The following is a 141,713-nucleotide window of genomic DNA, read 5'->3' as shown; positions in this document are numbered from 1 at the left end:
ACTCCATACAGAAGACCGGGCCCGATCGACCCGCAAGCTCAACAATCTTCTTCTGCTTCTCAATCCTGTCTCTGATCTCTCTGTTACTCTCACCGCCCCAGCGGGAGAGACTCTGCCTGCACTGACAGAGCGCATCAGCTAAGCTCGGACTCTGATCGCCACTCTGGCCCGTCCCCCAAGCTCTACAGATCCGCTCGTCACACTCAGGCTCACCTATCCAAGACTCCTCAAAGAAGAAACGCCTCGGCCTCCTGCTCTGTCGGCGATCTCTGAAACCCGCAGTGAGCAGAAGAAGAGGTCTATGGTCCGATCTCCAGAACCTCAAGTGTCGAACTGTGGCCGAGGGGAAGAGATCGCTCCACTCGTGACTCGCAAGGCATCTATCCAGGCGCTCCTCTATACTTCCTCTACGCCAGGTGAAGGGGTCACCCTCAAAACCTAAGTCATGGATGTCGCAATCCGAAATCATCTCTCGGAAAGCAGATAACTGGCCGGGACCCCTGTCTCTACCTCCTCTAATCTCTGAGTTTGAGGCGACTTCGTTCATGTCGCCCCCAACTAACCAAGGACCCGTGAAGGAGCTCCGGAGGCGACGAAGAAGCTCCCAAGTATGTCTCCTCTGGGCGCTCACCGGATCTCCGTAGATCCCCACAAATCTCCAACTCTCGCCTAACTCATTCACCAGATCTCCCTCGATGTGAAATCTCGAAAACGTCCCGAGTAGGAATCTCACAGGCTCTTTCCAAAGTAACATCAAGCCTCCACTCCTACCAAGACAATCCACCGTCATACAACCATCAAAACCCAGCAACACTCTCACCCTTTCAGCTCCCTCACGCCGTAGTCTAGTCTCCGATAGAAAAATAAAATCAGGACTATGGTCACGAACATGAGCAAGGAGGGCTGACCTCGTCCCGGGGTTACCTAACCCCTGGACGTTCCAAATAACGCCTATCATCGCGTTCGGCGGCCCTCGCTCTCGAGGGGCGCCGCTCTCTCATCAGAAACAACTAAGGTCGAATCTAGTGAACTAGAAACTTCCAAAGTGCGAGAACCAGAAAATAAAACTCTCGTCCCTAGGTCAAGTGTAGCAGAAAGTAAGTCTCTAACCCCTAGGTCTTGAGTGTTAGGGCAAGGGAGGCTTACCTGGCTCGTCTGGATAGTGGATGAAGGCCCCGACCTGGTCCCAGAGAAGAGAAGCCCCTTGCTAGCCTCTCCGCCACCTGCTTCAAACATGCGCGCCAATTTCTTCACGCCGCCAATCCTCATCACTTCGTTCGATTTCCTTTTCCCAGGTCCGCCATCGCTCTCTCCCGTCATCACATGATGCTTTCCCGCCACCTTTGAGCCGCTCAACTTATCAGGACTGGGCCCCAAAGGGCCCTGGGCTGTCTGAAGCGAGGGCCCGCCAGAGCTAAGGGCAGGAGTGGGTTGAGGCCCAGGCCCAGGATGGACGCATGGGGACACCAAGGAAGGCCCAGGGATAAAATTGTTCTCCAAGCGTGTCTTCCCATTCCTTTTGGGCTTAGCTTTTCTCGGCCCAGCAACATTGTCACGGCCTCCCACCAAGTCAACCTTCACATGGAGAGGCGTGGGCCCCAGCATGAGCGTACAACCCGCTGAATCAGCAGATATAACGTTCAAAACTCCAGATCCCTCAGAAAAAGTCGTCCTTCCCTCTGAGCCCATAGCCTTTCCTTTTTGTCTAGAGGTTCTCACCTGCTCCAAAGAGTCGTTGGGTTCAGATCTCCCCAAAATCGCCTCTAAACCCTCATCTTTTTGCACAGAGCAGGTATTGTTTGCCTCTTTCGGGCAAGGATTCTCGGAGCCCAAAGCTTTGCCCTCGTTCTGGGTGTGAGGTCGACGCGCCTCAGCAGTCTTCTTCGTCGGTCCAGGCGGCGGAGTTCCTCCAGGCGGCGAGAAGGTTCCAGGAGGTGGCCTGGCTCCGGCCGACGGAGTGGCAGATCCCGTCGACCCAGATCCAAGCCCAGTCGGCCCGGGCGTCGCGGCCATGCCAGGCATCGGAGTGGCTCCCGGCATCGGAGTCGCAGGTCTGGGTTTACCCTCCTCGGCGCCAACCTTCGGCGGACCAGACGTCGGGGTCGCGCTCGCGGACGTGGCGACACCAGATCCCATCACCTCGCTCGAGATCCCAGCCGAAAACCCAGCCGAGCCGGTCGCACCCACCCCCGCCGCCGAGACGCTCTCCTCCGGCACCACACCCTGAGGTCCACTCATCCCGACCCCAGAGTCCGTCTCCATCGGCATGGAGCCCTCTTTCCCCGGCCGGTGAGCAGCACTCTTGTCCCGAGGCTCCGGTCTTTTTCCTTTCCCACGCTAGGTATTCTCGGAGTTTCCCCTGATTTCATCCTCAGCCCCAGTTGGTTCCGGGCTTGGCCTCGTCCGGCTTGGGTCGGGCCCCGCCCAACCCTTATCACGAAGAGCTCTGGTCCCGTTGAACGTCCAGGTGCCGGAGCTCGATTTGTGAGGAGTCTCACCACGAAGCCAGACCCCGAAAGAGGCCTTCCCGACAAGATTTGGATCCCCGCCTTTTTCGTGGCACTCGGACTCGCCGTGCCCGAGCCGCCCACAAACGAAGCAGAAATCTCCGAGCTTCTCGTACCGAAAGGCGACCCAAGATTTCTCCTCATCAGCTCCGAGCTTGATGAAGATCCCCTTCCGTAATGGTTGTCCGATATCGATGGCTATGCGGACCCGGATGAACTCGCCATAGACCCGTCCATCCCTGTTCTTCTCCACCTTAGGGGTACGACCTATCTTCCCACCAATCAGTTCTCCCATTCGCGCTGATCGGAATTTGACAGGGATCCCGTGCAACTGAACCCAGAATTCGACAAAACGAAATTCATCGCCACTGTCCTTCTCAATCTCGGGGTCGTTCAGAACCAGCAGAGACTTGTCAAAAGTCCAAGGTCCCGACTCCCAGATACGTTTTTTATCCGCTGCCTTCTCGAAACGAAAGCAGAAGATTCCGTCCCCATGGTCGCTAACCTTCAGTTTTCCGTTCGTTCGCCACACGGTCGCCATGACCGACTTGAGCGCGCTTCTACTGAAGCCTTTCGTTCTCAGTAACTTCCCCAGAAGACAATTGGAAAAATCAGCAGCAGAGTTTACTAGTTCTTCCTCATCGAAAACCATAACCTCCCCATCTTCTTCTTCCTCGAGACCAAGCTCCGACCACTTATCGCACAGGTCTTCCATCCTCAGAGAAGGCGGGGAAGCCGCGGCAATAGACTCAGACCACCCTCCAGAAAGAGAGCTTCACTGAGAGAAAGAGAGCTTCACTGAGAGCTTCTCACTTTGTAACCATTAGTGGGGGTAGAACAGATCCAATTTAGTGGGTCCAATATTTGTATTCCACATGACTCCAATTATAATGTTATCATATGGGTGTGGCCTTTATAGTTTATACCCACTCACCACCCCCTTCCACTTTTTAAAAATCCTGTGGACCAACACTTTGAAAATGGGAAAAATAAATTAAAAAAAATATAACATAAAAAAATTGAACACTTTTTTTTTATTCTTAAATTTCATTAACTTTATGAGGGGGAAATAATGTTAATTTGTCAAAATCACCTTTACTAAAAGAGACTTTGGGACTGATCTAAAATGTTGTTCTATTCTTTATGTGCATGCATATCGTTGAAGTTATCTATTAGAAAAACTTGTGCTCTAGGTATATAAATAAATAGGTATGTATATTGACAAGTATTTGCTACATAAAATTTAGTTTTCATGTATATGATCTATTTGAATAAAATAGAAATGATAAATAATATAAATGTTGGTAGAAACTAGAGTAGTTTGTTGACCATATTTAAAATATACAATTTTGTTCATTTTAAAGTTGACAATGACCATAATAGAATATGATTTGAAAATATTTACTAAAGATGGGGATCGAAATGACAATGCCAACATGATTAACTAACAAGTACCTTTGATATCAATAATTATATTAATATTTTCATTTTATTAGAGATATTGAAAGTATAATGACATATTTTCAATCTAAGCTTTTTATTTTTTTAGAGAGAGTACATTTTTAGCCAATGATACAAGAGCAGATACATACAAATATAAGAGTTGGACAAATATGAGAATCTATTATGCTACTACAATATATATTGAGTTAGTCGCGGCAAATGTCCTGACTTAATTTTGCGAAAATTGTAGCTTTTCTTGTTTAGACGTTGTAACCACCAACACGGCTAAATCCGTATATTTCATGCCAAATTGTGGCTATTTTAATTTGTGTCTAAAAATTAAGTTTATTGTAGCTATTAAATTATGAAAATAAAGTAAACCGCTCTGTCACAAACTGTATGTAGGAAATGTTGTTTGGTAACTGGTTAATTTATAATCGTATAGCAAGGTTTTAAATCCCGGGGGAACCGGACGGGAACCGGTCCGGTTCCCCCTTTTTTGAGCTCCCCGGCACCGGAACCACCAAAACCGGAAGTTTCCGGTGGTTCCAGGGGAACCGGACCGGGATCCGGGTAGGAACCCGGTTCCCACTTCCCGGTCCGGGTCAGCGCGGCTCGTGTCGGGTCAGCGCGGCTTAGAGAAACCAGGTGAGAGGGAGAGAGGGAGCAGTGGCGGCGGATGGTCGCGCGAACCAGCGGAAGCGCGCGCGTGCGGGGTCTAGCGCTCGGCGCTCGACACAGGAGAGAGGAGCTCGCGCGATCGGGGTCTCGGCGCTCGCGGGGTCGAGGCGCTCGGTGCTCGCGCGGCAGGGGCGCTCGGTGCTCGCGCATGAGAGGAGAAGAGAGGGAGCGGCGAGAGGGAGTGAGTGGTGGTGACGGTCAGGCGCGATCGGCTTGGAGAGAGAGCGAGCAGAGGAGAGGGAGAGCGCAAGAAATCTTCAGTGAGGGAAAGAGAGAGAGGCGGTGATGGAGGTGAAAGAGAGAGAGAGAAGCAATGAGGAAGGGATAAGGAAGAAGATTTTTTCCTCAAAGTTTGTATAGGCCCAATGTTTTAAAATTACCCTCTTTGGCCCACAAATTAAAATCTACTTCATTCCGGTCCTCCAACTTTTATTACAATTAAATCTTTTTCACATAATTATATAATCTACGTACTTTGTATGTTTTTTTGTATATTTCTTTTCTGAATTCCCCTCGATAAATACGGTATTTGACGGTATTCCTCTACGGTAACGGTAAGTTCAACGGTATGCTTCCCCCGGTATTCCTTTACAGTACGGTAACGGTATTTCGATCCTTGTCGTATAGTATAATCCACTTATCTTTTATATAGAAATTAATTAATATATTTAGGCTTGAAGTTGATTCATTAAACATCCATATACTAACAAACATTATTTTCTTGCTAAGCAAATATTTTTTAAATACACTAAACATTATATATTTATATATATACATATATGTATAATATATCTTGAAAAAATATAAATTAGAATATTTAATCTATTCTTTTGCTTATCTCTCGATATTTAAATTTAGTTGATTCATTAAACATACATATACTAACAAACATTATTTTCTTGCTAAGCAAATATTTTTTAAGTGCACTAAACATTATATTTATATATATATATATATATATATATATACACATATATGCATAATATATCTTGAAAAAAATGTAAATTATAATATTTAATCTATTTTTTTTGCTTATCTCTCGATATTTAAAAAAGTATCTAACTCTAGTTTAATAACAAATTAAAAGAAAAAAAAATTAAACTACAAAAGATCCATTATATATTTGAATATTTGGGAGATAAGACGAGTTAAGTCCGTAGAAACATATCGTCTACGAATTTATATAATTGTTCATCTGCTTCAACATGTATATTTCACGTTCACTCGATTTACAACAAGTTGACGAGCTTTTTTAGAGATGAACTTCGTTGGTTCAAACAAGACCGGGATGTTTATATTTACGTTTGATGTTTCGCAAACCAACTTTATAAATCCCAACTAATTAATTGGATCTAGCTTCAATTTTTGTGGCACTGTGAGTTACAGACTAGGAGCGTATTGTATGTATAGATCACGAATATCAAAGATGCTTTCGTTTTATCAAGTTTTGCACGTGTGCGATATTAGAAGAAAATTTTCACACAGATGAACTAACCATAAACTAACCCAAATGAATTGGACTTTCACGTGTTTCGAGATTTCGCTGAAGGTTTGAAGTCCAAGTCTAGTGGCTTCATAAATCTACTGTAAATCTAGGAGCTTTTTATTCGACTTGCAAAAGTCATGTCATGTCATGTATAATCATATTCTACAATAATGAAATATCCTTTGATTAATCTCATGGTGAGCTAACGGTACAAAATTTATCGAAAAGAAGATTTTCATTTGCTTTTTTTGTGCCTGATGGAAGTACCATTTCCGTAGTTAACGGTATCGGAAGGAACTCTTCCAATAGTGATTTGGAAGTGGAAAAAGACTATTGGAGGGCAATCCTTCCACTACTTTCCATTAGTCATTTGTTTTTGTATTTTTTTAATTAAAAAAAATCATGAACCGTTGATAATTACACATGTAATGGCTGATATTATTTGTCTCTTATTAATTATTATTTTTAATTAAAAATCGGATACTACTTCCATTAAGCAAAAAAAAAAAAACTGTCTAACGGAAGTACCACTTCTGTTAATCTTCAGAAAGCAAAAAATTGTCTAACGGAACTGTCACTTCTGTTAAACAATGGAAGACACACTAACGGAAGTGGTATTTTCACTTCCTTCCAATACCCAGGATGAGAATAGTCATTGGTCCTTCATGCTCGTGATTTTTGTTTATTGAATTTTGAACACATCAAATAATCACATATCGTGTCGTTCTTGTTAATTTTCCAAACGAGAAAGACGATTTGAGAAAGAGAGTCAAGAGAGAGGCTTGGTCGTTTAGATTGTATTGAAGAATGTAAATAGACAAAATAATAAAGAGCTAAAAGACTAACAATCCTTGCATATCAATAATAATTATAAATTTTTGTCACTACCGAACTTCTCAATCTCACGATGGTACAACGGTAAACATTGAGAGTTTCTTAGACAAAGAATGAACGGAAGCGCAAAGCGGAGTTATATTGACCCTTATGAACAAAAATCTTTAGAATATATGATGGAGGTATTACATGTCATGAGGCTGCGAGGTGAAGAATTGTTGAAATTGCTCAAACATATACGAGTCCAAACATAAATAATTTGTAAAATGATAATCTTCTTAATAATGTTAACATATAACTTTACATTAGAAATTAAGTTGTATTGATTTGGAAAATAAGAATGAAATAGAGTATAGATGTCTACCGCTCAAAAAGATGGAGCAATCGTGTTCATTTTCTGAGCATACGATACAAAAATATGGTCAAGGCGAAAATGAAACGTGAAAATTGTACCCTTCTCTTCATTATTTATCTTCCTCTGGCCTGAGACAAAAATATGGTCAAGGGTGAAAATGAAACTAGAAAATTGTACTCTTTTTATCTTCATGATTTCTCTGCCTCTGCCCTTTGGATTATAGAAAGAGTACCAGAAAAGATAGAATGCGACACGGAATCTCCAAAGATGCTACACTCACTCATCTTATATATGAGACCATTGATTCAACAAATAATTGGCCGCTTAAGCCACGAAAAGTGTAGCAATTTAAAATTGGCCAACCTTTCGTTAATATGCTGTAAATAGTCATATTGCTTACGTGGCAGCTTATTAATTAAATTAGGTTTTACACTTTTGCCCTTCTTTAATTTGCAGAAACCGAATAGGGAAGTTTTCAAATTTGAAATTTGAAATTTCCTGCAGATTTTGAAAATTAATAGCCCATTTATTGTTATGTTTTTGGAAGTTTTTAGCGTTGACTTTAGGTAATTAGTATATATTTTCGTGGTTAAACTCTGTAAATATATTCTTCATTTATTGATATTATTTTGTCTTCCATATATTCCTAATTTCCAGAATTTTCGTGCTCAAAATATTTCCAGAATTTTTTTTCAGTTCAAATATACTGTAAATATGCTTCTTATTTACAATGAATATACTGTTAATATGTTGTGTATTTACAATGAATATACTGTAAATATGCTTCTTATTTACACGGATATACTGTAAATATGTTTTCTATGAACAACAACCAGGGCAAAAAAAAAAAAAAAAACTGTTCTTCGCGGTGTCGCAGATCGGGACCTTGGACGCAGATCGCGGAGAGGAGGACGATTTATGGCTGTGCCATCAACTCTCCGGTGCTCTACGCGTCATTTCCCGGTGTCTCCTCTCGGTCCGGCATCCTCGGCGGCTCGTGGCTGTCCTCTTTTTCTCGGCTGGAACATGCGTGAGTGGTGCTCGGTCTCGGCCATTGATGGCGAGCAAGGAATGAAAAAGAAGATAGGAGAAGGAGATGAAGGAGACGATGACGATGAGAGAGAGAGGAGGGGGGTGCTCGGGCTCGGCATTGATGGTGGCCAAATCTCTCTCTTTTTTTTCCTGAAGAGCAGTAAAACAAGACCGATACAAATCGTATTTTTGATTTATTTACTAACCTGTGTTCATTCTTTCTTCGTCGTCGCTGTATTTCTTCTCTGGGTTTCGATTTCGATTGTAAATAAAGGTGTTGAATCTTTTTTCCGGTTCAAATTTGAGCAGTTTCTTCTCTGCGATTTTTGGGCATCTTTTTTTTTTTTTTTTTTTAAAACAATATTTTTGAGCGGTTGCGTGTTAATGTGAACGCAACTGATGGTTTTAATTACTCCTCGATTTTCGCGTGTTAATATCCAAATATTACAGCTGATCACGTATTAATGACCCGGAAGATAGTGGGCGGGAAAATGGAAGGGTAGTCTCGGCCAATTTTTGTTGTAAATAAATCCTCCTGACTATTTACCACTTATTTACAGAACGTTGGCTAAAAATAAATTGGCTATTTTCAGGAGGCTACTTAGCTTAATTACCCTTGATTCAATGACTATCACACTCTACACGTAAAACCAAAATCGTTTTGTGCTCATGAATTTTTTGCAAGCTTTTGTGATAAGAATCTTAATCTGTCGTTTATCTGGTACATCTAAAAGGACAATCATCAATGTACATATGTAATGATTTTTTTTTTTTTTTTTGGCATGAACACAAACTTTGCCAAGTGTTGTGGTGGTTTAAACTGACACCGACAAATATATTACAAGTAGTTATGCCAAAACTCTTCACTTAGTTTTGGTCGAAAATTCCTTTTTTTTTTTGTTATATGAATATTGGTTGTATTAAAGAATTTTATAAACAAGTTGTAGCTTAGCTTGAAAGCTTGTAAAGCTCCAACTACCATAAAGGTCAAAATCAATGTTTCTCTTGTCATTCATTTTATCTTGTTTCTCATTTAATTTTTTTTATATAGCAGAAGAATTTTGGTGATGAGTAACTATATATATATATATATTTATTTAGAGAATTTTGGACGTATAAAACAACTTGTTGTATTTATCATGTTCATTTTATATTTTTTATTCAAAAAATTGATATAATTTAAAACTGTAGCAATAGTATCCATCGACATACATACGTGTATAACGTTGGAATATATTAAAAAGGACAACTATTTTTAGTTGTATTCTTCTTATCTATCTTTCAAATACCAGAGTGACAGTTTCCTTTATATTTATGGCTTCTGTTTTTTTCTTTCTTGCCTATGGCTTTTATAGTATGGGATGTGTTTATAATTCAATCAGTAGTTTGAAAATATCTTTAAATTATTTTTTATAATTTATAATATTTTTTTTTGACGCTTGAATATATTTTCGTGAAGTAACTTAAGGCCGATTATGTGAACTACACGGTTTTTTTTTTCAGTTTTCAATCAACTTATATAGAAAAATAGAAAGCTTTCACAAAAAAAACTTGTCTGGGAGGTTTATACCTTTTTTCCGGTTAATTTATTAGACTTCATAGAGATACGAAAAATGCATGATCACTCCAAAAATTTTAAAGTGCATAGATGGATCAAATTTTTTTAAGTGTTAGCTTGACAAATTGTAGGCTTAGTCGAGCATATCCGAGACTAAGATTCAATTAAGCCCTAGTCGAAGCTTACCAAGTTGGGATATAGTCTGTTTTATTAGGGAAATATTGTGTCAGGTGCGACTCGAATCTACAACCTTAAATTGGTGTGGATGGAGATGTTCATCACTTGAGCTACCACACTTGCTCATCGGGTCAATGTTCGAGTGCCGTTACTAATTGATAAGCCTCACCTCTTGATTTGCGGGTAAATTGCTTATTGCACCGACATAGAGATGAGTAAATTTCATCAAGAATGGATAAGCTATTCATCGATGGGTAAACCGGTGTATATTAATTCAAAGACAAATAAATTCACAAAATAATAAATTTTTCATGCATGTATGTATGTTAAACATAGATACCAAAATTCATAATTAATACCTAATATTCATTACATTAAAAAAAAAATAACAATGTGAACTATGTAATACAATAGTTTAATAGAAACTATTGGTGATGAATTCGAGGTCATCCCATTTAGAGTTACTAAAAAAAGAAACTAAGTAGCATAAATAGTGATAAAGACATTGAGAAAAAATAATTTTGATTGGCATAACGCACACCAATAGATAAATTGCACATTGGAAGGGTAAAACCTTAACATAATAGGATCATTTATCTAAACCTTGACAATGCAACGAGTAATGAGTAATGATGCTATGGTTAGGTTTAATACAACAAACATATTGTCATGAGAGCCTTTTGCACTAAAGATGTGACACCCACATCATTAAGCCGGATCGAAAATATTTGATATCTCCATTACAAAATTTAGAGATGCCATAAATTGGATAAATTGTTCAACCACTAAAATACACGACCTTAAGATATGTTTTCTACTTAACCGTCTTGATGAGTGAATCTTTCATCCAAATAATAAGATTCGTTATAACTCAACGTTTTTAATGTGGGTAGTGTAGCGAAATAGCCAAAATGAAACTATGAAATTTGTTTTTAGCTTATGTTTCACAATTTTTAGGGAAATAGCCAACAGACTTATGTGGCAATAATTAAGGTCTGATTTACCCTTATTTATTAACAAATTCGTCACTTTCTCTCTCCTATTTTTTCCTACACTTTTTTTTTACATAAAAACTTCAAAAAACCATATATATCTCATATGAACTCGAAATTGAGTGATTCCAAATCCTACGGATTCATGACGCCGAGATCTTCAAAAATAGATCCATTGTGTTTGATGAAAAATCATGTTTAATACCATAGATGTAGAAAAATCACGTTACTACTTTAAATATGAAAATAACTGGAAATTTTTGAAATTATAAAAAAAAAATGGAAACGTAACTATGATGCATTAAATATAATTTTTCATCAAACACAATGGGTCTATTTTTGAAGATCTCGACGCCACGAATTTGTAGGATCTGAAATCTCTCAATTTCAAGTTCGTATGAGATAGATACGATTTTTTGAAGTTTTGATGCAAAAAAAATTATTTGAAAAAAAAATAGGAGAGAGAAAGTGACGAATTTGTTAATAAATAAAGGCAAATCAGACCTTAATTATTGCCACATAAGCCATTTGGCTATATCCCTAAAAATTGTCAAACATAGGCTAGATCCAAAATCACATGTTTAAAGTAGCCTAATTACTTACAAATCTCTTTTAATGTTAACCAGCCTTTCGGCCCTGGTTTATTACAAGATAATTGTAATATATGTCAACTAGTGTGGTAACAACACAATAACCCCCAATGGCATTGAAATGATAACTTTTTTTCTTCTTCTAATTTTGTCAATTTTTTTTGTTATTAAACTTGTGCTTTCTCTACTATTTTTACATCAATTGCTTATTTAGCTATTCATGGTATATCGAACATTGCTCAACATTTCCAAATATCAAATTTTACAATTTGCATTGTAGTTGTGAGAGAAAAATGTAGGAAATATTGTGGTATAGGAAAGATTACATTTTTGTATGAATTTACATGAGATCCCCAAATTAAATTTGAGGGGTTTCTAAACTTATTATGATCCTAAAAATATTTTACTAGAGAGAATTACATCACACACAATCATAGTAGAGCCATTGAAGGGTTTTTTTTTTTTTTTTTTTTATCTTTTTAAGATTTTTCAAACAAGGATTACACCACATCTTGAACTGAGTCCACTACGTAATGAATCAATAGGTCGTGAAATGTTTTGAAGCCTTCATCATTGTGCGTACTGTGAATGTCTTTCCAAGTTCATCTCCAAGGCTCAAGAACCGTCATTACACATCGAGATTACACTATTCAACTCTCAACAATTTTTTTTCACGAGACAAAAAAATCTTGACATCTTGGCGTGGTGAATGCAACACCAAATTATATTTCCATCTTGTCAACTATCCTAGGTTCAATGGTTTCATTTGAAGTCACATTTAGTAGCTGGGAGCGCATTATCAATGATAAGCGACATAGTTTGAACTATGAAATGGTCAAAGCACTAACGGACAAAGATTGGCTTCTTCATTCAAACTGATCTCAAGAGACATTCGTCAACATCGACCTCGTGGATGATTTTGCTTATGATTTATGATTTATCAAATGTAACCCTTACCCATTATGTTTTTCTATTTTATCACTTCAAATATTTATCCATTTGGGTTTGCTCAGATAGGTTTTAATAAGGCCGTTTCAATAAATTATTGTTCATTATCAAAGATTTTCATGTTAGTCATTTTACAATAAAATTCTTTTAACAACATTTAAAAAACTATATAATTTTTAATTTTAAAATTGAAATGAGAATTTTTGGTTTATTTTAAATAAAAAATAATTTTGGAAATCCGGACCGAACCAAAATCCACGTTTGGTCGGAACAAAATTTATGTACCGACTGAACGTTTCACATACATACGTACAAATCATTTCATTATATATCAACGAATGTATGTATGTGGATTACGGAGCGCAACTCAAACTTTGGTAAAGTCCTTCGACATGAAAGAATCAATTACTCACCTTATATATTCCAAATTATTTATTGTAAGTTGCTAATAAATTATACTTTACATAATTTAAAAATAAAGAAGAGGAAAACCTTTTCAATCATTTATATATAGGAAGAGGTTGAGAAATTAATATGCCTACTTGGTGAAGTGATTATACCTGTTTATATTTTTTGTTTATGTTATCTTTGTTTTTTCTTTGTTTTGTGAGATTATTCTGCACGAATCCTTTAGACAGAAGCAGATACCCCACCAAGTACCTACTTCTGAATAAATTTGTGATAAGAGGAATTTATTAATCTTCTATTGTACATTTCATGGCAATACATACATATATCACTTTTCCTCTATTTAAGACCATATAATATATTTAGGGCCAACTTCTTTTGTGCCCCAAGTTATAAGGCCACGTAGTTCTCATACTTCTTGGCTCAATTTATAATTAGGCCTTATTTGCTACTAAATTTTATGAGTTGCGGCAGTTTTTTGTTTGAAAATTTTGCACCTCTAGTCATTTTGCCTAACTTTTTTTTTTCTTAACAGAATCTCAAATGTTCGACATTTAACCTTATCTCGTATGATTAAATGATAATTTCTTCCATTGTATTAATCTTCAACAAAAAGTTTGTGGATATTTTACCCATTCAAATACAGTTTCACATGCCTTACAATTGAGATTATATATAATAAATGATGGATGTTAAACAAAAAAAATAACAAGTTTCAAACTTTCAAAGCTGAAGGACTACTTCTCTTAGGAAGAAAAATAGAAGATCGATAATCTATCATAAGCTACAAGATTCGAGGATTGCAAGTGCAAATAAACCGATGAACTAATATGATAATAAACTTAGAAAGTCTATTATATCTACGTTATGCTTCACTAAAAGCTAATAGATAATGATCAAATAAATGACTGAATAGAGTGTTTTACCTGTTAAGATTTAGTTTCCTATGTTTTTGCTTTGAGCATATGTTCTACAAGTGAACAAAAACTCTATATATATATATATATATATATATATATATATATATATATATATATATATATATATATATCGATGTACTAATAATGACTACTACCTTATCGTAAATTGGTTTAAAACAATTTATAACAACGTAGCTATTGTAAAAAATATTACGTACATTTTAATTTACATAAATCAAATGCTGAAACCACTCTCCTTTTAGATAAAATCCTTATCAAACAACCTATCTGCATTGGCAATGGAGAAGCGTAACGATTTGAAGCTCTGGGGCCAAAACTAAATATGACCCCTATATACATTTGGAGGCACAAATGAAATTATTTATGGCAACAAATCTTAAAATAGTATATCGAGAAGATCATGTTTAGCAAAAAAAATAAAAATAAAAAAAATAAAAAACAAAAAAGCACGCAGAGAATGAGAATCCTGAGTACAATCATTGTCTAATGATGACTTTTGGCTCTTCGTTAAATAGCATATCATTGAAAGCAAGATTTGGAGCTACTTCAGTATTGACTATTGATAAACTTTAGATAAAAGTTGCTACCTAGCGTGGGCAGAAAAGAGTGTCACAGAAAAGTAAACTAAATATATATCTATATTAATCAAAAAATTTGAAAAATAGCCAAATTAAACGTTTGATATTGCTAAATAGTCAATGTTTGATAAATTTTAGGTAAATAGCCATAAATGATGACGTGCCTTATTATGACAGTGACTATTTACTTAATATTTACGTTTGTAAATATATAAAATTGGCTATTTACCTAATATTTACCAAACATTGGTTATTTAGCAATTCCCAACGTTTAAATTGGTTATTTATAAGGTTTTAATTTTTCAGAAAAAAAAAAAAAAAAAACTTTAATTTACTTTTAATGTATTAATACCGAAATAGACATAATAAAATCAGATATTATTATATCATAATGTATATTAAAAAATAGGAATTCAAACAATTAATGGATAATTTTTTTTAATAATTATGTTAATATATACTCTTAATTTACCAATAGTGACAAATTAATATGGATAAAATCATTCGAAATATTGATGAATAAACAAAAAGGATAACCTAAAGTATGATTTGCGAATTTGTGATAGATTCAAATATATGAAGTCTGAAAATGCGACATTGGACTGAAACCTGCGAATATGAATAATATTTTTTCTTCTAGTGATCATCTCAAAATCCTCATCCCATGTGGAAGGAGAAAAAATTGACATAAATTGATTGAAAAAATCCAGGCCAAGAAATTACATACACTCTGGTCAAATATTCAAAATGTGCTTGATTGAATCTCATACCAACCTCTATAGCGCCTGAAAATCCTATTGTATAAAATAAAAACAAATAAATTAATAACTAAAAAATAAACCAAAATGGGGCTGAGTTCTTTGAATTTCTTTCAATGCGAAATTTTATTGAAGTTTGTAATTTAATTTTGTATATTTGGTGGTTAATCATGTCTGTTGGCCATGGCCGGTGAAGATGATATTTGTTTCCATGCAATTCATCAAGGCTTTTTGTTTTCTTTCACAACGTGGAAGTTAGACTAAAAAGTCCCAACTCCGTTTTTGGGTCGGTCTGATTTTGGTTTTATTCGCATGCTCATCAATCCAACCGTGTGCACAACTCACATAAACGCGTTTGTCAAGCATTTTAAATATTTTGTCACTTATTGTCTTTGCATGGCATGTTCTAGATATACTTTATGAGTTGGTTTTGGGATTACTTTGAACCTAATTAAATATTATTTGTTGACCATATGATCTTAAAAGACAATAATTGATTCTTCTATCAAGAGAAAGTCATTGGTGGTATAACTTGAGGCTATATGTGTATACATGGGATGAAAAGGGAAGAGATATACACAATAACTTTTTTCTTTGGTGTCTAAAGGATAAAAGAAGATCAATTAGAAAAATGTGTCAAAATCTCTCAAGTTGACGAATTTGATTTGGTTTTTCAGGATTCAATTAGTTTTCACGCCTAGATTTTTTGTTATCCTATGTGATTAGATCATGTCCCAAAATTTATATGGGGATTGAGTTTTGACATTTATTCTACAAAATATTTGGATTTGTTTTAGATTTCAAACCCTATTTTAAAATCTTGATCAAGGTCCATGCACAGTCTAGCTAGCTAGCATGCTTCAAGAAATGAATAAAAAAAAATCCCACTTCTTCTTAAAATAGAAATTTTTTGCTAACCTATATAATGTTATCTAGATAAGAAAATTCCTTGACAATCTTTAAAAAAAGATGTACTCTCAAACAAAAAATATATTTAAGTAACTTTCTTTGAAGTTGACTGGTGTGATATTTTGTATCTTAATTAATATAGTTAATGGGTGAAATTCCGTAGAAAGGAAGAATACATTATGGGTATAAAATTAAGTTTAGTATCTTATTAGGGGTAATAATTAATTTGCTAGATAGCTTAACAGTTTGCTTAGTGGTTAATTTATTTACTATATTCCAGACATGTTCTATCTTAGAGATGCAAACTTTCTAAAGTTGAACTTAAAATATCCTCCGATATGTTAGATTGGACCACTTAGAATATGTATTATGGATTATTATATTTATATGTGTACTGTATACGCATTATAATATACACATATAAAAATATTTTACCTACTTAATGTGCATATAGCAGTAGTATCAATCTTAATTTATTGATATGTACATCGTAATTATTACACGCGTGTATGAGTATTTATAAATAATACTAATGGGCTGCGCCTGCGCCTATGTAACACACACACATATATATATACTAGTTTTATCTTCGCGCTACGCGCGAATGATTTTAGCATATTATAAATGATAATAGCAAGTAAAATTTGTAGAGGTTAATTTGTGCTATCAAGAATCGTAAACAATGGGCACCAAATAAATCGACGATTAAGAAAAAAACTCTTAAATATCATGAACGAATAATAAAATGTAAAAAATTTATTTTGTACATTGATTAGACTTTCACAGGTAAATAAGACTTGCGTTCACTTTCTAATGAAATATGGAGACACATATAAGGTGAAAGTAAATAAATATCAAAGATAAAAAGAAAGATAATTTGATAAAGGAAATATAAAACTAACATACCCTCAAAATAATGTATATTATTGATATAGTATAATATAGTATCAGTAATTATGATTATAAAATACATAAAAAAATTATAAAAAAAGATATTGATGAGAGAGAGAAAAAAAAATATACATTAAAAAAAGATTTTCAAAATAGTTTAAAAAAACTCAAAAAAAAAAAAAAAAGATATAGTATAATTAAGAAAAAACCCTTAAAAATCATGAACGAATAATAAAATGTAAAAAATTTATTTTGTACATCGATTAGATTTTCTTGGGTAAATAAGACCTGCGTTCGCTTTTCAATGAAATATGGAGACACATATAAGGTGAAGAGAAATAAATATCAAAGAGAAAAAAAATAGAATTTAATAAAGAAAATATAAAACTAACATACAGTCAAAATAATGTATGTTATTGATATAGTATAATATAGTATCAGTAATTATGATTATAAAATACATAAAAAAAATTATACAAAATATATTGACGAGAGATGGAGAAAAAAAATAATATACATAAAAAAAGATTTACAAAAGAGATTGAAAAAAAACTAAAAAAAAAAACGATATAGTATAATTATGAAAAACCCTTAAAAATAATGAACGAATAAGAAAATGTCAAAAAAATTATTTTGCACATCGATTAGGCTTCCATTGGTAAATAAGACGTGCGTTCGCTTTCCAATGAAATATGGAGACACATATAAGGTGAAGAGGGAAATAAATATCAAAGAGAAAAAGAAATAGAATTTAATAAAGAAAATATAAAACTAACATACAGTCAAAATAATGTATGTTATTGATAGTATCAGTAATTTTGATCATAAAATACATAAAAAAAATTATACAAAATATATTGATGAAAGAGGGAGAAAAAAAACCAATATAAATAAAAAAAAATTTACAAAATATAAAAAAAAAACAAAAACAAAAACAAAAAAAGAAAGGCAAAGAAAAAAGAAATACGGCAAAAAAAAAAACCCCCCGCCACGTGGCGGCTTGTGGATGAAAGTTGGAAGGAGAGTTTGTGTTTATTATCTATGTTATAGATATATATATATATATATATATATATGTATGTATTTACATCTCTCTCTCTCTCTCTCTCTATATATATATGTATTTACATCTCTCTCTCTCTCTCTCTCTCTCTCTCTATATATATATATATATATATATATATATATATATATATAACGTGTACGTAAAATCTAATCAATCAGTTGCGTTTTGTTCAGATTAAAAAGCCCTGTTTTTGTTTTTAGAAAAAACTAAACTGCTTATCTAGTGTTTGGCAAAACTGTTTTTACAAAAAACTTCAAAAACGATTTTAGATTTTGTACATGAGATGGAAAAGTTAGGATTCTTAGTTTTTAGAAAAAGTGTTTTTAAGTTTGGTATATATATTACTGTAATATCCTCGTACAAAATATTATTCATATATATGTATATAAATAAGCATATTAATAATTATTATTTAATTATTAAGAACATGTCTATTTTAGTCTTTTTACTATAATATATTTATTTTACCAAACGCTAAATCAGTTTTTGTTACCAGAAACAGTTTACCAAACACCTTGTCAGTTTTTTAAAAAAACAGTTTTTTTTCAAAAACTGAATCTAAAAGCACTTTTTTTAAAAACAAAGCTATGTCAAACGGGGCCATTGCTAAGGTTGATAATTGTGATGGTTTCATTTTACATAAATGGAAACTAAGATTTTAGAAAGATTCAAATTTCTAATTCACAAATTTTACCATAATTTGAAAACCTAATTCACAACTTTTACCATACAATTAAAGATTATTTCGATTTGTGACAAAATATTTGTTATTAAAAAATCACTAAAATTTTGTTCGAATTTAATTTTATGCTGAGATTTTTTAAAAAATTAGGCCTTTTACCAACTTTGCACGATGTTTTAATTTTGGGTCTTTTAGCTATATAGTCATTTGACTTGTAGCGTTTTATATGATAGCCAACATTTTGTAAATTTTCTGTAAATAGTCACCTCAACTTATTCACGACATTTAAAAAGAAAAAAAAAAACTCAAAATATGCGAGAATATTTTTGGATATTTTTGTTTTTTGAGTGCCGTAAATAAGTTTAGATGTTTATTTACAAAATATTGACTATCTACCAATTTTTAAACTTTCGGTGACTTTGACTAATTTTTTGTTTAATCTTTGGTTGCTAGCAAGATTCTAGAAGAAAAATTACAATGTTCAAGTGATTATTAATTTCTTATATATAAAACAAATTGGTTATTAGTAATGCCCTCTTTAATTATTTATACTTTTCTTATTCCTCCTAGTCTTAGCAAAGTATTGACGAGACTAAACATGGAAAAGGAAGTCAATTAATAGTGTTGATATGGAATATAGATAGGAAACATTTCTGGTGGAGAATATTTTTTGTTTTTATTGGTTGTGAATTGTAAATTTATATACGTCTATATAACTAATATTTTATCTCTTAATATCTATAGCTGTAGTCGTATACTTTGTATATACGGAAAGGAGTTTCTACATTGAAAACCAATATGAATTGTATCATAAAGGAAAATGATAATAATATCTCTCATGCTTTTATTTCCGTACATAATTATTTACTGCGGATATATTTTCTCCACTCATCAGAGGATCAAACGAGTTTCCACAACAAATTGGTTTTGATAATTGCTTTTTTTATTTTTTTATTTTTTTTAGAGCTCTAAAGATCTAGCCAAATTGAAACATAGGATTGCAATGCAGCCGTAATTTGATTAATTTATGGTAATTAGCCAAAAAAAATATTAGTATTTTACCCAAATACCCTTAATTATCTATTTTCAGATATTTTTGTAAAAAAACATAATAGTTAAGATCCCACAAATTTAGTAATTTAACAAAAAAATAAAACAAAAAATCGTCACTCATCATTAACAAAAAAAAATAAAAATAGAGAAGAACAAAAAATTCCCGCAGAAGAAGATGAAGACCAAACAATTAACATTTATTAACGAATATTAGTTGCACATTTTTTATAAAATTTTGAAAAACGTAAACCTAGAAACTCATTAATAGGTTTTCACGATTATTAAATGTGTAGTTTGAAAAATAAATACATAAAATCATAAATCTAATTACCTATTAATAGTTATTAGCGAATATTAACTTAACACGATTTAAAAGAAGAAATTTACGATCATTGTTGATGATATTCTGGCCGATATTCAAACTCTAACCTTAGCTCCGTTCTTTGGTTGTGAGTCCTACATCAAGCAATCTACTAGAAAACAACAAAGAAATCAAGCCCTAATTTTTCAAACCCTAAATCAGATAAAAACAAAGACACCATTTTGGAGACTGAAACTGTTGAATTCAGCTAAAATCATTGAACATTTGTGACAAAGTCACAAGGTCGTTTTATTGGCCTTTTTTTACTCAAAAATCTATACAGATTTGCGAACATTTGACTTCGTGTTCAAATACTGCATCAGAGAGAGCGATTTTGGAGAGAGAGAGAGGGAGAGGGAGAGAGATAGAGAGAGAGAAAGCGATTTTGGAGAGAAAGAGAGAGAAATTCGAAAAAAAGACGAGAGATATATGATAGAGAGCGTGAGATCCTACTAATGAGGGAGATATTACTAATAAATTGTTCTTTTTAATTTCAAAAATTTTATATTTAAATAACTAATAAAAATAAGGGTAATAAGGGAATAAAAAAAAACCCGCCACGTCAGCATGATGGCTATTTCTTAAAAAAAATGAAACGTCGGCTAAAATAAAATTCACGCGTTTCAAGTGACTTACTTGGCGACTATTCTCTTTTTTTAATAATCTATTATTTATTTATATAGCCCGAAAATCTAGTAAAGAAAAAATTCATTGAAGAAAATTTAGTTCAGGAATAAAACGACATTAAAACAACTCTACATACGACAAAAAGAAGAAAACGACAATATAAATTGTAGACGACCAACAATAGATAGAGATGTTAAAGATTGCCAAAATCAAATAAGTACAATACATGTATCTTAGATTATAATGAAAAGAATACCTGGAAAAAAAATAAAATAAAATAAAAATTCTCTTAACTCCTTTTTTTTTTTTTTTTTTTTTTTTAATGATAGATGTTCATTCTCTTCTAGCTATGTTTTGTTTTGGGTATTAATTTGATAAGGAACTAAAAATGAAGTCATAAAAACTTACTATGTAAGAAGTTCAGACAAATCTGGCCAAAAATCGTAGAAAGTGTAAATGGGGCAAGCCCACCAGTAATCATGGACGTATAGAAATAAGGTACAATATAAAAGAAGTAGAAATTGCTTCTGGCAACGGTTTTTTGTGCTTACTGTCAAAATAACGCCTAAAAATATTTTATATCCAAAATCACCCTATCGTGTTGTTAAATACGCTTGTACTCCTAGATAACTGTTTCGAAATTGTATATTGACTGTATGTTTAAAAAGTTGTATACTGAAAATTGAAACTAATTACAAGTTTGAATTTTTTTTTTAACTAATATTATGAAATTTATGTCATTTTATCAAAATTCAGCAAAAACTCAAAATTTGACCGTTTCATTACTAAAATCATGATTTTTTACAAAAAAAAAAAAAAACTCTTTCGTGACTCATCTTTCACGAAATTTAAAATTTGTCAGTGAAATACATAATTTTGTGATTGATTTATCATGAAATACATAATTTTGTGACCGATCTATCACAAAATTATTAAAGATATTATAGTTTTTTTACAACTCATTTAGTAATGGTCAAATATCAAATTTTAGTTGACTTTGGTAAAGTGACGCCAAATTAATAATATTTGTATCAAAACTGATTGTATGTATATTAAAAACTGTATAATGAAACTATATAATGTATAATGAAAAATGTATGATGTATACTGAAATGTGTTATTGTCCTAAATACTTGAAAAAATAACAATTTTTTTAATATGTTTTGAAATTACGGTTATTTTGAAAAGAATCCTAAAAAAAGAAAACGTTAGTCTTGTAATTCTCATATAAAAGTGTACCAACAAATTTTATACGATAAAGTTCATAAATATCTTGTTAGAAGATGAAAAGTCTCTGAATACATCTAATTTTCAAATATTTCATAAGTACCTCATTTTTTTAGATTTAAGATAATTTTCCTGTCACTTTGAATGAAACTATAATTACTAAGAAATTTCTTAACGAAATGATAATTTGTATAAAAAAAAAATAAGTCTAATAAAATTGTAAACAATAAATAAAAAATTCTTGAAATAAAATGATATATTATTTTAATAAGGATGAAGAGCAAGGTAATAAATAGTTGAAATTAATAATTTACTATTGCTATGAAATTAATAATTACTATTGTTATGACATTAATAATATAAGAGTAAATTAGCATATTAAGTTCATCTATCTATCCAACTGGAATTTAGATAGTAGTTTAAGGACGAAGAGTTGAAATGCCACAGGAAACGGAGATTTTTTCGCGCGGGATCCCGCGAACTACGGTATTTTATGTTGTATAACATACAAAATCATTATTACTTATACATCTTGTATATATTATAGATGAAAAATAAATTATTATAAGGGTATATTTGTTATTTCCTTATTAAGCATTACATTATATTGTTAAACCAAACACACTAATTTTAAATAGAAGAAATTATATCAAATAGTCGAATGATTACGCTCAATTAAAATTATAATTCAACTATTCAAATATTAATATATGTTCATTCACATATGTTAATTCATGTATATGTCTCACATAATATAGTTGCGTCTTGTCTTAGTTTAAACTATGTTAGAATTTTAACATAGTATATGTTGACAGACAAAATTAGTACAACAAATGTCTCACGAAGAGCACTTGGTTCCGAAAACGCAGTCCTGAGAAGTTCGAGTGTCTGGACAAGATTATCTCTAAATACAGACAAATCTAGTAAAAGAGAGAAAATAAATCAGGGTGTTGAACGATAGGTGAAGGTGTGGCGAGTGATCGTGTATGCGTTAAAAAATTGTGACTTGCTTCCTCAATGAACTCCTCCTCTATTCATAGGGGTCTTTGGGTCGAGAACGTGAGGTGATGAATCCACACGTTCTCGTCAGTTTAAAGAGTAACCGTTCTAAGGACGTGCGTAATGGATGAGTATTCCTCGTATGCTCAGTATATAACCGTTGAAGTGTTAATCTTGGTTTAGTTTTAATTTATTTACACGTGTTTGCTTTGTTATCACTAGTCTTTGACCTAACATCTTCTCTTCTCTCCGAAGTTCGGCCTGATAGTGTTCGTTTTTTTACTTATGAACAGATTGTTCTTTTACCTTCATGAGCCTTTAGGCTTATTTGATTCGAACTCGGTGCTGAATTCTTTTTGTTCTCGATGTTTTCGATCTCATACTCGGACTTGTGCAATTTATACGAGTAACAGTATTTCTAAAGTGACCACATGCCTAACTCTTTCTTTGAAATCTAGTATTCTTTTTAAGATATGATTACTTTAACAAAGATTGCAGATAACAAGATTATTTTAACCATGGTTGAGGACTAGTCGTGCAAAAACGAAAACGACATTTGTAACTTCAAAGGTGTGTCTCGCTCGCTTGGTCTCGCGTACACGAACGACATCGAAGGAGTGAGAGGTGAGACAGAAAAAAGAAAAAAAGAAAAAGAAAAAGAAAAAGAAAAAGAAAAGAAGATGAATAACACAACGAGCAAATGAATTTGTTCTTATCTTGGTTGGGTTTTGGGGTTTAAGGGGATAAGAGGTTGAGGATGACGTCAGTTTCTTGCCGGAGCCAGTTACCATGGTCGACACTGGAATTCCAATCCCGCGACGATAAACGCAAGCCCTTCTTCTCCGTCCGAAATGGATTTCGATTCCCGGCCAAAGCCTCTCTCCGATTCCGGTTGGCCGTTTCTCCCGGAGCCCGATTCCCCTCCGTTCTTCCGATCATTCGCTGCTCCTCCGATGACTCCGCCGCCACTGACTCCGATACTTCTCCTCCGAGCATTTTCATCAAAGGTATAACATTTATTATTTTACCCTTATTGGATCTTTTTTTATTTATTTACAGAAATGCTGTGCCTTGCATTATTTTCAATATCAGTAAATAATAAGAATGATGCAATGCAATCGTAGGTAGGCATGTGATGGCATTTGGATAAAAATTGCCTCGTTTAACTGGGTTGTGAGTACTAGTGGACGTTATTTAACTATAATTATACTTCACGTTATTTTGTTTATTTCGTGAACTATCAGTATCAGTTTAAGACAAATTAATACTGAAATTCTTCTGTTTGTTTATAAGTTGTGGAATGAAATACAGTTGTTCTTTTAGAAGGAAGGTATTTCTTCTTATGAAGAACCTGATGAGAGCAATTTTTAGAAGTTGCTCTGAGCACAATATTGATTTAGCTCGTCTCTTGTTACCACTGTGTCTCTTGAGAAAGAACATCTTATATATAGAGAGACCAATAAGGCAAATGGCCAATTCCAAGGGGTTGGTCTAGTGGTAAACGGCGATTCTCGGGACCTTATAAGTCTCCGGTTTTGATTCCCCTTTTACGCAACAATCGGGGTCATGTAGTCTCTTGGTCGATTATGCTGGGGCCTCGTTGATTTCAGACGGGTCTTATACAGATACAACTAGGGACGAAGGCAGGAATTTAAATTAGGGGGGTCTAATATGCAAAAAAAAAAAAAAAAAGTTCAGGAGGGGCTAATTTATAAATTTTTAGGGTAAAAAATGTAAAAATTTATAAAAAATGGGCAAAAGGTGCAAATGAGGCAAAGGGCCGAGGTGGACCGAAGGGACTGTGATTAGGTTCCGATCCCGTCTTCGGGTGATGCGGACCTGCCCTACGTGCGCCTTTGGGTGCGTGGGCCGAGTTTTGGGTCAGTAGCGCTCTCGTTTGGCCTTTGGGCTTGACTCTTCGAAAAAAATTCCATAAATAACTTATTCGGAGATGGTAATACCATGTATACCTCATTTTTAATTTTTATTTGAAGATGGTATTTCCATAAATACCAAGTTTTTTTTTTTTTTTTTTTTTTTTACAATTTGGACTTATTCTAAACCAAACTGTTGACACGGAAAAAAAAGGTAAATGAAATTGTAAGAGTAATTTTTTTATTTTTTATTTTTAAATAAAACTGTAAACAAAAAGAATAATATTGTAGGGTAAAGTGATTATGAATTAAAAGAAGTTGAGGAGGTAATTGGGAATTAAGTTAGAAAAGAAGGTGTTACAAATAGTTTTCTAGATCTCGCCGTTTAGGGGTTACGGTCCCGGTGTGACGCCTTTGTGTGTGTTGTTTTTCGGTTGGCATGTCCTTTGTCGAGTAATGAAAAACGATGCCATCGCTTTTTTTTTTTTTTTTTGCACTCGTGTACATTAATAATGTTCTAAAAGCCTGCAATGTTGAACAAAAAATTAGATAGTGAATTTGAAGGTTACCAATGCAATAGATTATTATGTGTGTAGGTTTTCCCCGATCAACATCCGAAGCACGATTAAAGAAGGCATTCTCAGAGTTTGGAAGGGTGAAACAAGGTTTGTCCTATCATTGTGCTAGTTAGTCATACTCATTTGTGTTTCTTGCTATACAAGTAATCCTTAAAACTCCTGCTAGTTAAATTTCCAGAACAATGCATGAGACAAGGATGTGATATATTTGATATCAGAGTCCAACAAGTTCAAACGGGAATTCGATCCAATTCTCTGGTATTTGCCATAAGATGGCGAGTCGTTATTAAAGAGCCATCATCTTGGAATAAAAAATACAAAAATAATCAGCTACTTCTCTTAATAGTCATTCAATCTTTTTACCTTTCAACTGCAATTACTGATGTTATCCTTTTGCAGTAAAAATTCTTACAGACAGAGAAACCGGTGAATCTCTCGGAGCTGCGTACATTTGGATGAATAAGAAAGAGTACGCTGAACTGGCTGTCAAGCAAATGAACGGAGCGGTATGGTCCAATTTGCACATTATTATTATTATTGGATTCAATTTCTTATTTCATTTGTCTAATAACCAGTACATGGTTTGGTTTGGTTTTGTTTTGTTTCAGTTCTTTGATGGCAAGTTCATTTCTTTGACTATTCCAAAGGGTTCTTTCAAAAGAGAGAAAAAGGAGAGGAAAATTGACTTTTAATCCCAGTGCTGGGTCACTATATGAGAAACAAATAACATATCGAAAATATCCAAATGATTAAATGTCACTCATCTTACTTTTTGTTTCCTTCATGTTCTGTCTGCGTAGATTATTGCTTATAAAAACTAATTTTTTTGTTTTTATGTCTATATTTTAGTCCTAACACTATCTAGGTTACTATATTATTAAATCAAAATCTCATAAACTGTAACGATTTTTTAATCGAATGTAAGGTGGAACTACTCACACCTTACACTACTACAAAATTGACATTAATAAAAATTATGGTTGACACAAAACAACGGTCACTAATGTCTCAAAAATATCTTGAAGACGTAAAACACTATAAATAATTTAAAAAAAAAGGGTCACTAATGTCATCTTGAATATGTAAAGCAAATAAACCAATGTCTATAAGCCACTTGTAATCATAAGCTAATTTGGACTTCTACTATAGAATAAACCCGAGTAGTTAAAATTAAAATAAAAAAAGAAATCAAAATCAGGAGAATAGAAGATTATAAATGGTAAATATCTTAATTCTTGCATATTAGACTATAGTATCATTCTGAAGCGACGTACGTAAGAAGACCATATTATAATATCAATCCCTAATAAGAAATTATATCATCAACTCAAATGATACCATCTTATAATACAAACAAAGCATTATACGTATATAACGTCCAAATTTGCAGGAGCAAATCTCGACACAATCGTGAATATTACTAGAAAACAGAGCACGGCACATCAGGAATCTAGATCTAGATTACAAATTTTATTTGACCATAAATATTTTAGCAGTTAAGGGCTTGACTTTAATTTTTCTTTGATATTGAAGGATCTAGATTACAATTTTTATTTGACCATAAATATTTTAGCAGTTAAGGGCTTGGCTTTAATTATTCTCTGATATTGAAGACAGGTATCGTTGAGCCATTACGATGACTGAAACCTGTTCAAGAAATTATTCTCCTCTTTAATGAATCAAACGGCTTTATACTACGACATAAAAAAAAAATATAACCAACTAAGTCACAATGAATCTAAATTTTATTTTCTCGATTTTATCTTTACTAATTAGTTATTTGAATTATTTAAAAATTAAAAAAATATCATAATTGATATGTATTATAGATGATCTATTTGATGGCTTCTGCTTTAGTTTCAACTTTGGACATCTCTCTCTCACTACGACAAATACTGACAACAGCCACAATTTTTTTACTCGGAAATAACCACGACTTATAGTGACTAAATAGTCAGGACTTTTGATGCTACAGCCGCGACTTGTCATGGCTGTTGCCATTTTCATGTTTTTAATAAGGCGGCTTTACGGCTGTTGCCATTTTTCATGTTTTTAATAAGGCGGCTTATTCTCTCTCTCTCTCTCTCTCTCTCCATATGGACGTAAACTATATCTCCACTTATTACAACGTTCTTTTTGTCCCATTGTAAAAAGTTAACTTTTTTACAATGGTGTTTTCTCATGTTGTAGAATCCACAATTTGTAGTAGTGATAGCACAAAGTGATTGCTTGCAATGTGGATTTGGCGATCATCGATGGCATAGACTGGTCGATCGAAGATGAGTGTTTGGATTTCAATTTCTCTAAAGAGGAGTTTCAAGTTCTGTGATCAGCCCCAGTGATCTCGTTCGACATGTAGTAATTTAGAGAGGAAAAGATGGAGAAATATTTTCTACTTGTTGTTTTTATATGAGAGGAGAATATCTATTTATATAGGTAGGAAAATAATAAACAATTACATTTGTGCATTGGAAGTATAAAGATAATATAGGAAATATACAAAAATGGGAAAGAGGATATGCAACTTCTAATGAGATAGAGCAACTTTCAATGAGATAGTGCAACTTCCAAGAGATACTGGGACTCATGAGCTTGTGTTTTCAATACTCCCCCTCAAGCTTGATGGTAGATGTTGAGAAGATCAAGCTTGCTACACAGCTCGAAAAATCTAGCTCGAGTAAGAGGTTTGGTGAGAATGTCTGCAAGTTGATGACGCATTGGAATGTACTTCATTTCGATGATCTTCGACTTTATCTTCTCACTGATGAAGTGACGGTCAATCTCGATATGCTTGGTTTTGTCGTGATAAACTGGATTTTTAGCAATGTTGAGGGCGGCTTGATTGTCGCATAGAAACTTGATAGGTCCTTTGAAATTGGTTTTGATTTCATTAATAATCCTCTTCAACCATATGCCTTCACACACTCCATTCGCTAATGATCCGAGTTCCGCTACAGCACTACTTCGCGAGACTACATATTGTTGCTTGCTATGTCACGTGACGAGATTCCCCCATACATAGGTGCACATGCTTGATGTCGATCTTCGATCTGGGACATACCCTGCCCAATCTGCATCAGTGAAAGCTTTGATATCTCGACTGATTCTTTTCTTGAACGAGAGACCTGTTCCTGGAGCAGATTTGAGGTATTTGAGAATTCGCATGACTGCTTCCATGTGAGTTTTCAAGGGATATTACTCATGAATCTACTGATCATGCTCACTGCAAATCCGATGTCAGATCTAGTGTGAGTGAGGTAGATGAGTTTTTTTACAAGTTGCTGGAATCTTTCTTTGTCGGTGGCGACCTCGGTTGTTCGAGCTACTAGCTTTACATTGGTATCCATCGGAGTATCAGCTGGTTTGCAATCGAGCATGCTAGTTTCCCTGAGGAGATGCAATGTGTATTTACACTGAGACACAAAAATACCTTTCTTAGATCGTGCAACCTCCATGCCTAAGAAGTATCGCAAGCTTCTAAGGTACTTGAATTCGAACTCGGATGACAAAGTCTGCATCAATCTCTTGATTTCTTCAAGATCATCTCCGGTAATGACTATATCGTCCACATATACACTGATGATGGTGTGCTTGCCTTGAGTTGAGATCTTTGAGTAGGATCTGCTTGAATTTGTGAGTATTCCCACTATTTGAGCATATGAGTGAACTTTCCGAACCAGGCTCAAGGAGATTGCTTGGGTCAGTATATGGACGTTTTGAGTTTGCAGATTATGTTGACATCTTGGTTGTTCTTGAAGCCTGATGGGATTTGCATGTAGATTTCTTCTTGTAGTTCGCCATTCAGGAAGGCATTCTTCACATCGAGCTGGATAAGTGGCCAAGCTAAGTTGGCTGCTAGAGAGAGAAGAATTTTGATGATGTTGAACTTAGCGACCGGTGCAAAGGTTTCTCGATAATCAATGTCATACAAATGAGTGTACCCCTTAGCAATGAGACGAGCTTTGAATCTCTCCACGAAGCCATCTGAGTTGTGTTTGATGGTGAATAACCATCTGCATCTAACGGTTCGTTTGTTAGGTGGCAGCTTGGTGATTTCCCACTTGTCATTCTGCTCGAGGGATTAGATTTCTGCATGACTAACATCTTGCCAAGCGGGGATCTGGAGGGTTTCTTCGATTGATTGTGGCAGCTTTGCCTGATCCAATTTTGTCACATAGGCTTGATAGCTCGCTGAGAGATTCTCATAGTACACATAATCTTTCATCTTGTATGGGCGACATGAACGAGCAGGTTTTCTCAAGACGATAGGTAAGTCTGGAGATGATATGTTACCTTATTTATTGGTTTCGGTGTTCAGGACTGGACAGACATCATAGGTGCGAGCTTACGTCGGACTCTGGGTAAGGTTTAGGTCACTAAGAACTTTCGAACTGGATTTTGAGGGTTCAGGGTTTAGTGAACTGGGCACAGGATTGTTTGGAATGTTTGGAAGAGTTTGAGGTGAGTTCGTCAGGCTAGGCGGTAAATGATTCGGAGATGAACTGATGTCTCGATTGATGATGAGCTAATTTGGGGAGTCATTCTCGTTGCTCTCCCTCTGACGAGCAGAATTGGCGAAGTGCGAGGCATTAGAGAGCCCAAACTTTGTCGCCCGACGTCCGCAGCCTGGTGGAAGATGATGCATCACCATTCGTCGCAAATATCCTCATAGAGGATGTTGCGCGCGACTTCCTTCTATCGCGTATTCCCACCTACAATGGAAAGGCCGACCCACTTTGCCACATTCAAAAGTATCAAATGTGGATGAGAGTGGGAACACACTCAGCGGCGATTATGTGCCAGAAATTATGCCTCACTTTGAGTGGTCCCGTTATCGGTGGTTCCTAAATCTGAGGCTCGGAACTATCCAATCTTTTGAGGAGCTGCAGCAAAACTTCATGTGGGAAGACAATATGGTATCAGACATGAACTATCGCTCTGATACCAATTGTAGAGAAATAAGGTTGTATCATACACGAACAATCGTTATGACACTAATTATTTGGAAGTCACAAGTTGGTATTAAACAGGAACGATCACTCCGTTGCCATTTGATGGGTAAATTACTTCCTTAAGGTTGATTACGGTTCTCATGTATCGAACACGAACAATCGTTTCAATTCTTATTATCGGGTAACCAATCTCTTAACCCTTACAATATGTTTACTAGTGGGGAATAGAAGACATGAACGATCGCTAATCTTTAATGTAAACAATAATTACTAGGATACTCAAAATTCTACAATAACAACATATCTAATATTGGGCAAACATTATCAACACAAACTGTAAGAGGATTTAGTTTTATACCTTCGGCTCAGCTACAAATCATCCACACTCCTAGCTTTTGGATTTCCTTGATTTTTGCATCAAGCTTGCAGTGATCTTCAGATCTCGGCTGCTCCTTGCTCCTTTGATCTTCAGATCTCCAAGCTCTCGGACTCCTCGGCGGCTTCTTGGATCTTCAAGCCTTCGGATTCCTCGACGACTCATTGCGCCTTGGATCTTCGGGTCTTCAAACTCGGGTTGATCGATACCGTAGTCTTCCAAGTTGTAATCTCCGGAATGAAAGAGACCAATGTGTGGGTCAACTATTTTCTCACTAATTAAACCAACAAGGTGTCAGAATAATTCTTTCTTTCTTTGAGAGATGGTATGAACGGATTTTCCAACTCAAGGAAAGAAGGAAAAAACGTCCAAGACCAAGGGAGAGGGGAGCAGTGCAATGTTGGGCGATTTTTACACTACCCCAAACCCCTTATTTATAGCTTTCTAGCTTACCCAAAATATAATATGCATTTATTTGATTTCCTTTGATCATATTCTAATTAATGTGAGAGATTTATTCGATAACTAGAACAAATCAAATATCTTCAAGATACTTTAATAAATAAAATATTTAGATCTTCTCTTTCAGCTAAGAGAAAGAAAGAGCCCGAGTTCCCGAAAATCTCCACTATGATCGTAACACCACGAAATATCCCCGATCCGTCACGATCCTTTCGAAATCATAGGAGATTCGACACTCGTAACCCAAGATCGAGACATGTTTCAAACTCGAACTCCGACACGTGTCTCGTGTATGTTGATCTAAAAACACGCATTAACAGTCGCAAAATCAATGTTAGTGTTATCCTGAACACAAACACATAAAAAAATAACTATAGTTATTATTTTATCTTGGTATGTGCAAATTTATCATAAGCTTACAAGAATAAAAAATAAAAATAAAAACTCACGACACACGCAAAAATGTTGTTGTTCAATCATTTAAAAAAAATGTTATTAAGAAAAAATAGAAGGAAAAAAAAGCGTGTGCCATGTATATGACCATTTTTCAGGAAAGTTTTCTCTACACAATTTTCAAGAACACAGGGCCAATTTACGAAAGTTTAAAACCTAAGGATTGAAATAATAAGACACCAAGGGGCCGTTTGGTTTAGTTTTCTAAACTCGTTTTCTGTTTTTAAATTCTGTTTTCTGATTCTAATTTTTAAATTTAAAAAACAGATTTAGAATTACGTTTCGGAATATTTTAAATGTTGTTTGGTTATGTTTTCCATTCAATTGTATAGAGATAAAATAGAAAACAACTTTTCATTGTTTTCTGTTTTCTAAACAAATTTCAAAGAAAACAGAAACATGATTCTAAATCTGTTTTCTGAATTTATAACCAAACAGTTTTTCTAAAACTGTTTTCTAGAATTTAAAATCAGAAAACAGAAAACAGGAATGGAAAACTTAACCAAACGGGGCCCAATAGTTTTGAACATAGAAATGAAATATTTGCAGTAAGTACGTGTACCGTTTCGTACGGAATCCCACGCGAAGATCCCGCCATATACTAAACCCGCTTATAAAATCACAAAACAAATCGCAACCGTCTAAACGAGGACCCACAATAAAGATCGACCGTCTAAAATTCATTTACAGAATCTCAACGAACGTCCCTGATCTTGCCACGTTTCGTCAAGCTGACCCATATAATATGAATAAAACATTGGAAAAAAAAAATTCGACCTCTGTTCTTACGACTCTCGAAAGAACAAAAATAAAATCAGTTGAAGAAGAAATAACGAGAAGAGATTTGGAGTGAATTCTTCACAGCGATGAATTTGATCAACGCGGTGATCGCGACTCAGTTTCTGGCTCGGAATTCCATGCTTGGATCGGAAACCTCTAGTGAAGTCGCGTTCGGAACGATATGGTGGTTCGTTTACGCCGGGATTTCGGGCTTTCTGGTTCTATTCGCCGGAATTATGTCCGGTCTAACCCTGGGTCTCATGTCGCTCGGTCTCGTGGAGCTCGAGATTCTCCGGCGGAGCGGAACTCCGTCGGAGAAGAAGCAAGCAGGTTTTTCTGACGATCGCATTTCTCTCCGATTCGATTGCATTCTGAATTAGGACATTGATTTGTCGCTTTCTTTTCAGCTGTGATACTTCCGGTGGTTCAGAAGCAACATCAACTCTTGGTGACATTGCTTCTCTGTAATGCCGGGGCTATGGAAGTGAGTGTTTCGATCAGTCTTTACTTTTCTCCAAGTTAAGGAGTGGTTGGTAGTTGAACATTTGATTTCTTGGGGGCTTAATTTTGAATTCAATTTGATTTTCAGGCACTTCCTTTATTTTTGGACAAAATGTTCAATCCGTATGTGGCTATCATTCTGTCCGTGACATTTGTTCTGTTTTTCGGAGAGGTATTTGAACTTTACTAATTTGATTCTTCATTTAGCCTCATTGTGCTGAGTATTTTGTTGTGAATTTGATTTTGGATATCGTTTCTTTTGTCAGGTTATCCCTCAAGCTATATGCACTCGATATGGACTTGCTGTAGGTGCTAACTTTGTGTGGCTTGTCCGGCTCCTGATGATAATCTGCTACCCGATTTCTTACCCGGTCGGAAAGGTGTGATCATTAGATAGAAAGTGAAGTTTTTGAACTTTCTATTTCGCATGTTTGAGATTCGGAAAGTTAAAAGGTGTGATCATTAGATAGAGAGTGAATTTTTTAACTTTCTTTTTCACGTGTTCGAGATTCGGAAATTGTTTTAGCTTTTAGTTGCTAAGTAATGCAGTATCATTTTCCCTGACACATAGCACTCAGAATTGTTAGGAATCCCACGTTGAAAGTGAATGGGAATTAACAAGAGTTTATAAAGATCATCGGTTGCTCCTCTCATTGCCAATTGGCTTTGAGATGAAACCCCCGTGATACTTTCACAAGAATAATTATGTAAGAAACTGGTAGATTGGAGCCACGACTGTGAATGAGCTGGCAAAAAAATTAGCTAATGAAAACTCAGAATCTAAGGCAGACTGACCTGTCATCATTGATGCCATTGATTGAGATCCCATGAATTGCGGATTTGAAATTTGGCTTGTACCTTGCAGATGTTGGACTGGGTATTAGGACACAACGATGCTTTATTTAGGCGAGCTCAGTTGAAAGCTCTGGTTTCCATTCATGGCCAGGAGGTACAGTGTACTCATTAACATGTCCGCTTCGTAAAGTTGGAAAAAAAAAAAGAGAAGGTAATATATGATTAGGTTTAGGGATTGACTAGTTTTCTTGTTCTCTATAGGCTGGACAGGGTGGTGAGCTTACACATGACGAAACGACGATCATTAGTGGAGCACTAGATTTAACCGAAAAGGTAAAACTTTCTTCTTAACAAAATTATATGCTGGTAATGGTACTACTGTCACTGTGTGTGAAGTTACTTGTTCTCATATACCAAAATAATCTCTATCCATCTGTATATACTGCTGTGCTCTTTAGATAACCGTAGATAAGTTTCTATTTTACTCTCTTTCAAAAGGGATCTGTATCTGCATTTGCAGATTAGTTTTCATGTTTAAGGCATTATGTATATTTATAATACACACAATGTATATACATATATACTGTGTGTATTAGATGGAGATATAATGGTTTTAAAGGTCGCATTCCAGCCATTCATGACCTCTATATAACTGAAACATTTCTATGATGTTTGCAGACTGCTGAGGAAGCTATGACTCCTATTGAATCTACTTTCTCCTTAGACGTCAATTCAAAATTGGATTGGTAAGTTTCTCCCTTGCGTTCATTTTGTTTGTTTGGGTTCAATTTTCTTAAGCTTCACGTTTTTGGTTTCAAATCCTCCCTTTTTAATTAAACATTCTATCGAATCTAATATATTTTGAAAAAGTACAATTCAAGCTTGTTTCTTTAAACAAAAAAAAAGAAAGTACAACTTAAGATAGTTTGTTGTTACCTTTTCTTATACACATCTACGCTAGTCCAACCAATTTATCATCTTTTTTGTCATTCCAAAAAACTTTTATTTCTTGTTAAATGTTTGAAATTACATCATAAATCAATGCATTTGCAAGTTATTTAAACATTCAAATACAAATTTGTGGGACACGTGGGGGAAAAAGGCACAAGCTTTACCATTATTTCCACTGATTTGTCGTCTTAAGTTTCTTCCACTTTATTTATAATATTTCAGGGAAGCAATGGGAAAAGTCCTTGCTCGTGGTCATAGCCGAGTTCCTGTCTATTCTGGGAATCCAAAGAACGTCATTGGACTTCTTCTTGTACGTTTCAGATTTGTGTAAGTACATTCAGCAACAAAAATATATCTTTAAACCGAATTTTTTTCTCTTTCTGCTCAGGTAAAAAGTCTTCTTACAGTAAGACCGGAGACGGAAACTCCAGTCAGTGCTGTTTCCATTCGAAGAATACCACGGTGAGTTTTTCAGTGTATTTCTGAATGTATTATATTCTTTGCTATAAAATACATAATTGCCATCTATCAATTGTTCATCTGTGATTTTATATTTTCAGAGTTCCGGCAGATATGCCACTGTACGACATATTGAACGAGTTTCAGAAGGGAAGTAGTCACATGGCGGCCGTGGTGAAGGTCAAAGGGAAAAGCAAGGCTCTCCCGACAATTGAAGGAGAAGAGAAATCCGATGAAGAAGAAACCAAAGTTAGAGGTGTTGACACTTCTCAGCTCAAAATTCCTCTGCTAAATAAGTCGGGCGAGAAAGAAAGCGTGGTTGTTGACATCGTGAGGAATACTTCCCGGTCTAATTCGCTGCAACGGAGTGAAGGGGACATCGAAGACGGCGAAGTCATCGGTATCATTACCCTCGAAGACGTATTCGAAGAACTTCTTCAGGCAAATTAATTTCATTACCCTCTAATGTTTTTCATTCTCACCCGTGAAAATCTCATTTTCTGATAATGCTTTTGTTTTGACCCAATCCAGGAAGAAATTGTGGATGAAACAGATGAATACGTAGATGTACATAAAAGGTGTTCTAAAATGATTTTTTTTTTTTTTTTTTTTTAATTTATCATCTAGATAGTGTGATTATTTTAATTAATATAATTTTTTTTTGTTTGGGCGCGTTCTTTCAGAATACGTGTGGCAGCGGCCGCGGCCGCTTCGTCGATGGCACGCGCTCCTTCGGTTCGGAGGATGACTGGGAACAAGGGACCGGTGGGTTAAAACATATAGCAATGGAAATTATATTCTCTTCTAGACTTGGGACTGATTCTAATTTATCGATTGATCTTATTACTGTCTTGTTATTTTCTAGGGAGGAGTTCAAGCTAAGCAAGTGCAAGCCGATTTGACCACGGCGAAATCTGCGTAATAATTTCGAGAAAGATGGGCGAGTTTGGTTATGATGATCTATTGTTTTTTGGTAGTTTGATTAAGCCATCATCAATGTACGATTTTTCACAACTATTGTTTGACTCCAAAATGATCATATTATGTGAAATATGTTTTAGTTTTTCAACAACAAAACCCTTGAGAGAGAGAGAGAGAGAGAGAGAGAGGAGTTTATTTGTGTGTGTGTGTGTGTGTGTCATCATAAAGCTTTTGGTCTTTTAGAGTATCGGACGATTAGCTCTTGTAAGTCTACGAGCTGTGTGCTTGGAGTTTGGGACAGTGAAGTGTAATTAAGAAAGAATACCCTAAATTTTAAATTATTTTATTAACTTTTGACAACAATATTTCAATAAAAATCATATTCAATTCATGGATGAGCTTTCTTTTCCGCCTTTCGCATTTAGCATTAACCATTTTTATTTATTTAATTCATATATGAATACTAGGCTAGAGAGAGCCTTGAATTACCAATCACTTCAATACAGCCTTTGGAGCAACTCATATATATATATATAATATTTAAGAACATGCAAAAACCTGAATTCCACTTCTATATAAAGGAAGAAAAAGGCAAAAACAAAAAAGGAAACAAAATCTAGACTGGCTGATCTAGTACACAGATCCTTTCTGGCTGTTGACCATTCCACCAAAATAATATAAAACATAATATAATATATCGACATATTCTTCTCAAAACTGTTACTTGCTAGAAGCTACAACCACTCCCCCATAGAATATTTACACACAGAGACACACCCAAAAAGAAAATCAAAACTATTTTCTTGCCTTGTTCTTGTGCTCTATTTTTCTCACCCTATATATTTGATAGGTCAAAGCCGGTCATCCCAGCTCAAAAGAATCACAGTGCACTTCCACATAATGTAGAACCTGGTTCTTTGTTCCTTAACAAGCCTTGAGCACTTTCTCCAAACCCTCAGCTTGGTCACCCCATTGGACGAGAACTCAACGCTTGTCATGATCGATATAGATAGTAATAATAATGTGTATCTAGAGAGAGAGAGAGAGAGAGAGAGAGAGAAAGTAGTAGTAGTAAGACACCAAAGTAGTCTTTGTTGAGAATTTTTTATTGGAATGAGATGGTTTATATAGAGAGAGACGAGATCATAGTGGGGAGTGAGAGACAGGTGTCGGCCAACGGACAAGGGCTCGGTGGGTCCCACTGGATCGGAAAGATGACAAACCGAGCAGGCACATCACTCTTTTGTCTACCAAATGGCCAAATCACCTGGAAATAAAATAAGGACTGACTGTGTATCTATACACATATATACATACATGTACATATATAGCTTTATAATCTTCTCTCTATTATTGGCTTTTGAAAAGTGTCCCACTTTTTTTTTTTCTGTGGATCCGTATAAACTGTGGCCTTAACAGAAGATATGATTAGTTGGATTCCTTGGAAGATGTTTTTCTTGGCATGTAAAGTTTCAGAAAGAAAAGGTCTGATCAGGGAATAAAAAAAACATTATGTATTTGAACGTTATTTGTGAAAACATCCACACGCGACGATAAGCCTGGTTCCACATGGTCATGATTGAGTCTCTGGATCAGTATTTTGTGGTTTTGGGACCTGACACACCAGTCTAATATTCAAGAGATCGAAAATAATATACACATACTTACTTTTTCCTTTTCCTTTTCACGTTGAACATGAATGTAAATTGTGGTCTTGATCTTTTTGTGTGTGTGTGTGTGTGTGTGTGAGAGAGAGAGAGAGAGAGAGAGAGAGAGAGAGAGGGAGAGAGAGAGAGAGTAAGGTGGGCAGATTTTTGGTTTGTCTGAATGGACTCAAACAAAAGTAAAAGAACAGTTAGTTGATAGATAGATAGATAGATGGATAGATAGATAGATGGATGGATTAGATAGGTTTTTTATATCAGATTATTAGGGTACATATCAAAACGTATGGACGAGAATAATATTAGGTCAAGACGGAAATTGTTGAGGGGACCTGAAATAAATAATAGTGCTCGCTAGAACTTCCTGTGCTGGTATTGCCCTATATTAATTTTGGACAAACATTTTAGACCGCTTAATCCATATGTTTTGTACTTGATTCCACCATTTTAGGTTTGTTGTCTAATGATTGCTAATTAAATCAACATTATTTGACTGCTTAATAAAGTTATCATTAAATTGCTTAATCCATTCTTGTATTATATATATATATATATACACACACACACACACACACACATATATATATATATATATATATATATATATATATATATATATATCAGCTTGGTTGAGATCCTATAGATGGGTTTACTTAGCTGGTGTACTGATAAAGTATACTTATAATTTTGTACGTAAGAATGTGTGTGCATGGCATGGCTGTACGTACAAAAAATATAGTAACTTAAATTCAGGCGCTATCTTCTGACAAACCATGAGCCAAGTTTTTCCCCAATTACTCGCCGAAGCTAAATAAAGCTTCCCAAACAAACGCATAAAACCATGCAGAGTTCGACAAAAAATCTATCATTGGATTCTTCTGCGCATGTACGCTACTATTTAAAGAGACAAAACTTTTTACAGCAATCCCAATATAAACTTATAGTTTAATTAGCTTGAGAGAGACATATGTAAATTAATAGCATATAAATGGAAATATGTATAAGTACATCCATTCATTGCCATATAAATATTGACATACATGTTATAGAAAACCAGATATAGCAAGAAAAGAAAAGAAATCTTCATATATACACAAAAAAGAAGGTAGAACCAAGAGCACTAATAAGGAAAAATCAAACTCATGATCAAAAAACACTATATATTCCTTCCTTTTTTACAATATATATACATATACATATATCTATATATCATATGTATATTACTAGGAGTACTTGTGCCAACCAAGAAGCATGGAAACGCACACCCTTATGATATAAAGCTTTGCTCTTTGTTGCCTCACAACTCTCCTCCATTTAGCAATTCTCTTAGCCATAACGTGCTTTCTCATATTATTTTTTTTAGTAAAAAATAAAATATAAGTTCTAGTGGCTAAATATTGTGAAGCTTGGACGATCGAAACCTAATAAGCCCTGAGAAACTGTGTGTACTTTTGTTGATATGTTGGTGATCGATTTGAAGATCGCTACAACAAGTACTTATATCCTCTCATCATGAATACAATATATATATGGTCCCACAAAGCCACGTGCATTTCGCTTCTCCTAAATTCAACTCCAAAAACAAATCCTATCATTTCTGTTTTTTCTCTCATTGCCTGCCATGGATAACTAAAGCGGTTTCCCTAAGTCCAAATATAACTAAAGAAAATGATGGACTACTTCTTTATCTTAATTGATCTTCAATGGTTTTGAGACCCACATTATATTATCCTGTTTCCTGTTAAGAAATAATGTTAAGCTGTATATTGAAATTTGAAAAGTATAATAATTAGAGAGAGGTCGACGATCAAATCCCTCACGTGACATCTAAGCTTAATTTCAACTACTAAGATATTACACTGCACATGTGAATATATACGAGCTACACATTTTTTAAATAGAAAACAAACACATGTATGGTTGTTAATTTAGCTAGAAAAAATATATGAAAGTTGATAACATGATATTATCTAGAAAGGCTACAAATTAGTTCTCACTCAAATGTCCAATCGTGTTTTTTTGTCCTGTAAAAGTTTGACAAAAATAAAGCCTCTCACCTTATCTTATTTAGCAACCAGTATCAAGGATAAGATTCATTTCAATACAGTGCAAGTGTAGCTAAGTGGACCTGTATTATTTATCCCGGGCATTTATATTTTCAATAAGCAATAGTAGAGATATATAATAATACCACTATACTTCTAATAACAATAATAATCCATTTAATATCATATGATCCAGCTAATGTGGGCCCAAAGAAAAGTGACCAGGATAAGTTTTGTGGACCAATTCAAGAAAAGGTCTGGTCTTATATCAAGTGGGGGTCTTTAGAGGCAATTGAAGGTGTTAGCAGCTTGGAGACACACTTGGACTGTTGTACATTATGTTTAAATTTAAATAAATTAATAATAATAAAAAAAATACAGAGTATGGTGAAGAAGAAGAAGATATTAATTTAGTTATTAAAAATGGCGGCTTTTACAAACTCGTAAGACTCTGGGTATAATTTTTGTGTTGAACCGGTGATCATTTTAAAATAGACTCTCTTGATTGATTTTTTTTTTTTTTTCAATAGCAAAAAGACGTGCCTACACTAGATTATTTCATCTTCTTCAAGTTTAATTTTATACGATATCATTTGGTAAAAATATTTTAAGTTGACAATTCAGAGCTGGGCGTATTGTATAGTAGATAGCACAATTATTGAAATTTCCAATAAAAATAAACAAATTCCCTAAAATCAACCAGATTAAAAAATTGGGAAAAATCCAAATTGAAAGTTCTCTTGTTGCGTTTTGTAGTGTCTTTCTATGGGAAGTAGTTAATCTTCTAGCTTCTACCAATAATAAATAGAAAGCTACTGGTGGGGGATAATTGAAGTAGCTAGATAGATCTATTGATAAGCAGTTTTTTTTTCTTTTTGATGTGACTAACTAAGACACCACAAACACAACATTCCCTCTAAAAAGCAACATCATGCGCAGAGCAATAGGATTTATATTGTATTATATACATAAATATATGTCTCTCCATGTGTGTGTGTGTGTGTATTATATAAATATAGAGACACAAAACTAGACAGTTCATAATTGGGCGAGAGATCATGTTTTGTTGATTTCCCATTGGCTCAGTAATCAGTGCTTTCTCTTTACTGGAAATAGAAAGAAAATTAATGCAAAAAATAACACTATATAATTTAGCTAAGACCTGTAAATGATATCTGTCATACAGATGTACACGCATATAGAGTTCATTACACTCACCTTATAATGCCCATACAAAACGAAAGTCACGAAATTATGATATCCAACGATTTATTCACAATTTTGAAAAGATACCGTATTAAAGCCATAAAACCAGAATACTTGATAATAATATACAGCATAGTTTTTATGGGGTCTCGTTTTTTGACTTTCATGGTCTCAAACAAGGGAAAGTCTCAGTCAGTCATTTTCTTTCTTTCTTTCTTTCATCAACTTGATATAATATAATATAATTATATTAGATCTCTTAAGTCTTAAATGCGCACTGTTTGACGTGGTTTGTGAGTCATGTAGTGAAGTTGAGCTTGTATTATAAGCTTATCGCGACTGTGTTGCTACAGTGTATAGATAGCTAAGTGAGTTTAATTGGCCTTTGGAAACGTTGATAAGGACGATCTGATCAAGTAATAAATGTTTGTCGTTTTTCGCTTTCATGTCGTGTCTTTCCTTTTTGATATCTCCTACCATGCAATTTTTCTCCCCGTCGCTTTCGGGTTTTTGTCACAAAAAATAATATTAGGCTTGAAAATTCTGATTAGTCGCAAAGACAAGATGTCGCACACAATGTGTTGACAATGTGTCCGACAACTTGCTTGAACACAGATTATGGATAAACAACAAACAGTGCAGTAAATAAACGACACACGATATGGTTACCCAGTTCGGTGCAACATCACCTACGTCTGGGGGCACTCTGCCAGTGGAAAGGATTTCACTATCTTGTAGTCAATAGTACACACACGGTTTATATCTGATTACAATCAACAAATCAATAAAACCTAGAGACTATTACCACCAGTGATCACCTAGTCAGGGACTCCCCCTGAATTTGAGCTCCGTCTCAATTCCACCCTTCGAGCAACCACCTGGCTCGGATGACCTTCAGTCTTCAACAGTTCGTGAACCTTCAATCACGAGAACACAAAACCCAAATCTCACAAACACTCAATCTTTCTGGAATAGTGTTTGAGGAATTACACCGCTCTTATCAAAACACAAAGCCTCCCAATCCGCCGGTCTTGCACGTCTAGGAGCTCTAGGTATTTTGATAAAGCGTCAAGGCTGCTAAGGGAGAGCGCATGGCTTTTATAGCAGCTGTACAATCCTGGAAGGTATCTCGGGTTTCCTTACCCGACCTCAAGCGAATATCACAAAGTAAAGACTCCATCAAAGTGAATATTCGTGCAATGAAGATAGCAGCGAAGCAAATATCTTGCAATCAAGTCAGCAGCGAGGCAAATATCTTGCAATGAAGACAGCAGCAAGGCAATAACTCAGCAAAAATTCACCAGCGAAGCAATCTGTCGAAACTGGAAACTTGCCTGAAATACTGTCTGCACACACGAGGAAAGATGTCAATCCAGAAGATGAAACATAACATCCGACATCTTTCCATACTACTTGCACTAAAAAATAGAGCCAACAAAACAACGTAACAACAATCTCTCCCTTTGGCTATTTTTTAGGCAAGCACTTCCAGGACCAGTTCTCATACAAGCGTCAAAACCAGAAAGAGAGTCAAAATAAATGACCTCATGACGCCTCTCCCCCTGATTGCCTCAAAAAGATACCAAAGGCAAGGATCGACCAACACAGAGGGAGGAACAAAAGCCTGAAAAGGGAATGAGAACTAGGAAAACAGCATATCATTCAGCAGAAAAAGTACGATAGAGCTGTCTTACAAACATCCAAAACGAAACATATCAGTCTGAAGCATAAAAGGAAAAGTAGCAAACGATGTCTAGAACAGAGAATATTACAGACCAGAACCGAATCAACCAATAGTATCCTGATCATTCTCAGAGACATACACATCCTCTTCAGAGTCAGAGTCTTCAGTGGCTTCAGAGATATGAGACCCAGCGGCAGGACCTGGTTGAGACGAGGTGGCAGAGCTCGGGGCAATAAGATCTTTGAGAAGAGCTTCACACATGACTTTCCTGGATGAGAGAGTCTCGATTGTCCTTTTCAGAATCTCAACCTCTTCAAGGAGTTCCTTCACCACTTTTCTCTGAACACCTTCAGTCATGGAACTCAAGTGAAGATTGCTCGCAGGCGCGTCAGATGTTTCGCCAGAAGGTCTGACAAGATCCTGAACATGTTTCCCTTCAAATAATTTGGGACTGAAGGAAAGGGCACCAGGACGCTTACCCACCACATCAGAGCTCCTCAGGATGTTCTTGTGTTGATCAAGCAGAATCCCAGTGATAAGAGAGGGAAAGCCAATGGGAAGCTTTACTGCAAAAGACTTGGCATGCTTTGCCAAGTGATCAAAAACAAACTCACCAAAGTCGAAAGAGGAGCGAGTACCTATCTGAAAAATGAGCCGAGCGAGATCTGCGGTGATGCTGGACCCATGAGAGGAGGGAGCCCAGTTGGCGATGCCAATGCGATATAGGACAGAGTACTTGACGGTGAGCTCGGCAGAGGGCAAAGTTCCCTTAGAGGGCCAGACCTTGGTCTCATTACCAGTAATTTCTTGCACGATGACGTCTAGAGAGGGAACACGATCAGCAGTGATGATCTTCCCTCGACCCAAAAACTTGTTGATCACATCAGGAGAGATCTCAAAACAATGACCTCTGACAAAAACCTTCCTGAACTCTGGGTCTTCTGGAGAATCAAAGGAAGAGGAGAGATTAACAATGAACTCTTTGACCAGCGCCGGATAGAATGCTCCAATGCCAGTGACAGTCTTCAGCATCTCGGCGTCGTGAAGAAGCTCCATAATGGCATCAATTTTCAGTGCCTCAGTGGACAGTTCCTTTTCAGGAAAAATGGCGCGATGATAGACATATCTCCATTTGAGAACACCGTCTTCTTTGTGGAAGGAGACATTATCCATGGGAGCAGCAGGAATATTCTTTGGCAGCTTTTGTCCTCCTACGGACCTTTTGTTTCCCAACCCGAGAGGAATAACAGAGTCTTCTTCTTCAATCACTTGATCCTCAACAACTGGGGACAAGGGAGTCTGAGCCGGTTTCTTCACACGTTTCTTGATCATGCCCATCTTTTTCTTTTTCTTCTTCTGAGCCGGGATGGGAACAACTGGAGAGCTTTCTTCCGAAGACTTCATCTTCTTCCTCTTTTCAGACAGAAGAGTAGCCAAGCACACATCATCATCTCTCTGAGTCTTCTTCTTCAGGGAAGCCAGGATGTCTTCTGCAGCCTCCTGAACCTGATCACCTTTCCTCTTTTCCCTTTGGGAAGATGTGGGCACATCTTTCGTGACATCTTTGTTCAAGCCCATCATGCCACCAATGACATCCTCAGGTGTAGGCTCATGATCATCAGGGCGCGAAATCTCATCTCTAGAACTAACATCAGGAGCATTAGGAGCTTTGGGGTTACCTCGAACAATCTTATGAGGGCTCTCGATAGGAGACTCTCCAGACCTGACTTCTTCTTCGCGATCAGCAATGTCTTGTCCCTTTTCCGAGGAGGAACTGCTGGAGCTTGGTTCTCCTGTGATGTCGGCGATGGAAAGAGCAGCTTTCTTCAAAATAGCACTTCTGGCGGCAGAGAGAGATGGGTTCTTAGGAGGGACCGTCAACCCAGCGTTCGCACCTCCGGCCTGACCATCGGCGCGTATGCTGGGGTTTAGACCTCGAACCCGGACACCATGCATGTTACTCTCAGCCCCAGGTTTCTTTGAGGCGACATGTTTCTTCTTCATCTTGGCTTTCTCAGAAGGAGTGGTAGTGCTGATTCCACTTCTCGTCCCAACCATTTTGAATAAAAATTTAGGGAAACTGCCACAAGGGTAACTGTCAAAATGGGTAAGAAAGCAAAATCGGGAAACAAATCTTAGGAGTACTGAAGAAGAATAGGAAATTTCGAAATTCAAACAGGAAATAACTTCCCCTTCTTTCTCGGAAGAGCAACCGTCTGCATGGGTGAGATCATGGCAAGAAAAACGACGTCGCAACTTCAAGTGGGCCTTGAACGTTCCTGGGCCCTGAGAGACAACACTTGGCAATATAGCCCGGCAAATCAGTCGAATGGGCCAACCAGAAACATGGGCCCATGAGAAAACTTTCATGAAGCATACGCGTACACATAACAGAGAGGTACCAGCTCTAAAAACTTCTTCTGCTATCTCCATAGTTATATCACTAGGAGGCACACTTACTTCCTCAGTTTCATGAAGGATGCAAGGACATCTTGTGCGACATCCTTCTCACTGGCCGGATTGTCAGCAACAACAAAATGTGATAGACCAAGAAATCTAATGATAGCATCAGCATGTGGGGATCAGGGGAAACAAGAGGAGATCCCAAGATATCACAATCACTCTCTACAAAATCTTCATCCATAGCACTAGGTTCAGGGTTCTCATCAAACACATCAACATCTCTAACCTCCTTTACTTTCTCAATCACCACGGGGAGTAGGGAGAGAACCAGAAATACCTTGAAACCACACAAGAATAGCTTCACTTGGAGAAACTGAACGCTGTTCTTAGGAGGGAACATCTTCATCGTAGAGATCAACAGACGATGCTTGGAAGAGACAGACCCAATGACATCTTGGATAGACAAAACAGCCTTCCTTGGAGCAATCATCACATCCTTCTTCTTGGCAATAAAATTTTCTCTTGTAGGGAGAGTCTTCTTAGGTTGAGCACCTCCGGCCTGACCATCGGCACTCTTCCTAGAGGACATCCCCTTAACACGAACACCACGTTGGGTGATCTGAAACTCTATGGCTTCCTTAACGACAATTTTCTTTTTCTCCATGGTAGTAGTTCTCTTCCCGCTTCTTGTTCCAACCACTCTGACAAAATTTGCAAGATAACTTCCACAAAATAACATGAAGCAAATAGTGGTTACACTAACCAGAAAATCGTCAATAGCAAGAGCTGAGAACCAGAGAAGTCCAAAACATCGTCGTGAGATAAACTGAGCCAAGAGATTAGTCAAGCTCAAAAGATATGGCTGCATATACAACATGACATCAAGGCAAAGAGTGACAGAGTTTTCCCAATCAACCAAAGGAGAGCAACTGGGCCAGAGCAAGTACGAAGCCCAAACTATGAACCAAAATGGCATAAGAGCCCTGTACGCGCGTCGAATGAGCCAACCAGATAAATGGGCCCATGAATAAAGAGAGAAGAAATTCCAATAGTAATCATCCACATAAAACACCATATCATAATCAAAGGCCCTCATGAGACAATACTGGCCTAGACCCAGTAATTGCTGTTGAACAATAACACACAGCTCAAGAGAGGACCGAAGATCTTCAAAACTATCAGCATCCAAAACCTTAGCAAAAATGTCAGCTAGTTGAGTTTTAGAGATAATCATACCACTGATGTTGTTGCAGAACAATGTCTTGACATCTTGGCCGACATCAAACTCAGCACTCATTTGTTTCAACCACAAGAGTAGAGTGTTGCTGTTACCAGCTTACAGTGCGCTTAGACTGTGAAAGATGGCTAACTTTGGGATTAGCTTGATACAGAGCACACACACCAACAAAGTAAGCAATATCTAGACGGCTGGTGGTGAGATATGAAAGGCTTCCAATAATACGTATCCCATCTTCAATATCACCAATGACCTCTTCAACATGGTGATTTTTCAGAATTACTGTAGAAGGAGCACATCTTTGAGGCACAGCTTCATTCTCTTTGTCAGGGAACGACTTATCACGAGGAAAATCGTCTTCAGTCACAATGTCGACCACTTTGTCACCAGATAAAACTTCATCCTCATCATTAGCACTTTCAAAATCATCATAAACCACATTAATAGACTCCATCATAAACTTGGTGCGTTTGTTAAAGACACAATAAGCACAACTATTTCTGGAATACCCAAGAGAGATACCTTCATCACTTTTGGGATAAAGCTTACGACGAGGATCCCGATCAGCAAGGATGTAGCACACAGAGCCAAAGACATGGAAGTACTCGACGTATGTCTTTCTCCCCCTCCATATCTCATAATGAGTTACAGCAGTGCTCGGACGAATGGTAACTCTGTTATGAATATGGCAAGCTGTGTTGAGTGCTTCAGCCCTTAAGAGTAGAGGAATGTCTTTGGCAAGCATCATCAATCGAGCCATTTCCTGAAGAGTCCGATTCTTTATTTCAACAACCTCATTTTGTTGTGGGATGATGGGGCCATAAAATTCAGGAGCTATTCCTTCTATGCTTTCTCCTTTGTCTCTTTGAACTTGCCCTTTTCCACTGAGACTTTCACTTTGCATAGGACCCAGCAAGTCCATGTGTGGGAGCTCCAGAACACGTGCAGTGGTAAGATGTTGCACCATCTTGTGCGACTTCTGAACCTGTTTTCCTATCTTGGCTTCATCTGCCTTGGACATGAGACACTTGGTGACTTGAGAGACTTTGACCGGGGACCATATATAGCAGTCGTCCGGGGTCCTGGTTCCTTTCATAAGCTCAACCTGTTCCTCATTTATCACAACACACTCATCACGAGTAAAATCAACACGTAAGCTCAAGTCACAAAGTTGGCTAATGCTAATAAGATTAGCAGTGAGGCCTTCAACCAACAAAGCCTCTGTTAAGCAAGACAAACCAGGATAATTAAGTTGACCTTTTCCAATAATCTTTGCCTTCACTCCATCACCAAAAGTAACATGACAGTTAGAGTAAGGTTTTATGTTGGATAAAAAGGTTTGGTCACCTGTCATGTGTCGAGAACAACCACTGTCAAAGTACCAATCGTTACCAGTGAAGGCATGCTGAGAAGTGTAAGCAAAGTTGGCGCGATATGACTCATTTTTCACTCTCCATTCCATACGAGATGAGGGGGAACGACTTGGTTGAGCTTGCCTATGGGATGATTGATGCCGATGAAGATTCCTCCCATATAGACGATAACAAAATGGCCGAATATGACCCCTACGTCCACAGTGATGGCAAACCCAACGAGGTCTGTTGACAAGAGACCTGATTGGTCTATAAGGAGGTTGCTGATGCTGATTCTGGAACTTGTCACGACCAGATGTCTGAGACGTATTTCGCGGCATCTGTGCAGCAGACTTTTGAGGAACAAAAGTAGTCTGAGACGTGGAAGCACCGTGAGTATACCCAATCCCCTTCATGTTCTTAGCAGGCTTTCCAACAGCAGACTTTTGAGGGACAAAAGTAGTCTGAGACGTGGAAGCACTGTGAGTATACCCAAGCCCCTTCATGTTCTTTGCAGGCTTTCCAACTGTGAGAATTTTATCCAGGCTGTCGGTGCCGGAGTTCAGCATCCTAACTGATTTAGTCATCTGATCCAGCTCTCCATTCAACCGACTGACTTCCTTCTTTAGATCCACAATCGTCTCTAGTAGCCTTGCCTTGTCTTCAGTCAGAGTGAGAATAAGACCACTCTGTTTGTCGAGAATCTGAGACTCCTCAACCCATTTGGTGTGCAAGGTATTGTATGCGTCATTCATGGCATCGTCAGATAGTTCTCCATCTAGAACAATTTTCTGAGAGCATTCACCAAATTTATCAGTAGACTCATGAGCAGTAAAGGCCACAAAATTACTTATCTTATCAGAGTCGCTATCTTCATCCGAAAAGGTAGCGTTGTACCCCTTTTCCTGTTTCTTGAGGAAGTTAGGGCACTCCTTTTGAATATGTCCGAAACCTTCACATTCGTGGCACTGAATGCTTTTGCCTTTGCCAGGTCGTTCACCGTTATCACTGTTCCTGTGAGGGTTGGCATCCTTCTGGAATCTTTGTTGAAACTTGTCCTTAACATCTTGTGAGACATTTTTTCCATTCATCTGGTTGAATCTCTTCATGACCCTGCTATAATTTCTTGCAAGCATAGCTATAGTATCGTCAATGTCACTATCAGAATCTGAGAATACCTGATCCTTTTGTTTATGAATAGAGCCTTTTAGGGCCACCCCTTTGTGTTTCTTCTCTGTCTTGGGCAGGGAGAGCTCAAATGTCATGAGAGACCCCATAAGTTCATCAAACTTCAAGGTTTTGAGGTCATGGACTTCTTCAATAGCCGTGATCTTCATTTTGAATCTGGGATTCAAAGCTCTCAGAGTTTTCCGAACAAGATCTTCGTCGGTCATGGGTTTCCCAAGAGAGTAGGATTCATTGGCAAGGTCTCGGATGCGAATGTTGAATTCAGCAACAGATTCATCCTCAAGCATAGTAAGAGCTTCAAAATTGGTTGTGAGGTATTGAAGCTTCTGCTCACGGACCTTTGTGGTACCCTCATACGCAACAGCAAGGATTTCCCAGGCCTCTTTGGCAATAGTGCATGTATTTATCAACCTGAAAACATTTGTATCGACCCCATTAAATATAGCATTTAGAGCACGAGAGTTACCAAGGGCCGCCTCTTCTTCAGCAGGAGTCCAGTCTTTTTCGGGTTTTGCACCAATAGGGGCTCCTTTGTCATCAGACTGAACAGGAGCTTCCCACCCGTGTATCACTGCTTTCCAGGTTCTGCTATCAAGGGACTTCATGAATGCAGTCATGCGTGCCTTCCAATAACCATAGTTGGTTCCGTCGAGTACTGGAGGGCGATTGACAGAACCTCCCTCTCGGGAACTATCCATATTAGGCAATCAGAAAAAAAATCCAGGAAACCACCTAAGAGATCAAGGTGCCCGCTCTGATACCAATTGAAAATTCTGATTAGTCGCAAAGACAAGATGTCGCACACAATGTGTTGACAATGTGTCCGACAACTTGCTTGAACACAGATTATGGATAAACAACAAACAGTGCAGTAAATAAACGACACACGATATGGTTACCCAGTTCGGTGCAACATCACCTACGTCTGGGGGCACTCTGCCAGTGGAAAGGATTTCACTATCTTGTAGTCAATAGTACACACACGGTTTATATCTGATTACAATCAACAAATCAATAAAACCTAGAGACTATTACCACCAGTGATCACCTAGTCAGGGACTCCCCCTGAATTTGAGCTCCGTCTCAATTCCACCCTTCGAGCAACCACCTGGCTCGGATGACCTTCAGTCTTCAACAGTTCGTGAACCTTCAATCACGAGAACACAAAACCCAAATCTCACAAACACTCAATCTTTCTGGAATAGTGTTTGAGGAATTACACCGCTCTTATCAAAACACAAAGCCTCCCAATCCGCCGGTCTTGCACGTCTAGGAGCTCTAGGTATTTTGATAAAGCGTCAAGGCTGCTAAGGGAGAGCGCATGGCTTTTATAGCAGCTGTATAATCCTGGAAGGTATCTCGGGTTTCCTTACCCGACCTCAAGCGAATATCACAAAGTAAAGACTCCATCAAAGTGAATATTCGTGCAATGAAGATAGCAGCGAAGCAAATATCTTGCAATCAAGTCAGCAGCGAGGCAAATATCTTGCAATGAAGACAGCAGCAAGGCAATAACTCAGCAAAAATTCACCAGCGAAGCAATCTGTCGAAACTGGAAACTTGCCTGAAATACTGTCTGCACACACGAGGAAAGATGTCAATCCAGAAGATGAAACATAACATCCGACATCTTTCCATACTACTTGCACTAAAAAATAGAGCCAACAAAACAACGTAACAACAAGGCTAATGAAAAAAAAGTTTCTCATGAAATCTAAAGTGAAGGGAGATTGGAGATACTTAATTATTTTTACGAATTCAAAAAATTAAGTTGGCTCAAGTTACTCTAGCTCATTAAATATCTAAAATAGAAATGGAAGAGTTGACGATCAATGTTCAACTAGTCAAGATTATCGACCACGTTGTAAAAAATAGAAGAGTCGACTATTGATGTTCAACTAGTCGAGTTCAACAACGATTATGATGTAAAATGGTAGAGAAATAAAAATGGAAGAGTCCACGACAGGAAAAAAAAATTGAAAAAGTCGATGTTCGACTAGCCGAACTCAATTAATAGAGATCTTTAACATTCATATCACATTACATCAGAAGCAATTATGATGCATGGATATGAATGATATCAACCCGTGATTTTGATAGCTATTCAACTCGGTGACGTCATGACTGGTTTAAGAGAATCGGAGGCTTTACGCGAAAGTATATAATATGATCTTTTTTCCAAACACACAGAATAAATTTCTCCTTAAAGCAATAAATGTGTGTCTTTTTTCCAAACACACAATTTTTAGAGTAATTGAATAAATAATTACGGGAGAAATAGACGATTTGCAATAAAACTTTGAAAATAATAAAATAAAATTATAAGACAAGAAAAGAAAACCCGATTAAAGATTAACCATACAAAACCTTAACCGAAAAAGAAAACAAAAGGTATCGTCGGGGCTCGTTAGACGATCTCCTTAAAGCAATATTTGTTGGCATTGGTGCCCACAAGAAGAATAGTGGTTATAACTTATACACATTTGATGTAATAAAGTCTCACGAAGACTCTTGCTTGTAACTGCTGAATAATTAATAAAGAGTTGAAACTTTCATTCATTTTTCCTTGTTTGTTTGAAGCTTTATGATAAACCTTAGTCTTTAGTCCTTAAACAAACATAACAACAAATGAAGAGTCAAATATAGATTTGCATGAACAAACTCTTCATGGTTTACTTAAAATAGTATATTCACAATCTAAGGATCAAAGGGCTATTGATCTCAGTATGATTGTTAGGAGAACCTATGATGTATGGTTATGAGACATAGAGAGTTGGAGACTCTATAGTTCTTCCTAGGTATCTTCTGAAAATACTGAATTGACAAGTGCACTTCTAGAGACAGTATAAGAACAAACCATTTAACCTGTTCTGTCTCAAAGTCACTATGTATGAATTGCGTCATGCTTACCTCAATCCTAAAATGAGACATGTCATTTCATAGCTTACGTACTCTCATTTGAGAAAGTCAGAGTTCTAGATTCACTATGGGATATAGACAAGACCTATTGATGAAGTACTAAATTATGAAGATGTCATGAACAACTTTGTGAAGATCTCATTAATATGGAATTCATGTACAAGATTGCTGAAATGCAATGTATATCACCTCACGCTTTGTTCCTTGGAATGTGAATAAATGAACTGGCCAGCGTCCAAATTGAGTCATGACTCTTTTGGATGAATCAATGTGACTTGTTAGATCCTCGTCAATACATTGTTTCTAACTTATTAACAAGTGACAAATGAGTTGAGAAAATAACAACTAGAAGGGTAAAATGGTAATTTTATAAATCACATCTAGTTGATGATATTCATGAAGGGTAAACATTGATAATATTCAATGGATCCACTCATCAAAATTAAGTAGAATTTTGAGTAGAAAATATATTCATTTGAACCGAGAGATTTTCAGTGTCAACTCTTTAGTGGAGTCAGTTGACATTAAGCTAGAACTTGGAAAAAAGTTTGTGAACTTTTGTGTCCAAGTATACTAGCTCAAGCTTTGTTCATTTGGATCCATGAGGTCACTACCACAAGTCATTAGAGTAGGATTTGTTAAACTAGTAGTTAAGTCAAAACAAGTTCAAGTGTTGAATTAGACGAATTTTATGAAAATTGTCTAAAGGGTAATTTTGTCCACAAGGACATAAGATGGTGTAAATGTCAAAATAAGATTTTGGACGTTGTCATATGATGACAATGTATATTTATCCACACGATCAACATTGACGTTTGAGCCTTGAGGATTGAATTTCATTTTATGGAATTTTATGTGAAAATTCTACATGGGCTTTTCTTGTATTGTCATTAACAAATAAAGAAACATAGAAGCTTGTTCTAGAGCTCAAAACTGTGGCCATCATCAAGGAAAAGAGGAATTTATTTTGTGCATTGATGTATGAAGATACTTGCCAAGCTAAGGAAAAAGGGAATCTAGTTTCCAAGCTTAGTATTATGATAGGAATGAGAAATAAAGATTGTTCTCATGAATATGTGATATTCAATATAAAAGAGGAAACTACCTCTTCAAGGCAATCACTCCTCCTATAAATACCACACCTCATTCACAATGTTGAAGACACAAGTTTTTGAGATTGAGAGCTTCTCTCTCTAGAACTTGGCCGCCCACCCTCTCACTCTCTGTCTCTCTTCTTGCTCTTTTGTTTTGGCACCTAGGTCTTCATTAGATCTAGCTTTTGTATTAGCTCTTTGGCTCTAAGACTAGTTCTTGAGTCATTGTGTTTAATAGTGCCCACACACTAAATCTTTTCTAAACTCTAAGACTCTAGTGGTAGAAATTATCGTGGTTACTCGAATTCAAGAAGAAGCAAGGAGACAAGCTAAGTGGGGAGACGAGCGATTCAACCTTTCCAAAGGCTTCTCAATGCTCAAGCTTCAAGCGAGGTTGGTACCGAGTGAAAACTCTTTATAGTTTTTAAATTTTAAATTATATGTTCATGCACTTTGTCTAGGTAATAAAATCGTTTTTAAATGTTGTAAAGAATTTTTTATATTCCGCCGCTTGGTAGAAGCGATAAATTATTCTTAATCCTAGATCTATTCCAACAATATTGCTCTCTCACAGGGTGCTGAAAATAATGAGCAAGTGCTTCCCTGGTGAACTATTGGTTCTAAGCCATCTCTGGCGATAAATCAACAATTCGAAGTACTTTTCTTGCGTATTCTTGACAAACCATTGAGATGTATGAAGATCTGTTTAGGAAGGAAGAAGCCCCTTTGACATCTCTTCATCTGCAAAGAATTCTTGAGACAGTGACGATGAGACGGACGGTGCACCACAGCGTACGACTCCGGCGAACAGAACTCTGTGTCAGACTCTACCACCGGATTGCAAAAAAAAAAAACAACTCGAATTTCTAAAGAGAGAGAGAGAGAGAGAGAGAGAGGAATATGTAAGAAGGCTTGCTTCGGTGTGTTTGAAATGAGAGCATAATGCCTCCTTATATAGGAGCGGAAGACCGGTTACAGCCTTGGCGTAGATGCTCGACCACACAATCAATGTGTATTAAAGCAGTGGTCATAAACCGGTTGAGAGAATTCAAACGCACCCATCAAGTCTGGACATTAACTAGACGTTACCAGCTCTTAAGTACATGGTTACAAGCACTAAACACCATACTTAAATACCAAATATTTATTTAAGAAAAATAAATAAATAAAATTAATATTCTGGAAGGAAAAAATTAATGTTTGAGCCCAGCCTAGCTCAGTCCAACCAACCAGCCAGCTCGGCCCGGCCGGACGACGGCGGTGGCGCTCTCGCTTGTGGTGGATTTTGGCTTCCATAAGCCTTTGTTCCTCTACAAAACTAGGTCATCCTTGGGAACCCAAACTCTTTTCCACAAAATTGGTATATAAGTTCACACAAAGTCCATATCTCTTCCATGTGTGACTCTTGTATATGCACACTTATCCACAACGCATTCACTTTCCTTCACAAATATTGGTATTTTCCAACACACTTTGTGCATTAATTTCTCATTCAATATAGCAATAATTTTGGCGAATTTTTTTTTTTCCAATCTTATACCCGTCGCAACTAAGAATAAGAATACACTGGAATTAAACAATTCCGATGAGTGGACCCCACTCAAATCTTTGCCACAAATCCGCCAATCACAAGGTATTAAATGCTCTATAATACCATTCATTATAACAATAAAAATGGAAGAGTCCACGTTCGACTAGAAAAAAATTTGGAAAAGTCGATGTTCAACTAGCCACACTCAATTAATAGATATCTTTAACATTCATGTCACATTACATTAGAAGCAATTATGATGCATGGATATGAATTATATCAACCCAAGATTCTGATAGCTATTTAACTCAGTGACGTCACAGTCGGTTTAAGAGAATCGGAGGCCTAAAACGAAAGTATAAAATATGGCTTTTTTTCCAAATACACATAATAAATTTTCATATCATAATCATAATAGCGATACCATCAAATAATACAAATCTTTAACATAAATATGTTTTTCAACAAAGTTTCTCAACCATGAACTTTATCTTCGAATTCTCCACTCCAAGATTCTCCATTCACATCACTAAAAAAATGAGAAACCTGCAAGGATAAACAAAAAACACAACTTTAAAGTTTACTTTTTTTTGGTCTTTTGTGATGCAAAAGTATTGACCAAATCATTATATTCATGCTTTTCCAACAAATATTTTTCAATAGAAATCATAGCCAACCCAGATAATCATTCTTGTCACAACGTCGACCTCAAGTAATATTTTATTAATTTCAACTTTGAAAATTTTTTTCTCTGCGTTTGCAACATTCTTAATAGTATTCTTCGAGAGATTTAGTTTCATCGAAAACTATTGGCTCGTCGAATTGTCTCTTTCTTCGAATCAAACATCTTCATAAAATTGAGGTTTCTCATCTCATTTGCAACTTCCTTCGCCAAAATCATGGCCGATGTGAATCCATTTTCTCTATAACTGAGCACTCCGATCAATTATTTTACTTTTGACCAACCTCAACTTCAAATCAAACCAATCTTTCATATTAATCATGTGTTCATCACTTGTTTCGTAGCTTTTAAGTTTGGCGCCAAGATTTATCCAATCATTTGTTCCATCATTTCCAAATAGGTTTATAATAGATTTCGTACCAAATAATTTATTACAGCAAAAACAATAGACTAACCATTTTCTATCATGTATTTCCCCATTATGTAATTTTCTCATGAAAAAAGAAGTTGAAAAATGTCTAGAATTATGATTTTTATGATATATTATATCATTCTCTCTAATGGGGCCTTTCCCACCAATAAATCTCTCAACTTATGATATATATTTTTCCATTTAGAGAGATAAAAATATAAATGGAGTTTTCATTAAAAATCATATCTATCACCGTTTATACTCATTTCTTCTTCTAGTATTTTTTCAACTTCTTTATCAACCATTACGACATCACTTGTTTCATCAATATCATTCTCTTTTTCTACCACCACTTTGTCATTCCTTAAATCATGTAAATTTTATTCTTTTATTGTTTCATCACTTGAAGTAACATGTCTCTTTGTTAGAAATTTTTCACGCGCTCCTTTTTTATATTGAATCATGTAATCTTTTTTTCTTTTTTCAAAAATTACACGGACTAAGCCATCTGAAATGTTGGAATTATAAACTAGCCAACCTTTCAAAATTAATGTTTAAATACCCAATTATGATGATGTGACAATTAAACCAAATACTTGATCCCAATTTTTCCTTGTATTTGATGTATTTTCGAAATAAAAAATACGTAATGAAAATTCAAATTTATATTAATGTACATATCTATTACCATTTTAAAAACCTCATGATTCTCTCTTTCTCTCTCTCTCCAGACGATTGCAATCTCAGATCTCTCCCTCTCTCTCTGAGAATTTCTTTATTGATGTCGGCGACCTTGGCTGTTGATAACTGCATAATTCTTATTCACGTTGTGATCATTCTTTACCACATTATTCATTGTAATAACTTAAAATCACGTTTGTAATTAAACATCTTACGATTTGAGTGTTTACATGTGTTTAGGTGATTTCGGGCGAGTTGGGAGCTTAAATATCGACTGGTTGGAAGAAAACTGATCAGCCACATTAAAGAGAATGAAACAGTGGTTGTACCCCAGTACATCAACCCTATACCGCGGTATAGGAGCAAAATTCACTGACTGTAAACCTGTACCGCGGTACAACTCCGTTAAAAGCTCATTCCAACTCAAATAAAGCCCATTTGAATTATGATAAAAATGGGACTTCGGGATTTTGACCTAACAAACTTAGAGGACGATTTTGAGAGCAAAAGAACAGCTGCATTGACCATGAAGAGAGAATGGAACTTTCGGCGACGATCGGAGTACAGACGGTTTTCCCATGGAAACCGTCCCGACTCCCATACTCGTTTTTATCTTCTTTCTCTTTTCTATTGCTTGTATTGTTTTTATTTAATTATGTCTAGTTAGGTTTTGAACGGTTAAAGGGAATTTCAATCCCAAAACATGAATTGAAGATCTTTGTATAGACTTTGCGTCTTATTTATCGTATTGAAGTTGTTATCTCTTTTCAATTTGTTCGTTGTTATTGAATTGTTCTAATTCCTTTTGGATTGATCACCTAGATAGAAATATTATCGTTCATTGTCATACTTACAATTTTAATCAGTAATTGTTAATATTGTTAGTAATTAGTGGTGCGACTACGGTTATGGGTTTCGCGAGGATCTTGTACACGTAATGAAAAGAATAACCAAAATTAATTGAATCACGCGTGTTGAATTTATATTGTTCCATTTGTCTCGCTTTCGAAAATCATTGATATTGTTAGATTAAATCTAGGGTGCGTGTTCACTAGGTTGTTTAGCAATTAGGGCTTTTTATCGGCGCAACGTCATGATCAGCTAATATCAAAAGATTGCGGAGATTATTAGTCGGATGTGTCGATTTTATGTGGACGTTGATTTTATAGGAATTGTGCGAGTATTGTCGAACCAAGATTGAATATGATTATTTCGGGAGCGAATGAAACCTTAACCATGTTTTTCTTTTCCTTTTGGTTTTCTTTGTTAACTTTATAATTACCAAAAACCCCTAATTCTTTGTACTATAATTATTTTTCCTGAAATTAGTTAGTCATTTAATTAATCTAGGTCCTTGTGGGTTCGACCCTTATTTGCTGCTATAGATATTCATTTAAGTATTTTTTTTATCGCGGAATGATACGCATCAGCGGTCCTCAACTCACACGGGGTGGAGAGACCCATCTCAGACCTGGTGTTTTTTTCCACCTCCTCGTTTGGATGTGGGCGCGAATAGACCGGCGACCATCCTTCCTGGTCCGCACGATGAGGAAAGCACGCCTCCATTGATTTCGACGCCCTTTTCCTCTGGTTTCGCGTGCGACGGTGGCTTGCTTGCCCCACATCCATCGACGCCTTCCCTTTCCGACACTGCTCAAGGTAATGGCTCGTGTTTCCCGGAGCCGCGCGACAGAGGATTGTCCAACCTAGATCTTCGGCGTGCCTTTCTCCTCTTGTTCGCGTCGAAGAGAGACAACACACACCCCATATTGTTTTCCGATCGACGAGGGTTCACCCCCATCGAGATCGACGCCGTCCCTCTCAACGCTGGTTATGACCGGCCCTCGTCGTCATTCGTCGCAGATTCGGCGACCGAGCTTTGGGGTGACTGAATCAGTATATTTGTGTAAATTTCTATGTATATTTTTATTTATTTTTGTGTTAATGTCAGTATATTTGTGTTGATTTTGTGTTAATGCTGATAAATTTGTTGCAGAAACGTAGCATAAATACATTTATGAGACTAGACTACGACGCATATATATTTTGTTCGGTTTGATCGGCAAGATCTCAGTATACATTTTCAAATTTTTACAAATTTTTGTAATCTATAATAAGAAGAGTTATATATTGCCATTTTTTTTAATTTTGTTAATTTATTTATATATACTAATTGTTTATTTAATGAATGGTATTTTTGTATTTTAATATTCGTTTATTTAAGTAAATGACTAGATTACAACATTTATCAAACGTTGGTTAGATCTTTAAAACCAAGTTTGAAATTGGTTACGTTGCTAGATTGCCCTTCTGTTTTTCTTAAGTTTATCATATCCCTATTGATATTTTGTACTTGACATAATTAAACCAAACAAAAAAAATGACAATTAATACTACAATTTCAAGAAGAAGAAAAAAACACACTGTCTCACACACATCACAAACTAATTTAAATCTAGAAAACAAACAAGCAAATAAGCAATACACACATGAGAAAGAAAAAAAAGAAGGTATAGATGGAGAAAACCTGGAATATGAGTTTTTTTTCTTCTTCATTCATGAAGCATAAAAATTATTGGTTGCCGCTGTTCTTCAAACTTCAATCAATGGTGTGGAGTTTGGAGAAGATGAATTGTGTCTCTTCCTTTTCTCTTTTCTTTTTAATCGTACATATGAGTTTACGTTACGTTTTATGTGCCTTATTATGATTTTTTTTTTAGGAAACGTGAGCGACACCACGGAGTGCCTTATTATGATTTAAAAGGAGAAATTGGATTTTCTAATTAAAATCTTAATATTTGCCTTTTTATTAGAGTATGTTCACTTGTTGTGGGCCTTTAATTAACACATCATTTGTCTCACTGTATACATATAAAATAATTTTTATTTTTGAGCCTTCTTTAAAAGTGGGCCTAAAGCTTTTGCTTTAACTGCTTAGGGCGTCTCCAACGCCACGCCAAAACATCAAATATAGTGTAAAAAATGGTCCAATCACACGTTATAACCAACACCAAATTTGGTGCTTTAAACAGTGGCACGGCATATTTGCCGTGTCACTGTACAACACGGCATTTTTTTTAAAATTAACATATTAAATTCAAAGGTCTTTTTTTTTATATATAATTATATACATATATTAACCTTATAAATGTTTATAAAACACAAAAACTCATAAATTGACTACAAAAATATCAAAACAAAGTTCAATTAAAACATAAAAATTTAAATATAGGTTACAAAGTTTAAATTAAACACACAAAATAAAATGAAAACTAAAAACAATAACATAATTTTAAAAGACATAGTAAAAAATTAAAACATAATTTAATAACGGGGAAAATTATTTCCAGTTCCGTCAAGATAATTATAATACTGGGTGTAATCTTGATTTTGATCTTCTTAAGCTTGATCTCCATGAGTTTGATCTTCGTGAGCTTGATTTCCCTAAGATTGATCTTCCTGAGCTTGATTTTGTGATAATTAGATGCTCGATGTTGAGATCCATAATATTCAGAACCTTCTCCTTGTTTTTCATATTGGTTCGTCTGTGCTCTTTTTTGCATAATTTTTTCTTTTTCTTTTACTAGAAATTCACGCATATTTGGGTCGGATATAGTATCCAAATTCATGAATAAAATTTTATTCTCTTCTTTCATTTGAGCTAGCTCAATCTTTTTCTTTCGAAGTTCATTTTTTTGTCTCTGAACTTCAATTCTATCAATATTAGAATCTTTAATAGTTCGGACAAGACTCTCATTTTTGTCCATCATTTTTTTAAATTCTTCAGCATCTTTTTGTTGTTTCTTTGCTTTTTTTACACCCATTGGTCTTCCAGATAAATTGCAAGTGCCTTCTTGATCGTTCATGTTAAGATCAAATGAATTCATACCGGGGGTTACAGGTGACTCGGTAGAAAATGATGACGATGACGGATGGTTAAGACCCGGGGACTTGGTATTTGAGCTGTTACCAGCAAATTTCTCAATTCCCTTAAGAATAGGCCACACATGGTCGAATTTGAAGCCCCTCTTGTATTTGGCATCCTCTACCAATAACATCTTCGCTTGAGTTAACTATTACATATTGATAAAAAAATGAAGATAAAAAGTTAGTTAGTACAAATAAAAAATAAATATAATGTATACAAATTCGATAAAATAAATACTTACAATGTCTTGTTCCGAAGCACCGCTGGGATTCTTATTTTCAATCTGGTTGCCATTCTAGTTTCTAAAGATCTTCTTGGTCTAACTTTTTGGATTCCATTTGAGTGATACTCTGTTTCAATTCTTGCCCAAAATTGATCTTTTTTTTTGGGAAATCCCTATGATTGGGTTTTGAGAAATATCAATATAGGTTTGACATAAGAGTATATCTTCTTGAACAGAGTATGAAGAACTGCGACTAGAAGTCATGTTTAGGGTTATGAGGTGAAGAATGAATTTGTGAGGAAAAGGGTTGAGGAGTAAGTCTTATCTATAGAAATTGAACGACTAGATTTCATAAATTGAACGGCTAGATTTTAGATCTAAAATTCAATGGTCCAGATCTATTTGTTTGTTTCTGATAATGCTCAGAGACAAGATGTGACAGAAATTGAACGGCGAGATTTTAGATCTAAAATTCAATGGTCCGGATCTATTTGTTTGTTTCTGATAATGCTCAGAGACAAGACGTGACAGAAATTGAACGGCTAGATTTTAGATCTAAAATTCAATGGTCCGGATCTATTTATTTCTTTCTATAAATGATGAGTTTCATACTTGGAAAAATATCACCTCCTTCTTTACCGTATACTTCTTCTCAGAAAAAACGATGAATTTTCAATATGGTAGTTCATCTTACATACCATCTTCTTCCTCTTCTTCTTCTTCTTCTTCTTCTTCTTCTTCTTCTTCAGATAATGAATATTATGAAGATCTAGAAAACAAAGTCATATCTCAAATGACTGAGAATAACAATTTCATGCTAAATCGTATGCTAAATACCGAAGGCTCTCATCGTGGATCTATTCCTGGTCATATCGTTATCAACCGTGATCGGGAACAAGCCGCTCGCAATCTCTTCAACGACTATTTTGCAGAGAATCCTCGATTCCCAGAGACAATGTTCCGACGAAGATTTCGAATGAGCCGAGCATTATTTCTTCAAATTCATGATGCTGTGCAAAGGCATGACAATTACTTTGTCCAACGAAGAGATGGACTCGGTAAACTCGGGTTATCTAGTTTGCAAAAACTAACAGCCGCTTTTCAAATGTTGGCATATGGATCACCGGCAGACTCCACCGATGAGTATATCAAAATTGGCGAGTCCACAACTTTGGAATGCTTGAAGAGATTTTTCCGTGCTATTGTCGAGGTGTTTGGAGGCCATTATCTTCGAGCACCTAATGCTAATGACGTTGCAAGACTTCTCCACATTAATGAGCGTCGAGGATTTCCAGGTATGTTGGGTAGTTTAGATTGTATGCATTGGAAATGGAAAAACTGCCCAACAGCTTGGGGAGGTCAATATGCTGGACGTAGTGGATCTCCTACGATTATTTTAGAAGTTGTAGCTGATTATGATCTTTGGATATGGCATGCATATTTCGGTCTACCAGGATCTAATAATGATATTAATGTGCTAGAGGCATCTCATCTTTTTGCTAATCTTGCTGAGGGTACTGCTCCACCGGCCAATTATGTCATTAATGGAAAAGAATATAACATGGATTATTATCTAGCCGATGGCATATACCCAAAATGGTCGACCCTTGTTCAAACTATTCGCGATCCACGTGGTAAAAAAAAAAGTTATTTGCAATGAAGCAAGAAGCATGTAGAAAGGATGTGGAGCGTGCATTTGGAGTGTTGAAGTCAAGATTTGCAATTGTGGCCGGACCATCCCGCTTTTGGAGTAAGAAAGTGTTACATGATATCACGACATCTTGTATTATTTTACATAATATGATAATAGAAGATGAACGCGATGTTAATCCAACCATTGAAGAACGAGCCGAAGTTCCAAATGCTGAAGTTGAGATGGCAGACGATGAAGATGCTCGATTTCAACAATTCTTAGGTCGACACCGACAAATCAAGAACAGAGACGCTCATATTGAACTTCGAAATGCATTAATTGAGCACTTGTGGAATGAATATACTAATTCTGATAATTAGTACGATGTAATCTATCTTTCAAATGTATGTTTTTATGTTGAATTATTTAAATATAATATTTTTAGTAATGTTATTTTTATTTATCTTAATTTTTGTTAAATATTGGTAAATACTAAATTATTTTAATCACTTAATTAAAAAATATCACCATTATAATTATTTCTTGAAATATTTATTAATAAAGAGATTGTTTTATTTTAATAATATAATAATGGTGAATAGTATTTTTAGTGTGAAATTTGGTGTTTTGGTTGGAGTTGGAAAAAAATTTGGTGATAAATCAACACAAAAGTTGTGTTGAATTAATACCAAATATAGAAAACGGGTTGGAGTTGCCCTTAAAAAGTTGCCGGGAATCCAATGACGATGGCACTCGATTAGTTATTTTATCGAGATAGTGGAATGTAACTGTCAAAGATGGAGTCAGACTCTAAACATAGAGCTAAATTTTATTTTTTAAGGTGACAAATTTGTAAATTTTTTAAAATAAAAATAAAAGAAAAAAAAATTAAATTTGAGTAAAAAGTGTAAAAAAAAAGAAAAAAAAAAGGGGTGCATAAGCCCCAGGTGAGCCTTAACTCCCTCCCCCGTCTCCGTAAACATCACAAAAATTATTAAAAACCATTCAAATAACTAAATTCAAATACGTGTGCTCATTTTTATATATTAATTAATCTGGCATACCCAAACTTTTTGATGAATCTTAATTTTGTATGATCATTTGTTTCTTGTTCTCGCGTTCATTATTTCGACGTTTGATTCCGACTACCATCGAAAATTAGTTTTTTTTCCCTTCATTCTCACGTTACCTTTTATAGTTCACTTTCTCAATATCGCGCAAGAGTAAATCCCAAAAAAAAAAAAAAATAATAAATAAATTGTTGCATCTCAAATCTTTCCTCTTACTACTTTTTTCTGTCGTTTTTATTTGATGTCGTTTCTCTGAAACGCTTCATTTTCTGCTGTCGTTTCTGCTTCTCAAACCGAGACCTTCCCGTTCGGGAGGACCACAGAACAGAACTACCAGTCAAATAATTGAATACGTGAAAGGTGAAACTTCCCACAGAATAGAATTTACAGACGGAGAGAGAGAGAGAGAGAGAGAGAGAGAGAGAGAAATCGATGTCGTGCTTGGCTTCTTGCTGCGCCGCCGCGACTTGCGGTCTGTGCTCGTCGGTGGCTTCGGGAATAACGAAGAAATCGGCGAGACTCGCTTATTGTGGCCTCTTCGGATTGTCTCTCATCGTCTCTTGGATCCTCAGAGAAGTCGGAGCTCCTCTGTTAGAAAAATTTCCATGTCAGTCAGTTCTCTTCCATTTGAACCATAAATTGATTTTATTTTATTTGAATTCCCCTTTAAACTATTTGAGCTAGTTTTGAACTGCAATTTGAATCTTTCAAATTTTGATTGTGTTGATTTGTTTGATTGAAAACAAGTTCGATTTAAGTAGTACACATTTCTGATATACCTTTCTTATTAAATAGGTAGCTTAGGTATGGTATTTATTTTCTAAGATTCTAAGAAATTTGAATCGTATTAGGTTCGGAGTCGGAATCACCTTAGCTTATTATTGATCCTATAACAAGCTCATTTAACATTGCTGTTGAAATCAAATATTGAAACTTAGTATTATTATGAACAGGGATAAGCCATAATGAGACTCACTCGAAGGAGTGGTATCAGATGCAAATAGTTATGCGTGTGAGCCTGGGAAATTTCTTGTTCTTCGCAATTTTCGCACTCATAATGATCGGGGTGAAGGACCAAAATGACAGGCGAGATTCATGGCACCATGACGGTTGGATAGCGAAGATGATCGTCTGGGTTTTGCTTGTTGGTCTCATGTTCTTTGTCCCGAACGTCGTTGTTTCGGTCTATGGTTAGTCATTTCTTGTATGAATATTCGTACTTACCTGCTATGATCTTAGTACTTTTTTTTTTTTTTGCTTTATGTGAAGCTTGTTTTCTCTGAGATTTAAGTTTTTACTGCCTAAACTCTTATGCTTGATATCTTTGCAGGAATTTTATCGAAATTCGGAGCAGGTTTATTCTTGCTTGTGCAAGTTATCATCTTGCTAGACTTCACTCATTCGTGGAACGACGCTTGGGTGGAAAAAGATGAACGGAAATGGTTGGCCTAAGATCTGAATACTTCATTTGGTCTTTAGAATTTGAACCCGTGATAATCGTATACTCTTCAGGTACATTGCTTTACTTGCTGTATCGGTCGTTTGCTACATCGGAGCATTTACAATCTCGGGACTTCTGTTCGCTTGGTTCAACCCCTCCGGTCAAGACTGTGGCCTCAACATTTTCTTCATCGTCACGACCATGATTCTCGCTTTTGCATTTGCTATCTTCGCACTACACCCGGCGGTAACTATTAATTTTTTTTTCCCACCTCAATCGCTATGTTAAGGAAATAATTTCGACTTGCATAAACAATTTTGTATCTCAAAAAAAAAAAAAAAAAAAACAGGTGAGTGGAAGTCTCTTGCCAGCATCTGTGATATCTGTTTACAGTGCTTATCTTTGCTACACGGGTCTTTCAAGCGAGCCACGAAACTATGCTTGCAATGGTCTGAACAACTCGAAAGCAGTCACCGTAGGCACTCTTATTCTCGGAATGCTCACGACTGTTCTCTCGGTTTTGTATTCGGCTCTTCGTGCTGGGTCTTCGACGACTTTCTTATCACCTCCGACTTCGCCTAGATCAGGTACCTAACCGTTTTTCTTATTTTGTTTGGATTATGGAAAATTTGAAAGATCTTTTTTTTTTTGGTATAAAAATTATATATGGTGAAAAATGTGTAGCGAGACTAGATTTCATTTTCCCATGAAAGTCCTTAGGGAATTCAAATTTTAAGAGAATTTACATGTCCCTTCCTTTTTATTTTCCTTTTAGATATACAGTTTCTTACTCTTTTTTTTTTTTTTCCTTTCAACTTTTATTATAGTTTTATTTTATTTTGTAATATTATTGTCACTTAACTTATCCTATCGATTTTCTAAAATGAATTCTCATGTGACTTTATCCTCTCTTGTCAACTTTTCCTCACTATTTTTTATTTTATTTAGTATAATACGAGTTCGAAACGAAGGCTCCTAAAAATGCTAAACTCGGCCAAGTTTGAAATTTTTTATTTGACAAAAATAATCCGCCGGGTTTAGCAATTTTTTTTAATATGTATTTTGTGTCAACTTGAACAAATAAAAAAAGGAAAAATTATACAAAATAGCCGTTTGAAACTTATTGATTAGCAAAATAGCTAAAATTTCAACTTTTCAACAAAGTAGTCAAATTTACGTTTTAAAATTTATTTTGACAGGCAAGATTAATTTTTTTCTTTTACTATTATTATAAGCAATTTATCACTTTCAAAAAAATTACTCTTGGGGTCAATTTTTTTTTTTTAAACCAGCTTACTGCATATTTTGGCTATTTCACTAAATTAAGACAAACTTTGACTATCTTGCAAATTCATAACTTTAAATTGGCTATATAGCTACATAAAAAACTTACATGTATTTTTCATCATAAACACATTGATTTGTCACACAACTGTTGAAGCAGACACGAAAAAACCTCTGCTCGGAGGTGAAGAGTTGGAAGAAGGGAAATCGAAGCAGGAAAAAGAGTCCCGACCCGTGAGTTATTCGTACACGTTTTTCCACCTGATATTCGCGCTGGCGAGCATGTACGCTGCGATGCTTCTCTCGGGTTGGACCAACTCGGCCGAGAGCTCGGACCTCATCGATGTCGGGTGGACCACAGTTTGGGTCCGCATTGCAACCGAGTGGGTCACCGCCGCTCTCTACGTGTGGTCACTTCTCGCCCCTCTGATCTTCCCCGATCGCGAGTTCATTTAAAGGTAACGCTCGTTCATCGATATAATATATAGTGTGTGTGAATACGCTACGCCATTGGACTCTTTAAGAGAGTGGTGTTGCTAGGAGTGTTGATGTCTTGTTATGCAGATTTTTTTAGTCTCTTCTGTGTGTGTGTATATAAATAAAGCAAGAAGCCACGGAAATGCTCATATCCTGTTTCTGAGACTGTACTTCTCTTTTTGTATTAGATGATGGTACTGTTATTATATTAGTGTCACTAATACACTAGTTTCCTCAGTTGGAAATTTTGCAAACCTCAGTTGATCTGTTGTTGAAATTTCAAATTTACGGACCAATGACTGGAACGGTTTGGTGCGGTTTGTTGCGAAACCGAAGATAGGGAAAGTACAAATTCTGAAAACGTGTTATAGCTAAGCTAGCCGGTTGAAATTAATGGATTTGTAAAATAGCTGGTTGGAAATTTCCTCGGTTGAAAAAAAATACCTCAGTGTTGTCTTGTAGGTTATAGCAATTGGTCGGGGTCATATTTAAACCCAAAAGTTGTCCTTTTCAAGTGTTATTTTACAAATTAAATACTTGATTCGATGGATGAAAAGTCGCTTTTCTTACTGGAAACGCCTCTTTTAAATGAATAGTAGACATCACGAATAATAGCTACAGAGAATAACGGAGTAACAGTACCAGAAAAAGAAAGCACATGTTCATAATCGGCCCAAACGATGACCACATTATTATTATTGTTATTTTTAATATCGATACTGACCCCAGTTTGCGTTAAGACAACAAATTTATGAGCGATTTGAGAGAGGTTTTTTTATTTTTTTATTTTTTTTTATTTTTTTTTTTTATAGTAATCGCATAATAACCTAAGCAGGCCTACGTTCTTATTTATAGATTGAATACAATAAATCAGTTCCGTAATTAGAGGAGGAAATCTTGTCTAATTACAATGAATAATACAAAATATGAATAAAATAAAATACTATAAATATATATACGATTATGTATTTAATCAGATTATCCCTAATAATAATTGAAAATTCTATATATGACAATAAAATTTTATATATATATATATATATATATATATATATATATATATATGCATTATTGATCATATTTTCCCCTTGGTTCCATCGGATGGAATGGTTAAACAGTTTGGATTCCTTTTTATTTCTTGAAGAAATAGAATAATGAATGGAATCTATATGAAAAAAAAAATGTTTATGGTGAAATTAATCTACAATAATTATTCCGCTAACTCTCGTCTTCCCGCGCCTAACAACACATCGTTGTTGTTCTCAGTAGTCTTGATAGAAACAAGACTCTCGACATAAACATAGAAATACTTGGCTCCCCGAATCCGAAGTTTCCGGAACCGCTTGGTGCGGAGGTTGTACATCGATCTCAAACTCTCTCTGGCGGCCGGTGCACAGAGAGTACACCTCGACCTTGGACGGTCCCGAGCCCTTTAAGATCCTGACGAACTTGTAGTCGTCGGTCTCGGGGTCGTGGCCGAACCCGTAGCTGAAGCGCATTTTCATGGGATACAGAGACAGAGACGGGGTCTCGAAACAGTGGTCCTCTCTCAGCGCTGGGTTGTAGAAGAAAACTCGCTTTGTTTCCCATAGCCCGATGACCAAGCAAACGATGCCGTGACATTGAGAGTTGAGCAATAAGTAGACGGTGTCTTCTTCTCCGTCTTCAAGTACGCTCGGCCCGTAAATTCCTCGCATGGTCATCGTTGTGAGCAGAGAAACTTCGGGTTGCTTTTTGAACCTCTTCTCCAAGGCTAAAACAAATCTCCGAGGGTAGATGAGTCTCGACGTCGTTGGTGCTTGCGAGACATGTCTCTTGAAGCTCGGATCTGGAGTTTTTGGCTGGGAAATGGGTTTTCCTTCAGTGTTCCTCACAGTTGTCGAGTCACAGAAACAAAGTCAGAGGTTCTGTCATGACCACCGCTCTAGCCGTCTTCCATTATCCCATTTTGAGCTTCCTGTTATATTTTTGTCTATATAAATTGAAGAGCCATCTTCTTCACGATCAACGAACTGTAGGTGTTTGGATCTATCAATCAATCATTGTGGGCATATCGAAAGAGCTTGATGAGTGTTCAAATGTTAATGTTAAATTTATTCCGACCTAAATTCGTATTGTTAAGACGTTATTCTCTTGTATCAATGGATATTTTATCCCTCTTCTAATGAAAAACCTTCGTGCAATTTAAAAAAAAAAATTGTATTTGGAGTTCGAGATGGGGATTTTTTTTTTTCTTTTTACCTTTTAAGATCAAGATACAAAAGATAATGTGTAGGAAGGCATACCTGAAGTAATATGTAGTTTAGCTTTTAACCGTTTGATTAAAAGGCCACTCTTCTACACAATCACTCTTGTATATATTATTTTGTATTTTTATAGAGAGAGAGAGAGAGAGAGAGAGAGAGAGAAACTCCGTTCCGTTTTCTCTTCTCTAACATGCGACACACGCTGTTCTCCAGCACCACCGTCATGCCCGTTTCATCGCCGTCGTCTTCTTCCTCGTCGGCGAAATCGAAATCGTCGCACTCAAACCCTAACACCGTCCTCTGCAAGCACTCCCCGTCGGCGGCGGCGACTCTCGACGTCCTGATCCTCGTCGTCGTCCTCTTCTCCGGCTCCTTCCTGGTAACCTCCTACTTCGCCTACATCTTCAACTCCCTCTCTCTCCTCCTCTCCGCCGCGCCGCTCTCTCTCCACCTCAGCTTTGAGATCCACCTCCCTCACCTCCTCGGCTTCCTCGCCTTCTTCCTCCTCGCCGCCGCCGCCGTCCTCGCCGGCGACCTCTGCTGCGGCGCGCGATCGCGCCGCTGCGATCGCCCGGGATGCCGCGGCCTCAGGAAGGCCATGGAGTTCGACCTCAAGCTCCAGAGCGAAGACTCCGTCCGATCCTCCTCCGCCGCCGCCGGCTCCGGCGACATCGATCGCCTGCCGTGGAAGGGAGGCTCGGAGTCCAATCCGGACTACGACTGTCTCCGCTCCGAGCTCCGGAAGATGGCGCCGCCGAACGGCCGCGCAGTTCTTCTCTTCCGCGCTCGCTGTGGGTGTCCCGTCGCCAAGCTCGAAGGATGGGGACCCAAGCGCGGTGGTCGCCGCTCGAAGAAGTGAGTTCTGTTTCGTCTCTGGCTTTGATTTTCGATTCATCGAAAAAATCTGGATTGTTGTGGTTTGATTGTGTTCGTGTGTGTTTAGCTAGGGATTTTGATAGGTCTTGGCTTTTATTTGATCTTAAAGAGACTTTTAAATTCTACTGCCAAAATTACTGACTGGACTGTCATAGATTTGGGAAGGATTTGAATTACGGTGGGTTAGGGCTTGAGATTTGGACATAAATTACTTGAAATGAGAGGCTCTCTCTTTTACTCTGGAATTCAGACAATACTGACTCTACTGATTGCTTTAAGTTATGGATTTAGAGTTACTCACTCTATTGTGTCTATTGAGATAGAGGTGTGTTCAGAAATTGCGCTACTGCCGAAACGACTTGGACTTTGTTGGTGTTCATATTGATATTTTGGTTGAGAGATCTGAGCGATACTAGCTTGAGAGTTCCGAGGTCTAGTGCCAAGCTGACTCGTGCTATCCATGTGTGTGTTGTGTGAGAGTTGATGAGAGTTTGTTCTGAGAATTTCTATGGATAAGTTCTGCGACTATTTGTCTATTTTCATTTTAGGTTTAGAGATTTGAATGGTGCTTATAGAATGCTTCTAAATTGTTGTGTCAATGAAGGCATCTTGATTTTTCATTTGTATCGAAAAGATTTGATGATCTTCGAGTGAAAGAATCAGTCGTAATTTCCATCGGTGATTTACTAAAAATGATTTGTATTTGGTACGTAATTTGGTGAAGTTAGATATGGAACTAATTTAATTTAACATGGTTAATTACTACAATAGGTGTGTTTTTTTTTAATTACGTCGAAAACTTGATAAGTGAATCGAATTCAGATGTGGAAATAATTTAAATTAACACGGGTCTTAACTAGATAGGATTTTTAACGCCGAAAGTCTGAAGATTACGATCTTAAAAGTACTTGGGTCCTTCTTTTCCTTTTGCGTGAGTTTGATTAAACCGATTCTTTTTTTTTTTTTTTTTTTTTTTCCGTTTTCTTTTTTTGGCTAAACGATTAAACTGATTCATTGTATGTTCTCACATTTTATGTTCTGGATCATAGTTTCTAGCAGCAATTCTTATAAGGTAGATTCCGACTGCTTACTTGGAAGGTGCAATTAATTTCCTTGTTTCAAAGATGAGAGTAAGAGCATGTATCACTGTAATGTCTATGTATGTGAAGCAGTAGAAGAGCGAGTATGGTTAGCTTAACTGATTAACTGTTAGTAAACCATGGCTAGCGTAAATGATAGAAGAGTATGTTAACCTAGACTTTTTCAACAGCAATACCTTTCAATCATTTGAATCTCTTTGCTTCATTTTATTCCAATTCATCCTCATAGCATATAACCCAACACTGTGAAAAGCAAAACTTAACAGATTTTTATCAAGATGTTTAATTGGTAGAATGGGTGACGTTTTTATCTGCATCTTTAACTTTTTTCAAATAATCCCACAACTTTTCAAAATGATTCTTTAATTTGTTTAATATTTTCCGCAAGTTTAGTTCTTATTATTTTTCAATGCCTCAATGCCATTATAGCTGATGTAATCTTGCGGAGTATAATGCCGTGCGTTTCTTTTGGCTGAAGAATAAACTTATATTGATGCATATTTAGTTGGGTCTGTGTAACTGTATTTGATTGGTTCAATGTTGGAATTCTACAGGAGTTGATGCGTACACATTGGGAATAAGACACACATCCAAGGTACTCCACTGAGTTTATGCTTTTCTATTTTTCTTTTCCATGCTTGGTCGAGTAGTCTTTCAAATGTTCCGAAATCACCTTGTGTTAGGATCCAAGGAATATAGGATCTATAATGATTAGTAGATGTTTAAGGGATTGAAATATAGAATAATTGAATGTTTGTCTATAAAGAATAGCGAGGTTTATTTTTTGGGGTTAGAGCGGATCTCTCGAAAGTTTCCATTTATCTCTTAATCTAATAATAAAGCATAGCCTAGTTGATAATTTCACGCCGTGGGTTCAATCCCAAGCTGCCTTAAAATAATAAAAACGAGCGATGTTTTTAACACCTTCCTACTAAGCCTGATATTGTAAAACATAAATACTGGTGTTTCATATATGGAAGCATTTTTTTTTATGTTATTATTTAATTATCAGATTCGGTACATTCGAGGCAAGGTATACCTAATATCACCATAGAAAGAAAATAAATAAAAAAAAACTATCAAATTAGTATAGCGATTATGATTTATTTACAACTTGAATGAAATTTTGTTTGGGGATTATTTTCGGAATTTGAACATCTCTGAATTTCCATTGCTTGCAGGGCTTTGGGTGGTGTGACGAACAACGGAGGTGATCACCGCTGATTGTTTGAGCTTTCCTTCATCCTCGGGGTCCTCGTAATATTTCTACTTGACTCTAGATATATTAGATCTTCATTTCTTATTTTTAAAAGGACCTCAAAATGTGTATCGGAAACAATTCTTTTAAGAACTTGGAACATTACCTGTGGGGCTCTTTTAATGGCGACAAATAGAACTTGTATTGTCAAAACATCGTCTCAGATTGTGTAAGGAAGGATATATACCAAAGTTAATGCCAAATAAAAACGTTTTTTTTTAAATGTGGATGTCTGTTTCAGTTCATTAAGCAATTTCATGTCACTTGGGCTTGGCTATAATATCAACAAGCTTCCCATGCCTTTGTTTTTATTTTTTAATTTTATCTTTTAATGATGAACCACAATGGAATTGTGAAGAAAGCTGCTGGGACTTGAATGAGATGATATAAATTTGGCATGATTACGTTAGAAAGGAAAATGGTAACGAATTTACCTTTTTCACATTCATTTTTTCATCTCCAAGATGTTTATTTTAAATCTTTTTCAAGAAAGTAGTTATTTATTTAAAAATGTATTTTTAGTTATTTATACTAACCAAAACTAAAGAACTAAAACTTTTCGACGTCTTTTTTTTTTTAATTATTTAATGATTTATTAGAATAAATAACTACCTCGCTAAATACTCTCCTTAACTCAAAGAATATAGAAACTACATAGTTGATTTTGTGATCTTCTTTTTAATGTAGTCTTGTCGTTCGAAAATGCAAAAGAAAATAAAATTATAGCCGAGTTGTCTCTTCTCTTACGAATCCCATGGTCGCATCGCTCTCCAATGTTGTATCATCCTCTGATTCGGGTCCGACCCAAATCGTTCCTTTTCTTCTCATCTTCGTCGTCACCGAGCGAACCTTTGGACTCTTTACGATCGCTCTGTCGCATCGGAGCCAACCAGTGCAACACCAAAACTAACCGAAACGGCTCCGACTACGAGCTCGCTCTGGTCTCAGCCCTTAAATCATGTTCATCTCTCGACGCGATCTCTCAGGGCCGCCAAGTCCAGTCCCTGATCCTGAAATCCGGATTCCAGTCCAACACGTTCATCTCCAACAGCTTGATCAGCATGTACGCCAAGTCCGGGCTCGTTTCCGACGCTCGATCGGTGTTCGACTCTTCCTCGGGAATGGACGTCGTGTCTTGCAACATCATGATCGCCGGGTACGTGAAAAACGGCCACTTGGAAAGCGCGCACCAGGTGTTCGACGTAATGCCGCAACGAAGCTGCGTGGCTTACACGTCCATGATCATGGGGTTCGCTCAGAACTCGCGTTGGAGAGACGCGCTCGAGTTTTTCCGGGAGATGAGGTCGGAGAGTGTTGTGCCCAACGACGTGACGATGGCGAATGTGATCTCGGCTTGTGGACACGTCGGAGGGGTTTGGGATTGCCGGGCTTTGCACGGACTTGTCACGAAGATTCCGGTTTTCGGGTCGGTTTTCGTGTCCACTAATCTGCTCAAGATGTACTGTGGTCTGTCGATGATCGAGGACGCACGGAAGCTGTTCGAGGAAATGCCCAAGAAGAACACCGTGTCGTGGAACGTGATGATGGATGGTTACTCGAAGGCGAGGCTACCCGATCTCGCCGGAGAGCTCTTCCGGCGGATTCCGGAGAAGGACGTGATCTCGTGGGGCACGATGATCAGCGCGCTAATAAGGGTCGGGAGGCTGAGAGAAGCGGTGACTATCTGCCGCGAGATGCTCCGCGCCGGGCTTCGGATGAACGCGATCATGACCGTCGATCTCGTCTCGGGGTGCGTCCGAGCTTCCGCGGCAGACGAGGGCCGTCAGTTCCACGCCATGATCGTGAAGGAGGGATTCGACGGCCACGATTTCGTCCAGGCCACGCTGATCGGATTCTACGCCGCTTGCGGGCAATTCAACCTCGCTCGGCTTCAGTTCGAAGTGGGAATCAAAGACCACATAACCTCGTGGAACTCGCTCATCTCGGGGTACGTGAAAAACGGGATGATCGAGCAAGCGAGAGAACTGTTCGACGAAATGCCCAACAGAGACGTCTTCTCGTGGAGCATCATGATCGCCTGCCACGCCCAGAACGAACGGCCCGATCTCGCCCTCTCGCTATTCCGCGAGATGATATCCAACGGCGTCGAAGCGACCGAGGTCACGATGGTCAGCGTATTATCATCAATCGCCTCGCTCGGCCAGCTGGCCGAGGGTAAATGGGTCCACGAATACATAACAACGAACTCAATTCCTTTCAACGACAACCTCATCGCCGCGATCGTCGACATGTACTTAAAATGCGGGAGCGTCGAGACCGCGTTGTCGACGTTCGCCTCGTTCCGGGACCGAGTCTCGACGATCTCGCCGTGGAACGCGATCATCTGCGGGCTCGCGATGAACGGCCACGAACGGCTCGCGGAGGAGGCGTTCTCGGACCTCCTCGGCCGTCGGATCGCGCTCAACGCGATCACGTTCATCGGGGTGTTGAGCGCGTGTGGCCACGCGGGAATGGTCGAGCTCGGAGAGGAGTACTTCGATAGCATGAGGAGCGTTCACGGGATAGAGCCCGACGTGAGGCACTACGGGTGTATGGTGGACCTGTTGGGGCGGGCCGGGCGATTGGTCGAGGCCCACGAGATGATATCGAGAATGCCCGTGGAAGCCGACGTGGTGATTTGGGGAACTTTATTGGCGGCGTGTAAGACTCACGGGAACGTCGAGATCGGAGAAGTGGCGGCGGAGAATCTGGCGAGGCTGGAACCGAGCCACGGACCCGGGAAAATCACATTGTCCAATATTTACGCCAATGCCGGCCGATGGGACGAGGCGTTTTCGGTGAGAAGAGATATGATGGCTCACAGAATGAATAGAACTCCCGGCTGTAGTGGGGTTATATAAACCTTTCATGGGTTTTTTTTGTTTACATAGTATTTGATTAATCTTTAATTTTTTTTTACATAGTATTCGTCTTAATCTGTTTATTAAGACGGGCTGGTACTGGGTGTACCCGCCGGAGAAACTGATTGTTCTTATTATTTTCCTAGTTGTCTAATTTATGACTTATAGGTAGATTTAGAGTCCTTTACAGGGAATGGTCACTAAACAAATAAGTGAAAGTTGTGAACTCTATACTCAATGTTATTTGGTTGATGTGCCCTGCCTAAGTCAAGGCATATACTCCCACTTATAATCACAAGCTTTGTTCAAGCAATAAATTACGTAGTATGATTTTGGGGTTTAAACAATAGTAAGAGTAAATAAGTGGTTGATTCTACATTACTATTTTTTTTTTTCAAATTAGACAGATTTAAAAGTGTTTAGTTACAGACATGTTTTCTATCGTCACCACTCACGTGGTTTTACCACGTCGCGAATCACTTCCAACAAACTGGCGTCATTATACACGAACTACATTTCGTTGGAGTTAGGAGTCTTCAGGTAATAAAATGCACCAATCCAGTAACCTAGGTCATCGATCAAGATTTTATCTAACATGACGATAGACAACTTGTCTTAAGTCAGCGTTGACCACGTATGCAACAGTCTCACTGTCACGGGAACAATTTTCCAGTACGAGAATTGCCCACGTGATGGCTCGAGCGTCGCCCACACTCGACTCAGCCAAATACCTACACAATGCACAGCGGAATAACAACACACGGTAACAATAGTCCGGCAAGCAAATAGAACCCAACAATACACACGGGACAAGTAAACAAGCATACAATCAAGAGAACACACGCTTTACGGGAACCACCCAACCTTTATTACCATAAACAAAGGAAATACACTCAAAGTAAGGATAGGACACGACAATGTGATACTCCATCGATCACTCTGTGCCATCTATCTCTAATATACAAGCAAAAATAGAGAACATGCGGTTTCCATCCCAAACCGCCTAGGAAACTACCTATAACCGTCGCTGCCCACATGGCACGAGCGGTTATTTACCCATGATTAAAGTGCCCACGTCTTAGCCTCATCCATGCTAGAAAGATCATGGCCGTGCATGCCCATAACCGCCCACGTTCGTCAAAGACATCTTGGTAACTGCCTGGTAACCGTTCCCGCCCTAGACTCTTTGCCCGCCACGCGTCAATCCTTGCTATGCCTTAGCCATTTCTCTTCCCGAATGCCACGCTGCATCTTCTAACCGTCTTTCCCACGTTCTCACTTGCTTTCTCGCACATGCCTCCCACACGTGCCCTCGACGCCTTCTAATTTTGCCTAGGCCATGCTGCTCGTGCATGCCTTAGCACTGGCCGGCAACGCACTTCAGCGTCATTGTGCATCGCCGGCCGAGTCACCACCTAAGGGTGTAACAAACCTCCCCCACCTGAAGACTCCGACGTCCTCGTCGGACAGATTCCCAGATCTGCCTCGACGTCTTCTTCACGGTAGGTGTACTGCGGCAAAGTCTCCACTTCGCCGGTTTGATCAGACTCTATCCTGACCGTAGCCTTCTCTCTCCAAATTGTTTGGACCTTCGCTCGAGTCCTTCGACCCGGTGCTGGACGTGGCCTGCGTCTTCCCGTTCCGCCGAACATTGCCTTCAGCCAGGGCCCTGCTCGTCCAACCCGCCTTGTTATCGCTCCCGGTCCAAACTTAGCATCCATTTGCCGAGATAGCAAAGGATCTTCCCACCCTCCGAGACTCTGACTAGATAAGCTTCCTGCCGTGTCACTGCCTTCCTCAGTGAGATCAGCCTGATTGCTATGGCTTGGCACATGCCCCGCTGTGTCGCTGCCTGTGTCGCTGCCTCCTTCCGCATCATCTATCTTGATCTCTCGGATCGTGGTCAGCCTTGTTTCCTATCCTCTCCGACTCCCATCTTTGGACGGCTTCTTCTCAAGTGTCCCATTTTCAACATCTTTGCCCAAGTCTCCGTCCATAGCCTTGACAAAGCACGGTCGCTCTTCATCGTGGATGAAAATCCCCCTCAAGTATGGCACTGCTGCCACCTTTGCCTGAATAAAGAAATCCATACCAAGGATTAGATCGAAGTCCTCCAGATCTACCACGGTGACTTCACATTCACCAACCCATTTTCCAACTTCCATGACCAACCTTGTCTTCCCGACCGTTGGTTGTGCCACCGAGTTGGCCATCTTGAATTTAGCCGTGCAAATCTCCACCGTTGACCCTAGCCTCATTGCTTCTTTCTTCGACATGAAGTTGTGAGTCGCTCCCGAATCCACCAAAGCCTTGACCCTCCGGTCATTAATGCGCATAGCCACATACATCAAGTCCGTCCATGGACTTCTAGCATCGACTATCACTACATTTAGCAATTGCATCGGGTTGCATCGAAGCGCTGGCTCAGAATCATCACCTTCCTTAGTCATGGCATTGAGTTTCTCTCTATCCGGACAATCTCTTGCCAAATGTGCTCCATCACAAATGAAGCAGCCCCATTTCTTCTTATTCGAAGGACCAGCACCATCCTTCTTTCCTTGTCGATCCTTCCACTTGTTCTCGCCATTCCCCCATCGAGAAGGCTCCACTTCCTTATCCTTGGATTTCTTCTTCTCCTTCGAAGCACTCTGCGACGAATCGAAGTCTATCAAACCATCCGCTGCCGCCAAGGCCGAAGGAAGATCTCGCACTGACTGCCTTCGCAACTCGGTCTGCGCCCATGGTTGTAAACCCGAAAGGAAGTTGAACAACTTATCCTCATCCGACATGTTCTTGATATCCAACATCAAAGAACTATATTCCTTCACGTACTCTCTTACTGTGCCTCGATGCTTCAGCCTTCTAAGGGACTCTCTAGCAATCCATGCCATGTTGCAAGGCAAGAATTGATCCTTCAATTATTTCTTTAGCACTTCCCAAGTTTCGATGGCAGGTCTTCCCGAAGCAGCATCCCCTACCATCCGGGTGCGCCACCAAAGCTTTGCATCCCCCATAAGATACATGCTCGTGATGGTTACTCGCTCCGCCTCCGGCACACGAACAACTTTGAAATACTGCTACATATCCCACAAGAAGTTCTCCAACTCTTTGGCATTGCGTGCACCTTCAAACGCTTTTGGCTCTGGGACTCGTGCCTTCGACGTGCCCCCATCAACACTCTCTGGACCTGGACTTGCCAATGCCTTCTTCATCACAGCTATCTCCTCCTCCAACTTCTTCAACGACCCGGTCGAAGTCCTCAACTGATCGCTTAGTGATAAAAACTGGTTCTCCACCGTCTTCACCCAGTCAAGATGAGCTTGGTTGAGGGACTCCAGCGATTCGCCATGGACCATCGTCTGGAGCGAGAGACTTCCAGCATCATCATCTCTCGGATCATCCACTCCGACGATCTCTTTCAACTTGGTCAACCGTTCTCTAAGTTCGTTCATCGTTTGCGTCTGCGCCGTTGTTACCATTTGAGCCACCCTAAGCTCTGATACCAATTGTCACGGGAACAATTTTCCAGTACGAGAATTGCCCACGTGATGGCTCGAGCGTCGCCCACACTCGACTCAGCCAAATACCTACACAATGCACATCGGAATAACAACACACGGTAACAATAGTCCGGCAAGCAAATAGAACCCAACAATACACACGTGACAAGTAAACAAGCACACAATCAAGAGAACACGCGCTTTACGGGAACCACCCAACCTTTATTACCATAAACAAAGGAAATACACTCAAAGTAAGGATAGGACACGACAATGTGATACTCCATCGATCACTCCGTGCCTTCTATCTCGAATATACAAGCAAAAATAGAGAACATGCGGTTTACATCCCAACCCGCCTAGGAAACTACCTATAACCGTCGCTGCCCACATGGCACGAGCGGTTATTTACCCATGATTAAAGTGCCCACGTCTTGGCCTCATCCATGCTAGAAAGATCATGGCCGTGCATGCCCATAACCGCCCACATTCCTCAAAGACATCTTGGTAACTGCCTGGTAACCGTTCCCGCCCTAGACTCTTTGTCCGCCACACGTCAATCCTTGCTATGCCTTAGCCATTTCTCTTCCCGAATGCCACACTGCATCTTCTAACCGTCTTTCCCACGTTCCCACTTGCTTTCCCGCACATGCCTCCCACACGTGGCCTCGACGCCTTCTAATTTTGCCCTAGACCATGCTGCCCGTGCATGCCTTGGCGCTGGCCGGCAACGCACTTCAGCGTCATTGTGCATCGCCGGCCGAGTCACCACCTAAGGGTGTAACACTCACCCACGTAGAAATGTTCATCTTCATGAAACTATAACTGACCCCATGGTAAACATTAATGGTGAACTTGTTCAGCAAATCGATCTACAAATGGAAAACCCAAATAGAAATAAACCAGTGGTCCCCAAACGAAACACCACTCAAACAAAAAAAAAAGTTAAATACGTACTTTAATAAATGGTCACCAAATCGACAACAACTTGACAAAATTACTGAACTCAAAACGAAATGTATATATTTACGTACCGTAAACACCTTTTTCCAAAGGGGTATCATTTGATGCATCATGTGTCTCTGAAGACTCTCCATCTTCGAGCGATTTCTTTTTCCCACGCGGTTTTTGAAGTCGGTTTCTTTTTCAAGGTGGTGTCGATGGCGATTTCGACTTCGCCGGAGAGCTGGAGTTCGTCGGCTTCTTCTTCGCCGAGGATTTCCCCTTTGATTTGGACATCGAGTTTTAGGGTTTCGTTTCGGTTCCTTTTCTCTAAGAGATTTCTCAGTCGAATGTGGATTTAGGGATTTAAAGTTTCTCTCTCGCCTTTTATTCAATCGACGATTCAACTTATGTTATTAGTTTTTATTTATTTTTTTAATTGTTTATTTTCCATTAATTTAATCCGATAATGATTTTTTTTCTTTATTTAACATTTACTTTTGATCGATTATTGTGGAGTTTACGTAAAAACCCTTTATGTGGAGATCACGTGATAAAAACGTGTCCATTTAAGTGACGATTTTGACAAAATTTAGACGGAATGGCTAGCACGTACAGATTTAAAACACAGATTTGAGAGTTCAGAAACCGAACCGAAGCATTGGTCATTGTACAGGGGTAACATTGTCATTTATTCTTAAATATAAAAGGAAAAAAAAAATTCTTTAAATATAGACACCTGCAAGTGATACATGTACGATTAGCAAACCCTCTGGCGATCTCGCCCTCTCCCACCGCATCGCACCGTCTCATCGTCACGACAACCAGGTGATGTTCAAACTCTTAGTTTCAGTTTTTTTATTTTATTTTATTTTATTGGTATTGCTTGAATTCCCTATTTCATTTCGAAAATATATAATCGATGTGTTTTTTACTCGAGAGTAATTTTTGTTGTTTTTAGTTAATGTAATTTGAAGTCGTCTAAAATTCAAATTCCGTTTCTGGCAAAGTCTAATCAAGATGTACCAGGTAGAGCATTACTGATTTTAGGGCTTAAGATGATGGTTTTTGTTCGTGTATTTGGATTTTGGGGGATTTTGTCCTTGGGTTTTGACTTAGAACTTTAGGGTTGCGTTTTTCTGAGTTGAAACTGAATAAAAGTAAATGAAAAAGAAAAAAAGTCTTTATAACAAGTCCAAATCTGCAAAGTGGTGTTCAAGCAAGGTCATTTTCCAGACCTTAACGTTATTTAAAACCTTGCACTCAAGGATTGCAAACTTGCAGTAAACGGGAAGCCAGAGTTTAAATGGAGTGTGTTGTTCAGGGAATTATTGAGACTCAGGTAACAAAAATAAGAATAATAATAAGGCATCAGCTTTTCTAAATTGCCTTTGTACTTTGATCATTCTTTCTTGAAGAACTTTTTGTTTATTAATTGAAAAACTGACCCAGGTCTGAGCTTGTATTAAGCAGACCATTTTAAGCATTTTTTTTTCTTCACACATATACCTCAAAAACAATAAGAAATACTTTTTGATGCTGTTAATTGAAATGAGTATGTCTATAAACCTCTCCAACGTGGCAGCATGTTGAGGCGCTAGAGATTCTGCTCCAAGGTCTTTGTGGCGTTCATAGAGAGCGTTTGAGGATTCACGAGATATGCCTTAAAAGCGGCCCAAACCTTGGTAAGTAGAAAAAAAGATGGCATTTCCATGCTTACAAAGAGGCTCTAATTTTTATTTTTTTTCCCTGCTTTTGTATAGGCATTGGTGTTTCAGAGGTTCGACTATTGTGCGACCTAGAACAACCCGAACCAACATGGTCAGTCGAGTATTATTTATTTTGATGTTTCTGCCAAATGGTAGTGCCTATAGTTATCCTTCTGTGAGGATTGTGTTAGAACATTAGATATTAGAGATTATAATACTAAGTACATATTTAATTGGTCAATATATAATGCTTAGAATTTAAGGATTAGTAGAGAATAGTAGAATGAAAAGTATATGTGAGATTTAGTCAGAAAATCCGAGGAGACAAAAAATGAGAATCCGTTGTATTTTCGTTGTGCTGTTTAGGTGGAGAATTTTCTTTTTAGGGAAACTAAGCTTGAGGATAAATAATAACTAAAAGTCAGATTCCATCTTCCTCAGAAAAACGAGTGGAAAATGAAAATCCAAGTAAATATTCCAACGAAGGCGACACTACGTCTGTCTCTCTACTCACTCTCTCTCTCTTCACTTTCACTCGAAATTTTCTTGAAATTCGAATACAATATATATTTCAGGGTTTTCAGTATCTGATATAGATTAGTCTAAAACTGGTCTAAAACGAAGATTAGGGTTTTTTTTTTGGGTTTTCATCGTTAAACTAGTATATGAAGGTTAAAACTAAGCATTATCAGTCTAAATTTATTTTGGGATGATTCCAGATTTATATAAAAAAAAAAAAAAAAAAAAAAATTAATTTATGCCTATCTTTTGAGGCTTACGCCTCGCCTCAAAAACAGAAATCGCCTCGATTACCGTTTACGTCTTTTTAAAACCTTGATTTACATATACGAGTTCGAAACAGATTGAGCTAAGCAAGAAGTTAAATTTCTTTGGTAGGACGGTGAGGCACATCGGGGGCTCGATGAGGGGCGCCGGGGCGGAGCAGATCTCGGTCCTCGTTAGGACCACTTTGGAAAGCAGAGCGAGCAAGAACGTTCTGCGCATGTTCTACGCCCTTTGCTACAAGTTGGACCACGAGCTTCTCAAAGTGGGTTTCTCTTTTCGGTTCCAAAGAGGAGCCCAAATCACCGTCACCGTATCGTCGGTCAATAAGATGCTGAAGCTTCACGCCACCGACGAGGCCGTTCCCGTCACCCCCGGAATCCAACTCGTCGAAGTCACGGCCCCCGCGACCTCCGAAAATTATAACGAAGTCGTCGCCTCGGTTTCCTCGTTTTGCGAATATCTTGCACCGTGAGAATTTTTATTTTTATTTTTTCTTTTATTTTTTCTTAATTTATATTAACGAATTTTGTTGCTGATTTTGTCAGGCTTATACATTTGTCGAAACCTGGAAATTCAACGGGGGTTGTTGCTACAGCAGCCGCGGCCGCTGCCTCTCTTATGTCCGACGGTGGTGGTACTACTCTTTAGTTCCAAATTTAGTATCGCTTCCATAACTGTAGTTTCTTCTTGGTTAGCGTAAAATATTTGTAGAAATATTAAGAACTACAAAAAAAAAAAAAAAATGTAGTGATGTTGTTTATTTGGAGTATAATACAAGCAAAAAAAAAAAAAAAAATTTGGTCACTAATTACCACTATATTTGCCAAAAGGGTACTATCAAGTAAACTTCAGATATCACTATCGTTTATTATGTGGAGCGTTTGATCTGATTTGCTTCCACGTTCTTACAAAATCAGTTTTAGCGAGTTTAGAATACATTTTTTTTCTTGTTTAGTTTGAATTATAATAGTCTATATATTAATGAGGATTAATCACTGTGGTCCGTGAACTTGACGGTTTTGCCTCATTCTTTTTTGTTAGACCAGTGGTCTCTGAACTTTGAAAACTTGCCATATGTAGTTTTTTTTTTCCCCCTTAATTTCTGTCAACCGAGAGACCTTTCTTAGAGGTGTCCGGTGTCATAACCAAAATTCATAGTTTACCGCGCTTCAAAGAAGATCGTACCATTAGAGGATACCAGAACAAATAATTACAAATTTAAGTCACTGAAAGACTAGAATATACTAGGGTGTAAGTCTGGCTTCTTGATGTTTCGAAGGTCATTGGCGGCGGATTAAGGGTGACCTTAGTACCGACCGTCAATTGGTAGGAATAGATTGCTCCGAAGAGTATTGTTTGAATTATATTGTTAGATAGAATTGTTAAGCACTATCATGTTTATTGGTTTCTCTCTGTAATGGTTTGTCCGTCACATGGATAACTGACATCTAGGCTTTTCATACTAGATATACTCTCACTTACTAAGTCTCGTGACTCATAGTTATGAAATTGGTAATGCAGATAAAGGAAATCCTTGCTTTCTTCTTTTTTTTAAAAAAAAAGACTTTCTTTCACTAGAACATAAACCAAGAGAAGTCCGGTAGCGTGTTTCTCGACCTTATGAGCTTAGTAAGAGTTGGAAAATTGGGGATAAACAACATTTGAACAAACTTTTAAAGTCTTTCTTTTTAAACCTTAGATTTCTATTTTCGCATACCTTTTAAATTATACTCGAGCGATATCCTAGAAGCTTGTGAATCCTTATACATAGATCGCTATTAGACCGGTTGTTGTGTGTTATATAGGAAAAAAAAATCTCATAATTTCATAAACAATCTTTGTCGCGTCGTAGCTATTTAATTCAAATTATTTTATCTTTCCTGTTAAAAGTGTTTTATGTTCGAAAATGAGAATCACGCTCGCGGGTCGTGACCATTATTAACTAGGATTAATTTAAAATGTACCACATATTAGAAATATGTCTCACGGGTGTCAAAATAATTGTTTAGTCGAGATATTCACATTTGTACTAAATTTATATATTAAAAAAAATAGAGGTTTAACTTAAGGGTTATGCATTTTTTTTTTAAACTCAAGGGAGAATATACATCAATTTAATGTATATATAAAAAAAGAAAAAGTTAACACGAGTAAAAAGTCAAAACCAAGAAAAAAATTCAATGAGTAGCATTTTCTAGTTGGAGACCCATCCTAGAACGACATGCCAATGAGAGAAAACCTATTTGAAATCTTGAAATTACATCTTACAAGCTAATAAAAAGGAGATGGTGTTTTTAGAAAGAAAAAAAATACTGCTTTATTATTCTGATGATATTCTGAATGGTTACAAAACGGTTTTATAATGAAATCACAAACGGTTTTCGTCACTAGAATTTCTGAAAAGAAGGAATTAAATAATTATATGTTTTGCTATTCTGCAACATCATGAACAAGTTAATTACAAAACTGCATTCTACATCATGTACATCCCTCTGAACAAAAAAAAAAAAAAAGTTACTAGTGAGTAAAAATGAATTTACACGTCAACTTCGAGAATCAACTCGGCGGCGGGTCCCAAAGCCCCGACCCCCAACAACGCGAGAGCGAGCTCGAGCTCGTCCCAGTGCTTGAGCCCTCGGCTGAGCCTCTTCAACAAGTCCACGTCGACCTCGAGGACCCAATCCGGCGCGCACCCGACCACGAGGCTCACGAACCCTGACACGTACGCCCGCCACGTGGCGCCGTCGCAGCCGAGCGAGATCTTCCCGTCGAGCGCGCTCGCCAGGAACTCCAAGTGCGTCTCGAGCACTTTCCGTCGCCGCTTCGAGGCCGAGGACGACGAGTCCACGCCCCAAGCGAACGCGCCGCAGAGCACCGAGAAATACGCGAGCGCGTACCCGCCGAGCATCGCGGCCGTTCCTCCGCCCCGGGCGGCGGTCCCCTCGGACCGGTGGGCCGATATGAACCACGACGGAAGTGTCTCCGTCACGAGAGAGTGGACGAGAACGAGCCCTCCGGTGAGCCACACCAGAGAGGCCGCGAGGGAGGCCGCGAGTTTGACCCGAGTCAGAGCCGCGGCGAGCGAGGCCTTGTCGGAGGCGATCTCGCGGACCGAGCCCATGAGGATCGCGACGACCTCCTCGGTCATGAACACGATGTCCCTCATGGACCGGTAGACGCGGAGGTAGAGGATCCCGGGGGCGACCGGCGAGATTCCGCCGGAGAAGTGGGACCCGAAGCCGTGGCCGAGGAGCGCCCCGACTCCGCCGGAGGAGCGGCCGAGCGTGGCCGAGAAGCAGCTCTTGAGGAGCTGGACGATGGCGTGGCTGTTGTGGAGGAACGCGGTCCGCGAGGCCGAGAAGACGAGGAAGTCGCTCCACCGCTTCGCCTTTTGGGTCCACAGCGAGGCTACGATGGGCATGCACGGCCACGGGCAGCCCGCCGCCAGGCACTCCAGCGCCGGGCCCGCCAAGTTCAGGAACCGCTCCGACGCTTTGTCGATCTTGTACGTTATCGTGAGGCTCACGAAAGCGGCCAATGGAAGCGGGAGCGTCGCCGGTCCGCTTATCCCTGACACGACCCGAGAATAATTCGGGTTACCAAAACATCACTCGTATGATAATGCGACTATCTGTGGTATAAAAAAGCCTTGCGTTTTAGAGATATACCTTCGGCGAGGCTAGGGATATCGACGCCGGTAGCGGCGAGGATCTTCTTTATCTGCTCCTCGACGTTCGAGAGATTCGCAGCGGGGCTCGGCCAATCGGTTCCGTTCATGAAAGCCAGTTTCCAAATCCCGCGTGTCACTTCGGCGGAGAAGTAGCTCACAATACCGGCAAGAGATGCGGGAAGAAAATCAGCCAAGTCCTTTAGGCCTGAAAATAGTTTAAATCGACCAAAATGATCCATTAGATATATAGCCTTATTCACAGTTTTGGTTAGCCATTCAGCCAATCTTTAGTAATTTTTTTGATAAGTAGTCATCCAAATATTTACACGCATAAATTGACTGAAATATCCTATCAAAACGTTGGCTATTTACTTAAAATTTACCTAAAACTTACAAAACGTTGGCTAATTAGAAATTCTTCTAGTTTTAGTTGACTAATTTGCTAAATATTTGTAAAAAAAATCTATTTTTTTTTTTTTTTACACACACACACTAGAGCTTAGCCGCTAGGTCATTTGGGTAACTTTAGAGAGGCTAGAACTCGGAAGATCAACGACTCATAGCTAATTAAAAAGGGGGTTTTCTTTTGAATTATGAAGTTTCGTTTTTCAAGCGAATTACCTGTGGCGAGCTCGCGAGGAGAGAGCGTTCCGTGAGTGCAGGCCGTGAGAGCAGCGTCAACGACGAACGGAACGGCCTCCAACACGTCCCAAGGCGGCAACTTCGGCCTCGACGAAAGATCTTCGTTCGCGGGTCCCGAAGAAGTACTGCTCGCCGAAGTAGCGGAAGCCAAGGAGGACTGGTTCCCTCGGCCGTTGATCTTCCGGAACATCATCTCGAGGAGGCAATCGACGGTTTGATGGACCGGCGTCCCGTGGACGAGCCCCGAGAGGGTCGAGGCTATGCAGGCCTGGTGTTGGCGGTACCACGATTTCAGCTTCGGGAACGAGTCGACGAACACGGGCCTCGGACAAGACGTGATCGCGATGGAAGAGAGTCTGGTTCTGTTCCTGTCTTTGGTCGGAGACACGACGAGGTGAGAGTTTCGGACTGCGAGGAGGTACTCCGGAGTTAGTTGGGACCCGACTTTTGGGATGTCTCCGACTCCGTGCTCGAGAGGAGGGTGGTTGAACCTCCACAGCTTCAAGAGGAGAATAAAAGCGTTCGAGAACAACATTTCTTCCCCCGATTTCGGAGTCCAAGAGATTCCGGGCACGCACGAACCGAAAACCTCGCAGATCGGCATTAGCGAGCAAGCTAGTTGGGGAACCTGAAAAAATATATATAGAAGAGTCAATTAGGTAAATAGGCACATTTACAGTTTGACATTGCTAAATAGTCAACGTTTAGTAAATCTTAGGTAAATAGACACTTTTATATATTTACAGATGTAAACCTTAAGTAAATAACCACTTTCATTTATCAGGCCACGTCATTTTTATGGCTATTTACCTCATTTTTTGAATTAAGAATTATGTTAGACCCGAAAGGGTAAATTGGTAATTTATTTGATCGAGTATAAACAAGTCATTAGATGCTATCTCGGTCATCAATTGAGTTAATGATCAGTGTTCGGGCTATCCCGGGTCATCAATTATATTAGTGATCAGTGTTTGGGACTATCCCTGGGTCGTATTAGATTATAATCATGAGCAATATGGATTTCAATAAGATGAGTCGAGAGTGACGTACAAAGCCGAGTAGAGAAAATATCTGAATGCAGTCAATGGTGGCTATGCCGACAATTAGTATGTTAAGCATCGGAGCAGATGCGATCAAATGGCTGTCGATCCCGGCACAGTCCGCGGAAATTGGAGGAGACAATAATCTAATTATGAAATTAGCAGTGTGTTCCTGCATAATTTCCACGAGAAAATTTGATCACGGAAAGAACGAAAAAAAGGAAGAAGCTTGTAACGCAAGCAAGCCGAGAACTGAGTTGAGTGGGATTACCTGCACATTCCATCCTCGAATCAGCGAGGCTCCACAGAGAATTTTGGCGGCAGATATCCTCTCTTCGTCTGATCCGTTGACTGCGATGTCGAATATCTTCTCAAGTTCTGCTAAGCTTCCATCAAATCCATGAGCTTAATTTCAGTGGGGCTTTTTTTTACCTTTTGAGTAAAAAAAAAAAAAAAAAAAACCAAAAAAGATCATCTGATATACCTGGCTTCAGCAAAGAAAAAAATGTAACTGAAGACCAGGCCGCCACAGTAACAAGCTGATTAACCTTTTAAAGTCATTTTTTTTCTTCCTTTTATAAAAAAAAAAACCCAACTTTTTTTCCCAAAGGCAAATTCAAACATGAGTGCATATATACCTTGAAGCAGGGGTCGAGACCAAAACATTGATCATCAATGGCGTAAGAGCCGCGCCTTTCAAGAACGACGACCATCCAGGAATTTGAGCCGGAAAAGCCTGAGGCTTTTGGCTGATACGTCCGTTCACATAGCCCGGCCAGAAATACACCGACGTGTCAAGTAGGTTTCTTGCGATACAAGCCTCTACTATCAAGTGCCTCATATTACCAGCTGTTAAAAAAAAAAAAGCTTAGGTTATTTTCCCCACAATTACATGACACGGGCTATATACATATAAATATATACTTACGGCATTTGATTGGCATGTCTTTTGTACCGACGCACTCGAAGATTCCCGAGACGAACATCATCGCTTTCGCCGCCGCGTGATTGGCCGCGGAAACGATGGGATTTGGTGGGGCCAGCAAGCCCTGGTAATCGCCCAGAGTTTGGAGACTCAACACCAAATCTTGGCAGCGCTTCCCCGGAGCCTCCTTTGCTTTCCATTCTGCTCCGTCGATCGGGCCGCTCTCCTCTGCCTCGTCGATGAGATCGGAAACTACGAGCGTGATGATGCACAAAAGCATGCACAGACGAGTGTCCAGGCGTGGTACGGGACCTTCTATCGGGTCTCTTTCCTAAAAATGAGATTTTGGATTGCATATTCAAGTTTGTTCTCTTACAAGTGCGAAAATTTAAATTCAAAATGGCTCAATTGTTAAAGAGTACCCTCAAAAAAATCTTAGAGCCTAAAATTGTAGTAGTTTATTACCCTTTGAATAAAACGGAGAGCTGCGATCCATAGACCCAAGAATGTATCGTGCCAGGACGTCCTGTTTATTGCTTGTAGGGTCTTAATCAAACCTGTGGGGGAAAAAAAAATTTAAAAATTAATTTTTTTTTTCCTAATGACAATCCTCATTTCACAGAGAAGAAAGAATGCCTTTTTTTTTTTTACCGGTGACTCTTTCAACGGCACTGGTTGCCTCAACTTGATACCCATCCATGGCGTCTTCCAAAACGAGATCGAGAGGAAGCCACAGAGCCGAGCGGCTCGCTCCGTGGCAGAGACCCGCCGAAGAATGAGCGCCAAAAGCCATTACCGCGTGGAACTTCTGCAGAGATGAACTCGTTCGACGTCCTCGAGACAAGTCAACACGACTGTCCGAAGTCAACTGAAGAAGGGCCTCCGGGGATAGAGTCTTCGAGCTTCTCAGCGCTATCGATTTTGATCCAAGTAGCCGTAATCTGCTGATAAAACTACCCCAGTGCGTTGGCCTGGAAGATTTTTAGCTTTGTTAAAGATTTCGGTACCGTGACTAATGCGATGGAACGGGAATAAGTACTTACATATGACGACGAGCCAAGAATAGTATTCTCGATGTGATCTTATTCTGCAAAAGCTCTCCGACCATCTCGATAGCCATGAGAGTGTTCGCATTCTTCAACACCCCATTGAATTCACCCCAGTTTTCGCCGTAAGAACCGCGACTGTCGATTTGCATTTCTTGATGAGCTCCGCTCGCCCATTTTGAATCCCGCTCTTGAGTGTGGTTCATGTTCATCAGCCCTTCATCGTCGAGTGAAGCTTCAACCAATTGGAACGCCATTGAAAAGATAAACTCAACGATGAAAATCCCAGGCTCGCTCGCCGGGATATCGAACGTATTTGAAAGGTGGAGAACGGAGTCAACGGATTTCATAACCCTGAAAAACCAACCATCGATGATGTGATTTCCAGGTTTCATTTTCAGGCAAAAAAATAAAAATAAAAATAAAAAAAAATAAAACCCGAAAGGAGTTACATTTCGAAATTCAGCACATTGATCTGAGACTTGAGGCTATAAACATGTCGCTTGAGAAGCTCTATGTATAGCCTATACGCCACGGGCTGAGAACACCTACTTGGAATCACCCTACAAGAATGGAATATATTAAAATAAAATAAAAAAAATCAACCCTTTTGTTTTGATCAGGAGATGCAAGTTCTTGAGAGTTGTTTGTAATTTTGTTCATTGTTGTTCAAGAAATCAAGAACGTTGACCATCTCATGAACTCATCAAAGAAACGAACTTTAAGCCAAATTCGCAATCTTTATCCAAACCCCAGAATGAAAAAACCTTAAATATCAACAAAAAAAGAAAAAGAAAAACCTGTTGGAGAGAAGAGCGAGAACGAGCATTGGATGGACTATGTTGAGAGCCAAAGCCTTGTCGAGAAACTTCCAAATGATCGGAACGTTGTTGTCCCAACAAATGTGAGAGACCAAAGCGTTAGCGACCTCGACGGAAGGCAGAGAAACTCCCATGGCGTTCAAGCTCGAAGAAAGCTTGATTGCCCACAGAAATGGGTCACTGCCCTTTTGCTGAGCCGACTTGGTCAGCTCAACCACGCTCTCCACGAGGCTCGGATGTACGGAATCCGCCATTGCCGAGCCAGATCGAGCTGCTCTGTGGTGCTCGAGTTCTTTGGCACAACCCGATCGCGCAAAAAATGGTAGAGAAGAGAGAGAGAGAGAGAGAGACAGAGAGTTTGTTAATTTTTACGTTGTGTTTGGTGGCTTGGGAGTTTTGTTTTCGTGTTGGGAAGTATAGTCTAAGGCTCTAAGCTCAATTGAAGTCAAACTCGTGAGGCGATGGCAGTGATGTAATTTGGCTCATGTTTTGGGGTTAATTTGGGTATATTAAAATTAAAGCACGTTTACTTTTAATTGTAGTGACTGCATCACATATTGACAAGAAATACGTCACCTGAAAGTTATATATTAGTTTTGTAATTATCTCATGAGTTTGAAAAAATAATAGAGTATTGAAATAGTACACAACATCAAATATGTAGGCTTCTAGTTTGAAGATTTGTTGATGTAAATGAATACTCAACGATTGATGCAAACACCAACTAACTTGAGGATTCAAGTCGTATTTGATCCATATAAATCATCACGGTGGTAATTAATCAATCAAACCAGAGAGTTGATGAGTGAAGCCAAATTGTTGAGCTAATTAAAACATAGAACCACACAACATTGCTCACGAGCATGTCGGTGTGATAGCACTATACCTATGTGATGTTTGAAAAATTACTTTTGTATTGTACATTTTTTTTCAACGTCTCGTCGTGCATACATTGAACTACAAGTCATTCACAACGAGCATGATTGTTTAACTATGACGATATTCAATCTCCAATGTCCCGACATTGCACTCTTTATACATAAGTCGAGGTGACTCTTGCCTTCCAACACTACGTCGACAATCGACTTCTCATGTTCCTCATAATATCTATAAATTAGTTTTGGAAATATTACTTATTGCGTATGCATATATTGTACATATTTATTTGAAGAAGTCGTTAGAGCAGATGGTTTCCTACGCTAATTTTAGTCGATTGTCGCCGTTAACCAACTTTCACCATTGCTCATCTTCGAATTCCGACCAATTGTCACACTCGCCTCACCACTCTAACCTCGTTACCGAACTTTAACCCACGCATATCGCCACAATTGCTGAAGTTTTTCGATCTGCGATGAATTTATTTGTGTGTCTCCGCGTATTGTACAATTTATTTTTGTTTTGAAAGGGAACTTAATCATATTGTTGAAGAACTTTTGAACAATGTATTTTTCTGTTATAATTATTATCGTAAGAAACGTGGAGCATCGATTGTACGAGCTGAACCCTTATGGATGAGAAAGAGGTTAGGAAAATTCAACCATTATAGACCAAAGTCGTCGTCATCGTCCTCATGCATGGTCAAGTACACCTTTTGAACACAACTACTTGTGCTTAAGTGCAAAAGTCATTGATGTTGCGTCCAAGAGCCTAAAAAAATTCAATGAAGAAAGATACAATCACACTACTTCCTATTTTGTTCATGTTCACTCAAAACATACTCATCTTACTTGTCTCGAGCATTTCATCTTAAGCCACATCCAAGTCATCTAGAAGAATGATAGACAATCAATGTTAATGGTTTAGGTCAAAAGTTAATGAAGATCCTTCTTGTGAAAAAAAAAAAAAAAATTTGAAATGTGAAATGTTTAAATGTCAATTAAATTATCAAAAATCACATTGAATTTATGAAAAATGTTCAATGAGTATGGAGCATATCGACAATAGTAGTTATTCAAAAATTTACGTCCTTGTGGTGCACTATTCAATTATTTGGTATTTTATATCATATACGAAAATGAGTCTTTATTTTATCTAATTATTTCAGGCTGCTATTAAATTTTATGTATGGTTAAGGTTGAGTGTATTAAGAATATAAAAGAAGGGGGGTCAACGTCCTACCAACTCTTGGCAAACAAAATACGAATATCAAGAAACGGCCAACAAGGTATGCCAAAAAGAAAAGAAAAGGCCAACAAGGGATTTCAATGCCTTAAAAAGACAAAATAGATTAAATTTTGAATTTTATTTTACTAATACGGATTATCTTTAATTTGTCGCTATGTCAATTCCTTGAGCATTTCGGTCCATGTAGTCTATAAATGGATCCTAAATTTTCAAGTAATCTAATAACGTAATCAATTTCAAACATAATTTTAAAGATGTAATCAATGTTTGGTAAATTTTATTATCTAGTTATTTACATAAATAAATAGTTGGAAAATATCGAAAATACTCTTATGTAACATAAATCATAGAAATTAACCACTAGCCAACGTTTCAGCCAGCAAAAACTTATCACATGTAAAATAAATGAAAATTAACCCGAGAAAATTTGATATCGCAACTAATTGAACTACAAAAAATGGAAAGAAAATATTATGAAATAAAAGGGATCAAGTTAACGTGTATTAAAGCTGTATTTATTTGGCGGCAATTAAAACAAAAATTTAAAATACAATTCATTACTAAAATTAATACAAAAATATAATAGGTAACCGTGCAAAAATTACTGCCTCAGTTTCTTTTTCTTCTCAGTTACCGAAAGTTAACGTCTGATATCGCGTGTAGAATAAATGGAAATTAACTGAAATTAATCCAAAAAAACTTGATATCGCAACTAATTGGACTACAAAAAAGAAAGAAAATATTATAGAATAAATCAAGTTAACGTGTATTAAAAATGCATTATTTAACTGTGATCAAAACGTTGGCTACATGTTTACGTTCAACTGATTTTAATAAAAATTAATGTAATAATTTGTTCAGTGACTAATAAAGTCACAGCATCATTTGAGACTACATTTGTTTGTGGCTACATTTGAAACTTAAATGAAATAATGTTGACTAAATTGCAATACAAACATTTCAAGGGGCTTACTCCGTGTAATCTTTCTAAATTTTTTTTACCACCATAAGGCTATCTGAAAGAAACATTTTTACAAGTTTGACAAATAAAGTATCTTATCTATTTGGTTTTTTCGATTTCAACCGGCCAACAAGTCATACACGGGTTGGCAAATTAGGAACACATTTTCGAACACTAATTGAGGCTTTCCTGATCTCTATTTTTCCCAATCATTTTTTAATATATATATATATATATATATATATATATATATATATATATATGCAACTTAGTGGTTAGTGGTAGGTGAAGATGATGACACCTAGCCACTATAGTTGGTCCAACCCCAAGTGATGATCAATGATGGTGTGTGGCCAAAAATTTCATTTTGGGGCTTTATTGGTAAGAAAATGTAGTCTCTTTCCTTTTCCTTCCCATTTTCTTCATATAAGGACAACTGAGAGATTCAACTTTATCCTTAAAAAAAAAGGTATTCTCAAGATACATGTATATTTATACATATACATATAATATAAAACTTTAAGTAGTAGATGGACATTTGGGTAGGCAAGCACTATAAGTGCCTCGTTTAGTTAGGAACTACTAGGCGAATGAAAATAAAACATAGTTAATAGTTTTTTGGCCCCATATGGGGTCATTGTCATTATCCTTTGGTGTGTGTTTCAACTAATATGTTGCTCGACCTCCAAAAAATAAATATACAATTAATATAGGGGATATTAAGAAAGAGAGCGATCATTGTGGTACCTAACCTAGTATGGTATAAACGTAATCTTACATAATCTTCATATGCGTATTTTATATGAGTTTTATATATAATTTGTATTGTGGTTTTGCAAGATAAATGCCAAGTTTTTCGCATAAAAGTTCATAAAGGACTTAAATTATTATTCTTGTTTTAAATTATTTTTGTGATAAAAATTCATTAATTATTTTATAAAAATATATGAGTTCAAAGAGCTTATTCATATATCACGTGTGTATGTAGCAACCTTTTTTTTTTGTAGTTAATCAGATTAATCGTTTTTTATTTTCCATTTTTAAGACTAAAAAAGATTGTTAACCATTTTTTTAATTTTACAATAACAGAGATTAAAAAAAAAAATTGGTCGTTTGATCGATAAAAGTATTGGTTCCGTTTACTAATAAATCGTACAAAAAAAATTATGAAATGATGTGACTCACTCGTTTTAATATAATTCGATTTTAAGATGGTATCCTGAAATATTAACTTATGAGTGATTGTGACTGTAAAATATTCACGTATGAAATATAAAAAATACATCGGTTACTCTCTTATAATGAGTTGGCGGGGAATCTTTTTTGCTCAAATACCTCAAACTGAAAGGTAAATATATATACTTAAATTGATTAGTTGCTTTAAGGTAGAATACTTGACAAAGTAGTTTTCTACGCCGCATAAAAGGGATTGGCTGTGATTTAGAATTTGCTTAAGGTAAATTTAGCATGATTGAATATGATTATCCTCTAACTGTCCACCAAATAATTGGGTATTGGTCAGCTAATTAGATTTGACGTTTGAGATAATGAGGCAATGCCACTTTGCATGGGAATACGATTTTAACCTTTTTCTTCTTTCTTTTTTTCTTTTAATATAATATAATGATGAAGAATATGTTGAATTAGGTGAAACTGACGTGTCATTCAAAGTAACTACTTCATTTGAGAAGTTCATTCTTCAAATAAGTTGTTATGATCTGATTTGAAGGAGGTGGTGGGTTGAGACTCGAGAAAAAAAATAAATAATAAATAATAAATAAAGGCACATGAAATATGCATAACATTGGAGGTTGTGTATTTTTTAAGGAATTCGCATATCTTTTTGTTATTAAAAATATTAATTTCTATCATTTTTTTTCTATATTGTTTATCTAAAGAGTATTTTATATTAAACCTATAGAAGGGAGATTAAAAAATAAAAACCTTAGTTGTTTTTTTTATTATTATTTATTTCTATGTTTGGCTCTTTATGCTTTCATTTTGATTAAGACGTGCCTCTTTAAAGAGAGAGGCTTAGCACCAAATCCATGGCGACAAAGGCAAGCAAACATGATTGAGTCCATATCTGCATAGGACCATGCTAAAGGCTAACTATGTATAATTATAAATAAATAAAAGGTTGAATATATATGTGTTTCAAAAGACATGGCAAGCTTGAAAATGTGTAATTTATCGTTCGTTTAAATGAAAGTAATTTGTTATAATCACAAAAATTGTCCCTTTAAATTATATGCTTTGTTTCAATATAAATTCCCCCCCAAAAAAAGAGAAAATAAACACCCTCTAAATAATATAGATTTGTAAGGCAATCAAATTTTTTTTTTCTCTCTAGGTGTTCCTAAGAGAGTTTACCTTAAACCTGGTGGTTTCCCTGCTTGTGCCTTCTCTTCTACCATGAATCAATTGAGAAATTTCTCTCTGACAGTGAGAACAAAATAGTGGATATTGACGAGTAGTGGCTCTCCGAGAGGGCAAAGAAAGAAGCTCGTGTAGTTTGGTTGTTAAAGTTTTCTTGCCCAAACTTGTCCATATCAATTTCTTTTGAGACCGTTTTACGAACCTATGAAACCCGAAAAGAGGCATGTAGATCATTTGAACTATCTTCTCATAAGTTTTTCTTCTCGTTCGATGATCCAGCAGATAAGGAACGATCCCTAGTAAGTAAACCTTGGCAACGCTATAAGTCGTTGATGATACTTAAAGACTCGAGTGGTGAAAATGATTCCAAGGATGAAGAATTTAGATTCAAATTCATGTTTGCAATGACTTTAGCCTTGGAGGTGGAATATGATGTTAAGGGGAATTGTCGTGGAAAATTTATCCAAGTTCTGTCTCGACTTCACCAGGCCTGTACAGCGAGGTTCAACCATCACAAGGCAAGGTCGTGTTCAAACGTCTACTTCATATGTTGCCAAAAAAAAATTGTAAGGAAAAGTGTTGAATCCACGAGGAATAAATTTATCTTTCACGAAAAACTCTAGTATTCTTACAAATTGAATAAAAATTAATGAAATTTGATTAATTGCTAAAGGTAAAATTAAATAAGATAATTTAAATAGTTATCTAATGCGAGAAAAATGGGGTTACGATTTTACCATGGACTGACTACGAACGACTATCATTAATTCAACATTTTATGTCTCCTTTCTATGTTATTAGTAAAATCAACGCAGATTAACCATTAACCTCTTCCAAGTCGTGAAGGATTCTAATAAATTATCAAACTATTACCTCCATGACTCAAATCCTTTTTTAATAATAAAAAAGTGAGTTTTATACACACTTCAGAAGTTTCTATGGAGAGTTCTCGAGCATTTTGATTTTATTTTTGCATATTTCTTTATTTTTTTCTTGTTATTTGTGAGCTACAAGTGTTTCTTGCTATTTGTGAGCTACAAGTGTGTTTTGTCATGTAATGGAGAAAATCCAAAATGTTCTAGAGTGTTTTTGGACAATTTATAGAAAAAACAAGATAAATGACTTATTCTTCGAGCTCATTTTTGAGATATGCAACGAAATAATTTGGATGGTTATTTTGCATAATACAATAGAGACTTTGAATAAGCTTTATGACGGTGATTTATTTGTACGAATCAGACATTAGAACAAGAAGTTATCAAAATTTGTTGTTATGCGTCACCTTGGGACCAAGCACACACTGCGCTAGCCCAATTTCCACAACAAAAGCATATATCTTTTTTCCCTCTTTGACCTTAAATCAATTTTAAGGGCCTACATGAACCCTAAATTCACCCTAAAACATATATACACAAATTTAGACTTCAAATATGTTCCTCATTATTTTAGGTTTTGTTTGACTTGTTGAAGAGCTATGAGGCTTAGCTTGTCCTTCATCTTCACTGGTTCTTCTTCACTTCTACTTTAAACTTTATAATTATAACTTCTTCTTTTGCCCTTGTTTTAGTTATGAAGTAAGTTTTTATCTAGCTACAATGTAACCCTTATCAATGTTTCGTTTGATGGTTTTTTATGGTGATGAAGCAACTGAAATATCATCCATAATAAAAACGAAATAATTCTGATGGTGATCAAGCACTGGAAAACATTAAGCATAATTCATATCAAGCAATCCATAATTTGAAATAAACATGCATCATCTAACCCTAATGAACCTCTGCCAACCATCATCAATCCCGGCTACATCGCGACCTATAAAAACCTAGCCTTTACTTGCTCTGATGATCATAATCAAACAAAAAACAATAATAAAAAACATTACAATAAATAATGAAACGAAAAATGAACTCATATTAATAAATAAAGATGTTCAACAATAATCTAAAGTGCACGAAAATAAAAAGAAAGGAATAAGAAAAACAACAAGTGTATTAGAGTTTGAAAGACTTGTCAGCTCGTCAATTACGGTGAAGAATTCTCCAAACGATTGGAAAGCAAAAGATGTGTTTTTTTAAGTTACAAAATTGTATATATAGGTTTAGGGGTATTTTCGGAGCAACCCTTGAATGGGATCCAATGGTCCAAAATCTTCAAAAACGGAAAGAATCAACGCCAAAAGTCGAGGATCTGCGCGGCGCACAATGTTGAGGGAATGCCACGCGGAAAGCGTGTAGTTCGCACGATTCTTCTCTGTCTGGATTCAATTTTGGATGTGCGGCGCGCAAAACGAGCTGCGTGGCATGCGGGGTTTAAATTTTCTTTTTTCTACTCCGTTTACTCCAATGTCGTGGTTTCGCTCCCAAATGCTCCCATTTTTCTTAAAATATGCTTCAAAGACGTCTCAACTCTCAATTTTCACCTTTAACCTAAATTTCATCATAAAAACTTGGAATAACCATCAAATACACCTACGAACAAGCTACATTCAAGCCCGGGAATGAGAGATTCTGTATGCATAAAATGCACTCATCAATCAACGCGAAATGACCTATGGTGGTAGAAAATTTAAGTTATTTTGGTAACCGATAAATTCTCATATCGAATGCTTTTGATTATTTTAGTAGGACTTGAGACTACGAAATAATAGTGTGAGAATTAATTAAAATTTTTAACAACTTGGGAGAAGTTAGCGGCTATGTTTATGTGAATTTAGCTAGCACCATAGAAATGATGCTAGCATGGTTAAATTTTGGATAGTTGTTCATATTCGGTCTTTGGTGAAATCATAACCCCTTCTTTTTATCTCATTAGATTATCACTTTAATTCTCGAATTTTATTTTAAAGTGAGAAATTAATCAAATGTAGCTAATTTTAAAGTTAAATTTGTTAGCTTTCTAAAGTAGTTCTTGAGTAATAATTTAGTTCACGTGGGGTTGACACTCGCTATTAAATACTTTATCACTTGAGAGACATGTGCATGCGTAGTGAAATATTGCTCGAGTTGCCTCGCATCAAAGTGAATTTATGTCAAGTCGTGAAACTTTGTGGCGCAGGCGCGCAACTCAACATGCTTGATGCTCAGTGATCCTTGAAAAGGCCACAACTCCATGCTCGGATGTTTGATTTTTTGAAATAGATAACTAGGCATTTCAAAATAATTCAAATTCCTTCATTTAGAGCCTCGAAATCATGCCATTTTGCTTGTCTTACTTAAACTTATCGAAAAGCATCTGAATTGTCTTGTGATGCTCCAATAGCTATAATCTCAATAAAGACCATAAATACTACGAAAAAAAATGATATTAAAAGGCTTGGGAGTTCGCTGCTATACAAGCTTAAAAACATTTGATATGTGTGTATAAAACTTACTTATGATCTCTCAACAATAGTTGTAGCATCAAAGTTATCGTTACCTCTCACATCGCTCGACCTGATCCCCATTCTCGTCGCATCTTTCTAAGCTCGTTCATACTCTAGTTTCAAAACTCATTTCAAATTAAGCTTCTGCGATTTGTAATTTCAGGGTTCATTGCCTTGTGATTTCGAATAAGTTTGATTTTTTTTTCTCTCATTCAAACGTGTGTTTCGGTTTGTAATTTTTTATGATGTCATTTTTCTTTTTTCATATCTTTGTGATCTATCCAATTCCAAATCAGTGTACATTATACATTACGGTTTTTCATTTTTTATGTCGGAAACTTTGTGGTTAGAAAACAATTTTTAACTTTTAATTTTGTTTATGGTTTTTGATCTATTAGTCATGTTAAACTCTAGGGAATCCAAATCGAATTCGTCTGTTTTACAATCTTTAGCAACATCAGGTCAATGGTATTATGATCAATTTTTGTAGTTTGTTGGTGTTCATGTATGTTTGTCATTTTTCAGAGAATTTTCCATGATGCATATAATTATATTCATAGGATCCCAAACTAAATCAATTTTATCCAAAAAAACTTCCATGGTGCAGAAAAAGTTAATGCATGATAAAGTAAAATTAAAAATAAAAAATAAAAAAAACGACCAAACTAAGCAATAATCTTTGAAAATCAATAAACGCTCAAGCTAGCTATTTCAATGTCCAAAAACTGAATTCACGGTTTAAAATAATTAATCCATATCTTGGTTAGAATATGACATTCTGGGTATTTAAAATGATTTGTGCTATTTTGCCACTATGTGATGTGAGAATGGTGGACTATTTTACTAATTCATAATTTAAATCGGCTATTAAAAGTTAAACTATGAAATAGCAACCTACGTCATAGTTTTTTTTTGCCACTATGTGATGTGTGATGTAAATTGGGTGTAGGAACTTGAAATAGCAGGAAAAAATTACGGCCAATGAAATTACATCTTGGTCCATTAGTTTCTTTGTTTTCTCTCGATGTATAATAGCAAATTTTACCATGATTAGTTAATAGAACCGTAGCTTTTGATACCGTTGTTGAGGAGGCATGATTATTGGCGTGTGTCAAGATTTATAAACAGTAATTATGAGATTGAGGGAATATTTAGATCATAATTCATCCATGTCTGATATTGACTACCAGTCATGTGTTTCTCTTTCTCAAAGGGCTGAATTTATATATCTTTAACTATTTTAATTGAACTTTGCAATTTAGTCCTTCCCAACTATTTTCTATCTTCTACACTTGGTCCTTGGACATTCATTACCACAAAAAATAAATAAATAAACAAAATTGTGGTGTTCTGAACTTCTGATAAATATCACAATGACTTTTGTTAAAAGTTTTAGTATTTCAATCAACCAACTTATTTAAGAAAATCAGAAAATCACAGATTCTAGAATTGAAAAAAAAAAAAAAACACCTTAACAAAAATGTCTCCAAAGATACAGATTATATAAAACCATCTTTTATAGTAAATGTTAACAACATTATAACATATAATACACTGTAAAGCTATATATGGTATTGGTATGGACCCAAAATTTCACTATATAACAAGTTTTAGTATTGCCCATTCTAGAAAATGAGTTTATGCTATGACTATACCTTGGAAGATATGGCTCGGACCCGAGACCGTGTAAATGTGTAGTAACGAAACCTCGAGGGAAATTCGTTAAAAAAAGAAAAGACAGACTAGAAATCCTCGTCCAAGTTAAAGACGAAATTTTTCCCGCCGTTTTGAAGGTTTGACATTACAGAAGCCTTCTGATACTCGCCGACTCTTCTCTCGAAGAAGTTTGACTTTCCTCTACACAACCGAAACGGAAAGAGAAAATCAAAATGACTCGCTTAATCGCGGTTTTGGCAGAAAATGCTGAATCGATGGTCATTTACTTCAGATTTTAAAAAGTACTTTTAAATTAGGACCTACTAATCTTTGCTAAAACGAAAAAGCAAACCGTAGTGGTGTTTATACGAGACTCACTGCAATGAAATAAATTCCATCCAATCGAATGGGTTTTCGACGTTGAACTTTCTTTCGCACTCCAACGAAACCTGAACGAATTCAGGTAGAAGTTCACTATATTTAAAATAAAATAAAATAAAACTTACAATGAATTCAAATAGGTAAGAAGTTTTAGGTCGTTAATGATACCAAAAGTCGATCGGCGACAAATTTGATGTATTGGCTCATTAGCGTCGCGTTCATGCCGATCAACGCACACGGAAGGGCTTCGCAAACAAACTCGATCTCGATTTCGACCGCTTCACTCACTATTTGATAAACTTTTTCCCGATCCAGTCGCTTCCGTAACAAACTGCAACGCTTACAAGTAAGCCAAAAATAAAATAAATCCCAAAAAATCAAATAATAATAATATACCTATAGAGAAGGCAAGCGAAATCACAATGAAGTCCTTCGTCTCTGGATATGAGCTCGTTCGAGAATGTCAAACCCGGCATCATTCCCCTCTTTTTCAGCCAGAATATTGCACAGAAGCTGAAGATGGACACGGAAATAATAAGAAAAAAAAAATTAAGAGAAGATTAAAATTAATAAAAATTATATATATAGGTATGAACAATTACTATATACCTTCCAGAGAAAAAGATTCCTTCTACACAAGCAAAAGCCACAAGCCTCTCCGCAAATGAATTGGAACTGCATATCATTGAAACTCACTAGAATTATCCAGAAGAAATTCATTCTTCATAGAGCTTTGAAGTATAAGCTAGGCGACAAAAATAAAAAATAAAAAAAAGGCATTAGCACCTTTGAATCCAATCCAAAGCCCACTTGGCTTTTTTAGCTATGCAAGGGATGTTCTCAATTGCATTAAATAATCTATGCTTTTCTCTTGAATCCTTGATATATGTTTCCAAGAGCAAGCTATACATCTCTGGTGGAAAGAAAAGAAAAAAAAAAATATTCAGGTACTTAAATGTATCATAAAAGGCTCAAGATTTTTTTTTTTTTTTTTTCAACGGTTTAAAAGCTTTACCAGAATGAATATTCTCCATTGCAATCTGAAAGCCGTAAAAAGCCCGAGCCTAGGATTAAAAAAAAAATTAGAAAAATAACTCATCTATTTAGACAAACAAAGAGAGAAGTATACCGAAAATTAATTTATTTCACTAACTGAAGCATATTAACAAGAAATCGATTCTGAGCAATTTGTGTTTTTGCTGGAAATTTGACCAAATTAAATGAGTGAATAAGTCTTCCAAATACGTGATCACCATCAATATGTTTTGAATCAAGGAGAACTACAGAAAAAAAAAAATTAAAAACTGATAAATCATTGGAAAAGAATTTCACCTCTGGAATTTGGACATCCTTCAAAAACCTTGCAGCCAAATTCTCCAAAACGATCCCGTCGGAGGCGGCGAAAAAGGCCAGAATGTGGCTGATGAAGAATTTCTCTGAATCACTCAGTCTCTCCCATTGTTGGACATCCATGGAAAGATCAACCTCTTCGGCTGTATATCAACGTAATCAAATTACAATGCACTTGAAAAAGACACCACAAATGCTTTTGATTTTTCAAGGTAACCAAAATAAAATTTCAAAAACTTGTTTTAACTTGCAAAGGAATGTTATTTATACTAAGATTCAATTCAAAGTTTTAACTGGAATAATACCTATATCAAAACAGAGGAGCTAAAATAACATGGAAAACAAGCAACAGAAAAAAGAGAAAATAAATATGTGTATTGAATATTCACGATACACTGGAAAATTAAATGAAATGCGAAACTAGAATCAGAAAACTGTTTATTTTTCGAATTATTGTCCAATCCAACAGAAATACAGACAAAAAATATAAAAATATTCCAAATGCAAAAACAAGTTAAAATGAATAATTAAAAAATAAAATAAAAAAAGGTCTTCCTTTCCGAAATTAACAACCCTAGAAGTAGGAAAGAGAAAAATAAAATTACATTTTCAACGAATTAAAAGAAGAATTGTGTCAACGAATCGACTAAAGCAAGGAAAAAAAAGGAAGGGAAAAAAAATGGTAATTGAGAGAAAAAGAAAAAGGATTACCGGTCCAAAAGCTGGCTAGGGATTTTTTATACATCTCCCAAAGATGGTTATATCTGATGGGAAACATGCAAAACCTCTGGTTCTGTTCCATTAAAATGGGTTCTTCTTCGTCTTCTGTGTTCTTCATGTCTCTCTCCTTCTCTGTCCCATTTGAAAAAGAACCCATTTTTTTGTTGTTGTTGTTGATGATGTTTTTGAGGCCTAGAATTTCTGGGGGTTTTGGACGTGGAAGAGATAACAGAGAAAGAAAACCCTACATAAACCCCGCGAAGGAATAAACACAGCTTCTTATTTATATCATTTTTCTTTCTATTTTTATTTTTGTTCGTTTGTTCGCGGTGAAATATGTCCAGACGGATTGCTATAAAACGGCAGCGTTTACTGGACGGAACATTTTTGGGCTTTAAGAATGAAAACTGGGCTTTTGAGATTGACAACGATGACATTTTAGCCTATACTTGTTTTTTAAAGAAGAAATTACAAACATAACGTTTCTAAGGCATAATATTTTTAAAAGAAAAAATGGCGGCATAAAGACCCAATGTTTTCGGGTTCTCCCACTTAAGTACCCAATGTCTAAAAGTGGCGGCTAAAGTTCCCAATGTCACTAAACTCTCCCTCCGTTGCAACCCAGGGCGTTAAAATGGATGTCAATTAAAATGGACGGCCAAGATCTATTACAGTATAATATAATAGAAGAAATAACCCAAATTCGAAGCTCCGAAAACATTGGGTACTTAAGTGGGAGAACCCGAAAACATTGGGTCTTTATGCCGCCATTTTTTCTTTTTAAAATAGTGGTTCTTATAAATGCGTTTTTATAATTGTAAATAGTTATTTTTTTTTGGTAATTTAGCTAAATAGTCAATTTAAAGTAATGGATTTGCAAAATAGTCAAAAGTTTGTTTAAAATTAATGAAATAGCCAGAATATACAACAATAAGATTTAAAAAAAAATTGATTCTAAGATTAATTTTTTTGAATCTGATAAATTGCTTATAAATAATCATCAAGATTTTTAATCTTGGTGTAAAAAAAATTTGACAACGTAATTTTGGCTATTTAACTAAAAAATTTAGACTTTGGCCCTTTTTATATATATTAAATTATAAATAGTAAATAAAATTAATCAAAGCCTAAAATAATAAACAATTTTTTTTAAAAAAATTTTAACATAAAAAAATGATTGTTTACAAATTAAAAGTACTATTTTTGGCAATTAAATTGTAAACACGCTATTCTTGGTATAAATTACAAAAAAAAAAAAAGAAGCTAACAGAACCCATTACCACTTTTTTTTTTATAAGAAATTTCATACAGAATTACGAAACTTTTTTCTAATAAAACGAGTACACAAAATTGACCGGAAGTCAGTTTAAATCTATAGTCGAGCTAATTCGTAACTGAAATTCAGCGTCATGCCATCAAACTGATACTTCGATTCGGTTTAAAATTTTTGGACTGGACGGAGATCATTTAAAAGTACAAATCGGATGGACCGAACTGGTGAAATTTTAAACCTTTTAAAATAGGATCGTTGATCTAAAACCCAAAGGTCCAATCCGATTTATGATTACATCGGTTTATTTAGGTCGCCCTATTGGATCATAACATAAGGTTCTACAAACGGACAGCCTCTTACTTCTCAACACAGTAGAAACTGGATTTGAAATTTTTTTATAGTGGATTTAAGTCAACGTAGACATTTCAAAGTGATTTGCCCTCTTTTGGCCAAATACAACGTTGTACTACTTTTCCTGACACTTGACGAGAAAATAAATACTCGTAATTGTTTACTAAATTATATATCAATAACAGAGACTTAAGAACATTATATATCATGTCATGCCATAGACTTGGCAATAGATTAGCATCAATCGTCTTTTTTTTTTTTTTTCATAAAGCTAATAATCTATCTCATTGGGTGGGAAAAGAACCAGTGAAAATGCAGGTCAACAATAGTAAATGTCAAAAGATGAGCAAATCTGTACCAAAATGTCGACGTAAGAGGTGACGTAGTACTGCAAATTATGGTCATTTATTAGCCCCTCTCTCTCTCTCTGGTGTATTTCAAGTCCTCAAGCCGGGATTTTTCTGAAAACAAATAGTTTTTGAGATCGATCAATAACAATAAGACGACATGTCAATCAGCTCTGAGTGCTTGGCCAATCCACCGGCGTTGAGCTCATCGAGTGGACTCGGAAATGTCCAACAGATCGCCGGATTTAGTTCCTACGTCACTGGTCTTCCTGATTCCAAACGAGCGATCATTCTTGTCTCCGATGTTTTTGGTATATACTTTTGCTTATATTGATTATATATCTTTCTTCTTTTCGCAAATGACGTTCAAGTCTGCAATAACAGCTTTTGTACTTTTGTTTTGTTTTTGTTGTTGTTTGCGACAGGTTATGAAGCTCCAAAGTTAAGGTTAGGAGGTCTTTGTTATACATATATATATATATTTTAATATAAATCTCAGGGGCTAATATAAGACTTAAGGTAAAATAAAAAATTTACAAAGTAATAAATAAGTTGAAAAAAAAATGATATTTTAGGGGGTGTTTAAGCCATAAGTCTTTCTTATTGGCTAGTTTCTTTTCAGGCTTTCATTACATGTGTCGAGTTTATTCAATATAAAAATCTTAGATTTAAGATATTTTTTTAAAAAAATTGCTGAATAAATTTAGCTATTTGCAATTCTTCATTGTTGAGTTGCAATTATTGAGTTTATTCAACATAAAAATCTTAGATTTAAGATATTATATTGCGTCCTATCAGGCCCGACCTAAGTTTTTGGCCAGTAAGATAATGGCATAAATCTCAGATTTTTATTGGAAAAAAGGCCTATATTTCCTAATAATATATTTTATATATATTTTCAGAAGACAATTTGTTTTTTTTGTAATCTAAGTCCACATAATACCTTGGGTCGGCCTCGCGTCCTATTGTGGTAGGATGCGGTGTGTTTTGTGTATCAGTGATGTTTAGGTCTAAAAAGTAATTTTCTATAATTTATACCAATTTTTTTTTTTAGGGAAAAATGAGAAATATCATTCCACAGAAAGCTTTCCATAATTTATACCAATTTTTTAAATACAAATCCAATTTAGTATAATTTTAGTCTATCTCTCAAACTTCTCTAAAGAAATCTAACTTGCATTATGTACCATAGTTTTTCTTTTTAGATTTGATAAATATTTTAAAAAAATTATATGTTTGTAAAGAAAACTCGCAGACAAAATCGCGACGGATGGAAAATTCTTGGTGGTGGTTCCCGATTTTTTCAACGGCGAACCCTTGGATCTTAGTAATCCAAATGTCAATACCGCAACATGGCTAAAAGCTCACACCATGGTCTGTGAAACTTTTGTGTACTAGAACATAATTTTTTTGTCAATTTCATTAATTTGAGCAAATTATATTTTCGTACTTACAGGAAAAAGGGTCTGAAGATGTCAAATTAGTAATTACGGAGCTAAAGAGCAAAGGAGTTTCGGCGGTTGGGGCAGCCGGTTTTTGTTGGGGTGGTATAAATCTACCATCAGGAAATTTTGAAAGTTGTTCTATAAAAAAAAAAAAAAAATTGAATCACATTTTTTTTTTTTTTTTATTGTGATATTTTTGTTAGGGAGTGTTGTCATAAAATTGGCCAGTGATTCCACCAAGATTGAAGCTGCGGTTGTGTTGCATCCTGGTCCCATTAATTATGAAGAAATTAATGGTAAGTTGATTTTATCACATTGATAATTTTTTGGCACTAGTTTTGTTATTTTCTCTTTTCTTTACGTTTCACTAATCAATAATGTTGTAATCACTGCAGAAATAAATGTCCCTATTGCCATTTTAGGAGCCGAGTTAGACAAAATTTGCCCTCCGGAACAATTGCAACGCGCCGGAGAGATTTTATCAGCTAAGTCCGAGGTAATTATATTTTAATTAGCAGGGTTTAAATTTTCTCTCCATTCTTGCTTTGATTTTTTTTTTTTTTGACAATCTATAAAATATAGTGACATTCAATTTGATCTTCTATATTTTTTTTTTCCAGTTTGAAAGCTACGTGAAGATATTCCCGGGGGTGGCTCATGGGTGGTCAGTGAGGTACGACGATGAAGATGAATTTGCCGTGAAAAGCGCCGAAGAGGCTCATTTGGACGTGCTAAATTGGTTCACAAAATATGTCAAGTGAAGCTGAATATATTCAACATAAAAAATGACACATGAACATCTCTTAAGGAGTCATAAGAATAAAGTGCCGTATTTAGCTTTGCCTAAAATGATAAATATATATAAAAAAAAATATTTTAAGTGAGTTCGTCATGAATATATAGACAAGTTCAAGCTTTTTTTAATTTTGTTTATTTTTCTTACAATAGATAAAAACCGGACCGTCCATAAGTTTGCCAGTTATAAAAGTCTTTTTGTGGTTTTACTATTTCTTCATAACTCTTACATGTGAAAAAAATAAAATAAAAACCATCTTATTGATATAAAATGTAGTTGATGTTAATATATACTTATTTTTAATCTTCTTCTTCCCTCAGTTGGAAAATAAAGAAAATAAGAAATACATATTAAAAAAAATTGACTCCCTTCGAATTGATTATTATTTATGTTTAGATATGGTAGAACAATTGTAGAAAAATAAGACACATTATATATGTATAGATATTGTAGAACAAGTTCTATTGATGATTTTTTTGACAACTCTATTGATAATTAATTAGAAGGACAATTTGTTATACAAACCATCTTGAAAAAAACCTTAATTATTCAAATTGGAAAATTGAAGAAATGTCAAGATACGTAAGATAATTTCTTTAAAGTTGTATTGCGCTCAAACAGATCGTCGAACAACTACTTCAACATACAACGGCGAGCAAGATGAACATAACAGTACAAGTTCGACTCCAATGAACTAAACCTATGTCAAAACTATCATGCGATAAAGGAGTGAAAAATACTAAGAGAAGAAGAATGTAACTGCTATTTATAGGAAGAAAAAAAAGAGCGAATGGTTATGGTCAAAACTGATGCACTATACACGAGTAAAGCTGAAAATTCAATTAACCGTGATTAATTGATAACCGAAATTTTCGGTTAAAATTAATTGTTAACCGAACATAAATTCAGACCAATTAATTGCAATTAACCGAATTGACCGTATCTTATTTAATACTATTATTTGTACCTAGAAGTCATAGGTTCACAGTGACACGCTGACAGCTACAAGCCAATGACAAACCAAAGGAATACACAATGGAATGAATATTTTATTAATAAACAACTTGTTGTCGGTCGTTTTCGGAAAACCCGAGACGCCAAGAAGGCACGTCGCTCAAAGGGCCGATGGTCAGGCCGGAGGTCCTGAAGAGCGGCAAGTCTTCAAGCCTTCGCCCAAACTCTTGACTCTTTGAGTCGAGCCTAGCCCCTCGAGTTGATACTTGAGTCGGCTCCCCGAGTTGAGCTTCGCTCCTTGGGTTGAGCCTTGAGTCAGTCTCCTCGAGTCGAGCTTCGCTCCTCGAGTCAAGTCACTCTCGTCAAATGGAAACCTTCATATTTCATGTGGCAAGAATGGTATTCAAAGGCTCGCAAGAGCCCGACGAAACGGGCCGTGCGCCGCGCGCGCAGCCGCGCCGGCCAACCAAGCGCAGCAGCCTGCGCGCTGCGCCAGACAGGCCGCGCGCCGCGTCAGGCAGACCGCGCGCCGCGCCAAGACGCGCCCGCGCCGCGCGCTCCATGCGCCGCGCATCCTGCGCCGCGTCCAAAGACCCGCGCGCCGCGCTAGATGACCCGCGCGCCGCGCTCCCTGCGCCGCGCGCCGCGCGCCGCGCGCCGCGCGCCGCGCGTTGTGCGCCGCTCTTTGTGCGCCGCGCGCGCCGTGCGCCTCCAATTAATGCCACGCGCGTTCCTAGTCCCACATGGACGAAAAAGGAGCCTCCTAAGGCCCCCAAACACCTATAAATACCCCCTCCTATTGAGGGTAAAGCCATCCCATTCATTCTCAAGGAACTTGAGACTTCTCTCTGCTTCTCTGGATGCCATCCTTGGCCTGAAGCAGATTCTCCACGATTTCTCGTTCTCAGAGATTCTGAAGCGCTTTCCGGGGACTCCCGAGTGCCGCCTCTCTTGATCGAACGATTAATCTTGAGCCCACGAGCGCTCTAACGGTTTTCGACTGAAAATCGCCTACGCGTCTAGCACCCTAGACGCGTTCACCATTTCTGACAAGAAATCGCCTACGCGTCCGGCATTTCCAACTAGGAATCGCCTACGCGTCCGGAATCTCCGCCACAACAAGGAACTCTTGACTTAGAGTCTTCCACGTCTCCAAAAGAGAGAAAACACACATTCTCTCTCGCATACGCGATCTCCGAAGTTCTGAGACGTCGCCGAGGACTCCTCCGTGCCTCGTCTCCTTCGTTGAGCACGCCTCTCCACCAAGGCTCCGCGCCTCATACTGCGTCCTACACGCTTGAACTACGTTCTGACCTGATCCCACGCACGGGTACGTAGGCAGCCGACAACCAAGGCACGGTCACTCATCCTCCTCACCCCCTACCTCTCCCGAGAGGCGGGTTGATCGGAGAGAACCCTAGCTCGAGACTATCGAGTTCCCACTCTTGGCCCGGGTGCGATCACTTGGTCCGGCCTTGGATCGAACCGCCCGAGGTTTTAAATAGTTGTTCATTTTCGTGCGACAACATTTTGGCGCTAGAAGGAGGGGACTTCCCGACCTATTCAGCCCGAAATCCCTTCTATTCATCTTCTTCTTTTCTTCTGCGAACTCAACCTTCTCGAACTTGAGAAAAGATGAGTACTCAACCACCCGTACGTTCTGAGGGCGTGAACAACCCCGAAAACGTCAGTGGGACCAAGAAATACTTCTTGCGCTCCCGAGCGCATGGTGACGAAGAGTCGCTCCATGAAGAGAGCTCGACCCGCTCACCATCTCCATCTCCAGATAGCAGGGACCACCGCATCATGGAGTTGGAGGAGAACGTCCGCCAACTAAAGGCAAAGAACGCGAGGTACCACAGCCGACTGGCTGCGAAGCAACCCGCGCATAACGCAATGACCCCCAACGGGGATCCTGAGAACCTCAACGAGGAAAGCCTCGACCGTGACCCTGACTATGAGGGTACTTGCGATCCGGAGGATATCGAGACTTCTCTCACGAAGGACGGAGGACTCCCCGCCATGTTTGAAGCCGGTCCTTCGAATCCCCTACCCCGGAAAGGCGACGCGCCGGCTGCTTCTCAAGAGGGAAACTCCCGACGCTCGGCCCTCGACCGACTAGGTCGAAGGGAGAACGTTGAGGAGAGTCAGGGCACGCGGAGAGCGCGCCGTCGCAGACGAAGCCTGCGCCTCCGAACGACCAGCCCAGATCTTAGGGATCACCTCACCGCCCAACGCATCGAGCGTGGCGATGACCTAAGGGAGCGACTAAGCTCTCGGCCGAACATCCCCGTAGCAGCCCCAACTAACGGGAACCGCCAAACGGGTCAAGGGTCAAATGAAAGACGACAGGTGACTCCTCCCGAACAGGGAGTTACTCCGACTACCGGTCTCGATGTGATCACAATGATCCACAATCTTCAAAATGAAGTACGAGATCTCCGAGAACACGGAATAGGCGGAAGTGCCTATGGGGTCGTTGAGGAGAAGTCCTCGCCTTTCACGGCTCAGATATTGGCCGAGGTATGTACGGGAAATTTCAAACTCCCGAACCTCGCTCCATATAATGGAAAAGCAGATCCTGCTTACCACATCCAGCACTATGAAACCTGGATGACGATGCAGGGTGTCACTCCCGGCGCTATGTGCCAAGCTTTTAGTCTTACCCTCGCCGGACCCGGCTTCGAGTGGTTCAAGAACTTAAGGCCGGGAAGCATCCGCTCGTTCAAAGACCTGAAGGACATGTTCCTAGCACGGTTCGCTACGTCTATGGTCCAAAAGAAGACCAAGATGTACCTGTGGTCAATCAGGCAAGAGGATGGCGAGTCTCTTAGACGATACCTCGCCCGATTCACTGAAGAATCGAATAAGGTCGATCGCTTTGACGACAAAGACGCAATCACCGCCATCACTGAAGGCTTGCGCACAAGTGACTTCCTTAAGTCCATCGTCGGCCGTGTCCCTTCTACCATGGCCGAGTTAATGACTCGAGCCAAGACCTTCATGGGAGTCGAAGATTACCTCGATGGTCGCAGGGGCAATGATCAAAGCCCTCACCACCGAGACGAGCCTAGCAACGAGCAAGTAAACTCCCGTAAAAGGCGAAACAGAGGAGGTCAGACTTTTAATAGACGACCTCCGATGCCCCAGAAGCCGCGACTTGCGGAAGACTTTAAGGGCTACTCGTCGTTCACACCGTTGAACACAACGCCGGAGCAAATCCTAGCTTTAGCGCGTGACAAGTTCACTCCCCCGGCTCCAATGAACAAAGATCCCGCGACTCGCGATAGATCTAAATATTGCGAGTTCCATCAGGAATACGGTCACTTGACCTCTGAATGCTATAGTCTTAAAAGGCAGATCGAGGCATTGATCCAACGGGGCGAGCTAAAAGAGTTCGTGTTACGCATGATTAGCGCTGCGGGCCCCACCTCGAACAGACCACAGTCTGGCAGGGGAGGAGGAACAGCCGCTTCTGCCGACCGAACCACGGCTACTGCCAATGCCAATCCTCAACTCCACGTTGTGACCACCATATTGGGAGGTCCACAAGATGGAGATTCGGCCCGACAACGAAAAAAATTCCTAAAGGCCGTGGCTCAAGAAGACGCTGCTATGCACGTCAACCTCACGTATGAAGAACCTCCGTCCGTGCCTCACGAGACGATGCATTTCACCAACAAAGAGGCCAAGCGAGTTGTGCATCCGCACAATGACGCAATTGTGCTCAAAGCCCAAGTAGCTAATAACTTGGTGAAAAGAGTTCTCATCGACAACGGCAGTGCTGCCGACATAATTTTCAAGTCCACCCTAGAGCGCATGAAGCTCGGGGGGCTACGCCCAACTCCGACCCAAACGCCTCTATTCGGGTTCACTGGGAAGAGAGTCATGACTGAAGGCGTCATCGATCTGCCGGTCACCTTCGGAACTCCCGGAGGCATTGAAGTCGTTCACATGATCCCATTCCTAGTGGTTGATCAGGAGTCGCCATATAATGTCATCATTGGGCGACCCACGCTGAACCGACTAAGGGCAATCACTTCAACATACCACCTACTGGTGAAGTTCCCTACCAAGGATGGAATCGGCATCATGGCTGGAGATCAATCCCAAGTCAGAATATGCTACATCCAGGGAATCGATGGAAAGACCGCTAAAAAGATGGTTAACACGATCTCTCAGCTCAGAGATAGCGTCGAGTCGACCAAGGTCCTCCGCGAAGTCCATAAAGACACCTGCATGACACCCAAGTGCAAGGTAATGGCGTCCTCATCAGGGACCCCACACGGTCTACCAGGTCATACATGGACGAGACACCGATCTATCGCCTGTGGAATGCGGAACACTGGAAGAGAGTACTACCACTAGCCAGCGATCCCCCCATTTTATTTCTTTGCTTTCTAAACATTCAATAAGGCCTACGAGCCAACGTTTTAGGATTTCAAATTTTTTGCAATATTAATAAAGTTCGATGTTTTTCTTTCAAAATCCACTTTATCAAAGATTTTTAATCATCAAGATTACACTTGTAAACCCAGAACTCGGGGGGCTAGTCCTATAGGCAATGGTATGTACACTAAAAATCCTCTAGAAAGTACGCTCCACAAAAAGAAAGCACGCTCCATCAAAACAAAACACCCGAACACAAAACGGGAACAGGCGTGCACGTAAGACGCCTCCGTGGCGCGCCGTAAGACATCCCCGAGATGCAGGCTAAAGACGCCCCCGCGGCGCGCCCACGAGACATCCCCGAGATGCAGGCTAAAGACGCCCCCGCGGCGCGCCCACGAGACATCCCCGAGATGCAGGCTAAAGACGCCCCCGCGGCGCGCCCACGAGACATCCCCGAGATGCAGGCTAAAGACGCCCCCGCGGCGCGCCCACGAGACATCCCCGAGATGCAGGCTAAAGACGCCCCCGCGGCGCGCCCACGAGACATCCCCGAGATGCAGGCTAAAGACGCCCCCGCGGCGCGCCCACGAGACATCCCCGAGATGCAGGCTAAAGACGCCCCCGCGGCGCGCCCACGAGACATCCCAGAGATGCAGGCTAAAGTCGTCCCTCGCGACGCACCAAAGCCGCCTACATGGCGCAACCTAAGACGCCCACATGGCGCACGTAAGTCGCGTAAAGGCGCAGCCCGTAAGACGCCTACATGGCGCAACCTAAGACGCCTACATGGCGCACTTAAGACGCCTACATGGCGCACGTAAGACGCGTAAAGGCGCAGCCCGTAAGACGCCTACATGGCGCAATATAAGACGCCTACATAGCGCACATAAGACGCCTACATGGCGCACTTAAGACGCCTACATGGGGCACGTAAGACGCCTATGTGACGCACCTAAGACGCCTACATGGCGCACTTAAGACGCCCACATGGCGCAACCAAGTCGTCCCTCGTGACACACCTAAGTAACCTACATGCCGCATCTAGGCCATCCCTCATGACGTGCCTACGATGCCTAAAACAACGCACGCAGCCGTCTCTAATGACGCGCTCTGAGTCACCGCAAGGCGCTGTGTATGATGACTAATCGGAACGCACCTGAACAGCCATACAAGGCGCAACTCATGTCATCTTCACCACCGCCGACTAGGCACAACCACACCCGCCTCTGAGCAAGAACCTCGCTCGGCCTGAACCAGCTGAGACCTCGCTCCTTAAAATCGAGCCGCTCTCCTTGAACCGAGCCATGCTCCTCGAGTCAGGACATCCTCCTCAAGTCGAGTCACGCCCTCCTCGAGTCGAGCCATGCTCCTCGAGTCGAGTCACTCTCCTCGAGTCATCCCCCTCGAGTCGAGCATCACCCCTCTCATCAAGTCATTCTCCCCGAGTTGAGTCTTGCTCCTCGAATTGAGTCATACACCTCGAGTCGAGCATCGCTCCTCGAGTAGAGTCATATTCCTTAATGTCCAGCCAGTCTCCTTGAGTCGAGTCTAGCCCCTCGAGTTGAGACTTGAGTCGGCTCCCCGAGTCGAGCCTAGCCCCTCGAGTTGAGACTCGAGTCGGCTCCCCGAGTTGAGCTTCGCTCCTTGAGTTGAGACTTGATTCAGTCTCCTCAAGTCGAGCTTCGCTCCTCGAGTCGAGCCTTGAGTCAGTCTCCTCGAGTCGAGCTTCGCTCCTCGAATCGAGCCTTGAGTCAGTCTCCTCGAGTCGAGTCCCACTCCTCGAACAAACGCCTGGAACGACCTGAAGAACAGGTCAGCCAAGGTAGAGACCCGCGCTCGCGCCTGGGGAATAAGGGCCGATCTTCCGAACGCAGATGAAGAAGCGTCACCAAGGCGGGAATGGCGGATGCCCCGTGAGGCCGACTTATGCTTGATGCATGGTCAAACTTTTAGCGTTTATCCCCGAGCAGTCGAAGCCCTCCGGTGCGGCAGAGCCTTCCGCCAGGTGCCGCTCCGTCTTCTCGAAGCATCAGCCCGCAGCATCAACCTCCGTCTTCAAGACCTCGGAATGAGCACGCCTTTGCAAAATGCAAAAGTGCAGTCGCCTTCCAAGCTGGCCGAGACGGAAGCCATGATCTTCCCCTAATAGGTCACGATTACACAATCGTCACCCTTCTAGTCACCGTCGAGTCCCATGGACTCCGGGTTGATGATATCATCAAACAAAACGCCATCGAAGATAGACTTGGGCATGACCTCGCCCAAAGATCAATAAGCCGTGACACGCCGGCACGCCTCTACATAAATGCACGCCCTACTTGTGCACGCATATCCCCATTGCTCCGGGGCTAGAGCGACGGACGCCAACGCGTTTGCCTCGCCCACGTCGAGCCACGTCTCCTATCCGCTTGGATCCTCCTCCACGTGTCGATCACACACTCGTGTCGACAAAGACGGAAAAGCGAGAAAGAGCACTTACAATTGTGAGAGTATTCTTTATAATCACAAAGGCTTCGCAACACTGAAGCCCTGGGAAGCATATTTTCCTCAAACACCCGGCGAAAACAACTAAAAGTTCACCGCCCGGGGCCTCCCGAGCAATGAACTTGGGGGGCTAATGTTGTCGGTCGTTTTCGGAAAACCCGAGACGCCAAGAAGGCACGTCGCTCAAAGGGCCGATGGTCAGGCCGGAGGTCCTGAAGAGCGGCAAGTCTTCAAGCCTTCGCCCAAACTCTTGACTCTTTGAGTCGAGCCTAGCCCCTCGAGTTGATACTTGAGTCGGCTCCCCGAGTTGAGCTTCGCTCCTTGGGTTGAGCCTTGAGTCAGTCTCCTCGAGTCGAGCTTCGCTCCTCGAGTCAAGTCACTCTCGTCAAATGGAAACCTTCATATTTCATGTGGCAAGAATGGTATTCAAAGGCTCGCAAGAGCCCGACGAAACGGGCCGTGCGCCGCGCGCGCAGCCGCGCCGGCCAACCAAGCGCAGCAGCCTGCGCGCCGCGCCAGACAGGCCGCGCGCCGCGTCAGGCAGACCGCGCGCCGCGCCAAGACGCGCCCGCGCCGCGCGCTCCATGCGCCGCGCATCCTGCGCCGCGTCCAAAGACCCGCGCGCCGCGCTAGATGACCCGCGCGCCGCGCTCCCTGCGCCGCGCGCCGCGCGCCGCGCGCCGCGCGCCGCGCGTTGTGCGCCGCTCTTTGTGCGCCGCGCGCGCCGTGCGCCTCCAATTAATGCCACGCGCGTTCCTAGTCCCACATGGACGAAAAAGGAGCCTCCTAAGGCCCCCAAACACCTATAAATACCCCCTCCTATTGAGGGTAAAGCCATCCCATTCATTCTCAAGGAACTTGAGACTTCTCTCTGCTTCTCTGGATGCCATCCTTGGCCTGAAGCAGATTCTCCACGATTTCTCGTTCTCAGAGATTCTGAAGCGCTTTCCGGGGACTCCCGAGTGCCGCCTCTCTTGATCGAACGATTAATCTTGAGCCCACGAGCGCTCTAACGGTTTTCGACTGAAAATCGCCTACGCGTCTAGCACCCTAGACGCGTTCACCATTTCTGACAAGAAATCGCCTACGCGTCCGGCATTTCCAACTAGGAATCGCCTACGCGTCCGGAATCTCCGCCACAACAAGGAACTCTTGACTTAGAGTCTTCCACGTCTCCAAAAGAGAGAAAACACACATTCTCTCTCGCATACGCGATCTCCGAAGTTCTGAGACGTCGCCGAGGACTCCTCCGTGCCTCGTCTCCTTCGTTGAGCACGCCTCTCCACCAAGGCTCCGCGCCTCATACTGCGTCCTACACGCTTGAACTACGTTCTGACCTGATCCCACGCACGGGTACGTAGGCAGCCGACAACCAAGGCACGGTCACTCATCCTCCTCACCCCCTACCTCTCCCGAGAGGCGGGTTGATCGGAGAGAACCCTAGCTCGAGACTATCGAGTTCCCACTCTTGGCCCGGGTGCGATCACTTGGTCCGGCCTTGGATCGAACCGCCCGAGGTTTTAAATAGTTGTTCATTTTCGTGCGACAACACAACTATTATTATTTTCAATTAACCTCGGTTAATTGTTTTTTATTCGGTTAAAATTAACCGTACGGTTAATTTTAACCGAAAATTCAATTAAAATTAACCGTACGGTTAATTTTAACCGATTAATTTCGATTAAAATTTAAATACAAATTTTTTTTTGACCGAATTTTCAGCTTTATACACGAGCATGCATATCCTTTACTATGTGAGAACTTTAATCTTTAATCGTTGTTTACATTTATCATATGACCGCTCAAACGTTTCACCAATTAAACATTGAGTTGTATAACAATACAAACTTATAGTAAGAACTTGATGAAAAACTTATCTTCGCATCGGAGTAGCTATTTTGATCTGGCATTCACGCCGCCCATCAGATCCGGAACACACATTGGTACATAATTTCAGTATGCGATTTGATATAACTATATATTCAAATATTTTATTGACTCGCGCATTTACTATTATAAAATTGAGAAATTTTTATATACACTTACGCATCGAATTATAGTTTGTGTGAGACTTTTGTTTTAATATTGGTATATAATTGAGCTGTTTCTTTAATATTTAGATAACTGGCCTATAGTTTATATAGTTGGGCTATAAAATTTAGATAATTTAGCTTATTTGTATAGTTTTTCAAATATAAAAGGAGCATAAAATTATGTAGAACTATTGCCATTTTATTGAGAAACAGTAATGTAAAAATGACATTTATCACATGTCATTTTTATATTTTTCTCGTAATAATAATTTATATTTATATAAATTTTACGCAAAAAATATTAATTTGAAAACAAATTTGAAATTCCAAATCCCTTAGTAAAAAAAAAAAAGTCTATCCAACATTAATATCTTTTTTTCACAATTATTGCCATTCCCTCTAGTCTCTCTCTCTCTACAACCACATGACACAATCATTGATTGTCGTTTTGGAATCTGAGAAGTAAATAAATAAGAAAGAGTATTCTCAACATAGCACACTAACTTTTTGGAAACTTGCTGAGATATTTTTCAAAGATAATGTCGGGACCTGAATGTTGTTCGAACCCTCCGACACTGAACCCGAACAGTGGCTTAGGCCACGTAGAGAAGCTCTCTGGCTTCGACGCTTACGTAACTGGTTCTACTGATTCCGAGCTCGCCATTGTTCTCATCTCCGATGTTTATGGTTCGGTTTTTCTTCTCGTGATTTTGAATGATTAACTATATTCATCGTGTTTATTATGCCTAGTTCGATTTTCTAGACTCTGAATTGTCATTGCTGGGCTATTGAATCTGAATTTACACTAATTTGGAATGCTTGGGTTTCTCTTTGTTTAAATGTATTGTTGAGTCCTGAATCGAGTCTAGTTCGGACGTTTATGAACTTTGATTTCCGATCGGGTCGATTTACTTTCAGTCTGATCATCTGTTGGGCTGAGATATTTATCGTGCTTATGCTCAGTAGTGTTATCTGATTGTTCATATGAATTCTCTTGCATTCGTTTTGCCTGGTTTCTGATTGTTCATTTTGCCGAATATGAAGTTTTGACGTCGTTTAAATTCGGATTGAAAGCCATGGTTTCACATCTCTCTGTGTTCTGTACTTTCGATGAAATTCTGGGATTATGTTTTTGGGTAATATGCTAGAAAATTGGGAAATTTAAACCACGTTCGTAGAAATGTTTCAATTTGGAATTTAATGTAATGAGGTATTTGAACTGGAAAAAATATGCTCTTCACAATTGTACTAACTATTTTTTTTTTTTTCTATTTTGAATTTATTATAAAAAAGAAAGTTCTGTTAAGAATAGTAGCGATTTACAGTCACTGATTATGCATCTACAAACTTCTAATGTTTGATTATTATTGCAGGATACGAAGCTCCAAACTTGAGGTATAAACAGTTTATCACAATCGAAACGTGTCCAGTTAAAACTATATTTGGAATGAAACTCAAGAACCAGATTTGAATCTTTCGTTTGTGTTGTGTAGGAAATTGGCTGACAAAGTCGCGGCCTCAGGATTCTTCGTGGCAGTCCCGGACTTTTTGAAGAAAGATCCTTATGTGGCCGACGATCCTAAGCGGCCGATACATCTTTGGATGAAAGACCACGGAACGGTCGGTTCAAATATCTCGACTTCTTTTTGTAGCTTTTCTCTTGAGTGGTATAGAAAATGTCGGATCTTTTATTGCCTTAATTTTTTTTTTCTTGTTTTGAATAGGACAAGGGATTCGAAGACGCGAAACTAGTCGTCGACGCTTTGAAGAGCAGCGGGTATTCTTCGATCGGGGCTGCAGGATTTTGCTGGGGCGGTGAGTTTTAGTTACATTTTTTTTTGTGTGTTCATTATCTTTGGTCTGAGAACCATTATTTTTAATTCCGAATTGTATAGCCAAGGTTGTGGTTGAGCTTAGCAAGATCAAGTATATCGACGCTGCTGTTCTGTTGCATCCTTCGCTCGTCACTGTAGACGATATGAAAGGTATGCTTGGATTGTATTTCATTTTCAATATTGGGTTCATAATATGCTTCCTCAAGATTGTGTCTCTTAGCGTTCACTCATCTTGGGCCAAACCCCAAAGATTAGATCGATTACCCGTTCGGGTTTTTGTTGGGCTCTGATGCCAAGTGAAGTATCATGTGGTTCCATCACAATACTGATTGGCTAGAAGAGAAATATCCCGTGACCTTATAAAACATGTGTTAGACATAATTTCCATTCTTTGGCCGTCGTGATTTTTAGCTTTGATTTGATTGATTTACTCACAATCACGATTTAATTTGAGAGTCATGGAAATAAGACATGGAAAAGGGATATAGATTCCGGTTTCATTTTGGAATGGGTTTTAATCCCGCCAGAAAAATGTTTGTAAATATTTGTTGCAGAGATCAAGGTCCCGATTTCAGTCCTGGCTGCTGAGACAGACAAAATTTGTCCACAAGAGCTTGTGAAACAATACGAAGAGGTCTTATTGAATAGACAACCCGAGGTAGAATTATATCATCCCTTTCATAAAAAAAAAAAAAATTCCTTTTTTTGTTTCTTTACAGGATATAGATTTTAACACTTTTGTTATGTGGATAGATTGACTCCTTTGTGAAGATATTCCTCGGCGTGGCTCATGGCTGGACTGTGAGGTACAATGTCGAAGACGAAGAGGCTTGTAAGCGAGCCGATGAGGCTCACAAGCTCATGCTTGAATGGTTCACTAAGAATGTCAAAGCTAAGAGAAGCCCATTGTGAACTCAAAACTCGGTCAAATAAATGGTGAACTGTGTGATCTATTAAGTATGGCTTGAAGAATTTTTTAAGGGATTTGGGTTTCGTTGATGATCATGTTGCTACTTTTAAGTGAATAAATTGAAATGTAATAAGAGGATATGACATTTGGACGTTTTGTTGCAAATAAAGGTAAATGTATTTTCCTTGACATTATTTTATACCAATATCTAAAATGTTAATTTTTGGCAGAATTTTCGAAGGCTGGATATCCACCAGGGATAAAAAAAAAAATCTGAAATCTTGAAATATGTGATTATTTGTTTGTTTCAATTTTTTTTCCCCTTGATAAAAACAACAGTTTTAGCTGCCGGAATTGGTATATTTCTGCAAAACTTAAGAGGTACACATGTTACCTTTATAGTAAAGTCTAAAAAAGAGTGATGACATTATCCTTAGATTTTAATGTGCAATCTTGAGTTTTGAATAAATTAGGGCATTCCGCCGGAATGGAAATTCCATTCCTATCGAACTAGAATTTTGGTTGTTATTAGACTGGAATTCTCATGTCTCTATTAGACTGGAATTTTCCACTTTAAGTAGCGTCGAAACTTAATCTAAATCAGACCAGAACATTCCGTTCTGGTTAATTGCGACACTATTTATCTAGTACAAAAATCGGAACCTAAATAGTCTGTTTTTCAAAGAAAAAATTAATTTTTAATTTTTGAGGAATATTATTAGAACATTTCCCGAATTCCTGTTTTGTGAACAATACAAATACCATAATATAGATTAAGTACAGTGAACAATACCACAATTGTTCCATTCCAATTTCCGAAGATTAAAAATGTAATTAAGTGAGTATACAGAGCCACCTAAGGATCATATATGTTACATCAATTTTTTTTAATTTTGATTTTTTTTTTTACATTTTGACCTCAAAACTTTTATGAATTTTTCATATATGCTCCCTTTTATTTTTATTTTTCAAATTTGCCACCTGACCACAATTAGTACGGGGTTTTGGTAGTCACTATTAGACATTGTTTAGTTAATCTTTTAGTGGTGGCACAAAATTGAAACAACAAACCTATGTCCTTTCCATTAACCTTTTGTTTTAAGGAAATAAAAAACAATAACTTTCTCGCATATTTTTTAAGAGGGACTTGAAGCTGCAAGACAGCAAATTTAGATTCTTATTAAATAGGAAAACAGTGGCATGAATAATTTGGAAGCATGAAAAAAGGTCGTGGTTTGTTTCTGCATGTTTAAAAATGGCACAAATAATGCGTAAAAACAGTGGCATGAAGAATGAGTAATAGTAATAATATAGCATATATAGAGATTTCTACCTTCACGTCATCAATGACGATTATTTTTTTGTTTCATTTTTTATATTAAACTTTATAGTCAACTAGTCAAAGAACGAAGTGTGATCTGACTCCGAGTGACATTTTAGACTTTTAGTTGATGATTTTTTTTTGGAAATTATTTTCGGCCCGATTCACGAGTCCCGAATGATCCACTCACGTGATGACACGTGACAACAAACTGCCACGTGTCATCACGTGAGTGGATCGTTCGTACTCGTGAATCAGGCGAATAGCATCACTCTTTTTTTTTTTTCATATTACTAAAAAAAAATATAAACAATTAGGAATTTAAGTACTTTAAAACATTTATTTAACAATTTAATTAAATTTTCACTCATAAAAAAATATGACCGTTTAAGCTTAAAAATTACTTAATTTTACGGCTGCCGTTATTCATGACTTTTCGAGAAAATCCCTAAATAAATTACAAAGAGAAGGCTCTGCAAAACTCGCTCTAAATATCGGTGTTTCAACTTTCAATCAATAACAGAGATACTCGCAAAAAAAAAAAAAAAAAAAAAATGTCAGGACCAGAGTGTTGTTCAAACCCTCCGACTCTGAACCCAAACAGCGGATCAGGCCACGTGGAGAAGCTCGCTGGTTTCGACGCTTACGTCACTGGCTCTACCGATTCTAAGCTCGCCGTTCTTCTCGTCTCCGATATCTTCGGTTCGTTTTTTTCATCCATTAATCTTCATTTCCTGATTCCAATACTCTGCAAAGCATCGTTGTTGTTTTTTTTTTTTTTTTTTTTTTTACTTCTGAATTCTGCGTTGTAAAGGTTGATATTTGATTGGTTAAATTTGCAGTACATGTAATGATTTACAAATGACTAATTATATATATTTGTTTCAGGATTCGAAGCTCCAAACTTGAGGTACACAACTTCACATACACATGTTGAAGAATTAAAACAACATGTTGTGCTCGGATTTATTAAATTCTTCACTAATTTTTTTTTCTTGTGCTCTAAAGGAAATTAGGGGACAAAGTGGCGGCGGAGGGGTTCTTCGTGGCGGTCCCGGATTTCTTGCAAAAAGACCCTTATGTCCCCGAAGATGCAAATAGGCAATTACCTGTTTGGCTCAAAGACCACGGAACGGTATATCCCTCGCAAACTATTACTCAAAGTTGAGCTTTTTCTCGAGTATTTGATCCGGTGAATCAGTATCGATTTTATTTTTTGGTGTGTTTTTTATGTATATTTTTTTAATAAATAGGACAAGGGATGCGAAGACGCGAAAGCCGTGATTGAAGCTTTGAGAAGCAAAGGTTTCTCAACGTTCGGGGCCGCCGGGTTTTGCTGGGGCGGTGAGACTGCTTTTTCTCTGTTAATTTAATCGAAACTTTTTGGAATTCAAATTGAAATCGATAGACCCGACTTAGATATAACCCGTAAATCCGTGTTAAGAGTTGATTACATCAATAAACCTCGAGTCAATAACCAACTCATTTTCTCTCAGCCAAAATAAACTAAGATCAAAATATATTTCTCTATCAATTTGTAGCCAAGGTCGTGGTTGAACTCGCCAAGATCGCGTGTATCGACGCAGCGGTTATGTTACATCCTTCTTTCGTCTCTGTGGACGATATCAAAGGTAGATATAAACTCTAATTAGTTGCAGAGTTCAAGCTCTCTATATGCATTTCATGTATTGATTTTTCGAAATGTTTTTTTTTCTTTCTTTCTTTTTTCAGAGGTTAAGGTCCCGATGTCAGTGCTCGGGGCCGAGACAGATCAACTTTCTCCACCTGAGCTCGTAAAGCAATTCGAGGAGATCTTGAGAGCAAAAACCGAGGTTTGTACGCAATATATATTGATTTTTTCTTCTTCTTCTTCTTTGTATTGAATGTTGAAGCAGTGTTTTTCATGATTTGACAAAATGTTGTTTTCAGATTGATTGCTTTGTGAAGATATTCCCTGGGGTGAGTCATGGGTGGACAGTGAGGTACAGCGTTGAAGACCAAGAGGCTTGTAAGCGAGCCGATGAGGCTCACGAGAAAATGATCGAGTGGTTCGCTAAGTACCTCAAATAAAAAATCTCTCTATCACTTGGTTGATAATAAAAGCAGCTTATATATAAATATATTTGAACTTGAAGTTTGTGTGAAGTTCTTAATAATGTTCCACTGTTTGAATAGCTGATATGGTTATGGTGTACTAAGTTGGACTAAAAGGACTACATAGTGTTAAAAGTTGTGTTTACATGAAGTTCAGATGTGTTAAAGGTCATTTTTTTTGTCCACGTAATTTACTATTTATATGGAGATTGTAATTGCTGACTCACAGTTCTAAACTCCAAGACTACCTAAAGATATCCCTTTTCATGTACTTTTTAAGAGTAGTTTAAAGCGACTATTTCTATTTGAACTTGAGCCGTGTTAAAGATCCAAACGTGGGAAATGTGAAAGGGCCTAGTAACATAATGAATTACTGTGTGTTATTTATTATTTTGAGATGAAATACTATGTCATCCTACAAGAATGAACTCCAACAAGCATCCATACGGAAGGACTTGACAATACTGTGGATGATGGATGTTTTTCAGGGGAGCTCATGAAAATTTCGCATATAAAATAGTAACATATTAATGTTGTTGCGCATTTTTAGCTGGGTTAATAAGGCAAATGGTTAAGAAATAACATTGAAGGGTTTGCTGTAATGGGTCTATTAGACTTTTTCTGCAAAATTGTTGCTAGAATTAGTTGAAACAATCTGTGCGACGATTTTGGCCCAAGTATCCTACGTTAATTATGTGTCGGATGCTTTAACCATTAAGCCATAGATGCTTATTGGGGATCTTGTACATGGCGAATTACCAAATTACAATTGTCAATGCAATTTAGGAGGACATAATCTTAATGAAAAGACATCAATCCAAAATCCTGGATTTTCGAATGGAGAGAAACCAAGAATTCTCACTATTTTTTAAATTCATGGATCCAATTGAATTCAATGATATATTTCGTTCACATTTTTTTCCCATCAAGAACATTTTGTATAGGACACTTGGACTCCCAAACTTGGAGGTCTGAATCGAAGATTGAGCGAGTGAAAAATTTAATTCTAAGGAGTTTTCAAGACCTAAAGCTATAAAAGTTGTCACTCATAACCTTAGAACTCCACACACTCATATTTTATTATTCAGAGAAATAATATGTTGAGTTATTAAGAGTAAAGCACGGGTTGTTTTGCTTACTCTCGTGAGTGAATTCATATGATTTCTTAAAATGGGTTACAAAGCGCGTTGAGAAGTAGAGGTTAGGTCTTTTCTTTTGTGAGACCAGGAAACACTTGAAAGAAGTCTCGGGATAAATATATTGTGAAAGCAAGGGGATCTCGGACTTAGGGGAAGCCTACATTGCAGTTACAGAGATATACATGAGTCGGGTTGCTAGTAAGTGAATCGTTGAGTGTAAAACATTTATGATACTACGTTATCATAATAAATTGCTATTCACCGAGTAATATGCCTCTAAACGTAAGCTTCGTTAGCCCAACTAAGTCACCAATTTCATGTGTTCGGTTTTTGATTCCGCATTCATTATGTTTACAGAATCATCTCATTAATTTATGCTATTGTAGGAAAAAGCCGCATGAAACAACATCTGTATTACGTAATTTCAATTAGTAAAATTGATATTTGAGCTCTCCTAGTCACACATTAGATGTGTCCGTGAAAACAAGTTACTTTTCTTTACCAATTAGTTTTGAGACAAAATAATTTGACTAATTAACCATTCCAACTACCACAATTCTCTTTCTTGATTTGATTCTTTTTCACTCACGTGATTTCATTTTTATATACAGCACACTAATTCCAGTGTTGGTAAATTGGTGCATATAATTAATTTCAACCTAATATTACGAGTAAAAAAGTTTGAAATAATACACATATAATTTCCTTAATACAGATTTCAAGGAAAGAAACAACATGAATTCAACGGCTTCATTGACTAGTAGAGCTCACCTGCTTGATGACGTCATTGATGACGCATATACAACCTTTTTCCATTTTTGTTTTTTTTTCCTCGAACACGATATTTTTGTGTGGGACATCGACAACGTCTTCGCTTTTGAGTTCCTTAAAATCAGAAACAAGGAAAGTGAGAAATCACACTGCTTATATCCATCTAAAAAACTCTCTGCTAAAAAAGAAAAAACAGTCGAGAGAGATATAGAGATCAGAGAAATGTCAGGACCAGAGTGTTGTTCGAATCCTCCGAAGCTGAACCCAAACAGTGGATTAGGTCACGTTGAGAACCTCGCTGGCTTCAACGCTTACGTCACTTCATCGTCATCGGAATCCAAGCTCGCAGTTCTTCTAGCTTCCGATATTTTTGGTATGTACTGCTTTAACAATGTGGACATGCATGAAGATATATTATTACTATTTTTTATTTCTTTAATTATGTAGCGAGCGTAAATGACTGTTTTAAGCTCTTATTTATCTCTTTGTTTCTGATAAGGCTTTAATGCGAATTTTTTTTACCGGGATGAGACTTTGAATTCTCCAATAAAAAAATTACAATATTTCTTTTGTTTGGTGTTTGTTTAAAATATTTTGCGTTAGGTTCTTGTACATTTTTTTTTGTGTTACAATTTTTTTTGTGTTATTTCTAACTTGACGATATTGTTACAGGATATGAAGTTCCAAACTTGAGGTATATAATATATAATTACCTTAATGTCCCGGATTAGATATCAATTTCTTGATTTGGCGTGGAAATTTAATTAATGAGTATGATATATATATATATATATTATTTCTTCTTGTTGCTTGCGTAGGACGTTAGCTGACAAAATCGCGGCGGCTGGATTCTTTGTGGTGGTTCCGGACTTTTTTGACAATGACCGTTATGACCCTGAAGATGCTAGCAGGCCTATGTCAGTCTGGGTTTCAGCTCATGGAGTGGTTGGTTCCTTTATGATCGAATTCGATTAACAAAATATTAAAAACTAAATAAGAGATGAAGAAAACATTAAGCATTATCTAATATCTTTGCTATTGTTTTTATAGGATAAGGGATCTGAAGACATGAAGGTTATCGTTGAAGCGCTGAAGAGTAAAGGGTTTTCTTCGATCGGGGCTGCAGGGTTTTGCTGGGGCGGTGAGTTTTCTTTAAAAAAAATTAGAATGCGATTAAATTTGTCGCTAATTAGTATTTTAATCTGATTTATTGTCTCTCGGGTATAAAATTAATTAATAATGCAGCGAAGCCTGTCGTTGATCTTGCCAAGATCAAGAGTATCGACGCTGCCGTTCTTTTGCACGCTTCATTTGTCACCGTGGAAGATATCAAGGGTTTGGCTTATAATTCTCAAAATATAGTCCGTGATTTAATTATATAATGTAAATAATGAAGTCAATTTTTTTTTAATTATTTCAGAGGTTAAGGTTCCAATTGCGGTGTTGGGAGCCGAGATAGACCACACATGCCCACCTAAGCTTGCAAGGCAATTCGAGGAAATTTTAAACGAAAGACCCGAGGTTTAAAATAAACCGGCTCAATTCATTTACTACATTTTTATTTGAGTTAAAATTTTGACATGAATATTTCTTTGGGCGTAGATCGAGAGCTTTGTTAAGGTGTTCCCTGGCGTGATACATGGGTGGACTACTCGGTACGACCACAAAGACGAAGAGGCTCGCAAGAGCGCCGATGAGTCTCACGTGGACTTGATTGATTGGTTCACTAAGTATGTCAAGTGAAGAAAATTAACAGTAGCTATTACGAGTTTTATCAAATAAGTTAGTTCATCTTTATAAAAGCTTCATCTATTTGAATGCCTGCCCAAGTTTTTCTTCTTCGAGACATTACTTAAGATCGAGTTTGGGGTTAAAGTGTTAGGAAGAAATGATATTTTGGCCTAATAAGTTGCTTGTAATACGAGATTTTGGCATGGTTTATTCTATCAAATATATGATGGCATGTGGTTCATTACAAATAGTAGATAATATTTACCTAACATAATAAATATGACCAGTATTGGCTTGGTTCATTCACGATCAAGTTTACATAAATTGCCTAGTTTAAATGGTGTTTAAATGGAAATATTATCTTGATTGAGTCCTACCCTTACAAATCTAAACATGGCAACGTTATTTTTTGCTATTTAATTTGATATGAGTTTTAGATTCTTGTTTTGCCGTCGGATTATACATTTATTTCAAAATCAGATTACAATATATATAATCTTTTAATTTTTTTACAACAAACTTATAATGATGTACACTTATGACATATGTCGTCCGCACTGGTCAGAGCTAGTGACAACCGTATATTGATGACAATCGTCGGCATGAATTTGTCTTTCTTGCAGTTGATTCCTCGTGGATAAAGGTGGCCATATGGGATCCCGCGGGACCCCGTTTCCCGTATTATTGGTACCATGTGGGAAATGAGAAAAACCCATATTATAAAATATGGTACCGGGACTTTTGTCCCGGAACCATCCGGGAAATGGGACGGAACCGGGATCCCCGTTTAGCACCGTTTAGTACCGTATTTTTTATATTGTATTTTTTTAATTGAAAATATATGAATTTTTATTTATTTTAAATGCATTTATGATTAAAATAAAATAAATATGGGAAATATGGGAATCCCGGAACCGCGAAATATGGTACCGGGAATTCCCGGTACCGTGGAAAATGGTTCCGGGATTTCCCGGTACCATTTTTTACGGTCCCGGGAGTTCCATTTCCCGCAAAATATGGGACGGGACCAGGGGATCCCATTTCCCGGGTTCCATATGGCCAGCTTGACTCGTGGATGTGGTTTATTTACTTTGGTAAAAAAAATATATGTTGTTCAAGACTATGTGTAACTGCTTTTTCAAAATAACTGGGTTATTGAGTTACGTGCTCTTTCTCACGCGAATCGAACAAAAAAAATATAATACTTTAATTCCAAGGTATTTCGAGATACGATCAGATTAGTTTCCTGATCTTTTAATCAAATAACTTTAAGTCGCACACGGTCTACTAATCACGCTTGCTTTTTTTATTTTTTTTATTTTTTATCGTTCTTCGTGGACCACCAGTGTAAAAATTACTTTCGATCTATGTTCACAACGTATTGGCAGAGACTTGATTGTAGCACGTGAATACGTTTGTTTCGAGGAGACCATCTTCGGGAGAAGGTCGTATGGAAGAGAGATGGAAAAGAGTTATTCGTAGAAAAAAAACATTTTGAAGAAAATGATGTTGATGATAACATAAGATCTCCCGATGAGTTATTTAGGATTGAGTATTTTCTTTTTATGGTTGATTAAGTAATAACTTCTCTTAGAACTAGATTTGAACAATTTAAAGTATTTGAAAATCTATTTGGTTTTTTGTTCAACTTTAAAAAACTTAAGCTATTAGATGAAGATACTTTGAAAAAATGTTGTTTGAATCTTGAATGTTTTTTAAGGTATGATGGAAATTCTGATTTAGATGGTTAGGATTTATTTTCTGAATTAAAGGTTTTAAGTAGGAACGACAGTTTAATCCGAAACCCGTTAACCCGTCGGGTATCCGAGTTAAACGGGCCGGGTGATACCCGCTCAAATGGGTTAACGGGTAATACCTGTTATCATTTTTAGCGGGTACGGGTTGGGTGGCGGAAATAACATACCCGATCCGTTAACCCGTTAACCCGACCCGTAAACATTAAAAAAAAACCCTAGAATTTTGATATAACTTATACGTACTCTCACACGTATAATTTCAGCTTTTATACTACTATATAACCTACGTAGTAGTGACAATTTTTTTCTTATAATATGAGTCAATTTTTTTTATTAAAAAAAAGCGGGTTAACGGGTGCATATTTTTGGCACCCGTCACCCGGCGGGTATACCCGTTACCCGCCCCGTTTAAATAGACGGGTTAACGGGTATGGGCTGACGGATATTTTTTTTTGCGGGTACGGGTATGGTAATGGTGTACCCGCTAAAACCCGTACCCGTTGTCATTCCTAGTTTTAAGGGAAGTTTTTAAAAAGGATGATAGCAATTCAATGGAAATACTTAATTATATTAAGCACATTGATTCTTTTCCTAATGCTTATGTTGCTTATAGAATAATGTTGACTATTCATGTTTCCGTTGCTTCCGCAGAGAGAAGTTTTTCCAAGTTGAAGTTGATAAAGTCTTATTTGAGGTCATCTATGTGCCAAGAAAGACTCAGTGAACTTGCTATTTTGTCAGTTGAAAAAGAGTTGTTAGACGAACTTGAGTACAAAAATTGAATTTCTGAATTTGCATGTAAAAAAGCAAGAAAAGTGGATTTTGTGTAATTTTCCTGCTTTCTAATTTGTCGTATGACTCTTTTAAAAAAAAAAAAAAATAATTCAATCGTCTTATAATTTCATATTTAATGTTTTGTTTGATGATAAATTAAAATTTTAAATATAATTATAAAAGGCCCTCTATTTTTTTCTCGCCCAAGGCCCCCGATTTCTTTGAGCCGGCTCTACCTTTAAGCTGGTCGCATAAAAACAACAAACTCTTCATTCTTCATCGTCATTGTGAGTTCGATGAAAAACAATGAAAGCAGCGATATTTGGGACTTAATATGAAATTTTCTGGGAGTCTTAATAAAAAAGATAAACGCACTTTTGAAATCTTAGTTACCACATCCTCATCGCCGAAATTGTTTCCGCGAGCCGTTTTTTTTGTACTTTATCGCGAAAATAACATGTTTAAAATTTTTATTATGAAAATAACTATTTTCAAGTAGTAAAAAGTCATTTTTTTTCTTAACGTTTACAATTTTTTAAAATGTTTATTATTTTGGACTCTATTTAACTTTATTAACGGATTATAATTTAACTTAAAAGGAATATAATAATTTACCGTACCTATTTTTTTAAAGGATTTGCGATCGCAGCTATATTTTTGAAATATTAAATTTAACTAATCTCGATCGGGAAAAGTTACAGTACGCCATTCACTACGGATTCCACGCCTCCAACAATGAGGTCGAATACGAAGCCATCATTGTTGATCTAGAGTTAGCACAAAAACTCGAAGTAAAAAATATGCGACTCTGTTTAACTTTATTAACGGTTTATAATTTAATTTAAAAGGAAATTATTTATCTACTGTAGCTATTTTTAAAGGATTTGCAATAGCAGCTGTTTTTGAAATATTAAATTTAACTAATCTTGATCGGAAAAAGTGACAGTACGCCCTTCCATGCCTCTAACAACGAGGCCGAATAGGAAACCCTCATTGTTGGGCTAGAATTAGCACAAAAACTCGAAGTTAAAAATCTGCGAATACACTGTGACTCGTAGCTAATTGTTAACTAGGTTAAAGGTGACTATGTGGCTAAGGAGCCCAACATGATCGCTTACTTGGAAAAGAAGAACCCAAGACTCGACGCATTCTCTTGGTTCGATATCCTCCGAATCGCGAGAGAACAAAACTTTGAGTTCGACGCACTCGCCCGCCTCGGATCTGACATCGACGAAGAAGGGTTGTGGGCTGTTCCGATCGAATCATTATCTCGACCGTCTATCTTGCAAAATAAAGTCGGGGTAATTGAAGATACTGCTTAGCCAACTTGGATATGAAGAAGAGGACTCCCCGAAGACCGCAAGAAAGTCGATAAATTGAAAGTCCTATCATTCAAGTTCACGCTTTGAGATAACGTACTCTACAAGTGCGTTTATTCCACACCGCTGCTGAGATGCATCGATTAGGCCGAGTCGATCAAGGTCCTCTGCGAAATCTATGAATGCATATGTGGAACCCACTCCGCGGGACTCTCCCTCGCACAAAAAGCCCTCACACAAAGCTATTTCTGGCCTACCAAGAAGAAAGACGCAATGCGAGTGGGCAAAGAGATGCGACAAATGTCAACACTTCTCCAACATTTCGAGACAGTCACTGTGGCGACCCGACTTTTCGGACTATCTTACTTATCTTACTTTTGAAAAACTTTAGAAAATTTGAGGTAATTTTTAAAAAAAAAAACATAACTTAAAATATAAGTTTGAAAACTCATAACTTAAAAATAAATTTTCATTTAAAACTTGATGATCGAAAACGACCAAAAAGTCGAAGTTGCAGAATCGGAAACTAAAACCCAAAAATACCATTGTAAATAAATATCATAAATAAAGTCGTAACCTTTAACGGAATTGAAAAACATAACTTAAACCATGAAAAATAAAACCTTGGGTTTGGATTAGAAAAACTGGAAGTAAAGCGGAAGTCTTTTATTTTCGAAAATGGCAACCATAACCCAACCCTCTCTCTATTGCCGCTGCTGATCCACCCTCCTCACTTGTTCATATGTTGTTTACCTACAACACGGACGTAGATACATAGAGTGAGCTAACGCTCAGCGAGAATAACTATAACTCACAAAACGTAAGCAATAAAATAAAATGCATGAACCGGTTATTATTACTTTAAAATTTAATCGTGACATGAGATACCCTATTAAAAGTCTGTCGTATTTTAGTTCGGGGGTCCCCTAGAGTAGCCGTACCGATTTCAGTGTACACTTTGGTAACGAACCATGGGGCTGCGACCTCCCATAGAACGCCCCGTCACATACATAAACATATGAGGAACTCTCTATGTGAGCCCGTAGTTCGGCTCGAGAAATTCCTCTAGTTACCTCTGTAGTTCGAGGCGGTACGACTCTCTTGCTTACTTAACTTATTAATCGTGTTTATTACGTTAAAAGCATGAGCGACATAAGATAAAAACATACATGATAACATAGCTAGAAAGATAAGACGTGTTATAGATATTCTAATACACATCATAAGATAATAACATAAACTCACATATCGTCATATCATATCATACCAAGCACATTCCGAACAAACACACACACAAAAATTCACACCATATATAAATACTTCACATCACATAATACTAGTATATTTTTTTTAACTAATCCGTGTTGCAGTGAGATTATTCTCACTTTCGTTTTGGAAATTACGACCGTTGGTCGAGGACGGGTCGGGAAAACTAGACGGGTCGGAAAAACTACGCGGCTCGGAACCTAATCAATGGGAAAAAAAATTATTAAGCTACTGTTGAAGAAGTTCTAAAGACAGCACAGGTTCTCGAAATTTTCAAAAAATGACTTTCAAAGTGAAATTACCAAAATACCATTGGCTATTAGGGTTTCGGTGAAAAACTAAAACTCTGAGAAAACTTCCGTAAAAATTTCACTACGTATAAAACATAATTTTGATCACTTTTTGTAAAGGCACTACGGCCAAATTTTTTTTTTAAACTATTTATTAAAAATAAAAGAAGTGCTAAAATCTAACTTTAAAATTTTTGTCAAAAACTGTCTGCGCACCGTTTTGAAAATAATCAGAAAATATTCTGTATTTGATAAAAAAAAAATTCGATTAAAGAGTTAGATAGAAGACATTTAAATCTAACTTTTTCCAAATAGAATCAACGCAAAACCAAATTTGTTGAATCCACAGTAAACGTTTAAAGTCTGAAAATCGGAAATAGGTCTCAGATCTGTGCACTGATTTGAAAATAATCAGAAAATATCTTTATTTCATAAAAATATTTTTCGATTAAAGATTTAGATAGAAGAAACATAAACCTAACTTTTTCAAAAAGAATCAACGCAAAAACATACTTTTTAAAACCAGGGCAAGCGTTTTAACAAACCGTTTTCAAGGAATCCGAACCAGATAGAAAAGAAAGCATACCTAATTACAGCTACGAATTTCCAAACAAAAAGAGTGATGTGGGAGGGAGAGCAAAGAAGATACTTGAAAAGAAAATGATGAAATGCTTATATATGGTTTAATTAAACCCTAAAAGCTCAAACCCTAATCATACTTCTAATATTAATATATTAATTATTATTATTATTATTATTATTATTAAAACCTACAGTACTACACGATGATCACATATAAATAAGTAACTTTTATATAAATCTATATATATATATATATATATATATATATATATAAACGTAAGAAAATAATATATATTATGTTATATAATATAAAGTAATATATATATATATATATACTATTACGTTAACTTTAATTTCCTATAATATATATATATATATATATATATATATAAAGTATGTATAATAACTTATTTATAATATATAACTTATAAATATTATATAACTTTTATATATTATATCCATATTTTGTAATCTAAAGAGTATAATAAAATAAATAAAAAACACTCTAAAGCACACATAAAAAATATAAAACTTCAAAAACTACCACATAAATAAATCATTCACTACTATTTTATAAAAAAAAAAAAACAAACGTAACTCGAACACAAAGATTTTAGCTTTTTAATTAAGCTAAAAATAATTTGGGATTTCACAGTCACCTACCTCGCTGATGTTGGAATTTATCTAGGGTTAAGAAAAGATTTAATGCTTCGAGCAAGCGGCGGAATTTAAAAATTTTCTTTAAAACAAGTAAAACGTTTTTACTAACCTATACAAAGAGCAAATACATATAAATTAAAACTATAAATGAACATTATATGTTTACTAACCTTTGAGAAGCTTGGACGTTGAGAAGCCTTAGGAAGGTTGAAACGTTCGTCTCCCCTCGCAGCATGTCTCTCTTCTTTCCTCGGGAACTCGAGCAACCACAAAAGTTTCTATCACAATAATCACTCGAGAAATAAATGAATTAGTGTGTGGGCACTTTTAAACACGACGACTCTAGAACAAGTCTAAAAGTCGAAGAGCTAAAACATTAGGTCAAATGTGGACCTAGGTGCCAAAACAAAAACGAAAGAAAACTTAGAGAGAGAGAGAGAGGAGATGAGCGGCCAAGCTAGAGAGAGAAGCTCTCAATCTCTAAAACTTTGGAATTAATAAACAATGAGAATGAGACCTCTATTTATAGGGGAGAGATTACCTTCAATAAGGTAGTTTTAGCTTCTATAGAATATCACATATTCATGAGCAAATATTTCCTATTTCTCTTTCTCATTTGGGCGGCCAAGAGAGCTTCTAGAAGGCTTGGATTTGTTTCCTCTTTTGCTTTGCTCTTGCTTGTTGGCCGAAATTCCCTTTCCTCATGGAGGAAATTTGTTTCCTCTTTTTCTTTTGGCAAGTATCTTGATACATCAATGCACAAAATAATCTATCTTTTTCTCCTTTGGGTTGGACGGCCATGTTATCTAGAATGGGCTTCTAGATGCTTCTTCACATAAGAAAGGCCCATCAAGAATTTTCAAGTAAAATTCTATGAAATGAAATTAATCCTCAAGGCCCAATAATCTCTTCATGGCCGAGTGGTTTAAGTTTAATTTGTCATCATATGACAATGTCAAAAAAATTTATTGACATTCATTTCGTCCTATATCATAAAAGACAAAAATACCCTTTAGACAATTTTCATAAAACTCGTCTCGTTCTTGTTTTGGCTTAGCTTCTAGTTTAACTATTCCTATTTGATATGATTTGTGACAGTGACCTCATGGATTCAAATGAACAAAGCTTGAGCTAAAGTACTTGGACTCAAAAGTTCACAAACCTTTTTCCAAGTTTAGCTTAATGTCAACTGACTCCACTAAAGAGTTGACACTGAGAATCTCTCGGTTCAAACGAATTTATTTTCTACTCAAGAATTCAACTAAATTGTGATGAGTGGATCCACTGAATATTATCTATGTTTACCTTCATGAATATCATCAGCTAGTCGGGATTTACAAAATTACCAGTTTACCATTCTAGCTGTTATTTCCTCAACTCCTTTGTCGCTTGTGAATAAGTTAGAAACAATGTATTGACGAGGAGCTAACAAGTCACATTGTTTCATCCAAAAGAGTCAATACTCAATTTGGACACTGGCAAGTTCATTTATTCACATTCCAAGGAACAAAGCATGAGGTGATATACATTGCATTTCAGCAATCTTGTACATGAATTCCATATCTATGAGAACTTCACAAAGTTACTTATGACATCTTCATAACGTAGTACTTCACCAATAGGTCCTGTTAAGAATCATATAGTGAATCTGAACTCTGACTATCTCAAATGATAATATGTAAGCTATGAAATGGCATGTCTCATTTCAGGATTAAGGTAAGCATGATGGAATTCATACGTAGTGACCTCGAGACATAAGAGGTTAAATGGTTTGTTCTTATCTTGTCTCTAGAAGTGCACTGGTCAATTCAGTACCTTCGGAAGATACCTAGAAGAACTATAGAGTCTCCAACTCTCAATGTCCCATAACCAGACATCATAGATTCTCCTAACAATCGTACTGAGATCAGTAGTCTTTTGATCCTTAGATTGCGAATATATTGTTTTAAGCAAACCATGAAGAGTTTGTTCATGCAAATCTACATTTGTCTCTTCATGTGTAGTTAGGTTTGTTTATGGACTAAAGACTAAGGTTTTATCATAAGGCTTCACGCAATGAATAATGAATGAACGTTTCAACTTTTTATTAATAAATAAGCAATTACAAGCAAGAGTCTTCGTGAGACTTTATTACATCAAATGTACAAAAGTAAAGACTACAACTCTTCTTGTGGACACTATTGACAACAAAATCCACCTCGGGATCTTTAGTTGAGAAAGAGAATTGATTTTTCATGTCGCACTCGTGTTGAGAGAGATAGAAAAGTGGGAAAAAACATGTGCATTTGTGAAAAATATAGGAGGCGTGTGCACATGGGAATGAGAAAAAAAGTAGGATTCTCAAAAGAGGAATCCTACTCCTACTCCAACTAGGAGAAGGAAACAAGCAAAAAAAAAAAAAGGAAAGCCCCACTGGGCATCCCCCCACGCCAGCGCACAAGCCCATTTGCGCGCCACCCCGACGAGTGGCGCATCAACGTGGAAAACAAATATCTTTGTGACCGTGAAGATCATGAGATCCATTTTCCTCGAACATTTGGCGTAAGACGACTAAAGTTCATCGTCCAAGTCCCCTAGCGACGAATTTGGGGGGCTAAAAACCTCAAACATTAAAATCAATGCGACTTGCGTCGAATTCTGAATCCTAAGGCCCAACAGGCCGAGCCACTAAAAAGCCCGTCAAGGCACAAAGAGAGCCAAAAACCAATCCAAAATGGGCCAAAGTCCAAGATCAAGCTCATCCACAAAGCAGAGCACCCACGCGTACTGGGAAGACAATCGAATGGGGCGCGAAGGGCTTGATGCACCGCGCTAGCGCTTCAAGGGTTGTACCACGCATGCTCCTCCAAAAAGACACTGCGCGCCTAAAAATCGAGCGTGCTCAGCCTCCTGCGCCTGCACAAGCCAAATCATGCCACGAGCTCCATGCTAAACGACCAAAGGCTCTTTCTCAGCGTCAGAAGCACTAAAATACCCCTCCTCAAATAGGGCAAGGTATACACACTCTCAATCTCAAGATTACTCGATTCTAGATTCTGAAATGTTGCCGAGGACTCTCCGCATTTAGTTTCACCTGTCAAGCCTCTTATCTTCCTAAATATTCACTGAAAAATATCGGTCCTCCATCTCACATAGCAATCAGACTAATGTTGAACATTGGAGCGCGCGCTAGTGGCACTGCCTCTGCGCCCCTCTAAACTTAATTTCTCTTCTTCTTACTCTCAGATCTCCGCGACAAAGAAGAATGCGTTTGAGGTAGAAGAGCGACAACTCGTGACTTTCGAGTTTCCCCCAGTCGGCTCGGGTGCTACTGGCCTTGGGTTGAAACGCCCAAAGCGTTAAATAGTTGTTCATTTTCGTGTGACAACATAGGTTTCTCCAAGTGTTTTGGGAAACTTTCGCAAATGACACACAACTGAGAACTCGTCATATATAAAAGGAGTATTTTTCCGCTTTGGTAGGGTTACACACTTAGGATTTTATAGAGACTTGTCATCACTGAAAAACCTTGTCCTTTGTGTGATGTTACTATGTTATTCTAGACTGCCATTATTAGAGCATGTTTACTGAGTTGGCTCGTGTATTTCTAGTATTGTAAAACACGCATTGTTATAAACGTTGTTTAAACACTTGGTGGGTGTATTAAGTGGAAAGTGAGGGGAGCTCATACACATGGAAGTCTGAGTTAAAATTCACTTGGGTAGTTTTGAAGTTTATGAAACTAGGAATGTGATCATCACTGGTTGTCCATTAATGTTGTACTTACTCTGCTATTTAGTGAAGTTCTCTTTCCACCGGGAATATCATCCCTTCAGAAGTAGACACGTTTAGCCAAACTGAGTTACCAATTGCGTGTCTCTTGATTTACAGTTTATTTAGTCTCACTAATCTGATAAACAACTTGGTGTTCCTTAACTTGTTATAACATCATAAGAGACATCACGAAAACTATACATTTATTTTTTCAATAACTATTTTTGTAATCAAATAATAATACGGTTAATGAACTAAAATAAATAAATAAAAACTATTTCACTAAAAAAAATTGTCTATTGTTACTATTTTGTGACATGTTCCTCCTTCATTTGAACTTATTACTTATCGTAATACTTTACTAAATGTACAGTTATTTGAAACTTAACAATAAATACCGAAATCTCTATGTCTCTCTCGTTTAATATTTGCCGTGATGATATGGGCATTGGTAATTGCTTCTTTTTTTCAAACATCCATTTTGATATTTCTATTTAAATTTATAATCTCTCTAATTTATAGAGTACAGAGCTCACGTTTAATAATGTTTGGTTTACAAATTCAATTCGATTACCATATATCCATAAAAGTTACTTACCAAAGCATTAAAGACATCAAAATGCAAGCATACATGTTGTTTTAAATATATACTCAATTTTTAATCCAAAAAAATTAAACGGACCAGATTAAAAAGAATTCGAAAACTGGTTTGGTCTCCGTGTCCGTTGGATTAATGATAATTTATAGGATTCGAGTGAGACAGGTAAATTTAGACTTAACTAAAATAAATCCCGTGCGTGTTATATGTTCTTGTCGTTTTCTTGTTTATTTGAAACAGGTTGATCTGTTAATTGGGTTTAAAGTATACTAAAGCTTATTGCTTAGGATATGCTTCAGATTTTATTGAGTTATACATCAAACAAAAGTGATTGGTGCTTTTCTGCATTGACAAGTTTGGTTGCAATACCAAAACATGGAACAAAAGCTTCTTGCCTATATATCCAAGAAATTCTTTTGAACTTAATTCATCTCTTCTTTTCTTTGGTTTGCTCTCTCTCTCTCTCTCTCTCTCTCTCTCTCTCTCTCTCTCTCTCTCTCTCTGATATCTTGCTGATCTGCCATGGACTATTGTAAGTGCTACTTTTCCCCACGTTCATTTAGTATTGCTCTTAACATCTATTATTTATACAGTACATATCTCTTAATTATAAGCTTAAGAGAAACTCCAATAAAAAAAAGTGCTAAGTTTTTTTTACACATCATCGCAAATAATATATATATATTTTTTTATATTTTTTTCATTCACGTCATCAATTGTAGCATTTTGTATAAAAAAAACACTCTAATGATGATAGCACTAAAAACTTATTGAAATGAGTACCACTCTACTCAAAATTATGCTGTGTTTTATTATTTTATTCTTTTTAAAATAAAAAAGTAGTGTGGGCATCGGTGCTAGACAGATGCACCAATGCCATAATGATTGCCACCCACAATTTTAAGTTGTAAAAAAATACCGTATCATTGCCACTTCAACAATAAAGCTACTCTCATTAGAGTTGCTCTAATATACAAACCGTAGATCATAAATATAACTCTCCCTTGTATGTCATAAATTAAATATAATGAACCGATGACTCCTTTTGAAGTGGTTTTTTTTGTTGTTGCTTGATTTTATAGTCGTTAGTACCCACTACCAATAATAGTGAAATTCTATTCAATCAGAGACAATATATCACACACAATGTAGAACCAATGTATGCGATAATCTGTTCCACTGAAATAGATTGAAAATATAAAACAGTGCGTAAAAGTAAATAATACAAAGAGTGGTAATCTAGTTCGATGCAATGTTACCTACTCTGTGGGGCAGTTTGTCTAGTGAAAATAAAAATTCACTATATGAAAAGTAGTCAATAGTACACAATGGTCTTATATGAACAATAAATCTTCGTCTCAACGCCTTTTTTCCTATTACTACCCATGAATTCCAACTTAGGCTCCTCCTAAATTCGAGATCCCCTCACTTCCACTCTCAAACACCCTCCCAAGTGTTTGATAATCTTCAATGTCTACGCTCCTGCAAACTTCAATCATGAAACAGAAAACTTGTTAGAAATACATTTCTGCGCACAAAGGCCAGGATGTTTCAACATGTCCTGAAGCATGTTGCAAGACACCTTGCCGAACAGACTTACCATAAAAAAAATAAGGAAATAACACGCGTAACAAAAAACTTCCCATTTGACTATTTTTTAGGCAAGCACTTCTAGAGCAATACTCATCAGACAAAGTCTCGGTAAAAAATAAATTGACACTACAACAAAGAGATTATCAATTAAAAAGTAAAAAAAAATGATAGATTAACTACCTCTCACCGTGATTGCCTAAAATCATACCAAAAGCAAGGATCAACCATGACATGGGGAGTCACAAGTATGATAATTAAACACTAGAGTACTGAAATAAACAGAAAAAATAACCACAAACCCGGAATCGAAGATGTCTAAACACACAAGATAGAAGCAAAGAGGCTGATCAACAATAATCTAACCCGAGAACAGAGTCTTAAACAGAACAGACCAGCAGAAAATATCCAGAAAGAATGCAGCACACCAACAAAAAAAAATATCCATATAGAGTATAGACCAAGTAAACCAATCAAATTCTTGTAGAGAGATAACCCGAGATACCACCATCATCAACTTCTATTGCAATGGATGAGCCGGAGTCTTCAACTTCTTCATATTGAGCTTCTTCTTCTTCAAGAGCAGCACTAAGTTCCTCAGTATGAGGGGCATGCTTGGAGGAGGAAGCACCATCAGTACGAGTTGCAAGGGTCATGAGCTTGATCAACCCTTCACATATTGATTTTCTCGAGAGGAAGAGTCAATGATCTCTTGTAGAGCAGAGGCCTCTTGGATTAATGCTCTCAGAATATCACTTCGCACGGACCCAGACATAGGGGCCACATCAAGAATATATTCGGCCGATCCAACATATGTCCTAACAAAAGGCCTGACAATGTCAAGAACATGTTTCCCTTCAAACAACTTGTGACTGAAAATAAGCTTGTGGAACAATTCTAACAACGTCATCAATACACAAAGCTTCATTCTTCTCATAAATAAGGATCCCGATTTTAAAGATGGGGATCCTAAATGCAGCTTACAGATATAGGACTCGGCATGCTTCACCACATGATCAAAGATGAACTCACCAAAATCAAAGGAGGTCCGAGTACCAATTTGATACAAGAGAGAAATCAGAGTAGGTGTGACGCCTGTGAAATGAAAGGAAGAGGTTGAGTTAGCAATAGGAACAAATACTTGGCACTCAGAAAAGCAGAGGGAAGTAATCCCTTCTTTGGCCATTCATTCTCATCATCTTCAGACATATCTTGAACAATAGTCTTCAAAGAGAGCAATTTGACATTGATGATCCTACCTCGCCCAAGCTAGTCATTTATAGCAGCCAGAGAGAAGTCAAAGCAATGACCCCTCACATGCACCTTCCTGAAATCAAGACTATTAGGCTTGTTGAGTCTGGTAGACAGGTTTACAATAAACTCCTTCACCAATTTGGGATAGTAAGGGCCAATCTCAATCACATTCTTGAGCAGCTGTGCATCTCTTAGAAGTTCCATAATCTCAACAACCTCTTGAACACTCTCCGAAAGCTCATTCTCAGGGAAGATCTTACGGTGATAAACATACTTCCATTTCCATTTTATCACATTCTCTTCAGCATGGAAGGACACATTATCAAGGGGGAGTGAGGGCACATTCTTCAAAAGCTTCTTCCCAGCAATGGAATGCTTCCCATCCTTAGGGTGCTTGGCAGCACACTTCTCTTCTTCTTCCTCTTCCAAAATGTCACCCAAAATGTCAACAACTTCCTGCTCGACATCTTTCTCGACTACTGACTTTTTCTTCATGAACTTTTCTTTGTTCAAACCCATCGTCTCTATCTTTTTCCTCTTCTCAACCAACTTCTTCTTTCCTTTCTCAGCTGTCTTCATCCTCTTATTCTTCATGAAAGAAGACATCACATCATCATCCTTAGGAACACTATTCCTCTTCTTAGAAGACTTCTTGTCAGAAGCAGAAGGCAGAGACTCAGAAAAAGCCTCAATAATCATCTATCTCTCAGCAACATCAAGCACAGAATCTACATGCGCCTCAATAGATCTTTCTTTCTTTCTCTCTATCTCTATATCTCTCTCTCTCTATCTATCTATCTCTCTCTCTCTTTAACAATAGGGAAATTTTCATCAAAGCCCTCAATCGAACTTTCTTTCACCATAGTCTCTATCTCAGCAGCAACATGTTCAGGAAGAGTGGGGGCATTTTTCCAGACATTCTGATCAGTAGACTTAGCATGATCCTCAACAACGTGATTAACTACATGATTGGAAAAACAAAGTATGCCTTTAATCACATCAGTACTTGGTGGATCAGTAATATTCAAAAGGGACTCAAGATTGTCAGAGTCCTTGATCATTTCTTCCTGATTCCCTGACCTATCCTCTAAGTATTCTTCATCTAAACCACTAACAACTCTAATCTCTACATTCTCTTAAAAAAACAACACTAGAATTAGAGGCAATACGAGCATATATACGTTAGACCATCACATGGGGCACTTCCACCAGAGAGAATGTGGACTGATAATCGGTGAGCGCATGAGGATTCTCATTTTCAGTTGACGAGGACAAGGGCAC

The 141,713-nt window shown here is 37.7% G+C and overlaps 14 protein-coding genes and 1 pseudogene across 14 annotated transcripts; 11 read left to right on the top strand and 4 right to left on the bottom strand.

Moving 5' to 3' along the window:
- Nucleotides 1–2,337: 2,337 nt before the first annotated feature.
- On the bottom strand, nucleotides 2,338–3,222 carry LOC149392978 (uncharacterized). Its single transcript, XM_089617877.1, has one exon. The coding sequence runs from the start codon at nucleotides 3,220–3,222 to the stop codon at nucleotides 2,338–2,340; it is 885 nt and encodes a 294-aa protein (XP_089474003.1).
- Nucleotides 3,223–23,771: 20,549 nt separating this feature from the next.
- Nucleotides 23,772–26,390, top strand: LOC149392977 (RNA-binding (RRM/RBD/RNP motifs) family protein). The gene is made up of 4 exons (XM_089617709.1): nucleotides 23,772–24,110; nucleotides 25,574–25,642; nucleotides 25,955–26,061; nucleotides 26,164–26,390. The coding sequence occupies exons 1-4, from the start codon at nucleotides 23,861–23,863 to the stop codon at nucleotides 26,245–26,247; spliced, it is 510 nt and encodes a 169-aa protein (XP_089473835.1). The 5' UTR covers nucleotides 23,772–23,860; the 3' UTR covers nucleotides 26,248–26,390.
- A 6,182-nt stretch (nucleotides 26,391–32,572) lies between these two features.
- LOC149392976 (DUF21 domain-containing protein At4g14240-like) lies at nucleotides 32,573–36,596 on the top strand. The gene is made up of 13 exons (XM_089616905.1): nucleotides 32,573–32,908; nucleotides 32,986–33,062; nucleotides 33,168–33,251; nucleotides 33,346–33,459; nucleotides 33,945–34,028; nucleotides 34,136–34,207; nucleotides 34,553–34,620; nucleotides 35,048–35,135; nucleotides 35,214–35,287; nucleotides 35,386–35,725; nucleotides 35,816–35,862; nucleotides 35,968–36,049; nucleotides 36,150–36,596. Exons 1-13 carry the CDS (start codon nucleotides 32,665–32,667, stop codon nucleotides 36,204–36,206), a joined length of 1,431 nt encoding a protein of 476 aa, XP_089473031.1. The 5' UTR covers nucleotides 32,573–32,664; the 3' UTR covers nucleotides 36,207–36,596.
- Nucleotides 36,597–59,327: 22,731 nt separating this feature from the next.
- Nucleotides 59,328–60,361, bottom strand: LOC149392975 (uncharacterized). Its single transcript, XM_089617875.1, has 2 exons — nucleotides 59,677–60,361; nucleotides 59,328–59,359 (listed from the first exon to the last, which is right to left on the bottom strand). Exons 1-2 carry the CDS (start codon nucleotides 60,359–60,361, stop codon nucleotides 59,328–59,330), a joined length of 717 nt encoding a protein of 238 aa, XP_089474001.1.
- A 757-nt stretch (nucleotides 60,362–61,118) lies between these two features.
- On the top strand, nucleotides 61,119–62,467 carry LOC149392974 (uncharacterized; annotated as a pseudogene).
- A 993-nt stretch (nucleotides 62,468–63,460) lies between these two features.
- LOC149392973 (Serinc-domain containing serine and sphingolipid biosynthesis protein) lies at nucleotides 63,461–66,613 on the top strand. The gene is made up of 6 exons (XM_089617686.1): nucleotides 63,461–63,764; nucleotides 64,111–64,347; nucleotides 64,488–64,599; nucleotides 64,670–64,844; nucleotides 64,948–65,185; nucleotides 66,043–66,613. The coding sequence occupies exons 1-6, from the start codon at nucleotides 63,590–63,592 to the stop codon at nucleotides 66,336–66,338; spliced, it is 1,233 nt and encodes a 410-aa protein (XP_089473812.1). The 5' UTR covers nucleotides 63,461–63,589; the 3' UTR covers nucleotides 66,339–66,613.
- Nucleotides 66,614–68,742: 2,129 nt separating this feature from the next.
- On the top strand, nucleotides 68,743–72,059 carry LOC149392972 (Ribosomal protein L34e superfamily protein). The gene is made up of 3 exons (XM_089618389.1): nucleotides 68,743–69,460; nucleotides 71,136–71,176; nucleotides 71,763–72,059. Exons 1-2 carry the CDS (start codon nucleotides 68,796–68,798, stop codon nucleotides 71,140–71,142), a joined length of 672 nt encoding a protein of 223 aa, XP_089474515.1. The 5' UTR covers nucleotides 68,743–68,795; the 3' UTR covers nucleotides 71,143–71,176; nucleotides 71,763–72,059.
- A 435-nt stretch (nucleotides 72,060–72,494) lies between these two features.
- On the top strand, nucleotides 72,495–75,018 carry MEF18 (mitochondrial editing factor 18). Its single transcript, XM_089616557.1, has one exon. The coding sequence runs from the start codon at nucleotides 72,613–72,615 to the stop codon at nucleotides 74,698–74,700; it is 2,088 nt and encodes a 695-aa protein (XP_089472683.1). The 5' UTR covers nucleotides 72,495–72,612; the 3' UTR covers nucleotides 74,701–75,018.
- Nucleotides 75,019–79,823: 4,805 nt separating this feature from the next.
- LOC149392970 (mediator of RNA polymerase II transcription subunit) lies at nucleotides 79,824–82,550 on the top strand. Its single transcript, XM_089616302.1, has 6 exons — nucleotides 79,824–79,970; nucleotides 80,427–80,484; nucleotides 80,728–80,827; nucleotides 80,906–80,963; nucleotides 81,749–82,105; nucleotides 82,183–82,550. Exons 2-6 carry the CDS (start codon nucleotides 80,449–80,451, stop codon nucleotides 82,283–82,285), a joined length of 654 nt encoding a protein of 217 aa, XP_089472428.1. The 5' UTR covers nucleotides 79,824–79,970; nucleotides 80,427–80,448; the 3' UTR covers nucleotides 82,286–82,550.
- Nucleotides 82,551–83,939: 1,389 nt separating this feature from the next.
- RFR1 (REF4-related 1) lies at nucleotides 83,940–90,182 on the bottom strand. The gene is made up of 12 exons (XM_089616936.1): nucleotides 89,761–90,182; nucleotides 89,413–89,523; nucleotides 88,958–89,314; nucleotides 88,566–88,885; nucleotides 88,380–88,471; nucleotides 87,918–88,245; nucleotides 87,628–87,838; nucleotides 87,261–87,375; nucleotides 87,000–87,161; nucleotides 85,929–86,577; nucleotides 85,306–85,512; nucleotides 83,940–85,207 (listed from the first exon to the last, which is right to left on the bottom strand). Exons 1-12 carry the CDS (start codon nucleotides 90,033–90,035, stop codon nucleotides 84,174–84,176), a joined length of 3,861 nt encoding a protein of 1,286 aa, XP_089473062.1. The 5' UTR covers nucleotides 90,036–90,182; the 3' UTR covers nucleotides 83,940–84,173.
- A 9,903-nt stretch (nucleotides 90,183–100,085) lies between these two features.
- Nucleotides 100,086–103,018, bottom strand: RNR2A (ribonucleotide reductase 2A). The gene is made up of 9 exons (XM_089617113.1): nucleotides 102,705–103,018; nucleotides 101,976–102,136; nucleotides 101,659–101,707; nucleotides 101,430–101,556; nucleotides 101,253–101,318; nucleotides 101,040–101,156; nucleotides 100,812–100,974; nucleotides 100,641–100,711; nucleotides 100,086–100,463 (listed from the first exon to the last, which is right to left on the bottom strand). Exons 1-9 carry the CDS (start codon nucleotides 102,868–102,870, stop codon nucleotides 100,349–100,351), a joined length of 1,035 nt encoding a protein of 344 aa, XP_089473239.1. The 5' UTR covers nucleotides 102,871–103,018; the 3' UTR covers nucleotides 100,086–100,348.
- Nucleotides 103,019–104,761: 1,743 nt separating this feature from the next.
- On the top strand, nucleotides 104,762–107,104 carry LOC149392967 (endo-1,3;1,4-beta-D-glucanase-like). Its single transcript, XM_089617165.1, has 7 exons — nucleotides 104,762–104,995; nucleotides 105,110–105,131; nucleotides 105,929–106,058; nucleotides 106,141–106,231; nucleotides 106,333–106,425; nucleotides 106,525–106,625; nucleotides 106,750–107,104. The coding sequence occupies exons 1-7, from the start codon at nucleotides 104,845–104,847 to the stop codon at nucleotides 106,888–106,890; spliced, it is 729 nt and encodes a 242-aa protein (XP_089473291.1). The 5' UTR covers nucleotides 104,762–104,844; the 3' UTR covers nucleotides 106,891–107,104.
- Nucleotides 107,105–117,265: 10,161 nt separating this feature from the next.
- Nucleotides 117,266–119,724, top strand: LOC149392966 (endo-1,3;1,4-beta-D-glucanase-like). The gene is made up of 7 exons (XM_089617273.1): nucleotides 117,266–117,475; nucleotides 118,162–118,183; nucleotides 118,282–118,408; nucleotides 118,513–118,603; nucleotides 118,684–118,773; nucleotides 119,178–119,281; nucleotides 119,377–119,724. The coding sequence occupies exons 1-7, from the start codon at nucleotides 117,328–117,330 to the stop codon at nucleotides 119,533–119,535; spliced, it is 741 nt and encodes a 246-aa protein (XP_089473399.1). The 5' UTR covers nucleotides 117,266–117,327; the 3' UTR covers nucleotides 119,536–119,724.
- A 1,583-nt stretch (nucleotides 119,725–121,307) lies between these two features.
- Nucleotides 121,308–123,120, top strand: LOC149392965 (endo-1,3;1,4-beta-D-glucanase-like). Its single transcript, XM_089617261.1, has 7 exons — nucleotides 121,308–121,556; nucleotides 121,743–121,764; nucleotides 121,863–121,989; nucleotides 122,108–122,198; nucleotides 122,396–122,485; nucleotides 122,586–122,686; nucleotides 122,784–123,120. Exons 1-7 carry the CDS (start codon nucleotides 121,409–121,411, stop codon nucleotides 122,922–122,924), a joined length of 720 nt encoding a protein of 239 aa, XP_089473387.1. The 5' UTR covers nucleotides 121,308–121,408; the 3' UTR covers nucleotides 122,925–123,120.
- A 1,901-nt stretch (nucleotides 123,121–125,021) lies between these two features.
- Nucleotides 125,022–126,823, top strand: LOC149392964 (endo-1,3;1,4-beta-D-glucanase-like). The gene is made up of 7 exons (XM_089617078.1): nucleotides 125,022–125,231; nucleotides 125,531–125,552; nucleotides 125,677–125,803; nucleotides 125,909–125,999; nucleotides 126,104–126,193; nucleotides 126,279–126,379; nucleotides 126,461–126,823. Exons 1-7 carry the CDS (start codon nucleotides 125,081–125,083, stop codon nucleotides 126,599–126,601), a joined length of 723 nt encoding a protein of 240 aa, XP_089473204.1. The 5' UTR covers nucleotides 125,022–125,080; the 3' UTR covers nucleotides 126,602–126,823.
- Nucleotides 126,824–141,713: the final 14,890 nt, after the last annotated feature.

This window comes from Urtica dioica, chromosome 6, assembly GCF_054948205.1.
Source record: "Urtica dioica subsp. dioica isolate 48M chromosome 6, U.dioica_male_clone48M_v1_H2, whole genome shotgun sequence".
Classification (NCBI taxonomy): domain Eukaryota; kingdom Viridiplantae; phylum Streptophyta; class Magnoliopsida; order Rosales; family Urticaceae; genus Urtica; species Urtica dioica.
This window is presented reverse-complemented; position numbering and strand designations above follow the sequence as displayed.

Excerpts from the sequence above, each read along its gene's own strand:
- LOC149392978 (XM_089617877.1), bottom strand. The coding sequence starts at position 3,222 with ATGGAAGACCTGTGCGATAAGTGGTCGGAGCTTGGTCTCGAGGAAGAA.
- RNR2A (XM_089617113.1), bottom strand. The coding sequence starts at position 102,870 with ATGGGTTCTTTTTCAAATGGGACAGAGAAGGAGAGAGACATGAAGAAC. Across the intron at positions 101,157-101,252 it reads GGAATCTTTTTCTCTGGAAG|CTTCTGTGCAATATTCTGGC; the intron begins GTATATAGTAAT and ends GTCCATCTTCAG. Across the intron at positions 100,712-100,811 it reads TTGTCGCCGATCGACTTTTG|GTTTCGTTGGAGTGCGAAAG; the intron begins GTATCATTAACG and ends GAATTCGTTCAG.
- MEF18 (XM_089616557.1), top strand. The coding sequence starts at position 72,613 with ATGTTGTATCATCCTCTGATTCGGGTCCGACCCAAATCGTTCCTTTTC.
- RFR1 (XM_089616936.1), bottom strand. The coding sequence starts at position 90,035 with ATGGCGGATTCCGTACATCCGAGCCTCGTGGAGAGCGTGGTTGAGCTG. Across the intron at positions 88,472-88,565 it reads TGCCGTTGAAAGAGTCACCG|GTTTGATTAAGACCCTACAA; the intron begins GTAAAAAAAAAA and ends TTTCCCCCACAG. Across the intron at positions 85,513-85,928 it reads TCCTCGCGAGCTCGCCACAG|GCCTAAAGGACTTGGCTGAT; the intron begins GTAATTCGCTTG and ends AACTATTTTCAG.
- LOC149392970 (XM_089616302.1), top strand. The coding sequence starts at position 80,449 with ATGGAGTGTGTTGTTCAGGGAATTATTGAGACTCAG. Across the intron at positions 80,828-80,905 it reads TAAAAGCGGCCCAAACCTTG|GCATTGGTGTTTCAGAGGTT; the intron begins GTAAGTAGAAAA and ends GCTTTTGTATAG. Across the intron at positions 80,964-81,748 it reads GAACAACCCGAACCAACATG|GACGGTGAGGCACATCGGGG; the intron begins GTCAGTCGAGTA and ends TTTCTTTGGTAG.
- LOC149392966 (XM_089617273.1), top strand. The coding sequence starts at position 117,328 with ATGTCGGGACCTGAATGTTGTTCGAACCCTCCGACACTGAACCCGAAC. Across the intron at positions 118,409-118,512 it reads GGATGAAAGACCACGGAACG|GACAAGGGATTCGAAGACGC; the intron begins GTCGGTTCAAAT and ends TGTTTTGAATAG. Across the intron at positions 118,604-118,683 it reads TGCAGGATTTTGCTGGGGCG|CCAAGGTTGTGGTTGAGCTT; the intron begins GTGAGTTTTAGT and ends CGAATTGTATAG.
- LOC149392967 (XM_089617165.1), top strand. The coding sequence starts at position 104,845 with ATGTCAATCAGCTCTGAGTGCTTGGCCAATCCACCGGCGTTGAGCTCA. Across the intron at positions 105,132-105,928 it reads TATGAAGCTCCAAAGTTAAG|AAAACTCGCAGACAAAATCG; the intron begins GTTAGGAGGTCT and ends ATGTTTGTAAAG. Across the intron at positions 106,626-106,749 it reads TTTTATCAGCTAAGTCCGAG|TTTGAAAGCTACGTGAAGAT; the intron begins GTAATTATATTT and ends TTTTTTTTCCAG.
- LOC149392975 (XM_089617875.1), bottom strand. The coding sequence starts at position 60,361 with ATGTTATTGGTAGAGGATGCCAAATACAAGAGGGGCTTCAAATTCGAC. Across the intron at positions 59,360-59,676 it reads CAAAATCAAGATTACACCCA|TGACACGGCAAATATGCCGT; the intron begins GTATTATAATTA and ends CGTGTTGTACAG.
- LOC149392977 (XM_089617709.1), top strand. The coding sequence starts at position 23,861 with ATGACGTCAGTTTCTTGCCGGAGCCAGTTACCATGGTCGACACTGGAA. Across the intron at positions 24,111-25,573 it reads TCCGAGCATTTTCATCAAAG|GTTTTCCCCGATCAACATCC; the intron begins GTATAACATTTA and ends TTATGTGTGTAG. Across the intron at positions 25,643-25,954 it reads GTTTGGAAGGGTGAAACAAG|TAAAAATTCTTACAGACAGA; the intron begins GTTTGTCCTATC and ends ATCCTTTTGCAG.
- LOC149392965 (XM_089617261.1), top strand. The coding sequence starts at position 121,409 with ATGTCAGGACCAGAGTGTTGTTCAAACCCTCCGACTCTGAACCCAAAC. Across the intron at positions 121,765-121,862 it reads TTCGAAGCTCCAAACTTGAG|GAAATTAGGGGACAAAGTGG; the intron begins GTACACAACTTC and ends TGTGCTCTAAAG. Across the intron at positions 122,486-122,585 it reads CTCTGTGGACGATATCAAAG|AGGTTAAGGTCCCGATGTCA; the intron begins GTAGATATAAAC and ends TTCTTTTTTCAG.
- LOC149392964 (XM_089617078.1), top strand. The coding sequence starts at position 125,081 with ATGTCAGGACCAGAGTGTTGTTCGAATCCTCCGAAGCTGAACCCAAAC. Across the intron at positions 125,804-125,908 it reads GGGTTTCAGCTCATGGAGTG|GATAAGGGATCTGAAGACAT; the intron begins GTTGGTTCCTTT and ends TTGTTTTTATAG. Across the intron at positions 126,000-126,103 it reads TGCAGGGTTTTGCTGGGGCG|CGAAGCCTGTCGTTGATCTT; the intron begins GTGAGTTTTCTT and ends TTAATAATGCAG.
- LOC149392976 (XM_089616905.1), top strand. The coding sequence starts at position 32,665 with ATGAATTTGATCAACGCGGTGATCGCGACTCAGTTTCTGGCTCGGAAT. Across the intron at positions 34,621-35,047 it reads GTCAATTCAAAATTGGATTG|GGAAGCAATGGGAAAAGTCC; the intron begins GTAAGTTTCTCC and ends ATAATATTTCAG. Across the intron at positions 35,288-35,385 it reads TCCATTCGAAGAATACCACG|AGTTCCGGCAGATATGCCAC; the intron begins GTGAGTTTTTCA and ends TTATATTTTCAG.
- LOC149392973 (XM_089617686.1), top strand. The coding sequence starts at position 63,590 with ATGTCGTGCTTGGCTTCTTGCTGCGCCGCCGCGACTTGCGGTCTGTGC. Across the intron at positions 63,765-64,110 it reads TCTGTTAGAAAAATTTCCAT|GGATAAGCCATAATGAGACT; the intron begins GTCAGTCAGTTC and ends TATTATGAACAG. Across the intron at positions 64,845-64,947 it reads TCTTCGCACTACACCCGGCG|GTGAGTGGAAGTCTCTTGCC; the intron begins GTAACTATTAAT and ends AAAAAAAAACAG.
- LOC149392972 (XM_089618389.1), top strand. The coding sequence starts at position 68,796 with ATGCGACACACGCTGTTCTCCAGCACCACCGTCATGCCCGTTTCATCG.